Source organism: Salarias fasciatus, chromosome 5 (genome assembly GCF_902148845.1).
Source record: "Salarias fasciatus chromosome 5, fSalaFa1.1, whole genome shotgun sequence".
Taxonomy (NCBI): Eukaryota; Metazoa; Chordata; class Actinopteri; order Blenniiformes; family Blenniidae; genus Salarias; species Salarias fasciatus.
The window spans coordinates 29,547,422-29,673,075 of record NC_043749.1 but is presented as its reverse complement, the minus strand read 5'-3'; the positions used below and the strand labels follow the sequence as shown (position 1 = coordinate 29,673,075).

General features: G+C 44.8%; 8 protein-coding genes across 13 annotated transcripts in view; 4 read left to right on the top strand and 4 right to left on the bottom strand.

Annotated features, from left to right (window-relative positions):
- Nucleotides 1-4,251: 4,251 nt before the first annotated feature.
- mtss1 (MTSS I-BAR domain containing 1) lies at nt 4,252-54,147 on the bottom strand. The gene is made up of 17 exons (XM_030091667.1): nt 53,396-54,147; nt 35,989-36,050; nt 33,288-33,361; nt 26,164-26,248; nt 24,881-24,972; nt 24,717-24,791; nt 15,019-15,176; nt 14,822-14,929; nt 14,588-14,685; nt 14,302-14,380; nt 13,156-13,332; nt 10,654-10,785; nt 9,441-9,591; nt 7,354-7,380; nt 6,011-6,668; nt 5,912-5,931; nt 4,252-5,825 (listed from the first exon to the last, which is right to left on the bottom strand). Exons 1-17 carry the CDS (start codon nt 53,465-53,467, stop codon nt 5,620-5,622), a joined length of 2,274 nt encoding a protein of 757 aa, XP_029947527.1. The 5' UTR covers nt 53,468-54,147; the 3' UTR covers nt 4,252-5,619.
- Nucleotides 54,148-59,525: 5,378 nt separating this feature from the next.
- On the bottom strand, nt 59,526-70,114 carry osgn1 (oxidative stress induced growth inhibitor 1). Its single transcript, XM_030092662.1, has 7 exons — nt 69,929-70,114; nt 63,991-64,052; nt 63,447-63,583; nt 63,165-63,356; nt 62,981-63,072; nt 61,383-61,899; nt 59,526-61,264 (listed from the first exon to the last, which is right to left on the bottom strand). Exons 2-7 carry the CDS (start codon nt 64,046-64,048, stop codon nt 60,713-60,715), a joined length of 1,548 nt encoding a protein of 515 aa, XP_029948522.1. The 5' UTR covers nt 64,049-64,052; nt 69,929-70,114; the 3' UTR covers nt 59,526-60,712.
- A 19,667-nt stretch (nt 70,115-89,781) lies between these two features.
- On the bottom strand, nt 89,782-95,194 carry ccdc51 (coiled-coil domain containing 51). The gene is made up of 7 exons (XM_030091539.1): nt 95,104-95,194; nt 94,147-94,203; nt 93,856-94,060; nt 93,114-93,251; nt 92,843-93,007; nt 91,640-91,846; nt 89,782-90,892 (listed from the first exon to the last, which is right to left on the bottom strand). The coding sequence occupies exons 2-7, from the start codon at nt 94,149-94,151 to the stop codon at nt 90,305-90,307; spliced, it is 1,308 nt and encodes a 435-aa protein (XP_029947399.1). The 5' UTR covers nt 94,152-94,203; nt 95,104-95,194; the 3' UTR covers nt 89,782-90,304.
- A 3-nt stretch (nt 95,195-95,197) lies between these two features.
- Nucleotides 95,198-98,806, top strand: tma7 (translation machinery associated 7 homolog). Its single transcript, XM_030091545.1, has 4 exons — nt 95,198-95,335; nt 95,924-95,979; nt 96,242-96,329; nt 98,385-98,806. The coding sequence occupies exons 1-4, from the start codon at nt 95,320-95,322 to the stop codon at nt 98,417-98,419; spliced, it is 195 nt and encodes a 64-aa protein (XP_029947405.1). The 5' UTR covers nt 95,198-95,319; the 3' UTR covers nt 98,420-98,806.
- Nucleotides 98,807-98,817: 11 nt separating this feature from the next.
- dnase1l4.1 (deoxyribonuclease 1 like 4, tandem duplicate 1) lies at nt 98,818-110,110 on the bottom strand. 5 transcript variants are annotated; one of them, XM_030091542.1, is made up of 12 exons: nt 109,971-110,110; nt 109,666-109,749; nt 106,074-106,149; nt 105,135-105,220; nt 103,042-103,130; nt 102,873-102,959; nt 102,684-102,796; nt 102,427-102,539; nt 101,686-101,843; nt 101,510-101,606; nt 101,070-101,145; nt 98,818-100,309 (listed from the first exon to the last, which is right to left on the bottom strand). In XM_030091542.1, the coding sequence occupies exons 4-12, from the start codon at nt 105,213-105,215 to the stop codon at nt 100,155-100,157; spliced, it is 969 nt and encodes a 322-aa protein (XP_029947402.1). In that variant the 5' UTR covers nt 105,216-105,220; nt 106,074-106,149; nt 109,666-109,749; nt 109,971-110,110; the 3' UTR covers nt 98,818-100,154. The 5 variants fall into 5 exon arrangements, with proteins under 5 accessions (XP_029947402.1, XP_029947400.1, XP_029947403.1 ...); XM_030091540.1 differs by lacking the exon at nt 106,074-106,149; XM_030091543.1 differs by lacking the exons at nt 109,666-109,749; nt 109,971-110,110 and adding an exon at nt 109,568-109,585.
- Nucleotides 110,111-112,530: 2,420 nt separating this feature from the next.
- On the top strand, nt 112,531-114,880 carry LOC115388407 (nuclear factor 7, brain-like). Its single transcript, XM_030091538.1, has 2 exons — nt 112,531-112,603; nt 112,688-114,880. Exon 2 carries the CDS (start codon nt 112,724-112,726, stop codon nt 114,113-114,115), a length of 1,392 nt encoding a protein of 463 aa, XP_029947398.1. The 5' UTR covers nt 112,531-112,603; nt 112,688-112,723; the 3' UTR covers nt 114,116-114,880.
- A 2,028-nt stretch (nt 114,881-116,908) lies between these two features.
- LOC115389067 (E3 ubiquitin-protein ligase TRIM39-like) lies at nt 116,909-118,979 on the top strand. Its single transcript, XM_030092451.1, has one exon. The coding sequence runs from the start codon at nt 117,077-117,079 to the stop codon at nt 118,469-118,471; it is 1,395 nt and encodes a 464-aa protein (XP_029948311.1). The 5' UTR covers nt 116,909-117,076; the 3' UTR covers nt 118,472-118,979.
- A 3,307-nt stretch (nt 118,980-122,286) lies between these two features.
- c1qa (complement component 1, q subcomponent, A chain) overlaps nt 122,287-125,654 on the top strand; it is a 3,371-nt gene continuing 3 nt past the window's right edge. Inside the window, exons 1-7 of one of the 2 annotated variants that reach the window (XM_030092452.1) lie at nt 122,287-122,400; nt 123,256-123,443; nt 123,537-123,713; nt 124,283-124,359; nt 124,455-124,571; nt 125,214-125,294; nt 125,374-125,654. The exon at nt 125,374-125,654 is cut by the window's right edge and continues 3 nt beyond it. In XM_030092452.1, coding sequence (XP_029948312.1) covers nt 123,293-123,443; nt 123,537-123,713; nt 124,283-124,359; nt 124,455-124,571; nt 125,214-125,294; nt 125,374-125,526 — 756 coding nt within the window. In that variant the 5' untranslated portion in view covers nt 122,287-122,400; nt 123,256-123,292 and the 3' untranslated portion in view covers nt 125,527-125,654. The remainder of the gene's footprint in view (nt 122,401-123,255; nt 123,444-123,536; nt 123,714-124,282; nt 124,360-124,454; nt 124,572-125,213; nt 125,295-125,373) is intronic. The other variant, XM_030092453.1, reaches the window with a different exon arrangement.

The following is a 125,654-nucleotide window of genomic DNA, read 5'->3' as shown; positions in this document are numbered from 1 at the left end:
TTGGTTGGTTAGTTGTTTTTTTTTGGTTGGTTGGCTGGTTGGTTGGTTGGTTGTTTTTTTTTGGTTGGCTGGTTGCTTGCTTGCTTGGTTGCTTGGTTGGTTGGTTGGTTTTTTTTGGTTGGTTGGTTGGTTGGTTGGCTGGTTGGTTGGTTGGTTGGTTTTTTTTGGTTGGTTGGTTGGTTGGTTGGCTGGTTGGTTGGTTGGTTGGTTTTTTTGAGCTCTCAGTGTTTTTAGATGACAGCCTGTGAGAGTGTCATCTATCGGTGGCTTCCTCGGTGGTCGGGGTTGGTTGATCAGTTAGTCATGTTGTGTTTGTCTGGCTGTTTGACTCATGAGTGATTGGCTGGTTTGTTAAGATGTTTTTGTTTTTGTTCATTTGATCCACTCATCCGTCAACAGTTTATCTAAGAAACAAGGTTGTTTATTGGTTCATTCCTGTCTGAAACCAACTGATGAATCACAAATGGCTGCTAATGCTCACAATCACCGAGAGATCTGACAAAACACACACACACACACACACACACACACACACACACACACACACACACACACACACACACACACACACACACACACTCAGGTAGGTAATGTCATTGTGTTATTTTTAGCTGCTTGGCACAAATTGATGAATCATGTTCAGCCACCGAGTGAGACATCTTCTCCCAGTGTGTGTGTATGTGTGTGTGTGTGTGTGTGTGTGTGTGTGTGTGTGTGTGTGTGTGTGTGTGTGTGTGTGTGTGTGTGTGTCACCTGATGACTTCACAGTGATGCGGCACAGAGACAAACACCAGATAATGTTACTTAATCTTTGACAATTTTAACTCTTGTTTTCATGGGAATAAATGAGAGGAAGTGTCTCAACAGAGGTCACGAAGAAAAACAGAATCAGTCTGGATTGTTCAAAAAAAGTCTCTCTGACATGAGAAGGTAACTTTCCTTTTCGTATTGTTGAGTTTTATGGACATGGTTCCAGTTATTCCTTGCTGTGGAGAATTATTTTTTGAATTCTTGCACTAATCACTCAGTTGAAAGCAGCGTTTTATGTGTGATTAAATTAGCAGATGATGTTTCTCTGTTAAATACAGACAGTACTGTAGTTCTTTCTTTTACAGATATACTGTCCTGTTAGTGGGGTCTAAAAGAGTTACACAGTTAGATCATAAACACAGCACCACCTAGTGGTCTGGCATGAGAGTGACAGTGTTTCCAGTCTTCATAGTGTTTCCTTCATTACGTTCTATCTGTATAAAAATGAAACTTTATGATTTCATGACTGTTTTTATGAGTCTCTGATTATTTTAGATGCCTGAAGCTGTCCGATGTTTGATGAGTTCTCCCTCTAAAACTGTTTTATTCAGAGCAGAGCGGCGTTCAGCGGATTAATAAGATCTAATGACTTGGTCATCCTTCTGACCAGTCAGTTAATCAGCAAGACAGGAGGAGCAGATCGTAACGTCGCTCAAGACGCCATGCGGAGGTGTTTCTCTGTGTGTGTGTGTGTGTGTGTGTGTGTGTGTGTGTGTGTGTGAGAGAGAGAGAGCTCCCACCACAGGAATCCACACGCCTTCCTGTTGGAATGAGATAAAAAGCCTCGACATGAAGAGTGTGTGAGCTCCTTCTTTGATCTGTGCCGCTCATCACGGTGAGTCATGAGCTGATTTCACTGTTACCGAGTCATCGGCACACAGCGGGTGTCATCTGACCGCAGTCAACACACAATGAGAGCAGGGACACACACTCACAGCAGTGACACACACACTTGAAGGAGGAGCACACACTTAAAGCACATGCCCGGAGCAGCAGATTCTCAGGAGTCACACTCCCGTCTCATCCTCTCAGAGCCGAGGGATCGGCCATGTGGGTCACCCAGGCTGCGAGCAGAGGAAGGAAGAAGCTTCTCCTCATGTTCCTCTTGAACCATCATCAACAGAACAGGAGCTGCAGTGACAGATGTCGAGGAAACAGCGTGACATGAGAGTGTGTGTTTGACTTTTAGGCTCCATTTACATGCTCTCCAGTAAAAATGTGAAACTGTTTTGTCTTGAGGGTCTGTTTACATGACGACGGTGCTCGGATTCACTGAAAACGAAACTTTTTGAACACGATTCCGAAGGTGGAACTTTTTGAAAATACTTCGACTCCATGGGAGAAAATGCAACTTCCTGAAAACCAAGTTGTAAAACAGATTAAATGAAATCATGTGGTACCACACGGGTTAGAGAAATAAATGTGATGTTCTGAAATGATCATTAATGCTGATGGACAGTGGTGAAGCGTCTGGCCGCTGCGTGGACTGCGGCCCCCCCTGCTGGTGCACAGTGGACCTGCGGCCGGGCTGCCGAGTCACTGTGGAGCTGGAACTGAGTCACCCGGCGGCAGAGGGTCAGAGTGAGTCACAGCTCCAGGCTTTATGTAACCGTGACTCGGCATGAGGCTCATGTGGCCGAGTCACTCTGCTGGCTGACGAAACAGGCTGAAACACACAAACACACACTCTCTCCCGGCTGAGGAAACAGGCTGAAACACACAAACACACACTCTCTCCCGGCTGAGGAAACAGGCTGAAACACCCGAGGACACAAACACTGACCTCCATTCGCTCTTTCAGAGCCGCAGGCCTGGTTCAGGTGTGTGTGTGTGTGTGTGTGTTATTTAAGCCCCCCGTTTGCCACCTGTTGCCCCCCGAGCGTCACTCTGCTGAATAACAGAGACGAGGGAACAAAGCATGAGTCAGTCTCATCAAGTAAAACTGAGTCACCGTTTATTCCCCATCTGCTGCTGTCCGGATTATCCTGACTGAATAAACCCCGGTAACTAGTGGATTACCGAGTAATCAAGAGTACTCCATGTACTCCTGACTGAACGAAACTCCGGTGATTACCAAGTAATCACTGTACTCTGTACTGTTTGGTTTTCTATTTCTATATTTTAATTTCACTGATTTATCCATTGATAACTAGTAGGAATGGTAACAAGAGCAGTACTAGTTACAGTGCCAGTGTAAATGGTAACAGTAGCTGTATTTTATTTATTACTAGTGTAACTAGCAATGGTAGTAATGTTAATACTAGTAAAACAAGTACTGAGAGTAATGGTAGAGATCATTTTAGTGTGAGTGCCAATACTAGTGATACTAGTAGAAATCGTGACATAAATAGTAACACTAGTAGTTGTATTAATAGTTAAAGGAGTGATAGTAGTACTAGTAATGTTAACAGTAGTAATGGAAATAGTAATGGTAGTAACAGAACTAGTAGAAGTTGCTGTGATTAGCTCTGGAAATGGCACTAATACTAGCATTAGATGTATACTAGTAATACTAGTTACAATGGTAAAAACACTGTATACTAATAGTGGAAGTAAAAGTGCGAACAGTGGCTGCAGTGATAAAACTATGACTAGTATTAGAGGTATTGGTCAGAGTACTAGTAGAAGTAATCGAAGTGAATGTGATCAGAGTGGCTGTAATAAAAAAAAAAAACAAGTTGTAGTGTAATGGTTACAGTAGGGTTGGTTAGAAAGGTTCAGAACTAGTTGAGGCTGACCGTTCTCCTGAACTCGTCTCCATGGTGACGGATTTATTTTAAACATCCCAGTCGTTCGGAAACAGAAAAATAAAGACACAAACCTCCATCGTCGTCATTAATAGAATTATTATTGATCCCACAGCGAACGTCAACAGATGAAGAAGAAAACCGGTTCACGTTCGATTCGTCCAATCAGGGCTCAGATCCTCCAACATCAGGAAGGATTAAAGCTTTTATACAAAAATACCAGGAAGTCCAGTCGGATCTGATCGCGTCTTCAGGAAAAAAAAAAAAAACAACAAAAATACAATCAGGCTATGTATACAGACATTTTTATATATATATTTAAATCTCTCCCAGGAATAAAAGCGCTAATATATACAGACTGATCAGCTGAGGAGGAGAGTGCAGCTGCTCCGGTCAGAAACCGACAGAAAACCCAGAAACACTCCGTACTCAGAGAGGAAACCAGGAAACAGCTGATCAGACGCCGGACTGCATTTCCCAGCATGCAGCTGGTGTCTGACCAGCTGACACCCTCCCAAAACATCCTGGAAACACTCCAAACTCTTTTATTTTAATATATAGTTTCAATTCAACATTTTGACAGAAAAAACTGTTTAGAGCTGCAATAATGTGTGATAATAAACCGGAATTATGTTAAATCACACATTTTATCAGCTTAAAGCAAAAGAATGTGTTCAAACCCATCATCAATGGGACCATTTCTTTCTTCCTTTTTTTTTTTTTTTTTTTTTTGTGAGACGACACCTTCATCGTGTGAAGTTTTCCCCTGTTTTAAAACTTTGGTTTAATCCAAAACAAGCTTTTTAAAACTCCTCCTGGACTCTCTGCGGCGGCCATTTTTTTCCCAGCATCCTCTCTGAGCTTGGAGGCGACTTTTAGAGGCAACGTGGCTGAAAAACTGGAGGCAGTAACAGAAAGAAAACGCACCAACGTGATAAATAAAAGATACAAGCTAACCTCACTTCTGCTGTACTAAAGGCAAATCATCTGATCAAAATTCAAACCATTTTAAATAACGATTTTCCCAAGTTTGGTTAAGACGCGACAAACTATGATTAAAAACAAATCAAATGTGATAGAAAAGCAGTGAAATAATTAACTGTTTACTGATGTATTTATTGCTCTTCCACTGAGGTCAGAGTTGTTAACTTTGCTCAGTTATGAAAATTCAAAACAACTTTTAAGTCACAGACCAGTAAAAATTGACAATTTTAGGAGAAATTAGGTCATTTAAGAGTGTTTTTGTAATTTTATGGATCATGAAGGAAATAAAAATGTCCCGAAATGTTTATAAATTCCAACTGAATATCTGGAATAACTGAAATTATCATCAGCAGAGTGTAATTTCTCCCAATCTGTGCTGTAAAACAGATTAGAAATGACTAAATATCTACAAGTGATTTTTTTTTTTTCCAATCTGGTTTTCAGGTCATTCCTCCTGGAAATCCGCAGCGTCGCCTCAAAAACTCGCCTCCTCCTCTGTTCTTCCATCACTTCTGCACACTTCCGCCCAGACTGATCATTTCCATCCGTTTCCACAGACTCCGGTCTGCAGACGTACCGCCGGGCGTCCCGGGAGCACAAAGGCTTTCCTCCCGGGTCGGAGCTGAGAGTCCCAACATATTTACACATTTCCGCTCTTTTGAGATGACGGGACCTGAAGAAGCATGGCCGAGTTTAAAAAAAAAATACACAACAACAACAGCGGCAACCCACACACACCATGGTTCAACCACGTGACAGTGTGGAGCGGCTGGGCTCATTGGCGAGCCCCGCCCGCCCGGGAGGCCGACGAATCAAACGCGCCCCGGGACCGACGAGGATCGGAGACGATCAGCGGCTCGAGTCTCCTCTGCACAAAATTAATCTGAAGTACACACACGCATGTGCACGTGCACGCACACACGCAAAGGCAAAATGACGCTGCAAAGCAAGAAAAAAAAAAAAAACAAAAGCTTTAATCTGAAGTCTAAAAAGGCCTGAAAGGAAGCAGATTATAAAAGGGTGTGTGGAGTCGTCTCAGTCAATTAACAAAAAATAACAGCGAGGCGGAGTCAAAGCCTCATTTGTGATTGGTGGGCGGGGGCAGGAGGGGGGCGGAGCGGTCGTTGGTCAGGGTCCGTTTGAGCTTGACGCCTTTGATGAGGGTCAGCATGTCTCCTCCTCCTCCTCCTCCGGCGTCGTGCGGCTCCGGCTGCTCCTGGCCGGAGCCGCAGGGCGGAGGCAGCTGGGGCTGGTAGCCGGGGGCGTGGCCCTGGAGGGGGGGCTCTGCGCCCGCCGCCGAGGTCTGCACCGGGGCCTGGTGCTGCTGGTGGAACAGCCTCTGCTTCTGCTGCTGGTTCTGGTTCTGGTACTGGTTCTGATACTGCTGCTGCTGCTGGGGGGAGAGCTTCTGGAAGAACTGCAGCTGCTGCACCTGCTGCAGCTGCTGGGGGGGGCCCTGCTGGAGGAACTGCTGCTGCTGCTGGTACTGGTTCTGGTACTGGTTCTGGTTCTGGTTCTGATACTGCTGCTGCTGCTGGTACTGTCTGTGCTGCTGCTGCTGCAGCAGTTTGAAGCTGCCGCCCTCTGCTGGCAGGGCGGGCACGGTGGGGACGGGCACCGGGATGGGCATCTGACCCGGGACCAGCTGGTAGTACGGCGAACAGGAGGTGGAGGGGGGGAGGGCGCTGAGGCTCTGGGTGGAGGTGCAGAGTTTGCTGTGGCCGAGGCCGCCGACTCCTCCGGGCGGCGGCGCTTTGAAGACGTTCTCGTCGCTGCCGCCGCCGCCGGGAGCCTTGAGCGGGACCTGCGGCGTGCTGATGGGGATGGGGACGCCGCCGCTGATGGTGCCCCTGCGGTACGCCGGCTTGGACGAGGGCTTGCGGCGGATGGTGGCGGTGTGGGACGGCGGCTGGCGGGCGGAGCCGCCGCTCAGCTCCGACTCGGGCAGCAGGCTGACGGTGGAGGCGGGGCGCTTGGACTGGGCGAACTCCCGGAACTGGTACCTGAGGTCGGAGTTCCTGGGGATGGTGGACGACTTGTCGAAGTCCGACTGGCCGCCGCCGTGCGACACGTGGTGCAGCGAGATGGAGTCCACGTCGCCGTGGAGGGAGATGGACTCGTAGTCGACTGCGGGGACGGAGAGAAGAACCAATGAGTTCAACACCCGGACCTCAGCTGAACAGTCAGATCAGACAGTCGCAGGCGGCTGTACAGCTGTTTCTGCTGGTGGCTGATCATGTAGGGTTTAATCCTCCCTGACGGACGCAGCGGGAAAACGTAATCACATCAGCGAGCGAGGAGAAGGGAGCATGCAACTCGATTACCGTTCAATCAACAGACACAAACACAGCGTTCACAATCAGACGGCGACTGACGGAGGGACTGCACGGAAATGACGCAAGCAAACACACACACGCACGCACGCTCGCACACACACACACACACACACACACTGGGCCAAGGCTGCACAGCTGGTTCCAGAGGACCCGTTTACACGACGGTGTTTCCAGGATTTCTGTTGTTTCCATGGAAACCGGCATTGTTTTTCATAGTTGTTAATGTTTATATGTATTGATTCTGGTTTGATCATAAAAACAAACAGCAGCGCCCTCTACTGGCCGCACATGCCAACGACGCGTTTCACTGGAGACGTGTAAACGGGGCCGTCGCATTTCAACTTCTCTTGTAGCTGAAATGCGTTTCTGCTTGGAACTTGTGTTTGAAGCGTGTGAAGCAGGATGCAGACGGAACAACATGCAGCCTGTTCCAGACCCCAGCAGACAGACGGACAGATGGACAGACAGAGACCTACCATAGAGGGGAGGATCTCTCTTTACAGCTGGAAGAGAAGGAAGGAACTTTAACCAAGAAAACCGTCTCAAAGAAACTGAGCAGAGAGGCAGAGGAGAGGCGGAGTCACCCAAACAACCAGGAGGAGCGAAACGACAGGAGGAAGGAGACGGTCCGGCGATTCACACACATCGAAGTGGAAACAGTCACACTCGCCTTCACATCATTTTCTCTAGTAAAGCACATTTAAGATTAATTAAAAAAGACAGACAGAAGCCTTGATATCAGTTTTTGTTCCAGAACCTTCAGCTTTCAGCTGCAGATTCTTTGTTTTCTTCGTCGCTGTAACGGCTCCAGGCCCTCACAGATCTAAAGTCTAAAGGCCCGTCCATGCTTCACATGTACGCGTTTCCGCGTCCGCTTTGGAAGGTCCGCGCACCACCGATGCGGACGCGCTTCCTCCCATGCTACATTTTGAGCTCAGCTGTACGCGTCTCGTGCAGGCGCGGTAATCCACGCAGCCTCGACAAGCTTTTCCGGCTCTACAGACTGTTTATCTGCTCCTTTATTACGGATTATTTAGAGAAAATTAAGCACATACATTGTCAGTACATTATCTTTAAGTATTAAAGTTTATTTAGCCTTTTTTTTCTGTTTCTGAATCGCGGGGGCGGCGCCGGAGCGATTAGTTACTTTTTCACTTCTGTCTGCAGACCTTCTCCTCCCTCCAGACAGTCTCTCTCTCTTTCCACGAGTTTTTCCACTCTTTCCGTGTCTTTAAGTGGAGCCATCAGGCTGGAGCTCCGTCTACTTTCACTTTTACCGTCATGTTTTGTTTGCTATGGCGCTCTGGCGCATGCGTACACTTCCGCGACCTGCGCGCAATGCGCAACGCGGTCTCAAATTCTGGCTGCTGCGCGGACGTCCGCGGACCGGTCCGCGCGGACCCTAGCGGACAGGAATTCATGACGATTTTTACGTCACGCGGACCAACGCGCAACGCGCACCCACGCGGACATGTGAAGCATGGACGGGCCTTTACTATTGTCCGAAGCACATGCTTCAGGACAGGTTTTTCTATTGTTCTGTCGGTCAAATCCAGCAGTAATGAAGACATTTCTGTGGCGCTGTAGCAGCTTCCTGTTGTCAAACAGTGACACCTGGTGGCTCCAGAGGGAATGGACTGTCACGTGACCAGATAAACCAGAACTTTAACGTGACTCAGGCCCCGTTTACACTGCGCTCCCAGTGAGGACGAAGCTTTTTTTGCTTGTTTCTTTGATATTGCGGAAAAGTTCCACATTCATATGTCCGTCCGTAAGACCGTTTCCATGGAAACGAAAACATAATGATGCCATTTTCATGTTGGGCCATTAGTGGGTGCTGTTTGTTAAAATGAAACCACACACACACACACACACACACACACACACACACACACACACACACACACACACACTGCAGAGAGCAATACACTCTCAACGTTAACAACATGGACAGAACACCAAGTTGGAACGTTACTATGTTGACTGTCAACTATAAAACTACCAGGACCAGGAGGATCTGGACTGGGACCAGGACCAGGACCAGGAGGATCTGGACCGGGACCAGGACCAGAAGGATTTGTCACCGGAGAATCCGATGGTACTTCTCATAATAAAGATCAGAGATACTTGAACTAAGACTGATCTGAAACGAGCGATGAAACCCTGTGTGTGTGTGTGTGTGTGTGTGTGTGTGTGTGTGTGTGTGTGTGTGTGTGTATGAGTGAGTGTGCGTTCTCGTATTTCTATCCTTGTCGGGGCCAAATGTCCCCACAAGGATAGCAAAACGTGGAACGACGTGCCTTGTGGGGACCTTTTTCCGGTCCTAAGTAGGAGAAACAGTGTTTCTTGACCATGTTGTTGTTACTGAAAAAAGTAAAAGTGCAAAAACATTTCTTTAGGGTTAGGCTTTGTTGTGGTGTGGGTTAGGGTTAGGGTAAGGGTCAGGGTTAGGGGCTAGACATGAATGGGAGTCAATGGACGGTCCCCACAAGGATAGAAATACAAGACTGGGCGTGTGTGTGTGTGTGTGTGTGTGTGTGTGTGTGTGTGTGTGTGCTCTCACCGTGTGTGTGTATGGTGTCCTCGGAGCAGGACGGGGTGGTGGTCTGGGTGCTGTAGCCGCTGGAGCAGTGCAGAGAGTCCCGGCTGCTCCTCTGGGCGTCCGAATTCAACGCGCCCAGCGTCAGCGCCAGCTGATCACGAGCCGAGCACGACTGAGAGGAGACACAGCGTGAGGACGAGGACGGGGACGGAAACACACTCCGCTCACAGAAACACACAGCTTTAGAATTCAGCTCTGAGCCAAACAGACTGAGTAGAGACAGTTTTCACATTTCAAACAGCTTTAACTTCTGCAGGAATCTAAAAGTGTTTAAATCTCAGCAGGATTGAAGAAGAACAGAGTGAGACTCCTGCCGTCCTCCTGTGGTGCGGTGCTGCCCTCTACTGGAGGAGCTACAATAACAACCGTCCTGAACTTCAGTCATTGATGTTTGTTTTTTAATTATTATTCATTATAGATCACTGTTGTACATCAGAGGCTTTTCTTTCATTATTTAAGTTACTTATTCATTCCTCAACTTGATTATTTGTCGAATTTATTTTCATATAACAATAATAAAAATTCAGTTTTTAAATAATGTTTAAATCAGTATTTTTATCATCATTACCATATTTTTGGATTCAAATATTGTGTTTATATTTTAATTGTTTGCGATTATATTTCATGCATCAATTCAGTTCATCATATATTATTTAAATTATTGATGTAATTATTGATCATGTGATTCATGTCTTTATTTTGCATGTTTAATATTTGTTACATTGTCATACATTGATTCAATCATATCTTACAGCATATGTTTCATTATTTCTTTATTTTCCTTTTTCACAATACTTTTAGTATTTGATACAAAATAAGTCCGTTATAATATATTGCATATTATTATTATTCTCACCTGTGTGGTGATTTCTTTATGCTGTATTACTTGTGAATATATTTTTGTCATTGGTTAAAAATTCCCTTCAATTTGAAATGTTATATTTTTCTAATTTCCTGTCATTTATTTGATAATGGTGTCACCCAGCGCTGAAATACTTTCAGGATTAAACTGTTGTTTTAATCTGTAACTTTTCGTTTGTTTCATTGTGTCCATTGCAGAACACTTTGTGTTTTATTTATTAATCTGTGAAAAGTCCTACATCATTAAGACCTTCTTGTATTTTTTCCCCGTGTTGTTAATCAGTGAGTGAATCTGGTGATCTGCTCGTCTCACCTTCCCGGACGCGGACATGGCTCGAGCCCGCTCTCCGTGGTGTGCGTAGGCGATGTGCGGCGGCGCCAGCAGCCCGTTCTCCGCCGTCACGCCGCCTCCCGACGCCAGCTGATTGGTGGATCCCATCACGTCCTGCAACACATCGGCCAATCAGCTTCAGTCGCCTCAGACACCGAGAGGCGGAGCTGTCGCACAGATTCCAGCGCGAGCTCTCTGCGTGACGCAGGATTTGTACGACGGCGGCGTGTGTGACCACTGAAACGTGCACGCACACCCACACACACACACACACCCACACACACACTCACTCAGGATATCATCATCTACAGCTTCACGCCAAAAACATGGAGGCTCTGCAGTTCCAGGGTGTTCACACACAGTTACAATATGAACTGAGAAGATCTTCATCATCACAGGACGCCAGACGCAACAGCAGTGACGGCAACGACGTCAAGCTTCAGTCGCACAGGAGCACGCACGTGAAGCTCCCCGGCACATTTACAAACATATGAACCCAATGAAACATTAAAATGGACTGTCAATCCCCAGCTTTCACACTGAGCTCGTGTTTCATGTCTGATTTCTCCACACACAATTTGGGACTTCATTTGTTCATGTTTTCTGCTGATTTAGTCCTGAATGAATAAGACACGACACAAGTAAACAGGAGTTTGGCGAAACAGCAACTGTTGCAGGCGAGCAGCAGTTTTCAGGCCTCGGGTTCGCGACGCGTTTTCAAGCGAAAACGCAGAACTTCCGTTACGTCTTTTTTACGTAACGTGTGTTCGAGGCCACTTGAAAACGCACCGTTTCGAGAACAGCTCCCGAAGTGCAACTTTATGAAAATGCTCCGACTTCGTCTCCATGGAAACAACGGAAAACACAACTTTCTGGAAACACTCAACAATGGCAGGTACTGTAACAGCAACACAACCTGTTAGAGTGTCTGTGTGTTTATAGCGTCCTGGTCTCTGTGCACGTGCACGCGTGCATGTGTGTGTGGTTCCATTATAACAAACAGCAGCAGCAGCTTGTGGCCTGACGTGCCAACTGTTATTGTACATCTATGACTACGTTTACATGCAGCTAAAATTCGGGTTCAGGTCAATATCTGGGTTTCTGAAACATTAGGAAAACCCCGTTTACATGCTGTAACAGAGAGTTACCCCGATTACAAGTCAGCGCATTCAATCTGTATCTCCCTTTCCAAACCACGACGCACGTCATGCTGTTCTCAAAACAAAACAGCTCTGACCGGAGCGGCTGTGTGTTGCCAGATTGGGCGGAGTTTCCGCCAAAGCAAGCTTCTTTATTGAACATGTTGGACGGGTTGATTAAATGATTATGTGTTTATGACGTGTTTTTTTTTTATCATACAAATAGGATTTTAACGTGCATTTTCAACCGAGATGGGGGTTTGGGCTGCTTTCTACGAGTTTCAGATATTTTTACGGCCTAGATCGACAGATCTGGCAACCTCCTCCACTGGTCTGCAGAGGCAGACGCTGCTGCGGTGACTCCGTTCTGTGGACGGAACGCAGACAGAACGGTTGTTCTGTTGTTCATGATTTTTCTGCAGGCCGTACAAGTCGCCAACTTTCAGAAGGAAGCATGTGCGACGTGCGCGCTCAGAATAACAGTTCGTATCGTGCGTCACGGAAGCCTCACACGGACGAAAGTGTGGTGAGTTTCGCGCCTACTCGTTGCTGGACTCAAAAGACCATGATTCATTGCGGATGGGAGCATGCGCAGAGCCAAAAACAATGTCCCTTAACTCGTTATCCGTTTACACTTTTGAGTTTGAAAAGGAGTAACCCAGCGGTCTTTATCGGGTTTTACAAATCTCGAAATTGAGCTTTTCCGGGTTTTGGCGAGTGTTTACATGGCCACGCGCTACTGGGTTATTGCCAACATTCGAGTTTGAAAAGGGTTTGAAAAGAGTTATTGGCTGCATGTAAACGTACTGAATGTAGAACTGTCCCCTACCGCTGCGGTTTGCCAGTGCAGAAGCAGCGTTGTGGCAGTCTCCATGGAGACCGAGCGGTTTCAGAAAGCTGCATCTCCCCGTTTCCAAGGAGACGGACAAAGCTGAGTTTTTGGTTTTGGTTCTGATCACTGCTGTCCTGTCAAAACGACCCAAGGACCAAACTGAAGGTTCCTGTTTTCACTAGAAAACACTGTTGTGTAATCAGAGCCTTATAGACAGCACGGATTAGGAGCTCAAACACATTAAAACACACTCCCATACACACATACCACCACACACACACTAATGGAATGAGACGGGCTCATTTGGTGGCTGAATGGGATGGGATCGAGCTGATCGGATCAATGAGGGTCGGTCTGAAACATTCAAAGTGGGAACGGAAAAACGGCTGGAAGTGGGAGTTTCTGGATGGAAAAGTCTGGAACTGAGGAAAACGGCTGGAGGTGGCGTGGAAAAAAACAACAGGACGGCGTTCGGTTTGGACAGAAAGGTTTAGGAGTTTCTGTTTTCCTCACGCTGGTCAAGTCCCTGCGGCTAACGCGGCGGCTCTGCGAGGGGCGGTAACCACGGCCCGCTGCGTAACCGTAGCGACCACGGCTGCCCTGGCGACCCAGGCGAGAGGGGGAGTTCCCTTCGCTGAGGGACCGCCCACTTTCGTCACAGCCAATCAGCAGATAGGGGGAGGAGCAGCACTACACACAGGAGAGGGTTAGAGTGTGTGTGAGTGTGTGTTACTGTGTTTGCTGTTGTTAATGCTGCTAAAAGCAAAGTCACAGTGTGACTAGTGTGTGTGAGGTGATGGTGATATATTTGGGTGAAATCTTCTTTTAAAAACATGAATAATTTAATTCTAAATATAATTTAATTCTAATTTGAATGTTTCTGTTGTGCTTGGATGAAGTTAAGCTGTTTGTTCTTGATGTGGCCACAACATCAAAGCTGCAGTTAAAGTAAACAACCAAAAAACCCAAAACACTGAAAAACCAACTGCTGAAAATCATGTTTGATATTCCAACATTACATCCATTAAATGCAGGTGAGATGCAGACTGTAAACTAGTTCAATGTAACATTAAACAGTAAAACTGAAATGGCTGGAATTAAAGCTCAGCGGCTGATCGTGAACTTCTAGTCATTCTGTGTTAAAATCAATTCTTCATTTCTCAATATTGATCAATAAATCTAAGTCAACAGTGTGATAACAAAGGACAGAGTTCAGAGACACCAGCAGATGGTAGTTTGTGAGTCGGTGCTCATCTTTAGGTTTCTGTTGAAATGATGCAGCAGTGAAGACAGAATAAACAGAACGCTCTGAGATGAACGTTTCAGTTCAGCCTAATTTTATTCTCGAGTGAAAAAAAAAAAACCATAACAACCTTTATTTTATCATTGTATTTGTTGTGATGCAGAGTATGTGTGATGAAAATGTCAATATTTTCACAATAACCAAATAATTACCATTGAAAATGAAGGCAAACTCAAAACTAGGCTAATTTTAATGTTAGTTTCTGGTGCAAAATACAGTGAAATGTCTGAAAAAAACAAAATGAAATAAATACAAAAAAAGAACTACGTGTGTGTGTGTGTGTGTGTGTGTGTGTGTGTGTGTGTGTGTGTGTGTGTGTGTGTGTGTGTGTGTGTGTGAGTGTGTGAGAGTGTTACCTGGATGTGAACTCCATCCACTGCACAGCTGATGGAGTCCAGAGACGGGACGTGTCTCACTGATCCAGACTGATAGTTGCTGCGAAGCCACAAACTCCCGTCAACAATACGATCACAAAGAGTCACATTCTAAAACATCCGTTTCTGCGTGCGTGCATGTGTGCGTGTGTGTGTGTGTGTGTGTGTGTGTGTGTGTGTGTGTGTGTGTGTGTGTGTGTGTGTGTGTGTGCGTTCTCATATTTCTATCCTTGTTGGGGCCAACTGAGCGTGCGTGTGTGTGTGTCACCTGCTGATGCTGCTCTTTCTGGACAGGCTGTTGCTGGGTGACGCTGGAGGCGTCTGATAGGCGTAGTTAAAATCGGAACCTTTCAAGTCCAAAATCACCTGACAAGAAAAACACACGGCGCTGACTTCCTGTCTGCTGTGAGCGTCCAGGCGGTGACTTCCTGTCTGCTGTGAGCGTTCAGACAGTCCAGGAATCGGAGGAATCGGGGGAGCGAGGCGTCGCTGGGCGCCCTACCTGCTCGCTGGCCGGAGGCAGCTTGTGCGGTTCGGCCGTCAGGTTGCTCAGATCCTCCAGGATGGTCTGCAGGTGGGTCACTTCGCCCAGCATGTTGATCTCATGGTCCTGCAGACGCAACGGGACGAGGTTACTGCGGCTCAGGACGATCTCACACACACACTCAGACACACACACACACAGAAACACACGCTGACCAGCACAGGCTTCAGCATGGTGACGAAGCTGCAGTAGCGAGCTCGCTCCTCGATCAGCGCTCGGCACACGGCGCGTTTCTCCGTCTCCTCCAGCACGGCGTAACGCACGTTCACGTCCTGCAGCGCGCTGTCCAGCTGACCCCGGGCCTCACCTTTACCTGAACACACACACACACATAATTAATACACACGGTGTAAAGAAACCACTGCAACACTCTGATCCATCACACTGCAGAGTTAAACTTCATTCAGGTCTCGTTTACACGACGCTTGAAGAGTTTTGACGTCCGTTTCCACGTGTGGGGTGACTAGTCTGTGCTGACTGTTTTTGTAATGAATCCACACACACACATGCAGGCTGAGAAGAATCAGATATAAAGATTGAAAACCAAACGAAGTCAAAATATTAACGTTCTATTTAACTCCCAATTGGTTTGACTCTTGGAGAAAAAAACTGATCAAAAATTAAAATATGAACAGAAACAACACAGAAAAATTCTTTGTGATAAAAAATATTACTATTCAATGAAAGATTAAATAAACCCAAGAAAAGTTCTGAAAATAACAGATCTGCAGCAATCATTGAAATGTCATATCCTGAAACCAACAGCAGGGGTCAGCACAACACACACACACACACACACACACACACACACACACACCACACACACACACACACACACACACACACACCACACACACACACACACACACACACACACACACACACACACACACACACACACACAGTCAGCTGTTTGTCACACTTGTGTCTGACCTCAGGTTAATTCCAGAGGTCCAGTTTTCACCAAAACTATGAACCTTTGTTGTGATGTGTGTTGTGTTTGTTTGTTTGTTTGTTTGTTTACATGACTACAGCCCTCCCAGTCACGAAAAACCACAGTTTAAAAAATGCTTCCTCAGTGTATATTTAATGCAACAGTTCCTAGAATAACATCGACTGTCGGCTGGACACGAAGACCTGGTGGTGGTAAAGTCTGGAGTGAGTGAGTGTATGTGTGTGTGTGTGTGTGTGTGTGAGACATCTCTGAGATGAAAGCAGCGAGTACACACTGTCACCGTCACACTCCGACGGGCCGCCGCTCTTCAAAGCTCCGCGACTAACACACATTTCCACGGAGACTCTTCTGCCGACACGTGTTGAACTCAGAGAAGGTGAGCGTGGTGGAGTCAAACTGTACACACACACACTCGCGCACACACACACACTCGCAGGCAGCTGGAAGCACAGTGGGAACAGTACAGTCTGAGCCGGAGGACACTGAACTGATCAGAACTACAGTGATGATCGTCTCGAAGCTTTAGATATTATTAGATATTAAAGCGATACTTCAACATTTTGGAAAATTGGCCCATTTAGCGCAATTCCTCAGTCATTTCGAACAGCATACCTATTTTTTTGTGAGGGCGAGCTGTTGTTTATTCAGAGGCGAGTCGGGGAAGGTTTTCGGGACGGACACAATGGAAGTGGATGGTATTTTTGTTCCCCCTCGTCAAACTCATCAAATACAAAATCCAACAACCCCAAAACACTCCGGTGGACACGTTATAATCCACACATTCACTACGCTGTGGAATATTAATGCAAAATTACTAGATTGGGTTGTTTATGCGAAGATTGCTAAGACGGAACTACTTACTAAACATGGCGTCTGGGCGTAGTGATTTCAAAAGAAAAAGTAGTTCCCAGTATTTGCTTCAGTGTCGTAACGCTACAATATTATTTGTTGGTGTTCCACAGCGTAGTGAATGTGCGGATTATAACGTGTCCACCAAAGTGTTTTGGGGTTGTTGGATTGTGTATTTGATGAGTTTGACGAGGGGGAACAAAGATACCATCCACTTCCATTGTATCCGTCCCGAAAACCTTCCCCAACTCGCCTCTGAATAAACAACAGCTCGCCCTCACAAAAAAAGTAAGTACGCTGTTCAAAATGACTAAGGAATTGCGCTAAATGGGCCAATTTGCCAAAATGTTGAAGTATTGCTTTAAAGAGGAGTTGAGGAAACACACACTGTCTGTACAGTGTGTTTGAATGTGTGTGTGCGCTCTGAAGGTGTGAATGAGAGACTCTGTGCAGGCATTAAGAGCGCTCCGGATGGTCAGAAAGTGTCTGAACGTGAACGCTGTGCTGTTTCTGGAGCTTGTTTCTGCAGGACCACCCAGCTCTGCCTGCGGCTCGCCGTTTTCTCCAGGACGCGCTGTGTAAACGGCTTCACGCTCCTGTTTTCTGACCCACACGTGAACGCTGACCGCCTGATCTCGGAGCTTACCTGTCCTCCGGCTCCCTTCATAACACTGGAAAATGTTTTTCCAGAAAACACGGCGGGGGAAGAAAGGTTCTGACTCTGTGAGAAGAGTTTCCACGAAACCCTGCAGACGAACAGCGCCTCCATTCAGGAGCGTCAGTCTCAAACACCAAGCCGCGGCTGTAGGACATAAAGCTGGCCTCACACTCCTCAAACTCCTTTTGGATCATAATTTCCTGACAGAAATCATTCAGAAAACACACAAACCAGCGAGACGGAGTAATTATTGTGTTTCATGAACACTTCCCAGAGTTCATCTGTCCATCAACCTGCACAAAATAAACTAATTAATCAATCAAACTTCATTCATGGACAAACTATTATGAAGCTCAGTGGAATTTAAATTGTTAAAAAAAAAAGCTGAGGCGGAGAAACAAACACAAGACAAGAACAAGGAAAACACGCACCAAGAAACTAAACTAACAATAGATTCATATTATCTTCAACTAGATGTGTGATAAGCTGGAAAAGCTGAGGCTAGACCATAAACTAGAATTAAAAAGGAAGTAAACAGAATTTCTTCAGAGGGAAAAAAGAAAAAAATCCAAATCATTTGATGAAAATTCATCTGGAAATTAAACAGAACAAAACAGACTGCAGCTTTTTACATAAACCACAGAGCCTGAATCCATCTAAAAAAAGAAGCCGTCAGCGGGTGAAACTCAGCCGGTTCTCTATTGCAGGACAACAATGGCGCTCAGAGGAATTACTCCAATCTGAGATAAACAATAACTGTTCAAGACGGTTTTGGCCTTTCCCTGGAAATGTGCTGAGTAACAACCAGCCTGATCCCTTAAGACACCGTAAATCCTTAATCCCCTCCGCTCTTATGACATATTCTGACTATTGTGCTCCGATCGGGAGCTTCTGTTTCCTTTACTGAACTTTCTCAAATTGTTTTCCAAGAGTTTCGTAAGCTCTGTTTTGAAAGGTGCAAATGAAAAATGGGCCAAAAATCACTGCTACTACTGAGAAGCTGCAGATTTTCAGAAATATAAACTGAATTTTTATTAGTTTCAAAGAAAATAAATGCTGGAAAACTTTTTGAATGAAACACAAAACTTTCACACCGAAGTAGATTACATTACCATTAAAAATAATAATAATAAAAAAAATAACTGTTTGTGAATGGCGATAATAGTAATAATTTCATGGGCACTAAATCTGAAATAAAACAATGAATGGAAAGTAAAAATAATGAATAAATAAAATAAAACATGATTATATGTATTTTATTGTAAAAATAAAGCGTCATGGGCTTATTAAAGTTTAAATAAGACTTTTTTTAAGTAAATAAATTACATAAATGTATAATTACTGTTTATCTGAGGAAATGTCAATAAAAGCCGTTTTAACTGCCCGGAGCAGAACTCGCTCTTTTAACTCAGACACTCCTGAACGGTTCACAATAACATGATGGCTGCAGATTTTATTCATGACGACTGATTTCAGCTGCGGTCAAAGTTTCAGTCTGGACTGCCTGTGACAAGCAGCCGGGCCTCGTGGAGCCAGGCCGGTCCGGAGACGTTCCTGCTCCTGTGGAGGAGACGCGTCCCGACTCGACGCTGCTGCATGCAAACACAACAACGCCCCGGGATTCAAATGAATCCAGAGCTGCGCCTCACCGCAGCTCACCCAGCGCTCCCTCTTCACCTCCCTTCACTGCTCTGAAGCAGCTTTTTAAAGAGCGATCGGGGGAACCGGGGAGCTTCGGGCGGCGGATCATGACCTGCTTCAGTCAGCAGTTCTGTTTATTTCGATTCATCTGCTTCGTACAGGAAACAGAAAGCAAGTGGCTGATGTATTGATCAGAGACCAATCGTCTGCAGAGCCTGAAGCCACCAAGCCCGTCTCATGATCTGCCTCCCGGTCGTAGAGCCGAGGCGGTGAGGTGAGGCCGGCGCTCGCCGCCGGCTCCTCCACAGTCTCCCTGCGTCTCCTGGAGGCGGAAGAGACGGAGGCTGACGAGCAGAAAGATGCCGTCTGATTAACGAAAGCCTCAGGAGGACCTGAGGCGGCGTCCTCGCCCCCCTCTCCATCGCTCGGCTTCCTCTCGTGGTTCAAAGCCGAGGCTGGGTTAAAGGGAAACTCGTTTTCGGTTACAGAAATCGGAAACGAGGCTCCAGATAAACGACTTTTCTAGTGAAAATGCATCGTTTTTGCGTTTTAGTTTCAGAAAAGTTTCACGTTTACATAGCACCGTTTTGAAAACGTCTGGTGGAGCTCATTCAGCTCATTCAGGCCTCAGGCGTCTATATTCCCTTGATTCCTGTTACAGTTTTTCTATATTGGTTTGGCTCATTTCTTGAACCCGAAATTACATTTTCAAAACAACATGGACAAATCTCCAAACTACCCTGTAGCTGCTCACAACAGAACGGTGTTTCTCATTCATATCATCACATTGGAAATGTCTCAGTACATGTCTCGATGTCTCAGAAAAGCTTTGCAAATGATTAAGCACAGTCAGGCTAGATTTAGCACAATTCCCAAGTCAATAGGTCATGTCGATCTAAACTGACTGATTGATTCTCCGTCTAATGGATTTTCTCTCCAAAACATATCAGCCTAATTTCATTGTATCAGTCACCACCTGCAAAATCATCTGTTCAACTGTCAAAATTAGTCCAAAACAGACTTCAATACCATGAAAACCAGACATGGATCTGTTTACAGGAGGGAGAGGAGGGAGACCAGTGAAGAAGTGAGCCTTGAAACTCCAGCTTCATTCACAGTACACTGGGCTACAGACAATTTTCCTTTTTGTTTTTTTGTTTTTGTTTGTTTCTTTGTTTTTATTTTACAGCATATTGAACTCCGATGGATGGAAGTTGCTCTGTGTGTGAATTAAAACGATAACAGTTTCCTTGGAGGTATGAGAGCGATGTGTGAATCACAAATTGAAGGTTCTTCTTACTGTAAAATGCTTTTTATCTTCATTTTCTTATACACGATATTTTCTGTTGGCTAAAAAACCGAAAGAAGAAACTAAAAACTATCACAGTAACCATTATGAACGAAGGACTGGGCTCAGACAGAAAGGTAGAGGAGGAATATTTCAGTGGTCCTCTGCCCTTAATGACAAAACATCTTAACATTCTGACTGTCAGAGCTCACACAATGTCAAAAGGACAAAGCATTTTGAGGACATTGACCATTTGTTTGAGAAAGAAATTTAGTTTTTCCACCTGAGTGAGCTGTTTTGGAAGAGATCTGATCTTTGACAGGTGAACCGTGGCTCTGCTGAACCGTCCAGGTGGTTTTTGACGGAGAACGTCCGGTCTGTTTTGAGAAATGAGCCGAAGCTGTTGAGAAGGATCTTTACATTCTGGAGGCTCTGACTGTTTATATGGGAAAGAAATGAAGCTTTGAAACATGTGTGAACAGTTTTGGGAGAGAGATGAGCTTTTGCAAGTGAACTCTGGTGTTGAGCTGAACTGTAAGAACGTTTTGCCAAACGATCTTCGATATTTGAAAATGTAATTTCAGTTTCAAGAAATGAGCCAAACCAATGGAGAAAAACTGTAACACAGGTCAGATCACACTGTTACACTTTTCTTTTTCCAAACCCATCAATGCTCCTGAGCTGCTTTCCCTCCATACATGAGAAGAAATGAGGAGTAACATCTGCTGTGTGTGTCTCTTTAAGTCTTCCTCCCCCGTGTCTCTCCAGGCTGCCGGGAGTCTCAGTGCTGAAGTGGTTAAAGACATAATGATAGAGTCCTGATGCACACACACACACACACACACACACACACACACACACACACACACACAAACGGGGATGGTTAGTGATGGCACACATGTTTACTGTTAGGAGCTTTTCTTTTCTTTCAGACGTCTTCTGTTCCACCGCGGACAAAGGGAGAAGGAACCGACGTGACCTGAGAGGAACCGACCAGACCAGCAAAAGATCCATCTGCTTTTTCCAGGGATCCAAAATCAAACAAACAAACAGGAGTTTTTTTTGTTTGTCTGAAACTGTGAAGTAGAAATATGACTGTCATGACAATGAGTCTCTGGTGAAAACTGCTCACGGCGGCCGTCGAGCCGCAAAGCAGAAACGTTTCAGAAAGTTCTACTTTGGGAGCTTTTTTTTCAAAAAGTGGCTCTAAACACAGCAAAACTTTTGCATTTTCACTTGAAAAAGTCACATTAACGGTTCTTAACTCCTCATAATCCTCCTCTGTCTGATCCACAGGCCTCAGCTGAAGCACACACTCCTTCCTGCTCCTCATAGCTCTAGAAAAGCTGTGAACACACGTCATTACCTTCTGAATGAAAAACCCACAACAGGGCAGTGCAACACATTAGTTGGTTGCTTGACTTGCCACATAATTATGGAGAGAAGCTAACCATTTTTCTTAACAGGGGGTTGTCACCTTATGTCTGATGTTGAGAAATGACAGTTAAAAATGCCTTCTGCCTTCTGAGTGAAAATCTAAGTGTGATGTTGTAACTTCGTCATATTTTCAGCACTAATGAGCAATAAATGAAAGAAGGACGTAACAAATTGTGACCTAAAAATATCCAATCTGAGTTTAAAAGGTGCACAAAACAAATCGAATCTATACAAAGTAGATTTTCTTCACGAACAACAAACTTGGGTAGGAGAAACCAAACCAGAAAGGTTCTTGTTCAGACTAGTTTTCTTTAAGCAATGAAAGCTAAACTTACAGCAGTTAGTCCTTTTTCGGTCCTTGCTAATTACATGGAGCACACACACACACACACACACACACACACACACACACACACACACACACACACGCACACACACTAATTACAATGTGAAGCAGCCACTGTTGTGTGTACTGAAACAGTGCTGCAAAAGAGACTAAAGTTCAACGTGGTGTGTGTGTGTGTGTGTGTGTGTGTGTGTGTGCGCGCTCTGTCATTACGTGGTACCAGCCTATGAAGCTGCGGTTCGATTCCCGCCCCTGCCTGGCTTGCCCATGGGCTCCTCCACTCGTCACTTCTCTCGCCGGGATAATTCTCTCTGACTGCATCGTCTCCTCCCACTGCAGCTCAGAGAAACAGTCCTGGACTCGCCCAGTAAACACTGGGGGGGTCAGCGTGGCGCGGCCCGGGTCACAGACGGCCTCCTGGGCGCAGCGTTTCGTCTGCACGCTTCCATTGATGCTAATGCTAACTTGCTAGCATGTCCCTGCCGGTGGAGGACACTGTGGCGGGATCGGAGGAGAAGCGGCGGAGCAGACAGAGACGGCAGGAGGCGAGCTGAGAGGCGTTAAAGCCACATCAGACCGGAGTGTGTGTGTGTGTGTGTGTGTGTGTGTGTGTGTGTGTGTGTGTGTGTGTGTGTGTGTGTGTGTGTGTTTACTCCGGGCGGGGCTGCAGTCTGACCTGCGGTGTTTGACAAACTATTTCAGCGTCTTCACTTCACGACAGAGAGCCCGTCTGTACGGAAGCCTCCAGGGTCCCGTTCAGAGTTAATTCAGAGTAAGTTCAGGTAAGTGACGTGTGTGTGTGTGTGTGTGTGTGTGTGTGTGTGTGTTCTTGTATTTCTATCCTTGTCGGGGCCAAATGTCCCCACAAGGATAGCAAAACGTGGAACGACGTGCCTTGTGGGGACCTTTTTCCGGTCCTAAGTAGGAGAAACAGTGTTTTCTTGACCATGTTGTTGTTACTGAAAAAAGTAAAAGTGCAAAAACATTTCTTTAGGGTTAGGCTTTGTTGTGGTGTGGGTTAGGGTTAGGGTAAGGGTCAGGGTTAGGGGCTAGACATGAATGGGAGTCAATGGACGGTCCCCACAAGGATAGAAATACAAGACTGTGCGTGTGTGTGTGTGTGTGTGTGTGTGTGTGTGTGTGAGCATGAAAAGTGGGCATGTCTGTCCGATGCCTGCCATTAAACGCCTCGAGCATGCGCTCTTCCTCTCTTGGGCTCTGTGACGTCTGGGCCGCTGTTACCGTGGCAACAGCAGGGCGGGTCTCTGATAGCAGGCAAAGGTGTGGTCCAGGCTCCTGTTCAAACTGTTCGCATTGCACTGATCATTTCTGGTCACTGACTGAATGTCTTTTTAACGATAATCTTGAGTTATTAAAATGTTATTAAATGTTTATTAAGATGAATTAAAATGTGACGTCATTTTGTCGGTTCTGAGAGCAGAAATGAAAAAAAATCCAAACCAATTAGTGCTACATGATCAATGATAGACACTGGATTGTATCGACGTTGTTGTTATGCAACATTTGACTCACATATTTAATCAGTAGCAAGTTACAACACGATAAGTTTCGCAGTAATATAATACTCTGCTTTCTGTTATATAACTTTCTACGTACTGCATGATTTGCACGTTGGACTGTACTGCTCTGAATAAAAACAAACGGGTCTGAAAAGTAGAGCGGTAAATCCATCGATGATGATATAAAGTATAAAAAAGCAAATTAAAACACATTTGATGAACAACACATCCTGAAGGTTTGGAAATGCTGTAATTTAAAGACAATACTGCCGTTATTTTTGGGTTTTTTTCATGTCTTGCACCCGGAAGCATCACTAAGGCCTCGATTAGACGACATTTTAAGTGAAAATGAAAAGTGGAGTAAAACCGACTCCATGAGTTATTCCAGCATTTTAATTGCTCCAGGAACTTAAGATCAAATCAAGCTTTAGTATGGCGAATCGGTGAATTCATTCATTCATTCAGTCAGTCATTCATGAAGATAAAGCAACAAAGCCAAACAAGGCCAGCTCACAGCTTTTTAAATTCAAAGTCATGAACTTAAAACTGCATCTCAGACGCTTTTTAATCTTGCTGATCTCTGGACTATCGGTGTGAGAAATTAACATTTTGTGGGCATAAAGGAAAAGGTGAGAAAAGTTTCAAACACATAGAAAATGTAACTTCTTGTTTTTTTCAGTAGGAAACCATGAGCTCATGCTTCATCCTGCTGCTTTAAGGAAACTCCTGTCAACACTCCGTCACCCATTTCTATAATATTTATGTTTCTCTAACCACCTCAACCCTCGACGGCTTCGTGACTGGAGCCGGAATGTTAAAGCTTCCATTAAAACATGGAAATAAAGTGCAACATTCTCCAGTTAATGGCTGAAAACAGCAAGGAAATGAGCTTTTTATAGCCGACATGAGCAGATTGAGGTGAGAGCACCTGCTCCAGTGCACACAGCGGGGCAGAGAAGCACGTCGGGGGGATTATTTCTGCCCCCGGGGGGGTCGACGGCAGGCAGAGCGTCACGTAATGAAAACACTCATCTCAGCACAGCGAGGACGGGATCAAACAGACCGTCCCTGTTTCAGGAGCAGGGCTCTCATTTCTTCCTCTGATTTCCAGCTTATTGATCAAACGGTTCATGTGAAGATCAGCTGAGCTCTCTCTTACCTTTCCTGACTTTCTTCTGCAGTTTGATGGTGTCTGATGATTTCTTCTTGATGTCCGCTCGAGCCTTCTTGTACTCTGAAAGCAGAGGAAAAGTGAAGCTCGACGGACAGCTGGCGATGAGAAAGCGCGGGCCCGTTAGCGCCCGTTAGCACCTGTTAGCGTACCTTTGGCGTGATCTTTGTCCAGCTGACTGGCCACTTTCTTCCACTCCTCCATCTTCAGCTCCAGAGGAGTGACGAGGCTTTCTGAGAGAGCCCTGGAGAAAGAAAAATAAAGAAAGTCCTGCCTCTTTAGCCCAGCTCCGCCATGCTTTCACGAACTAACAGTGAAAACTAAACATGACTTCATCGGTTTTCCAGAGACGGCGGATTTGAACCGGTCACTGCCATGGCCTCTCCATTTGCAGCTGAACTATGAATAAAGTAATACATAAGAATAATAGATCTAGGTGAAAGGTTTTAAATATCTCACTCATTTTTCAACATATATAAACTAAAACATATATCAATATGTAATATCAACATATATAAATTGCATGTTTGCTTCGACTCTCAGCCCGTTTACACGACAAGGGTTCATGTGAAAACACAAGGCTCTAAAAGTTGTTGTCTCAGGAAAGTTTTGCATTTACACGGCAACGATAGAGACGTTGAAAATTATGTAGTTCTCATTTTGGGCCACTAGTGGGTGCTGTTTGTTTCTGCAATGAAAGCACGCAACAATGGGAGAACATCGACAAGATAGACGGTTATCACCCTTCACTGAATATTCTAACCTGAGACGTACGATCAGCACCTTAAAGTCCCACACACACACACACACACACACGCACACACATGACTCCGTCAAGACAACTGCACACAGCGGCAACACACTCCAAACTGTGTGTGTGAGTCACCGACTGACAGCTCCTCTAATGACAGAGAAACAAGTGTCACGCAAAGGCAGGTACGACACGGAGAGGTGAAACCGGGACGACACACACACACACACACACACACACACTCTAACCTATAAAGTCTGCAACTGAAAAGTTTCTCATCAAGACTTTATGTCCTCATAAAAACAGGAAGTTCTCATAATGGTCCCAGAAAACAGACACAGAACCTTCAACCTGGAGCTGAAATGGGAACGGTGAAACACATTTGCAGAGAAAGGTTTGTTAATTTACAGGATGGAGAGAGAATGTTTTTTTTTTTTTTTGGTTTGGTTTTTGTCTCCAAAAGGGCGCCATCATTAGAGGAAAACAACAACAACAACACACACACACACACACACACCCGAACACACACACTCTGTCACGTGTGCAGCTAAATGTCAGTGAATCATTATTGGTGTCGTTCCCACATGTTTACCTGACATCCTCACCTCGTAGAGGGTGTGTGTGTGTGTGTGTGTGTGTGTGTGTGTGTGTGTGTGTGTGTGTGTGTGTGTGTGTGTGTCTTACGTGGTGAACAGCTTGAGCTTGGACTCGATGCTGCGGTGCCTCATGCACATCCTGGTCAGCGCTGAGCCGATCTCCTTCGTGGCGCCTGTGACGAACACAACAAAACATTTTGTCCTGAATAACTGCAGAAGCCGATCCGTTCGTTCTTCTTCTGTTGTGTGAATTCAGAATCGTGGGACTGAAACAAAAAGCCCGGATGAGATTTGTGGCTGCTGAACGAGCACATGAAGAATTCATGAGGAAATCTGCGAGTCACAAATTTGTCTCCAAATGAAGGGAAAGTATATCACAGTGGCTTTTAGCTGCTCCACCACACTCAGTGTGGAGCAGATTTACAGTCAGTAAACACACGCACGCACGCACGCACGCACACACGCACACACGCACACACAACCTGCCCTGATGAACCTGTGCAGTGTGAGTGTGTGTGAATGGTTTGGATGCGGCGTTGACATGTGTCTAATGAGCCAGTGTGATTAACATCTTAGGAGAGCGCTGCGCCGAGTTTTGAAACGATGGGTGTGTGTGTGTGTGTGTGTGTGTGTGTGTGTGTGTGTGTGTTTTTGTCTTGCTCTGATTAATTATGTAACAAAGAGACCGGCTCCTTTCACAATCAGCTTGTCTTATTATGATGTTACAATATGAGATTACACACACACACACACACACACACACACACACACACACACACACACACACACACACACACACACACACACACACACACACACACACACACACACACACACACACACACACACACACACACACACACACTCTCCTCTTTAATCCCTTCTGATGGCTGTGTGTGTAAATCCCAGAAGAGCTGCAGTTGGTGAAACACTAAAACTGATGCCGTGCTGCTCTTGAAGCGGTGTGGCAGTGTCGCGTCGCGTCGCGTCGCGCAGCGGCAGCCGTTAGCATTAGCCATTAGCATTAGCCCCGCATTGTAATGACCGGCTGTAGTTTACCAGCGGTAAGACGCAACGCAGCCGCAAAGCGCTGCAGATGACCCGAGGTTGTTACTGCCGTTTCCGTGGAAACAAAACTTTTCTGAAACCAAAATGCATGAACAGTGCGTTTTCAGCGACACGCTGAAGTGTAAACGCGGCCTTAGACGTCTGCGGCATCTAGGAAGGGGGGGTCATATAAATGTTGGAAAGAGCTGCATCACTTACACAGTAAGTCCTCTGTCATCGTCTCAGACACACACACACACACACACACACACACACACACACACACGCACGATAATGGCTTCTTTGTGGGCCTCCGTCTGTTAACACAAAACTTCCTGTCTGACTGTTAAGTTGGAAAACGCTCCGCCACATTTCAGTGTGTGACTGAAACGTTGATGATTTATTAACATTTCATGTCATTTCTGAATGTTGCTCTCTGTCAGCCAGGAGTTTGTCAGTTTTTATAGCATTTACAGAGTCTCTTCTGTCACCGAGACAAAACTCAAATACACATCATACCTGCATTTATAAGGACTAACCTGACTTTGAAAGAACACGTGTAAAAAAAAAACAAAAAAAAACTTGGACATCAGGACGCAGAGTGTCTCAGGAAACTTCAACGCTTCAGACACGTGATAAAATATGTTCATATGTATGGTATCCTGACCCATGAACTGAAACACGTATCGAGACTCCCCTGATGACGCCCAGCCCGAAGGGACCGAGAGTCTCTCTCTCTCTCTCACTGGGTGACATTCTGCTGCATCCTCATCTCCCAGCTCGGGGCGATGGAAGGCAGATTTCCAGAGAAAGACTCGGCGCGGTGTGAGTTCACACTGACTCACTTCACGTCATTACGACACCCAAATGTGAGGAAACGGGACGTTTGCCACACACACACATGCACCGGGACTGAGTCAGGCTGGAACAAAGAACAAGCAGCACAGATCAGGTGTCAAACAGCTGAAACCCGCCAGGCTCCGACACGCAAATCAAGCGCTCCTCACTTCCTCTTAATTCTTATGAAACTTCGACCACCTTCCATCACTTCAGTCGCCTTCCTCCGCCTCCAGTAGGCCGCTCTTATGTAGAAATCTGCCTCACACACTCTCAGGTATGCTGGGAGGTTAATCGTTAAGGTGTGGCGGGGCGTGTTTGCTTTATCCGCCTTCCTCTCTCTTCTGCAGCTCGAGGAACATTTAAGTGGAGAACGCTCCAGGTCATTATCTTATTTCAAAAGCACGACCTGCCATGATTTGAAGGTGTTAATTCTCTGCAGGATCAAAGCCAGGCGGTGTGTGTTTGTGTGTTTTGAACCGATTCAGACAATACAGCAGTGTGGAGAAAGAGCAGGAGGAAGAGGAAGAACAGATTTTTTTCCTGCTGAGTAAAAAGATATGAAAGATAGCGTCGATCCGGCCCGCAGGACACAAACAGAACTGTTGTTTTTCATTCAATCCATTTCTAATTATCTTGCATTAAAACTGTGAGCTGTTTCCAAAAAGTTTCCAGTGTCGCTGAGCACCGTCGTCGTGTAAACAAACATCTGAAACTCAATGAAAGCTTCACGTTTCCACAGAGAAACGGTGTGAAAATAACAGACAAGCAGTGAGAAGATCGCTGAGCTGTCAATCAGTCTGCCCTCAGCCAATCACGGCCCTGAAGTGTCACCAGCAGCGCTCTGCAGTGATCGGTTGATAGTGTGGAAGGGGGCGGGGCCTGAGCTGTTTATATCAAATATTCATTTGAAGTGCATCAGGTGTTTTTTTTTTTTTTTTTAATCATGTTACAACATTCCCGTCCGTACCGTGCGGCGCTGCCCGGCCCCGTGGCATGACCTTTAAATCAGCAAACACACTGTGTGTGTGAGTGTGTCTGGAAATGAACACCGTAGGCGTTCCTCTCGCGTGTGTGTGTTCAGACATGTTTAATGGAGCTCAGCACGGAGCTGAGGATGACTTCAGAGAAAAATGTAACCTGACAAGACGGGACAGACTCGGTGTGGGAGTGAGTTTGTTTTCCACTCTCACATCTCGTTTTGTTCGGGCTTTCATCGGGCCGCTAATCAGTCTGACTCCACTGAGATAATAACAGAGAGACGGAACATCTTAGTGTGTGTTTGTGTGTGTGTGTCCTTCACGCTGCAGACACAGGTGATGGGTGAACATCTGCAGAACCATTAATGTGAGCTCTTATCATGATGGGAGGTGATAATCTGATGTGATTCTGACAAACCGGAGCAGAGGGGAAATAAAAAGCTGCTGTTTCGTCGCTTCATCCGTTTTCCAAAGACACGGCTCCAGACAGACAGAGCGCGAAGTGTTCGACCTCCTTCTAGACCCAGATTTTCCAGCTTCACTCTCCCCCTCTGCGCTCATAATGAGGCTCTTTCAGAAAACACTGTGTGAGCGTGCATTGATTTAATTCCTGTTAGTTGTTTTTCTTCTGCTCGCACTTGGTTCCGCGGAGATGAGCCGTCAAGTGTCAACTTTTCCTCCCGTTCTGCTCTCGGTCAGAGCTCAAACACACAGGCCGAAGACATTTCACACCATGAAAAGGAACATTTCACCAGTTTTGCAGCTGATCTGTGTCAAAACAGATCCTCACTGGAGGATGTTCAGAGTCAGATGTCTGGAGACTATGGATCTGAGGGCGTGTCCGAACGCTACAGCCAATAGAACGATGGACTGGCCCCAATAACGGGAGTATATAACGAACCTGTCAGGGTTTAGATGTGAGTTGAATGATTGAACAATAATGAAATGTGGAACATCTTCCCTTTAGAATCAGCTTCACGGGTTCAACGGTTCCACCCAGTATCAGTCACATCTTCTAACCTGCTCACTCAGCATTTTCCCCTCTCTGTGTATCGACCTCAGTATTGATTAACAGATCGGTCGGACCGATCGGGGAGGGGGGGCCGCCCCCATTGACCTCAGCAGCCCTGCAGCACATGGACAGATCTGACCTCAAGAAACCTCTGGTTAGAGTCAGTCAGGGCTCAGCGGGGCGTCTTGTGATCTGAGCGCACACGCCTGTGTGTGTGTGTGTGTGTGTGTGTGTGTGTGTGTGTGTGTGTGTGTGTGTGTGTGTGTGTGTGTGTGTGTGTAAAACCCCATGACGCCAAAGACGTCAACAGCTCCTGTGTTGCGGTGGAAACGAGTCATGTGGAAGCAGCAGAGGAAAGACAAGAGGAAGCTGCTTTACTGAAAAGAAAAAAAAAAAAGATCTGAGCAGCAGATTCTTGATTCTTCAAGCGGGAGAAGTGGTGAGGTGGAGTCCTCATCAGGGTTCTGCACACCCCACAGATGCTAAGATTTAAGGAATGTCATACCAATCTCCTTGTATTTCCTCAAGATAATTTTGATCATTAACGGCTTCATGATTACTTTGAAATAAATGAACGGCAAATCCTGAATAAAATGTTTTCAATACGCATTTAAAACTGCTGAACAATACATCCAAAAGCACTTCGTAACTAGTCTGCATTTAGTCCAAAACTAGCTAAAGCAGAGGCACTGCAAAACTTATAGGTGATAATCAATGGCGGTCATAATGTTATGGCCGATTAAAGTAGATTCAGCTGGAACGATTACAATGCAGAGAAGATTAGAAAAAAAGCAGTTTGTCCGGTTTTATTTTCACTGATAAAGAGAGGAGGAGGAAAAGGAAAAATCAGTGAGTGAAGCGCAGCAGGAGGAAGTCATGTGTGACTCAGCTCCATCCGCCGAGAACCAATCAGATCCCCAGCAGGACGGGCGGGTCGCCGCCTCACTACTGCCATCCGGGGGCGCTCTGACTGATCGGCCCCGGTTCTGTAACCATATCGCGACCGAACGGATTTTACAGACCCGCCTCTCGCTGCCAGCACGGCGCTCTGTCGGAAGTTCAGCTTATTGGCAAGTTTTGACAAGGTTCAGGCTGGGAGAGAAAAAAGAAGCTCGCATAGTTTTGAGCAGAACTTCAGGGCTCCGGGTCTGATCGCACCACACCCTGAAAAGCTCGAAGCTGCTCAGTTCTCACACGCCACGCTCCGCCGCGATTATTCAAAGCAGGAGAGAAACCGGGACGAGCTGAAGCCAAGTTCACCGAGTCGATCAGCGAGCAGAGGTCAGGAGTTCTGCACTGACCGACAAGTTGGAGGAAAAAGGACGAGTCATAAAGGAGAGCAGAGAGATGAGGCTTGTAGCCTGCCTGAAAACTGCTGTCTTTCTTTTCTCTAGCATTAGCTCAGCCCTGCTACTATTTCAACATCCAGATTTTAGAGCATCTTCCTCCCTCTGGCTGCTGACTGACGCAGCAACACTGCAATAACACAAGCGTGACAGCTGTACTTTTTGAAGAAGTAACTTGTAACTGCTGTCAATTACTCATTTCCAGGAACAAGTGGAACAAAGGTGTGCAGCAGCAGCAGCAGCAGGAGCAGCAGCCGCAGCAGCAGCAGCAGCAGCAGCAGCAGCAGCTCCATCCAGCATGTTTAAAGAGCAGCAGCCGTTTGCACTGACTGGATGCTTTATGGTGAACAGCTGTAGATCGACTGGACTCTCGACTGATGAGGACGGTGAGTTATTATCTGCAGCGGCGCTGTTGGCGAGCTGAGTGCAGACAGACCAGCATCAAACACGGCCGAGTCGGTTCCCACGCCAAGAGTCCCACGTCAGGTGTACCGACGTGCCTTTGAGCAGGGCACAGGGCTGCCGGGTGTACCTCCGTCATGTTTGCTTACTCTGGTAAACAACGCTGAAACACAAAGCGTCTCGGAGAAAGACGAGAACGCGGGCTTCGCCGTGGAAACCGACCGCAGTGCCGAACCCACCCGACCGGTTCTGACGCGCACGGGGTCTCCCACGGGAGCCTCCAGGGGCCGTCGAGGCCAAAAATAATTAAGTGCCTCTGCACGGCGTCGAGGCTTGTCAACGCGCGGCGAGAACAAGCGCGCATCAGACGGAGGAGAGGGGGAGCGCCGGCCGCCGCCTGGAGTCAGCTGCTGAGCTTCTCTTTGGTCGGCTCGTCGCTCCGAGCAGCTGACAGGCTGAAGAAGCTGTAAGAGCGCGAGTGCACGAGGAGGCAGCTGTCAAAACACACTCCACACACACACACACAGAAAAAGCAGAGGAATGCGCTCGGTCGGCACGGTGTGCAGAGGCCGTACTGAGCGCTAACAGATGGAGGCGCTGTTGTGTCTGCTGACGGGCCAACGAAGAAGAAGCAGAGGTGAACCTGTTCGTTAACCACCACCCCCCCCCCCCCGCCCCCCCAATTAGGACTGATCACATGTCAGCTTCAACACGAGCTGAGAGATGCCACGCTGTCCAAAGAATGAGGAGAATGTTCGACGAGAAACCTCGTGTCGGTGAGCTAAGCTAGCAACCGAAGTGCCGTTTACACGACGGCGTCTCCAGTGAAAACGCAACATTTTCACATTTTGTTTCAGAAAATTTTCCCACTGGTTGAGCCACGATCAAAAAGTGATCTGACAGAAGCCAGGATTAATTATGTGACGCTGATCTTCCGTCAGAAACGACCGAACTCCTGAAAATTAAACCCCTGCTGCAGGTGCCGAGTCCTCAAGCTGTGAGTCTACAGCGAGAGGCAGACAGGTTGCATAAAGAAGCACAGTGTGTGTGTGTGTGTGTGTGTGTGTGTGTGTGTGTGTGTGTGTGTGTGTGAGAGAGAGAATCAGTGTAACCTAATACGGGGTAAAACAGGGTTTCGCTGCGTGACTGCAGACAGAAAAGAGCCGGGACGAGCAGGAATTAAAAAAACATGCAGGAGGAAAACGAGCCAAAGTGATTCAGCATGAAGAGACAAAAATAAATAGAAGAAAAAAAATAAAACCATAAGGATGCTGTGGAAAATGTTTTGGGCTCAGTTCAATCTCCAGTAGCACAAAGCTTTGTGGTTTCTATAATAAATAATATCACACACACAGAAACACACACACACACACACACACACACACACACACACACACACACACGCCACAGAGAGCCCTGTTAGGAAATAATGAGGTCCCTCAAGATCTCAGTTTGTAATGAAAAGACAGAAAGAGTTAAGAGTGAGACTGTGTGAAGGAAGGAAATACGACACGCACAGATGAGGGGTGTGTGTGTGTGTGTGTGTGTGTGTGTGTGTGTGTGTGTGTGTGTGTGTGTGTGTGTATACCTCTGGTCCCGGTTGCCATGTCTGCTACCTTCTGAAAGGCGTCCAGGAAGGCTCCAGTCACCATGATGGTGGTCCTGCAACACAAACGTCTTCTCTTTACTGCAGTCAAACTTCACATTTCAAACCGAACTCAGTCCTCTGCACTGAGCTCCAAAACTCGATTCCTCATGAGAAACTATATCAGACGATCCACTACACTCTGAAAAGAAGACAAATCAAATCAAACGGCAGGCACTTTCAGATATTTCATCATTTTTTTGCTGTTATAATAATTTCTCATTTCTAAATGAAGCTATAATTGCAAGAACATTTTCACAAGACCCCGAAGAGACTACTGAAAATGCAAAACAAGGAGAGAGAGAATATTCAGAAGCATAAGGAAAAAAACACTGCAATTAATCAAAGAAGCCTCGGATTGAATCACCACAGGGATAATCAGATTAATTGATGAGGTTCTCTCCGTCTCTCCTCAGTGTATGAATTAATTTAATGTCTGACAGTAACTTGTTTATCATTTTCTGTTCCATCCTTTACTCACAACTGGAGAAGCAGAAACTCAACCAGTGCCTTCGACCTGGAATGTTTCATTCCCTCAGGCTCAATTTACGCCACGTTCCTACTAAAAACACTTCATGTTTGGTATTTTCATTTCTGAAAAGTTTCCCATTTGCACGGCAACATTCTGAAAAGACGTCTGTTCTGTAAAGCAGGATTCTGTCTGTTGTGTGGAAGGAGGCAGGAGGCAGGTCGCGCTTTCTAACAAACATGACTGGACGCGCTCGCCGTGCCGGCGGAGCCCAGAGACGAGTCCTGTGAGCTGGAAGCCCGGCTCCAGTCAGGCCTCCTGGTTTTGTCATCAGCGAGCGCGAGCCGGCTGCAGGTACCGGCTCCGCTCGCCACACATCTGTGGAAACCTCTGCAGCGTCGGCCGCTGGAAACAGAAACAAGCGCGCACCAAATGCACCACCTCAGCCTGATTTTATTTTGAAAAAAAAAAAAAAAAAAAAAGAGCTCTATTTTGGAGGTGAGGCCCGGCGGAGCCACATGAGAGGCTGTTCAGAGCAACCGGAGACCTTCTGAGACACACATCATCCTCTCAATGGGCCTTTTGTCTGTGTGTGTCCATTACCAGTCTGTGCTTCTATAGCTCCGTGTGTGTGTGTGTGTGTGTGTGTGTGTGTGCATGTGTCCACATATACACACACACACACAGTCATTACCCCTGAAAACCTAACTATACAGATCAGATGACACTGCTGTCAATAGTTTGTGTGTCTGTCTGACCTCAGTGGAAATTCTCTTTCATATTAGGACCAAAGACTTGAAACACACACAGACACACACAGACACACACAGACACACACACACACACACACACACACACACACACACACACACACTCCAACTATTGGTCCAACAGGAACACGATATTGTTTTCAGCACATCTTCCGTTTCCACGGAAACAGACAGTTTTCAAAACGCTGCCATGTGAACAGGAAACTTTTCTGAAAAGAAAACACAAGAATGATGCATTTCACTTGAAATGCTGTCGTGTCAACAGGATCTAAAGTTAAACGCGCGGTTGAAAACACAGTTGAGAAAATGATCCTGACTGAGCGACACAGTAAAAAAGTAAGAAACTCAGAGGAGTCGAACACAAGCGCCGGTTTCATCGTCTCTGCTGCTCGAAACACTGATCAGAGCGAGGCTGGCTGCTCTGACTGCAGGCTGCACAAAAACACTGGTAATGACTCCAAACAGACACAGAGCTCCAGTAAAACAAAAAACAAAAATATGGAAAGACAGCAGAGAAGAATTCAGCTGGTTATTCACCAGTCTGCGAAATATTCCACTTTTTACACGTTCTTATTTACAGCAACACGGATTATTTAAGCTTCCTTTGGTTTCCTGAATATGCGATATAAAGCCTGTCAATCTATGCAGGAGATGTTCAGAGAGAAGAATAAGACGTTTCCTTTGTGAAACTTCATTTCCTGGTGGTTCAACCAACACATAACTGTGGGGCTCAACTCCGGATTAAAGCTTTATGAGTGCAAATTATCCACAGCAGATCTTTTAAGTAGCATTAAACATTTGAGCGGTGTTGCACAGCATGGACGTCCTGCTTGTGTGTGTGTGTGTGTGTGTGTGTGTGTGTGTGTGTGTGTGTGTGTGTGTGTGTGTGTGTGGTGCTGACTGGCAGTGCTAATGGACTGTGACTGGCTGCAGCAGGCAGCACGATGCTTATCTCCAAACCAAACTGGCCTACAGGGAAATGCAGCCATTATACCGTGATTAGCCCGAGCCCACCACCAGGTCCCTGTGTGTGTGTGTGTGTGTGTGTGTGTGTGTGTGTGTGTGTGTGTGTGTGTGTGTGACAGAGAGAGAGTCTGGACACGAGCAGCTCTCACGCAGAATATTCTAATGAGGACATTTAACAAACAGAAGTCCGGCTGCTGTCGCCAATAAGATGCACAACTTTCTGCAGCGAGTCTGCCGAGCAGAACTCAAAGAAACGCACCACTTCTTCTCAACAACACCGAATAAATAATAAATACCACGTTCATGAAGCGTCGTCTGCTCGCTGTGCAAGTTACTGAAATTACAGACAAGTTTGTAAAGTAACAATACTTTCACATCTCTCCCAATAAGTTAGGAAAAAAAGTATTATTTGTAATTGAGCATAAAAAAAGTTTCTTACCTGAGCTGTGACTGTAACTTGGCTCCTTTGCTCACGAAGTCCTCCCACGTGGGGTAACTGGCCTGAGGGCAGACACACAAACAAGGAAACAGCACAGTAAACATCCAGTCACATTGTCCAAGTCCCACAGAAACAAAGATCCCTTCAGCTTAAGTGAGAGATTTAGAGCCAAATATCACATCCAATAATCCCCGGGGGATTTACTGTCACTCAGTTTTTCTGGATATTGTATTTTTCTTCACTGGACTGTGCAGAACTGTTCTAACCAGACAAATCTCAAGTCATTACCTCAAACATTTTTTGAATTTTGTTTCAAATATTCATATTAAAAACAGAGTGGAGGGAAGAAGAACCTACAAAAAGAGCATGAAGGTGAGAATTACAAACACGCCACACAAAAAAAGAGCGATAAATGATCAAAGAGCCCTCCAAGACAGTAAAAAGCCTTTTGAGTGTTTCTGCCATCGCCGTGCAAACAGACACGGACCGCTCTTCATTCAGCACAATAAAACCAATAGAATTACGTTTATAACTGAAAGCAAAATCACGAGAAACAAAGTCAAAGTTCAGTGAGAAAGAGCACCGTTGCTCTGAAATAGAAAGAGCATCGTCGACTTAAGAACGGCTGCAAAACGCAATTTAACAATCTTTGAAGTCTGACATGAAGTCCGCGATGTTCTGACTGCACCGTGAAAACAGAGGCTGAATCACTCTCTACCCCTCATGTGAGTCGACACTGCTGCACAAGAATAAAAAGCACATTCCTATTAGTTGGTTGTTTGAGGCAGTCACCATCGTTTCTGACAGTCAGAAGTTTATCGTGACAGCGTGACGTGGAGCCGTGGAGACATCAACTCGAATCTCTCATGATTCGTCTGTGATGTCTTTATTTCAAAATAAAAGCATGAGCCCGTTTCCCTCCGGAGCTGGAGCTGCCCTGATAGCGGCGTTCTGCAGCAGCAGCGGATTGATTATGTCATCTAAGGCTGCTTGGTGCTGCAGCTCTGACCTTGAGTTACATCTGCGCCCGGCAGCTGGAACCGGAGCAGCGTCCGGCTGATTCCACTTTCCCTCCCCGTGTCCTCGCCCTGTCTGTCCTCTGTGTCTGCCCACCACGGGGAGGATAATACCGATTTAACCCCTCACATCACACCTTTAGCCTCTTAGCTCTGTGCCGCTAAAGCGGTGAGCGGGTCGGTCTCCTCGCCGCAGCTTTAACGCTGCAGGATGAAATACTGCAGGCTGGACGCCTCCAGACGAACAGCACATAAACCTGAGAGGCTGCAGAAGAAGAGAGAGCTTTATTCACACCCAGGAGTGGCGCGTTTGGGACCGATGACACCGAGTGTCGGCGAAATGACGGCATTCATAATATACTGTAATCTTCCTGAGACCTCGTTTCATGCGAGAGGTTTTTGCCGCTTTAATCTTTCAGAAAATCCATGTGTGGAAATTTGTCTGGTGTATAAATCTGCCTCGACCTGCACGGAGTCAAATCTCCACCTCTCCGCTCTCCCACGGGCGTCGTGTTGCATTTTCGTCTGCGTTCTCGCCGCCTGCCGTCCGCCACGGGGGGCACGGCGCAGACCGCCACCTGGACCGGTTCTTCATTTGAGTGGAAACGCTGGTGCCAAACATTTAACTACTGAAAAACAGAAGTATGGAGCAGGGAAAATGTGTCGGCGGATCTGCTGGTTTGAAATAAACCTCATTCAAAGCTCTTCATGCTGCTGATTTGCATGAAGCCCTCTCATCACACACACCCCTCCTGCTGCCGGTGGACATTTCATTTTTGCTGATGGGCCTCTATTCAGGTCGCGATCTGGAATCTAAAAACCCAAAATCTGCATTTGTTTTTCATCGTGAGAAACGGTTTCACTTCCTTTGGCATTAGTTTCATTTCTCCCTGCCTGCACGTGTCCTGCCCCACCGTGCCTCAGCTGGGTGGAGTTCTGGCTTCGTGTCACGCTACCCTGAGCACAGAGTCGAACCCGCAACCACGCCAAGGGTCTCACTACGGAAAACAGCTCTGCACCACACCCAGTGTCCAGGTGGGGCGGGAACAGCACTTCACGAGAGTCCCGTTAGGTCAGAGCAGATGCTGGTGGGCTTTCCTTGGGTATCTTCTTTATTTTCTTTATTTTCTTCATCATGGTAACGGTTTCTCTGAAGTCTGCTTCAGGATATGCAAACACATCACACTGATTCCCCTCCTTTCCCACTGCTGCTCAGTGAAAACCGTCTGAAAAAGAGAGTATCCGTGAGCCGAAACGCTGCTGGTATTTCAGAGCGCCGCTCTCCAAGGGCCTTTTTTCTGCTTCCCTCCAACACTTCTCGTCCAAACCCAAAATTCAGCCAGGATTTGTTGTGACTGCCAGGAATGTCACAGAGAGGCGAAGACTAAATATCCCGGCTTCACTTCTGCAGCAAAAACGCACCGGCACGGAGAGCGGCGGGGCCGGAGCGGCGGCTAAATTAGGGTCCGGGGACCCTCAGGGGTCACAGATGGTGTTCAGAGAGTTTCCTGGGACAGCTGCTAACTCAACAGCTGTCTGCTCTCATCTGGCCGGACGCCTATTTTTACATTTATGGAGTGGAAACAAGAGAGTGTGGAAATCCTCAGTGTTTGGCGTAAAAAAGATTTGTCTAGTCACCAAATTCAAGCACAGAACTGACTGTACAGGAACTATTTCATCAGTTGATCCACAAAAAGAGGTTTATTTATCCAACACTTATTCCAAATAAACTAAAGTAAGAAAATATGTGAACCGTTAGCTGGTTGGATTTCAGCGGAAGAGCACAGCGAGGGCTGCGTTTAAAGCTGAATCGTCCAGACGCCGTCCAGAGCCGTCGCTCTATCTGCTCATTCAGCAGGAGCAGCTATTCAGTTACTCCTGTCTGTGGAGTCTAATCCTGCCTCCATAATCCCGACTCGCTCTACTGACCCACACGGAGAAACACCTCGGAGGTGAAAACGCCGCGGAGTCGGCCACACCGAGTCCCAAACTGGCTCTTTCCTCATTTAATGGCATTATTGGTTATTTGGAAATTTGGGCATCTCTTCCTGCTCCGTTCTAATTAAATGTAGTAAACTGAAGATCTTTTAAAACATTTCAAGTGAAAACGTTTTGTGAGTTTGCATAGTTTTCCTGTACTTGGTGCTGTTTTTGTAATGAACCCAGAAGAGCTTGCATCGGCGCTGGAGCAGCTTTCCTGCTATGCAGCCATGCAGGTAAAGCCAAGCGGCCCGCTCCGCTGCAGTTTTTCTGTATTATCTCCCAGATAAACCGATAACGGTTTGAGCAGATGCAGCTGTTAAAAACAGAGGAGCTTCTTTTTTTTTTCTTCTTTTTCTAAAGAGGAAATGTAGATTCCAGTGAACAGGTTTGAGACACGACGCTGGGGAAGAATTAAACCTGAAGACGGGAGGACGTTTGTCTGTCTGAGGAAGTGAAGGAAGCACTGCAGACTAAAAGAGACACGAGGGTTAAAAATGCCCTCAGCAGGTGTGTCGTACCCAGAGAGCGGCTCCTATCGTGAGGGCTTGACTTCTGTCCCGCCACAGAGTGGAAACGTCAAAAGAATGTGACGCTGCAAATTCCTCAGAAACCAGTTTGAAAGAGAAACTGAGTGACTGCAGGCCGCAGAGCACGTCCGATCAAACCTGTGCTTCTTTTTTCCACCGTGTTGTTAAGACAGGGACGCGGCGCCAAACGGGCCTGCAGGCCGAACACGCCGGTTCTCCCGTCCACGCTCAGCTAACCTGCGCGACTCTTCTCTGAATCAAACAGCACTGCAAGGACACTCCAAAGATTCTCAAACATGACATCTGGCCTCGGGTCCTCTGCCCCGGCCAGCCCGTCGCCCTCATAACGCTAAAGTAACCGCGGCGGGCGGCGAGGGGGACGAGGCTGTTTGAACAGCGGGCTGGAGGTTTGTTTAGCGTGGTGTTTGAGCAGCACTGCTTCGTGCAGACAGAGAGAGAGGCAGGGCGCGTCAGCAGCAGGTTAATGGTTTGTTCAGCCGAGCTCGGCCCGATCCTTCATCTGAAAGACGTTTTGTTACCTTACAAAGAGGTGTGCAGACTTTCCATTTCTTTAAATCACACATTCCAGCATCTTACATAACTCCAGATGCTTCCTTTCATTAGCAGCTCACTCCCATCAGCTGCAGGGCTGCACGAAGCCGCTTCAGCTCCTCAGGTGAAGAGTTCAAGTGTTCAACGATCCAGCAGCTGATTTACATTTCCAGTCAGATCTTAAGGAAACAGTTCAGGCCGTCACTTCAGTCACGGTTCTGTGTTTTTCAGAACATATATTTCTATTAAAGAAACACAAACATTAATATTCTGCTTTATTTTATGTGTGCTTTCATTCTTTATCTCTCTTAAATTGCTAATGTTTTTCTTTTTCCTGGTGTGGAGAAGAGGAACCAAACAGCAGCTGACTCTCATGTGACTTTTGTTTATTTCTGTATCTTTGCATACTATTTGTGTATCTCTTGTCTCTGCAGCCATTTTCCTCCTGATTAGACGTCGCTGGATAAAACTCTTAACAAAATGAGACACTTATGACAGTCTGCAGAGTCCTGAAATAAGAGAAAGAATAAATTCTCACTGGTTACTTGTTATTCTTAACCATCAACCTCAAACGAAGATGAGATTTACCTAAAAAAAAAAAAAATGCATATTATATGAAGTTAAGGCAATTATACAGTCATCAGGTGATATTAAGACAGAAGTAAAAGTTTTCCTGAATGGAATAAAGGAAATACTGATAGCTTTTAATTCAGATTAAAAAGCTTTCATGAAGAACATTTCTGTGAAAGAAAAAAATGGGAAAAGTATTTGTTTCGTATTCATATTTGTAATAATTACACTTCAGAGTTTTCTATGTTGTTTCCTCTTATTTCAAGCATCAAGCAAACGTTCACATTAGTACTTCAAATGCTGATATATGGGGATTTTGCTGTTTTGATATGGAACATTAATGGAAAAATATTTTCAAGGACATTTTTTATATTTTAGACCTTGGAATATCATTTGAAAAAATATCCAGGTAGAATCTGTTCTTTTCAAGGGAGTAAAATAAGCTGCCTGCTGGACGTAAACCCTGACTTTGAGGGCTGTGAAGGTGCTGTTTCCGAAGGCTCAGATCATTTAGCAGATTCTGCTTCCCACAACTTGTTTCCTGTAACTTTCCTGCAGATGGTCAAACGCTGAAAAAGACATAAAAATGCTACAGATGTGAAACGAAATGAAGAAGCGGGACCGGCGTGTGTGTGTGTGTGTGCGTGTGTGCGTGTGTGTCAGAGAGAGAGATAAACCCACGCCCTGTATTGAAGGGCACTCATCCGTACTGCCTCATCACTTCCATCTCTCTACCTGTTGACTCCTGTTCAGCGATCAGCCTCCCTCCCACACAGTGTGTCCGTTTCCACATTCATGACTCCACACAGGGCCGGCTCTAGGCATAGGCGAACTAGGCGGCCGCCTAGGGCGCCACGTCCCGAGGGGGGCGCCGCGGTCGTACAAGGGGCGCCATGACGCTCTGTGTTCCGTGTGCCCCGCTGTGCAGCGGTCCGACGCACCGCGCTACTCGTCCTCGGCGCTGCCCGGCACTGATCGGTATTGTTCGGTATCGGTCCTCAGCCCCCCCCCCCCCCAACAAATGTTGGACCGCTCGAAAAACACGCTCCCAAGGGGCGCTCATCTCGGGCTCGCCTAGGGCGCCTCTGAAGCCCGGGCCGGCCCTGACTCCACAAACACTCCACACACTCCACCTCCGAGTGGCCACTTTAAATGAAAAAGCCTTCATGAGCATCCCGTGATCTACAGAGAGTTCGAAGTCCTGACCTCGGCCCGCCATTGATTTCCTTTTGAGCTACATGTGAAGATGACCTCTTCAAGCGAGCGGTTTAAAAATACGTGCACTGTCGTCAGTCCGGTGTGTTTTGTTGGAGTTACTTGGTTGGAGGTTTCAATGTGAAATTACACGGTGTTTGTTCTTCCTGGTTTCTTTACGGCCCCTCGTTCCTCCCATCGGGGCTCTCCTCCCTCCACTCCGCTGGCGTCGACAGCCAGAAGAGACGACAAACATTTACATGAGTGTGTGTGTCCATTCAGACGGTGTGTGTGTGTGACTCACCTGAGGCTACTTATTTTCCTGTCAGCAGTGACACTTCTCTGAAATCAAACCCTCCCACACGCAGACACACCCTGCGATCAGGAACCATAAAGTATCGTATCAGGACTGACGAAGCACCGACAGCGGCGGCGGCGTCATTCTGACACAACCTCTGGAGAAGTAGGGTGTGTTTTTTTATACCTAGGAACGCGAGGTCTGCATGAGGCGGTGAACCTCAGAAGCGAGCCGACTATCAGATCCCAGACTCCATAAAGCCATTAAACAAGGAAGCACCACTGCACTGCGTTGAGTCATTTCACTTTCTGCAGCGTGCTGCTTGGGGAGTCGTGTCGGAGCCCACTCGTCAACATAACGCCGGACCCTGCTCATTACCGTCAGCCTCAGCCATCACACTCCAGCGCACGAGCTTAATTACAACTTTAACCCCCGAAATCATATTCCTGCTTAAATATATGTAAATACATGTGAGGTGGGTGGCCCTGATGGACGACTGACCTCTCAGGGATTCAACCCCAGAAAGCAGGGAAACAGGCTGCAGCACATGTACAGTGGATTTACTATCGTCCAGGAACACCGCAGACAGATATCTTAATGTCAAACTCAAAACACACACAAACACACACACACACGTGCGCAGGTTGCTGCGTGTCAACAGGACTCACTACAGGATAGGGCTGCACGATTTTGACAAAAAACCTAATTGCGATTTTTCTGACCAATAATGCGATTGCGATTCGATTTGCGATTTTCACGTTTTATTCTTTCAAATGCAGAAAACAGTCAAAATTATGGTCGAAAAAAATTCTTGTTACTTTTACATGGTCTTGCTCAAGTTGACACATAAAATAACCTAATGTAACCTAAACTGACAAAGCTTCAGGCAGCAGCAGCCAAGACACCATCGTGCCTGTCTGCATCATGTTTGAGAAAAAAAAAAAGAGTGCGTCATTTTAATGAAATAACAAAAGAATAAAAACCCAATGCTGTCCAAATTGGAATTCAATACTGGTCTTGCTTGCATGGTTCACAGAAAATTACTTAGACAACAGTTTTCAACGTGAAATAAATGGAAATTAAAAAAAAAGAACCGCAAATAGGCACCACTGTGAAACCAACTTCAACTCGGGAAAAAAAAAAAAAAAAAAAAAAAAAAAGAACTCGCCAGCCTCTACAGATAAAGGGTAAAAAAATGAATCCTTATTGCTGTAATATTCTTAGATCACAATCAGTTTAGTAATCCTACTCGGGGTCATCTTCCCTCACATTCTTGGGCTGCAGCTCCATGTTTTCATGGAGAAAGATGAGCTGGATGAAGGCTGAGCTGTGGGGCGATCGGGTGAGAGAGAGAATAACCTACGACTTGTCGACATTTCTGTAATGTGTAGCGGTGAGTCTTCAGCTGTTGGTACAAATTAGATGCGTTTCCTCTTGATCTGGCTGCTGCACAGCGACACAATCTACATTTGGCTCCACGTCGTTTTTTTTTTCAAACCCAAAGTAAGACCAAACAACTGAACTAAGATTCTTTTTTAATACCAGCTGCTCCGCTCCCTCCTCTGCTGTCATCTCAGCCATTTTCACACCGTGAACGAGTCGCACTGAAAACTTTTTGCTCCTCACGACACCGCAGAGCACACACGCAGGGTTTGTTGTTAGCATGCTGCTAGTTAGCTGCAGCAGTGCAGTGCATACATACTTGCTTCCTGTTGTCATTTCTGATTGGCCGGTGGCCCGGAACGAGAGACTCGAACGTTTTGATTGGCGGTTGGGTCTGTTTCAATTTCGATGAGGTGTCGGTTAATCGTGCGGCCCTACTCCAGGATACAGTAAAGCAGTGTGAACCTGCATCCATGTCGCACGGCTGTCGCTCAGCTGATACAAGCCATTTGGTATTCCAAACACACTCGGGCTGTTACCATCTCATTGTCGGTTCACCTTCGCAGCACACTGCATTACAGATGACACACACACACACACACACACACACACACAAACACACACCATCATCAGCCATGGACTGACTGCTTTCCTGACTCAGATTTTTCCTCGACAGTCACACCGAGGTGCAGAATGAACTGATTGAGACGGTAAAATGATGGCTGAGAGGCTGGGAGAGGACGGGCGGAGGGAGGAGGAAGGCAGCAGGACAGAGAGAGCGGAGGTAGGAGGTGGGCTCCGAGTGTCAGGACGGAGGGGCGGGACAGGAGCGTGGAAGGTCGATGGCTCATAATGTCACTCCTTATATAGCAGAGACAGAAATCAATAAGCTGTCTGTGTCTCTCCACTGAGCTCAAAGGTCCCATGAAGCTGCTGCAGGACAAATATTCTGCTGAGCTGCTGGGAGTTTCGACTGAGGACACTCTGGCAGAAACATCCGGGTTTCAACAGAACTGAACTTGTTGCTCCTGGCGATTGAAATGCTGCGAAATGAGAAGAATGAGATGCGCTTCCTCTGCTTATGAGCCGTCAGCACATAAAAACACCCCCAGGCATTGTATTCAAGTGTCATGACAGTAGAGAACTCCTTAATTTAAAATCATGTGAAGACGCATGAGTCAACTCGACAAATTTCTATTCAGAATACGATTTCAGACATTTTAGAGGTTATTGATTGATGCAACTAATATCTCAAGGAACACAATAAATGAGGAAAACAGCCTCAACCAATCATCTATAGCCCTTAAAGCGATACTTCAACATTTTGGCAAATTGGCCCATCCAGGGCAATTCGGTAGTCATTTAGAACAGCATACTTACTTTTTTTGTGAGGGCGAGCTGTTGTTTATTCAGCGGTGAGTCTGAGGAGAGCTTCACGGCGGACATAATGGAAGTGGATGGTACAGTAGCTTCCCTCGTCAAACTCATCAATCCAACACAATCCAACAACCCCAAAACACACTTTGGTGGACACGTTATAATCCCCACATTCACTACGCTGTGAAATATTAATGCAAAATTACGAGATTGAGCGTTTTTTTGCGAAGATTGCTAAGACGGAACTACTTACTAAACATGGCGTCTGGGCGTAGTGATCTCAAAAGAAAAAGTAGTTCCCAATATTTGCTTAAATGTCGTAATGCTACAATATTATTTGTTGGTGTTTCACAGCGTAGTGAATGTGCGGATTATAACGTGTCCACCAAAGTGTGTTTTGTGGTTGTTGGATTGTGTATTTGATGAGTTTGACGAGGGAAGCAACTGTACCGTCCACTTCCATTATGTCCACCGTGAAGCTCTCCTCAGACGCACCGCTGAATAAACAACAGCTCGCCCTCACAAAAAAAGTAAGTATGCTGTTCTAAATGACTACCGAATTGCCCTAGATGGGCCAATTTGCCAAAATGTTGAAGTATCGCTTTAAATCTGAAGGGTTCCAGTTTATTCTCAGTTTGTTCTCTTTCCTGTGAGTTTTAATCCCTCGTGTTCCTGTTTTTTCACTGGCTGTGTTCACTGGCTTTCCCGCATCAGAGGAGTCTATCTTTTATGTGTTATTTTATTGTATATACTCTTATACATTTTATTAAGTTTTTATTACTTTGCCAACTCTGTTTTTTGTCTTTTAGTGTGTTTTTGTTGTTGTGAAGCACTTCGGGCTTTTAGTTGTAAATGTGCTCTATAAATAAATTTGACATTGACATTTTTTTGCAGGGTGTGCACAACCTTCACCTGGTAAGAACAGACACTTCTCTGAGCCACGAGGAGAAAACACCCAATCTGTCACAGATTTATTCTACACTGTTCTTCTGGTAAAACAAAGTTTGCCATTTGCGAAATGCCACATCTGATTTCCATTGGGTAATATCCTGTTCTGGGTAAGTACTGCTGTTGAAAGTTCTGTATTTCAACAGCTTCATTCACAATTTTATCCAAACAAAGAAACTGAACAAACTGAACAAACTCCACCCTAATGAAGCTTGACATTCTGGATTTTCCTTCCTTAAGGACGTAAAATTTACTAAAAACGTTTCAATGAAATGAACTACAACAGAAGCAACACTGATACACTGAGGGGACTCGTGATGAAGATCCTCCCCTTCGCTCTAACAGCCAGCCTGCCGAGTTCAGAGAATGACCTACAAAGTGCGGCGGGTGTCGGGGTTTGCTGCAAGGCCCAGCTCCTCGCAGGCCTGGGATGGTGCCCTGAGGAGAGGTTCTTCTGCACACCAAGCCTCTGCTCAATTAGACATGACTGTGTGTGTGTGTGTGTGCGTGCGTGTGTGCGTGTGTGCGTGTGTGTGTGTGTGCGTGCGTGCGTGCGTGCGTGCATGCCAGATGGCAGGAGTGCCCCTTTTGGTGGCGTGCCATGTTGGTAAAATACCAGGATATGATGCCACAAAGCTCTGAATCACACACTCACACCATCGAGCCGCCGCCGCCGCTCTTCCCTGTTATCTGACTGCGGCGGTGACTCACGTGTACTGCTCGCCCTTCTCGCCTGCGAGTTCCATCATGTTACATGCAAAATGTTTTAAACACTGAGGGAAGTGAGAACAGCCTCATTTCCCCCCTCTCTCAGCCTCACGGCGTCAGGACACGGTGACCTTCCCATGCGAGGCGGCGCTGCAGTCAGACCCCGTCTTCTGCGGCGCTCAAGAACAACACATCTAACGTGATCAGAAATAGCCGGACGCAGCGGGACAACTCCGACTTCTGTGAGTCATAAGAAGATGCACTCTTACACAATGTTCCTGGAGTTCGGAGGACTGACTCATCGGCTCGGGTTTGATCAGTGGCGTTAGTGAGAAATCCGCCGGGTCCCATGCAAAGAAGCACCTTGACAAAGTCGTGTTCTTTGAATAAAGGTCACATGATGCTCAGACCTGTCAGAAGAGCGAGTACCAACAGTATTCCTCTCTCTACTCTATGATTACTGGGCTGTTCTCGTCTTTTTAAAACAACACTGACATCCCTCTGCCCAGCTGTCTTCGCTCCCACCTCATCATCCACATGACAGTCGCAGGAAACCCCAAAGATTAACGTCACTGCAACTTCCTCTGGCGTTTTCTGAGGGGGGGCAACGAAAAGTTCCCAGGCCAACCGGGAGATTTAATCTCTTCAGAGGGTCAGGGATGAAAATTAAAGCCTCCAGACGACACTGGGCCTCATGCAAAGAACCACTTGAACAAGTAGTTTTGTTCTTGGTAATCTTGGAACAAAGGTCACGTGTTTTTTTTTTAAACCTAAGTCTAACATCCACCTCATTTAGGGTTGCAGTGGCAGTCTGGGACATAGGAAGCCCATGCACTCCTGTCCTTGCGACATTCCCTGCTTCCCCTGAGGCCAGGAACTGTTCCCAGGCCAAACGAGAGGTACGATCTCTCAGCCAGGTCACGGGCCAACACTGAGGTCTCAGGATGGCACTGGGCCTCATGCAAAGAACAACTCTGCTCAATCGGCTCTCACAAGATGTTCAAACATGCCACATTCAATCGGTGTTTCTTTTACCATTTTATCTGGACCACAATCAGAAAGTACAACCACTTAAGTAGTCTTGGTTGACCATATTGTGACTGCCATGGCTGTTTTAGCTTTCATAAGCAGTGCAGCATCGATGAATCTATACGTTCATCTTCACTCCCTCTCAGTCCGAACGGGGTTTCAGCGGAAACACAGGCAGCAGAGAAGCCAATGCATCCCAATTCCCAGCCATTTCCAGCTCCAGCTTGTCCTGTGGCCAACACAACGTTCCCAAGCAAACCGACTAATGCGATCTCCCCGGCGGGTCATGGCCGACACCGAGCCCTCACCGAGGCCTCGCCGAGGCGCCGGGCCAGCGTCAACGCTTCACCACAGCTGATGTGGCCTGAAACAGCTCCGATGATACGCAACAAGAAGACTTCAGATGAGATGTTACAGTCCCTGAGACTGAACTCTTTCAACGTGGACTTTGGAGCAGCTCCTCACACTGTCATAAACGGTTAGGCCTGCCGCCCTGTAAAGAAAACTCATTTTGTTGTGTGTAACCAAAATGTTTGGGCCGTGACGCAGGGTTAATGATTGTAGGTGAGGACGGTGATGTAGACCAACCGATAATCCCAGAGCTTTACGGTTTGGGTCAGATGTCATTTCACCGCAGTCGGACAGAGAGACTGTGTTGCTGTAGCTACTTTTCAGATTTATACTCTCATCACCCATGAACACGACCATGAAATGCTTGAAATACTGAGTTGTCTTAAAAAAAAGCAAAATAATCTGCATCTCTGAGCAATAAATGATTAGAATGGTTAAAAAAAAAAAACCAACCTTGAAATATTTATGAGGTATTTCAGGTTTCCATGGAATTCCAGACTGTTCTGGGAGCTGAGCAGAGGATGTTCTTAAAGTGTTGGGATTTGGGTTTGATCTTTGAGAGGTCAGAGTTCAGGTTTCAACACGGCGTGGCACTGAGCAACACGTCACTATCAAGACTATTTCAATGTTGTCTTTGACAGAACTTTTTCTTTACTGAGCAGTACAAACAGCTCCAACACACGTGGGTATGAAAAGCATCACGTTTCTGTACTGTTTGTTTTTCACTGATCAACCGGAACAACCCAGTTTTTAACCACAGGAGTCATTTTATCATGAAGTCACTTCAAGTCAGGAATTGTAAATTCCTTCAAAACTTCAGCAGCATTAAACTCCTCCACCTTGCACAGGCTCCCGTACCCGACTGAATTACAGTATTTATTCATCTTTTGCCATGAAAAAAACTCTTGGGAGATCCTGATCTGTAAACTAACTTTAATACTTGAATGAAAACTGTACAGCAAGATACTTTTAAGGCCTAAACATTTAATCTGGAAAATCTAAATCAAAACAAGTGATCAATAATGAGTCATTTGATGTGTCAAAGACAAGAAACCCAAAGAGATGAACTCTGTAACTTTGAGCCTGAGAAGGATAAAAATGGTTAAATTTGACCAACTCCATTAAGGTATTCAAAAAGCAGACAACCTTCACCGTAGAGAGGCATGAAAAAGCTTGATATTTCTTCCTTGAAAACACGGGAAAACAAATCAATGAAACAGATGTCAAGCTGATGTCATTAGTTTCAGCTCGATAGATACCGAGCAGCTCTGCTAAAACGTGTAACAGCAGGAAAATGTCCGCTGACAAAAAACACTGACAGCTAGTTAAATGCCAAACAGCAGAGTCATCTGAAAATCCAACCAGATGCTGGTCAACCTGTGACTGATCGGGCTTCGTGTATCGTCCGCTACGTACAGAAATATGTTGCTGCTCGCCGAACACATGCCTACGCCGGAGGAGAAACACCTCGTATCGTTGGGAAACCGCTGAGTGAAAACACTGGAAGCGAACGCTCTGGCAGCACCGGAGCTCCGGCAGGCTATTCTGGAACAAAAAAGATGCGACTGGAAATAAGAGGCCGCTAACGACGAACATCTGAGAGCAGTGAAACTCAGACTGACGGGCAGCAAAGGGCAAGCCCGCTCCGCAAACATCAAAGAGCGCACAGCTGGTAAAATCCACCCCCATCCAGCTCCGTTCCCCTCTCACATGGCCCACTTCCAGTTTTAACCTCTGCTCATTCATTACCCAATCAACATCAGCGGCGCTCGCATCCAGGGAGCCGACTCACCGCCAGGACCAGGCCGCAGATCGGAGCTCAGAAGTATCCCCGGCTTACTCACCCGTTCCTCAGACCCTGTGTTCTCCATCTTTTTAAGCGCTTCATGAATGGAGCACGAGGTCAAGACACAATGAACACAGGAGCACCGATTTGAAGGAAGTGCAGAGGAAAAGTGTTGAAAAGCTCCACTGCAACTGAATCAGCTCAACTCTGCTGTGGCGTCAATCAAGAAGTAATCGAGCGATTTAATCGGACTCTCGTCTTCTATTGTCCTAGTATACATGATAACAGTATGGAAAACATTTAAATGAACTTGTTCTAACTACGGCTGACTCTCACCACGGCGGTCACGTGAAGCAGATCTACTTCTAACCCACACATGTCCGTTAACATATCGCCGTCTTGGTGTAATTCACCACATAAAGCACAAGAGGAAAGTAATAACAAAGATATTATTCAAGTTTAGTTTGAGGCTCAGAAACACACTGCAGACAAATCAGCTTTCTCAATACTGAATCCAATCAGCCTCCTATAAATAGATCCATTATGAAAGCCAGCGTGTTGCCAATAACAACAGTAATGATCGGAGGACGAGGACGAGGCAGAGAAAGGAGTGACAAATAAACGCTAAAGGCATTAAAAACATAAGAGGGAAACGTCATATTAGGACGAATAAAGTTGATTTAAAGTCAGTTATTACCTGCAAACCACGATATTCTGCTTTACATCAGTATTTTATGGAGAGAATCATACTGGCAGTAAGTGGAGCAACTTAACAATTCAGATAAAATGTTTTACCATAATGAGAAAGGTCTAATATTCCATGAATAAGGCTGCTGGACAAGGAGACTATGAACTTTTTACAAGAAAATTAGACAGTATTAAAGACCTATAATAAAGTAGGAAGTGTATTAAACCTGTGAACTTGACTGAAAATGTCCACAAATGAAATATTCAACATAAAAGCTCCTTTACTGTCAATTTAACATTAATTTTAAAAATAGATGTTAATTCTGGGTAACATATAAACATGAGAAATGCCGAATAACAAAGTGGACGATGACATTTCTGGTTAAAATATAATACAGAATGATGTCTAAGAGGGAGGAGCAACATTACTTTAACCAGGATTACATTCATTAGGATTCATTTGAGCTGTAATGATCTTTAGTATTTTAACTTTGCACTTTTAACAAAAGGAAAATAAAGAGCTTATAATAAAGAACTCCTTTCTAACATTCAGTACCGATTAATTTCATCCAGGATAATCACACCTTCATGTCAGAGAGTAACTATAAGAGGAAGATGCACAGAAAGCAGGATTTTCACAGAAAATGTTCGTAACAAAAGAAACTCTGAAGAGAAACATTTGCTGCTAGTATGTGGAGAGAAATGTGCTGGATCGAGTTAAAAGGAATATAAAAGTGGTAAGAACTCTAATTATGGCCATCGCATCTTTTCATAACAGGTGAATTAATGCTAAATTGATGTTTACTGAATGAAATGATAGAATAGAGCAGGACATAATGACAGCAAGTGTGTGTTCATAACACACTGCTCAATAAAAAATACAAGAAGCAAGTGGAAAAAACTTTGAGGCTGTGATGAGTTAGAATTACTTTAAAGAATGGATGAGTGAGACGACTTGACCATAAGAAGAAAATGAACATGAAATATAAAACGTGTTTAAAATGTCATCTTGATCTCGAAGAAGCTTCAAATAATGAGAAAAAATGGGGTCATGAGCACATTAAATCAGAAATAAGTGTCAAAAAAGACTAAAAACAATGGTTTGAAGTGAATTCAAGAGAAATATGTGCAAAGGAAGATAAAGATCTTCACACATAGTTACAAAAATGGAAACTAAGAAGCAAAAAGGTAAAAAAAAATTGTATGTGAAGAAACATTTGCTAAACTTGTTGAGAAGTTTCAGGTTTATTCAGCAAAAAAAACGTTTAAATGCTGATCTTTATGGAATCAATGGGTTTAACTAAAAGAAGCTGGAAAACTAGAGCTGCATAATAGAAGTAGATGCCAAAAATGCACTAAATCAGGAGAAAATAACAAGAAATTGTTCAAAAAATACAATAAATGGGCTAAATATGTTGCTTAAAACAGGAGGAAGGTAGCAGGATGATTTCAGTTCATTCAAAAAATGCTTGAAACAACACTGAAATGCTACCAAGTGTTGAAATAAAGGTTTTTAAACAGGACAAAGCTCTAAATTACCAACTATAATATGATGGTTTGACAGAAACACTAAATCAAATCAAACCTGTACTGAAAATGGAAAATAAAACAGTGCTGTTTAGACCGAACTGCAGTTAATTCAACACACAAATCAGGGAAAAATGACACCAAATTACAAGAAAAAGGATGAAAACATTGGTTCAAATCGAGTTAGAGAAAGATTTATAGCCAGTGTGCTGGAGGATTAAGAAGAGAGATGATTCCAGTTTATTTCACATAATAAACTACTTTCATACATTCTAATTATACCTCAAAACCTGCTTAAATGCTACCTTATGTTCTGGCAGGAGCATTTTACTGGAAGATGCCATAAAAAAGATGTACTGTGATAGAAGGCATAACAAATACACTAAAAACAAAAGTTAAACTGACAATAAAGAGGCTGAAAATGTTGGTTGAAAGAACATTCTGATTCATTTAACATAATAAACTATCTCCAAACATGCTAAATACACCTCAAAGCTGCTTAAATGCTACTTTGTGTGCTGAAGATGGGATTTTACTGGAAGATTCTATTAAGAAACTGTAACATAAATGTCAAAATAACACGAACAAAATCTGAAAATGTTGGTTCAAATTAATATTATCTTGCACACAGTGAAACCATAAGAAGATTCGGGTCATTTAACTAATAAAGTACTTTCAAAGATACTAATCATACCTAAAAGCCTGAGTAAATGCTGCTTTATGTGGTAACAATGGGATTGACTGGAGGAGGCTATAAATAAAACATGATGATAGTTTAAATATGAAGATAAAATGAGAAGAAAATGTTAATTCAAACTGAGATTGACTTGTTCATCCATCATATTGTTTTAAAGGTATTACTGTTTAACTGCAGTGTGCTGACAGATGGATTTTACTGGAGGATGCTCTTTAGAAAATGAGATGTTTATTGTGATGGCAGGAGTCACAATGCAGTAAAAATGTTAGAATATGAAGAAACAGGCTGAAGATGTTGAGCACAGTCAAACAGTAAGAAGATTCAGGCTCATTTAACAGACTTAAACACACTGATGACACCTCAGCCCATGATTAAATATTGTTTTATGTGCTAAAAATGTGATTTTACTGGAGGGTGAGATAAAAAAAACATGTAATAACATCATAATATGAGTCAGAAATGCATTTAAAAAATGTTAAAATAAGGAGAAAATGTTGGTTCAACCTCGCACAGAGTGAAAGAACAAGAACATTCAAGTTCATTGGACACAAATCACACTTAAATATCCTGATTAGACTTGAAACTCTCTTTTTCTATGAGCACAGTGACATTTTAGCAGAAAACCCTGAATGATCATGACAGAAAGAGTCAGAAAACAGAGAATCTGCAGGAAAAATAAGCAGAAACTGTGCTTTAAACTTGAGCAGATGTAGATAAAGAGAGGATGGATGGTTTTTGGGGAAGGGAAATGTGAATTTGGAGCGTTTTTCTTACCTTCATGTCGTTCATGATGAGCTGGAAAAGCCCTCCCAAGGCGCTGCATTCCTTCTCTATTCCCGCATCCATTTTTCCACACGCTCGGAACAAAAAAAGGGGAAAAAAATACTGCCAAACTTTTTCTAAAGCTGCTCTTCCTTCTCCAGATGTCTATATGCAAAAGGAAAGGCCTTCCAGGTGAGTTCTGAAAGCCTGATGAAGTTTTCTTTCCACGGAGGGGGGAGTCTGCGTGGAACACCCCCGGGGGTAAAGTCCGATCCGCGGCCGCCGAACACGCAGCGCAGCCCGGCTGGAGGAGCTCCGGTCACCCGGTGCTACCCGCCGGCCAGCTGGAGAAACGTCCCAAAAACAGCCGCATCCTGGCCGCCTCACGCAGGAGAGATTGTGCAGATTTTTGTTCTTATTTTTTCCCAAGTTTTTCTTTTTTCTCCCCGGCGGAGGGGGGAGTGGAGGGGGAGGCAGCTCGGCTAACCGCGGCTAGCTGCTTAGCTCCAACTCCGCTAGCAACCTGTGAGTGTATCCGCACGGAAAACAGAGGGAAACACACACTCTCTCACACACACACTCTGAGGGGGAGTCCAAAATCATTAAAAAAAAAAAAAAATAACTATGAACCAGGGTGGTGGTGGTGAAGAAGCCCACGCAGCCGCGGGGGTCCCGCTCCGGCGCCGCTTCAGGTGGTTTTTCCAGGACTGACTTCACGTTGTTTTGAAGCGGAGAGCCGCTCCACTGACGTTCCTCCAGCGGGACTCCCGAGTCCCGACCTCACGGCGGGAGGCAGTCCGAAAACAGCGCGTCAAGAGCGGGGAGGCACCGGGGAGGCACCGGGACGGCTTCCGCTGCGGACTTCCATAATAAGAGCCCCAACGCCAGAGCGGCTGGAAACACGTTGAGCCTTATTATTCTGCTGCGGTTACATATTTATATCTAAAATAAATATAGCTTCAGCAGATTTACACATTTGACTTCTACGTGTATGGGAAATTAATAAATGAAATGTCTGTAATTATTGTCATTGTTGTGTGTTATTGATATAATTATGTTCAATTTATTTTGTCACAACATATATTTTACAACTTTATTGTATAAAGAAATGTGCTGCAATTGTATAACTTGTTTCTTTACATATTACAATACACAGATTTTCAGATTTTTACTCAGAATACAGCAGTGTATCTAAGTGTAAAAGTTCACAGCAGATGTCACAAACACTCCAAACTCGGGCAAATGACAAAATACATTAAATAGGCTAAAATGTTGCTTTACGTGAAACAGAGTTATGAATAGATTAACTTAACCACATTAAAATAATCAAAGGAGAAGTGAAGTAGGATGATCATAGTTCATCTAAAAAGCCTCAAACACATAATTTAAATTCCCAAAACTGGAAACAAGATTAATATGATGCTTTGACACTAAACTACAAGCTGTATATGATGTTAGTAGGCAGAAACACAATCGGACAAAAAAAACTGTACTGAAGATGGAAATAATATGTGCCTTAAACACATTAAATCAAGGAAAACTGACAACAGAGTTTTAAAGAGACCAAATTGTGCACAGGAGAATCACAGGAGAATCAACAAAAGGAGAAATGCAGCAGGATGAACCCAGTTCTTTTAAAACAGCTTCAAACAATCTAATTAAACTCGCTACAATGTTTGGATGCTACTTTGTATGCAAATAAAGGACTATTTTAAAAGGTAAAGCTCTAAATTACAAGCTATAACACGAGGATAGGCAGTAGGAATGCATTTAATCACATAAAAATTTAGCTAAAAATAGAAAAGAGCAAATAATAGAGAGGAAATTTGTGGCTTAGAACTCGTACACAAACAGGGAAGATATTTTCTTCTTCATTCTGATGATGAGATAGAGGATATTTAAAACAGTTTTCGCACGTTTTGTGCCTGAGTGATATTTTAAAAAGCTGTTATTGTTGAATCCGTGCAGCTTCCGGTGCGGTCCTCTCGGCCTCGAGCTTGACGCCGCCGCGTGTCAGTGAGCGGCGGAGGTTTGTTGTATGTTGAAAACGAGGCGGTCCGGAGGGGCGGAGCTTCAGTTCCAGCTCAGCAGAGGAAGAAGTCCGGAGGCTTTAATCAAACTTTACCGCGAGAGAAGCAAATTCATGTTGATATTACAATAAACAAGACAGTTTTCTTTTGTTTTGGGATTTTTTTTTCAGAAAGTTGAGTTGTTGCTAGTGTACATGTTTCAAAAAGTTCCAGCTTGGAAGCTGTTCTCTAAAATTTGCGTTTTCAGTGACTCTGAGCATGTTGTCGTGTAAACAAACACCCAAACCTCAGCCAAAGTAATGTGCTTCCACTGGAGAACGTGTGAATGAGGCCTGGAGGCCCCGTCCGGTCAGTCTGGGCTCCTGCTTTCTGCCTCACTTCACCTCCACCTTCTTGACGTGGGGCCGTTTTCACGTCTCCACCGATCAAACCACCTCTGATCCAGATGAGGCGCCCCTGGCCGAGGCGTGAGCCGCCAGGATGAACACAGTCCTGGCATTATGAGGCTGACCTCAGTCTGTTTACAGTGGGCTTTGTGCATGTTGCTGGGAGAGTCGGCATGCGGTGGCTGCATGAGCCGTCACGGCAGCCGGCGGCGGACTCCACATACAGTCAATGTACAGTTTCATCGGCGGCTATCAATAAATAAAGGCTCCAGCAGATCAGATCACCCAGTCCCGAGTTCGGAGGAAGGACTGCTGAGTCACGTACAGGAAGCTTTAACGAAAGATTTGAACAGATTTATTTGTTCATCCTGCTTTCTGCTGTCATTTCTGCTTTTTCCATCTCTTTACATCTCTAGAAAAGCTGCGAGCAGCCAGGACGGCGGCTCCCTGTCGCTTCTCTGAAGGAAGACGTGAAAGGAGCAAAGTAACGGAAAGATTTCAGCTCATAGAAACAAGATTCAAACTCAAATTAAACACAAAGACGCGACCCTGTATGCAAATAAAGGATTTCTTTACAGGTCAAAGCTCTACATTACGAGCTATAACATGATGGGTGGTTGCAGAAACACACTAAGTCACATAAAAACTAGATTAAAAATGGAAACCAGCAGCAAATAGTGAGAAGAAATTGCTGTTTATAGTGAATTAAACAGGGATGAACTTGCATACAGTCAAAGCAGATAATGAATCGGTAAAAGCAGATTTAAAGCTCGTTTCATTTGTTGATGTGTTATTTATTCAAAGAAAAAAAGAGGTAAATGAATTGAATAGGTGCTTCTTTTCTTTTACCTCACATGTCCAAATCAGAATCTAAAAAAAATCCAGAAGGAGCTTCGGTAACTCGACGTGCCGATGATAATGGACAGAACACGTTCAGGCAAATAGCAACAGCAAAAAACTCTGTGTGTGTGTGTGTGTGTGTGTGTGTGTGTGTGTGTGTGTGTGTGTGTGTGTGTGTGTGTGTGTGTGTGTGTGTGTGTTTTTTTTACTGATTCACCCGGCAACAAGCTGAGTCACTCCAACAGCAGCTTTGGTCCCAGCCCGGGGTTACCATGGAAACCGGCGTGCCAACACTGTGTCCATGCATCAGTGTGTGTGTGTGTGTGTGTGTGTGTGTGTGTGTGTGTGTGTGTGTGTGTGTGTGTGTGTGTGTGTGTGTGTGTGTGTGTTTTGCTGAGTCACTGTGTACATCACCGCCGGTGTGTCTTCAGTGGAGTAACTCATCCCTGCTGAAGCTATAAATCTTCATTAATGATCTATTCTTTTGCAGCCAGGATGAGGCCCATCTTGTAATCTGATTACTCATCTGAGGCTGCAGTCATGAAGTCAGCCGCTCTTCCTGTTTGGAATTAGTTGAGAGAAATTTCACAGTAGAAATAGACCCAAAGCTCCAGTGCAATATGGTAAAACTTAAAAATACAGAGAAAGAAAAAGTGAAGGACGCTTTGAGTCAAACAAAATGATACAAACTTGAATATGTCATAAAGAGCGCTTTCTGTTTTCTATGTGTGTATGGTTTTAAACAGCTCAGTCAGAAATAAAAAAAACACATGAGGTTTCATGTAATGCTATATATTTATCAAGTAAAGCTTTTTTCTTAAAAAAAAACATTATTCAAATCTTGATATATCCCAGATATATTCAGTGTGATTTAAATAACTCAAATGTATCATTTATTCCTTTTACAGTAGAATTAAATTATTCCAAGAGGAAAATTCTTAAAAATGTTATTCTGAATAAATTGAAATTATTTTTATTTTATTATTAATTATTATGATAGTTCATAATAATTCTGTTTAATTGTATGCATAATTAGTAGTAGTGGTAGTGGTACTAGTATTATTCAAATAGTCTTTTTTTCAATCAATTTAAATTTGGGGAGGATTTTTTTCATTAATCAATTCTTTAATTTTTATTGTGCAAGTTATTCCAGATAAAATAGTAACAAGAGTAATGGTTAATTTTCAATATGATAACATGCACACATTACACGTTAAAAATAAGGAGAATCAAAAAATGGATTCATTTTGTTGTTTCTTTATTCTTCATGTTTTTTATCAAAATAAACCAGAAACATGACCGAGGAGGAAAGCAGCAGCACAGCGCCACCTGCTGATCAGACACTTGAACTTACTCAACACTCATTAAAATTCCTAATAATTAACAGTATTTTTCCTAAATAATCATAAATAAGCTCCTCGGGTACTTCTGCTCCTTCAGTGAAACAGTTTGAAGAGATGGACGTTTTTCAGTAACGCATTTAACTTTCAAATAAACTTCAGATGGTTTTGATTGGGGCTGACTGCTGGAGAGAAAGAAATGATTCTACCGGCTGACTGATGGAATGAGCCGTGACGCCCAGAACCTCCAGAACCAGCTGAGAGTCCCTCAGAAAACAGGATGAAGAGCTGAAGTCAGACCTCCGGGATTCCCAGATGTTCACCCCCATCAGGAGACTGGCGAGCTGCTCCTCCAGCAGGGGGCGCTGCTGCACCGTTTCCACGTGTCCTCAGCTCTGAGGCCAATCAGCGGCTCCCTGTCAGTCACCTGTTCCTGCGGCTGAACACACCTGGTGCTCCTCTGTACCTCCACCCACCGCAAAGAAACAAAAACAAAGTGACAGAACCAACAAATGGCCCCGACATTTACTTTTATTTGTGTTTCAAACTAAATGGAGCCAGGAAAAAACAGCGAAGAGAGGCTAATATTGCTCTGATATGATCTTTCCTGCTGGTTCTTGTCAGAACTCTTGCGGCAGCATTTTGAACCAGTTGAAGACTTTTTATCCAGTTGTTTGGGCCCCTGATAGCAGGGAATTATAACTCAGCATTGCTTTGAGTCAACATGAAGACTTTTTATCCAGTTGTTTGGGCCCCTGATAGCAGGGAATTATAACTGTCTACTCTGGAGGGAACAGATGCATGGATTCATTTCTCAGCATTGCTTTGAGTCAACATGTTCCTAATTTTAGAAATATTAGGCAGGTGAAAGGCGGAGGCCCTGCAGACCTGTTAAATGTGGGAGTTAAGGACAAGTCCTGGTCAAAGGTCAATCCCAGGTTCCTGGGAGTGACCTTTGACCAGTGTTACTGGGAGTTAAAGCAACGTCATTTGTTTAGATAATTTCTTCCCTCAGGTGTTTTGGACCAAATAAAATAACTTCTGTTTTATCTGAATTTAGGAGGAGAAAATTACAACTCATCCAGGTTTTTATGTTTTTAAGGCAAGCTTCTAGTTTGACAAGTTGATCTGTTTCATCTGGTTTCATGGATAAGTAGATCTGTGTATCATCTGCATAACAGTGGAAGATAATGGAGTGTTTCCTGATGATGCTCCCTACAGGAAGCATGTATAATCTGAAGAGTATAGGTCCTAAAGCAGAACCCTGTGGAACTCCTTGTTTAGCTTTGATCTGAGCTGTTCAAGTCATGATGAAACCAGTTTAATGCTGAACCTTTAATCCCAATAATATATTCTAGTCTCTGCAGGATGTCATGATCAACAATATCAAATACCGTAGTAACAAAGCTGACTTGCAAGAACTTGCTCGAAGATCTTAGAAATAAAGGAAAAGTTGAATATTGGTGTGGGACTTAGTATAGAGCAAGGTGGGAAGGACTTTCATGAATGAAATGCGAGAATCAGCACTCAGACACACAAGTGGATTTAAAAACCAGTGTTATTGTTGACAGTGAAGCCCAACTCAAGTTACACTTTCCCACGTTGACATTGGGAAGACTGATTAATATTTAAATACACATTCAAATATTTCTCCTTAGCAAAGTATAAAAATTTTATTTATCTGTATCAAACATGTACAAAGCTGCATGGTAGAAGGTTAAAAATCATAGAAAAATAGAAAAACCTGGATTTACTAAAACACAAAGGACAGTTTATAAAAGACGGAACAGGAATTAACGGCGTAGTGTGAACAACAGTGGAGGAATCAGTACAGAAACGGGATGATTCGGCTCAAAGGAGGCCGAGGTGAAGGCGAGTCGATCAGATGTGGTTTGGAGAATTTAAGGCTCTGATGGCGACGAGGAAGTAAAACTCCCACAGAAGATCTCTCTCCTCCAGTTAGTCTGCATCTGCTTTCCTGCTGTGAAACATCCAGAACCTGTCTAATGTTTAAGGTAAATAATTCCTGTAAAATGTTGGAATTTTACTGCATATCTGTGTGCATTCATTCATTCTCTCTGCTTTTTGAGAAAACTGCATTTTTAGATGAACTGCATTGGATAACACCACTAATATGGAAACACGCTGCTTTTACCCACTAAATGGTTCAGTTTACGGCCACTTTTCAAAAAACAGAAGTCAGAGGCCGTTTTAAAGTTTAAATAAGCGGATTAATCCAAATCCTGTTCAGAAATGTAAAATATTGCATCAACATTCATTTTTTTCCAATATGTGAGGTTTTTGAAGTGTTGAACATCGTCAGAACATCAAAGAATTTCAGATGATTAATTTCTTTAAATTAATCTAATCTCAAGGCTTCAGTTCTGGTCTTAATCTGTGTGATTCTGAAGTTAGTGTTGGAAGAATGAGTTTGATTTCTTGGAGCTCAACGCTGAAAGCAATCGTATATAAAATAAGTCTATTGATGAAAAGTTCAACCGTGTCTTTGAGAGGTTCAATCAATCAGAGAAAAAGACCCGGAGCGGTTTGTTCCGTCAGAGGAAGTTCTTCTGAAACCCTTCAGGGGTCTGAAGGTCCGGCGTCTCCTCGGCTGCGGCGTCTCTGAGTCCGGAGCGGCGAGCGTCTCGTTTCGTCAGCGGCGTGTCGGCGTCTTCCTCTGATCCACTGACCTGGAGGTTCTACTGGGTCCGTCTCCGCCCGTCGGAAAACCTGCTACGAGTCCAGAAGGCAGATCTCGCGCGTCTGCACGGCGGCGTGCCGGTCCGCCCAGCCGTCCCGGCCCTCCCTCTGTCTCCGGGCCAGGTCGCTGGCGATGGCGAGCGCCCCGCCCTTCAGGAACCTCACGAAGTTCTCCCCCACCAGCGGCCCCATGGCGTACAGGCCGGGCCCCTCGGCCGCCGCCACCTCGTTGGTGAAGGGGTCCACCTCCACGGGGTTGCGGCGGCACGTGATGGGCTCGTCGGGGTAGACGCCGAGCCGGCGCCCGTTCCCGGGCAGGAAGGACAGGTTGGGGTGGGCGCCGATCAGGACCAGCGCCTTGGAGACCTGCACTGCCGTCCGCTCGCCCGAGCCCGACTCCAGGATGCACTTGCGGTCGGGCCGGAACTCCACGACCCGGTGGCGCGGGAAGCTGAGGTAGCCCGGGTAGGAGGAGCGGGGGTGGGGCTGGGGGCCGGGGGAGGCGGGGCGGGGGTGGAGCGTCTGGGCGTCGGGCTGGGGGGGTCCGCCGGGCCGGTGCTGCTGCTGAGTCATCATCTGGTGAACCTGGACCACAGAGCACAGAACGGTGAGAACCCAGATCACCGGATCAGGGAGAGATCCGAACCGGCGCCGCGGCGCAGCTGCAGCTCGGCGTTGAACCGGCGCCGCTCGGGCTCCTCACCTTGTGGTACTCCGGGTAGAGCAGCTTGGGCAGCTGGTTGAAGATGAGCCCCGGGTCGGTGACGGAGCGCCGGAAGGCGTGGTAGACGGGCGTGTTGAGGTGGTGCGTGGCCAGCACGGCGTCGGCCGCCGTCAGCCCCGCCCCCACCACCAGCACGGGGTCCGAGGCCTGGTCCAGCTCGCCGCGGGCGATGGCCGCCTCCAGCTCCCAGAAGGAGTGGCAGACGAAGGGCAGCGCCTCGCCCTCCACGCCCAGCCGGGCCGGGATGTCATGCGTCCCGGTGGCGAGCACCACGCTGTGGGCCAGCAGGGAGAACGGCGCCTCCTCGCCCTCGCCCTCGCCGCGCTGCAGACCCGACACCCTCCAGCAGGGCGGCGCCCCGTCCCGCCCCGGCTCTCGAGTCACAGAGGTGACGGTGGTCCCGCAGGCGAAGTTCTGCTCCAGGGACATCTGGGACACGTAGTGCTGGTAGTAGGACGCGATCTCAGCCGGCGTGGCGCGGTCGTTTCGCAAGTTCCTAAAAGAAGAAAGACCGAAATCCAATTAAAAAAAAAACATCGAACATCATGCAGTTTGTCATCCGAGGCCCGAAGGAAGACAGATTTATGAACTAATGATGAGAACAGCCGAGATAAACCACCTGCAGACAGAAGGTCAGAGCGGCTCAGCTGCTGGAGCCAAATGTTCATTTTATGTAAATCCAGAGGATTCGGCTGGACTGAAGTCATTTGTTAAACAAATTCAGCACAGAGAACAAACTCCGTCCTTCTTCCACGTCTCCTCATGTCAGATCGTATTCTCACTGCACAGAGACCCGCTTACAATGCAAGCAACATATTTAACCATCTAAATACTTTAATCTTGTATCAGTACGTTACTGACTTCTCGCTGCTAGATGGCAGCAAAGTGTTTAAAAACAATTCAGTCGACGGACGAACGCACACCTTCAGCTGCATTAGGAGAAGCAGCAGCTTTGCTAAAGTCTGGTGTGTTGAGATGGTTTTCAGATTATCTGTAATTCAGTAACTTTGCATTAAGCTTCCTGAACTTCCTCTTCCAACACGTTCGGCTCTGGATGATCACGTTTCATCCTGCTGACACTCGGCTCTGCTCCAGTCTTTCCATGACGGATGCAAAGCAGCAAAACCACCATTCGAGTCCTGCTGTTCGCACGTTTAGTCAAATCTAGTCATTCCTGCAACACACACACACACAAAATGCAGTGTGTGTGTGTCATCTTTATCTGAAGGATTTCAGTGTGACAGAACCTGTTGAGATATCAGGATTTCACTCGTACGTTCCAGATTTATTCAGTCAACATCCAGAGAGTCTTTAATCCGGAGCCTCCAGCAAACCGTCCTGTGATCTTTTTCTCAATGAGTCTGAGGGAAACCGACACCACGGCCTCCCGGCAGCTTTTAATATTTCATGACTCCTGCTTTGTGCCGAGTCACATGCGAGGCGGCGCGGTGGGAAGCGGTTCGCGCTCTGACTAGCACGCTAACAGGTGTTAATCCAGGGCTTGGGACCTTTTTCTTGAGTTAAATTGATTGATGATGAGATAAGTCTCTCATGTGGAGAACGGTTTAATTTCATACCTGCGCTTGTCTCTCATCCAGTCCTTGAGTTTGAGTCCGGGAAGCTCCATCCAGTTGGCGAGGCTGAGAGTGAGCATGGATCCCTCCATCGCCTGAAAACGAAGAAACCAACAACAGAGTGAGACTGAGCTGGTAGATAAGGCCTCGCATAAGATGATCGGTAATCAGTAAGTGCGGTGCGTACATGCCAGGCTCCGCCTGGGAGGCCCTTCCCCAGCACCAGGTGCGGGACGGCTCGCTCCGGCTCGTATCTCCACTCCAGCGGCGATGAGTGGTCCGAGCCGAAGTCGCTGTCGGGCAGCAGCAGCGAGTCGAACAGCACGGCCACGGGGTTGGACGAGCGGCCCTCCAGGCCTTCACACAGGTACTCCAGGTCCTGCGGAGACAGGAAGACGCTCGCCGTCAGTCACCGGTCTAACAACCCAGGCCGTGGAGATGAAGCTCCGCCCCCCTCCTCCTCCATCACCTGCTCCAGCAGCGACAGGTGGGGCTGCTCGCTCAGCTTGCTCTGCAGCAGCGGGTTGGGGTGCGACGCCCCGGGCGACAGGTAGGGGGTGTAACCCGACAGCAGGTACGACAGACAGATCCCCGATGGGCCGTTACCTGGGAAACGGGAGGATGACGGAGGGGGGTGAGAGGCGAGAGACGATCTGTCTTTAAATATCTACAGATTATCTAATAATCTGCTCCGAAAGGAAGCTTTTCTGCAAACCGCTACAAGCTTTAAAGTCATAAGTGTCAAAAACCACAAAACTACCGCGAAGACAAAGGGATGTAACAAACCGCAGCGTGACTCAGCTGTAATTACAGAGCTATAAAACCTATTGTGACAACTCAAGGAAGTCACACACACACTCGCTTCGCAGTCTGGATGCTGAAGCAGCAAACGTTCACGAGGGCCGGCTGGTGGAAACTAGCTTCAGCATCCTGACTCAGCAAATACTACCCCCCAGATCTCTACAGCGTTTTGTTTACAGTGTATTGTTATGTGTGTGTGTGTGTGTTCTCACCGATGATCACCACAGGTAAAACATCTCCAGGGAGATGATCTTTATCCTGAAGCTCCATGTTTCTGCAAACAGAAAAAAAAAAAAAATCAACATCAGCCCGATTTAAAAATCTGACGGAGGCTCATTTTTCCCCTCTAGCACAGTGACTCAGTTCACTTTAATTCACACACACACTGACACTCACACACTTCCCCTTGAGAGCTGAGGCCAACATAGCAACGTGACCTCTGGTAAACACAGACATGGCGACTGGACGCTCTCGTGCACCAGAGAAACATGACGCAGCTTTAAACTCCAGATTCTTTAAACTTGTCACCTCTAACTGGAGAACTGTGTTGTGAAACATGAACCCGACTCGAAAGTTTGAACCATTCATTCTATTTGAGCGTCATTCACAGTTTCTTTATCTGAACTTGTCTTTATATAGAGACGATAAAGCTGGAATGTGATTTATGGTTTCCAGGATGGACTGAAATGATGGCTTGAACGCTGTGTTGACTTCACCTCCTTCTGCTCTGTTGGATAACTGTCTGCCAATTTGATGAAACCATGACAGCAGCAACAACAACAGACTTCATCGGCGCCATTGTTCAGGTTCTTCTTTAGCTTTGGAACAATGACTGAGAGAATAAAGGAGGAAGGAACAACTTCCTTCTCTTATTTAAAGGGGCTGTATCATGCTTTTTTAGCTAGTCCAAATCCTAGAAATGGCATTAACATGGTATTAGTTTATTTTTGGCGCTAAGGAAAAGTCATTTTGTGTGAAATAAAAGATTTTCTGGGGCTAATTCTGAAACCCGGAAGAGAAAACGCACAGATTTTCACTGAAAATCCCGCCTCTCCCCCTGTGGACTTTGACTGACAGCGTACTTCAGCCAATCAGAGCTTCAAAACAAATACGCTGGCTTGCTTTAGCTCTTTAGCTCTAGCTTCTCTACACACAAAGACACGCGATAACATCTTTTCCTGTTAGAAACTCACCAAGCGCAGACCCTTCAGACTCTTGCTCTTGCTTGACTGTTGCTTTCAGACGATGGTTAAAGTTTATCTCCGTAATCAGAGTTAGAAAAAAAGCAGCAACGCTGATTACTGAGGGTCTGCGGGAGGGGGTCTCAGGGGAGCCATCTTCACTTGGGGTGTTTTAGGTGAGTACATAACTATATAACAAGGTTAAAACATACAAAATGTGAATTTTGCATGATACAGCCCCTTTAACACTTTGTGTTCAGCATTAGATTCACGTTTAACTTTAAAACGATTTAATTTTTTTGTTTTATTGTCAAGAACTGGTTCTGTGAAGTTGTTTTTTTCCTCCTAAAGTTTTTTCATCTAAAGTTTTTTCATCTATATTAAGTCCTGAGTTCTGAAATGAAGCAATTCTAACCATATTCCATGCATTTACATGGGACTTTTTATTCCTCTATGAAGCTGAATAAAGTCTAATTCCATTATTTAAAAAAAAATGCCTGAAAACTTTATACAGAATTGAGTTTAAATCTGAATCGACCGGCGGGTTTATTCTCCTTAGGAAGTGGAATTATATGCTGATTTAGCGCGACTTCATTCTGCTCGTTCTGCGCATGCTCCGACGTGATGACGCAATTTTCAAGATGGCGGCCCGCTGTCTGCGTTTCGGCTCGTGTGGAGACGATTTATTTAACGGCAGTTTCAGAAGAATTGGATATAATGAAACGAGCGGATTGATGAGCGCTTAACAATATTTTCAAAGCTGTAGCGTCAAAAGTTAATTGAGAAAGAAAGAAGAGAAAAACGCTGTTTACTTCCGGTAGACGTCATTACGTCACGGCCGCACCCCTGTCCAATAAGAACGCTTCACAGACCCCTGCGTGACAGAGGATTTAATCCTTCGTTTTTCCCCATGTAAACACAAAGCTCATGAATATAATTCTGAATTATTTAATTCAGAATAAACCAATTCTGAATTAAAGCACCATGTAACCACACTGTGTGTCGGTGAAACTGTTCCTCATGTGATGTTTTTCCATTATTGACACTTCGCTGAAGGTAACAGTTCCTCTGACCAGGTTTATTCTCATGTTTAATGAATAGAGAGAAACATGATCTGCCAACATGAGACGCTTCATTTTAATAATGGCCGTCGTTTCTCAGCATTCTGGAGGACGTTAAAGCCTGAAGGAGACATTTAGAACATGTTTCCCACAAAAACTGTTCAAGTTTCTTCTCTTGAAGTCGCTGAACTTGTGTTTTCAGTGGCTCTGAGCGCCACTGTCATGTAAACAGAAAACCATGAACGCAGGAGCCAGAGGTCATCAGCATGTGAAACCCTGGACACACCCAGAGCTCCGGCGGTCCAGCCTGAACCGACGGAGACGCTCGGATAAGGAGCCAGACGTCCTTCTAGAAATATTGCAGACCAACTGACCCGATTCGCTCCGTCCTGAGATAACTTATCGCTGTCCCGTCTGTCTTTTAGTGATATCCGTTTATATCGACAATAATAAATCCATTACAGGTTTCACTTTACTGAGGAGGGTGGTTTCTACTGTGGATCACTTCTAGAACCCGATGTCCTCCAGTTCAGAGACAGACACTCTTTTGTCCGTGCTCCAGTGCCACGGGCCGTCAGTGGGAGTGGAATGGCAGTTGAGGGGGGTTTAACACGCTAACCTACATCTCCCGCCCGTCTGCAAACACACACAGTGTGATATAGATCCTGCTGTCAGCTGCTGGCGGGGCGAGCCCCGGCCGGCGGGGGAAAACCTGCCGAGTCACGCTTCCACTAACCGACACTCCGGAGTTGAAGGCAGGACAAGAGAGACGCTGAGGGGGGAGGAAGGAAGGGGGGTGGCGGGGGGGGGGTGGCGGAGGAACGCTGGGCAGAAAGGAAGGAGGAAGAGTGGAGAAGCGGGAAGAAAACGCCAGAAGAGGAATGAGATGAAGTTACGTAAGAGCGGCTCAGACTTGGCGCGGCGCCCGGTTCTACTGGAAGAGTTCAGCGGCCGCGTCTACGTGCAGCACGGGCGGCACGTTCAGCCCGGGAACACAAAGACGCGCTTTTCCCCTCTATTCAGGAATCCTGCAGGGAGGACATGACGAATGGCACATTTACAGTAAGAGGCGGCGATCCCCGCCAGGGCTGCTGAAGGCCAGTCTGACCGAGAGAGACGGGCTCAGTCTGCAGGACCAAGGCAAGGCGAGCCGCGATTCTCTCCGTGTTTTCAGGAAACTTTAAGTCCTCTGATGGAGGAGGTGTCGTCAACACTGCAGGCAAAAGATGCAAAATATGCAAAACATGCCAAACAATCAGAGCGGCCTGTGCAGCGGTTAGCTCTCCCCCCTCACAGCCTTTCATGCCCAGGTTTGATTTCTGAGGCCTGTGTGGAGTTTGCATGTTATCTCAGACCGAGATTCAAGAGAAAATGCATCATTTTAGCATCAGAACAGTTTGGTATTTACACGGTAGCAACACTAAAATGGTGTAGTTTTCATATTGGGCCAGTAGTAGGTGCTGTTGGGTGAATTAATATTCAACATTTTCTTGAGTGTTTCCAACAATAAATGAATTGCTGAACTGAAGATGGTTGCTTGCACCTTTTTGATGCTTCTTGATACAATAAATACTGCTTATTGAATTATTATTGAGACTAAACTCAAAAACAGAAAGAAAAGATTAGAATCTGCAGGTAAATTGACCCTTTTTCTTAAATTTCAAGTTTCCAGTCTGTCAAACGTCCAAGGCGTTGAGCAGCTTGTTGATTCTGTCACTGAAGCTCTTCGTCTGCACAAACGCTCAGAAGAAACGTCTGGAAAGATGAGAGGGAAAGTTTCCTCTGCCTCAGGTGCTTCGCTTCACCTCAGGTCTCGGTGAAAAACCATCTAACTTCCTCCAGAGCCGACGGCTGTTACGCAACCTGCAAAGAGACCGAGGCTCTGAAACCAAAACCTCAGCGCCTCCAAAGAGAACAGGGCTAAAAAGAAGAAACGGGCGACCTTTGACCTGAGCAGACGAGGAATTAAGCTCATCCGACCGCAAACTTCACTCTGCTTCTGGATTTATCCTGATGTCATCTCTTTGGTTGAAGAGTTCTGCTTTTCTCTCCAATACCTTCAGCAGTCAGCAGTTGTGGAGTATTTCTGGAGTTTGGAGTCCAGTGATCTGCTGTAATCCTCCACGGAGCAGGACAGGAGATGGACCACTGTGGTGCTACTGGTTTTAACTTGATCTTTTATTAAATATTGATCTTTGAGAGGGTGGAACGTTTGCTTTGTTCTTCCAGAGTCGGTTCAGAGGGGCGGAGCCTGTCAGAGCAGGACCAGTTGCAGCATTTCTGCCATCTACAAGCAAACAGGGCTTCCCCAGGAAGTTGCGTTTTCCCGGCATTACCATGGTGACGGAGCAATTTCACAACATCAGTGGCTCCGAGCACGGTCTCCATGGAAAAGGGCCTCAGTTAACTATTGGACGCATTATTCAGCAAAACAAAAACACCACTTCCACCTTTAAAATAGAACTATTTCCCACCGCATTTAATGCTTGATGTTAAATTTCTTCATTAAACTTTGTGATGATTTCCATGTAAAACAATTATTCACAATTTAAATGTGATAAAAACATACCTTTAAAGTATTAACGTATGACAAAAATCACCTTTTTATCTTGAAATCTCTCTAAAATAAAACATTTCTCAGTGGATTTTTTCTGTGAAGCATCGCCGTCAAACTACGTAACCTTTCATTTTCCTAACATAACTTTACTGGAAGCTTTGGGCATGTCTGAAAACTCATACTGAAGTTGGGGACAGTTTGTCTCTCACTTAATGACTGTATTTTAAAGATATATGCATCAAAGATGTGTGAAAGCACCGCTGTCTTTAGTCATGTAATGTGTATAATCAGTTTGAAAGATACAAGAAGAAACATGAAAGACGATTTTTTTTCTTCTTTAACCATTTCATTTGAAAGAGTTGTTCATGTTTGTGTGTGTGTGTGTGTGCATAAATGTGCACAGAGCTCCCCTGCCTGGCTCAGCCTCTGGGAAACACCTCGGAGTTCCTCCATCTGGAAGCTGCTGCTGACCTGAACCCGAGCCGGCGCTCCATCTGCCACCTGCGCCTGCCAGACGGCTAATCAGATTTCACCTAGCCCCGATCTGCAACGAGTGGCCAGACGGAGTCTGACAGCTACCGCCCACCGCTTCCTGTGAATGGAGGTCGAAACTGATTGAAAAGGTTTAGGATTCTTTCACCCTCCAGATCTGGTGCTTTGGCTTTTTTTTTTTTTTTTAAAAAAAAGATGCTCCCTGCATCACAGTGAACCTGCAGCCATCACTCACATGCAGGTCAGAGTGCACAGCCCTGCTGCTGCAGGGTGAAAGAGAGAGAAAGAAGAAATGAATCATGAAGGATTCAGGAGGAAGATGCTCTATAATCTGGATGCTGTTTCGGTTCGTTCATATTGCTGTTCAGGGTTAACGAGATAATCATAAAGTTGTACACACACTCACAAATTCTTAGTATCATTAATGCGAAAAGTCATTTCTAGACTCACAACAGCAAAAAACCCCCGAACATTCCATAGGTTTTTTTTTTTTTTTTTTTTAAGAGAAAAGTCTGTTGTTTTTCTTTGCTCATGTAGAAAAAGATGAAAACTACACTCTTACTGTAGATGTTTGACAGTCTGATTAACTTTCCTCCTGAAGTGCGTTTATATTTAAGGAATTGAGGCTAAATTTAGCCGATATGTAACCACGCTGCCGGGCGGGGACCACCCACCCACCCGGGACACCGACCCGCCCACCCAGGACACCCTGCCCCCCTCAGCTCGCTGCACCCGCCGGTCACCGGGGGTCAAACCTACAGATCACCTCCGACCCCAAACCCACCCTCTGACTGCACGAGCCCCTGCAGAAAGACAGTTTAATAACGAGTGTGTGTGAGAGAGTGTGTGTGAGACTCACCGGTACGCCCCTCCGGTGCTGCAGCAGCGGCTCTCTCGCGTCGCCTCTGCGGCTCTTGGCGCTCCAAACTCGGCTCGGTTCGGTCCTCTTCCTCCAGCAGCGGCCGTTCACGCGCTCACGTCCCGGACTCGGTCTCTGGTTTCCCGTCCTCTTCCGAACACGTGCGTCTCTGACTTTCAGCTGTGACCACAGCGCCTGCTTCAACACTTTTTATACGGTTACGGCGGTCGGAGCCGCCAGCCAATCAGAGGCCGCCCCGCTGACACGTCCCGCCCACCCAGCGCCTACCTCCCATAAGCTCCGCCCCTCCTCAACGTCAGGCGCGCCAATGAGACGTACGAAGATCGTCTATAGAAGCAGACAGAAAATAATACCTTTGGATTAAAGCCAAAAAGAAGCAGAAATTCTTCCCTAATATTCTAAAAACGTTCATCTTTTTTAACAATTTGACACTTCTTGCAACATTACATTTTTTCATATCATTTTCTAACCGTTTCCCCAAAATAAATGTAATGGAAGTATTTCATCATGACTTTTTGTTTGTCACTTTTTTTTTTTAGACTTTTTAAGATCAATCTTAAGATTCAAACTCAACATTTTTAATGTATTCCACACATTTACATTATGAATATTACATAAGATTCTGCTGAAACTTCAACATTTTCAGTTTAATTTGAAAATTGTGTTTTTGAGAATTTTACTGTTTTATTCTGAATATTTCTCTACTTTATAAGATTGTTGCTTGAACATGTCATATCGATATGAGTGAATCTATTAAATTTTCACAATATTATATACAATTATATTTATATACAAATATTAATATTTATTATTTATTCATAGTTTATTTTGGTCTTGCTGTTTCATTCTTGACATTTTCACTTTCATTTTAAGACATTTGATCAAACTCTTGATGGTATCAGAGGTTGTTTAATAATATTTCAAAATTGTATTTTTATCTTTATGGCTAGTTTACAGCTCATACTGTAGTTATTTTATCCTCAACATGTCAACTTTTTAAAACCGATTTTGTTGACAAATTCACTTTCTGATACACCTCAAAACAGTTTTTGTAGTTTTTTTTTTTTTGTTTTGTTTTTTTTTTTGAGGGGGTCAACGATCTCCATTTTCTTCATATATTCTTGCTGGCAAAACTTTGCAAGCAAAACTTTTCTTGTGTTTTGCGTGTCCACTGAAATACTTGACTTTTGAAAGCGCTCTGAATCTGATCTATTTATTGGTCAAGTTTCTCTGTTCTTTATTCTTTTACATAATTTATTGTTTTGATCTTTAACATTTCATTTACTTTGTAAACTTTTTTTTTAAATACAATAAAGGCTTTTACTTATATTTATAGTTTCTTATGGTGGCCGCTGGGGTCTGAAAGTGTGGACAGAGTGAAAGCTCTGCTGTTTCTCCCCTCTGTGTTAACTCTGACGCAGAGCCGCATGGAACCAGAGTTACCATAATTTTTCATCACGCCACAACCTTTCCATGAAAGCACATTGATTTGACCTTAAGGGATATTCAAGATTTAAATAAACAATATCTTGAATGGTTTTTAGTTGCTCATTTCAACTTCCAAAACCACACAGATGTGAGAAAATAAAGGCTGTCTTATATCTTCGCTCTATTGAGCGGAAATAAACATTTTAGTTATTAAATTACTGCATTATTGCATCACTGTGTTTCTGTTGAGCCATGTGAGATGGCCATTCAGATCACAGGTTTGTGCCACTTTTCATTTGAGTGGAAATGTCCTCAAAACTTAAACAGAAAAAAAATGTCATTTGTGCAGAATATAATAAACTGGATGCTTAAAGCCACATTTTAAATGACACCAATTTTACAATACACGTGCAAAAAAAGTCACACCTCCTGCTGTTTTGCCAGTATTAAGACTTTGAAGCAGTTAAAACTGTAATCTGCTCTTCGAAAGTGTTTTTTTGTGGTTATAAAAGTTTTTTTTCCCTGTGAGCTGCTCCAGCTCTGTCTCCATACGGCTCTGCTTTCTGGCTCTTTCCACCATGACGTAACGGAACGGCCGCCATGGCGGCAGCTGCTGCTGTTGCTATTGTCATCAAACTCGTCTCCGATTGGATGATGCTCACAACGCATCGACGTCAGCCAATGAGCGAGAGGGATGAGAGCTCCAGCCGGACTGAGTCACGTTAATATCTGCTGTAAGCTTGTGTAACGTTTCATAATAATAATTATTTAACCTGTTAAATTATATTATATTATATTATATTATATTATATTATATTATATTATATTATATTATATTATATTATATTATATTATATTATATTATATTATATTATATTATATTATATTATATTATATTATATTATACACTAGTTACACTCTGTTTTTTCTGTTTTTAAGACCTATCTCAGACTCTTTTTTTTTTTTTTTGAACTGTTTTCAAGAACTTTTGTTCCATATTTTAGGACAATTTTGATATATTTATACCAGTTTAAAACCAATGCTTTTTCACTTGAAAAGTTGTGGTGTAAATAGGGCTTTAGATTGATTTTGTACAGTTACGATTTAAAATGTACTCACAAAATTTTAGACAAGTCTCAGGTTTCTCTTTCTTTCTCTGGGTGTATTTATGGCAGAGGTGGGCTGGAGATTGGAGAGGCAAATGTGTGACAGGTCACCACTGTGGGTCCCTGAGCATGACCCTTGCTCCCATACTTTGGTAGCTCACCCCTGCTGGAAATAGCCTGGTTGAAATATGGAGAAATTATTTTGCTCAAGAGGAAGACCCCAAACTGTTATCTAGTTCTTATCTGTAGTTTCGCCTTGTTTTCGCCTTGTTTCTGCTATTTTCAGTCACTGTGTTTAGAACATTTCCAACAGGTTTGTCTTCTTTTAGGCTAGTTTAAAATAAATATTTATTCCAAATTTTGGATATATTTTAGACTAGTTTTGGACTGGCTGTTTACTTATGGTAGACTAGATTTGCGTTTGTTACAGACCAGTATTTTTTGTAGTTTTGAATGAGTGATGGACTAGATTGGGACATATTTCAAAGTACTTTTAGGGACATGGAGTATACTTTTTGTGTAACTTTTGGACCTTTGGATGGCATTATCTGTATTTTGGTCTTCGATCAACTCATTTCACACCAGTTTTCTTGGACATATTGTTGACAGTTTTGGATTTCTTATGGACTGGCTTTGTCCATATTTTAAACTAGTTTTGGACACATTTAAAAGAATCCTTTGTGTTTTCTAGACACATTATTGTTGTATTTCAGACTTAGATACACAGGAACACAGGGAGTTTGGCTTCCAAATTTCATAGATCTCAATGGGATCAACGATCTGGACGAACCAGTTCAATCTTCAGCACTGAAAATATGGAGTGCAGACATTTGGGTTTCAGATGCCACAGCACAGCTTCTGAGGTTCAGTGGAGTTCACACACTGTCAGTCAGAAACTAACACAATATTGCAAAAAATGAGCACACTGACAAAAATTCACGAGAGCATCTAGAAATATGAAAATTTTGTTCCCCTTTCTTCACAGATTACAATGTAATTTCACTCTGAAGAAACTTTAATCTCTTCTTCAGGAATGTTCTGCTCCCTGAATCCTGTTCCTTTTAATTTCCATGTAAAATTATAAGAGGTCTAAATTCAAAACATTTGGATTCTTAATGAGAGATAATCAAGAGGCAAGTAAGAAGAATTTTTGGCAAACACTTTAATTTACCGTTTCTCTATTTGAAATTGAAAAGACAGATACCAGAACTGAAAATAACCAGGAGGAAGACTTTATAAGAAAGAGAAATCTGAAACTAGAAATGAGTTTTTTTTGTTTTTTATTTAAAGGTTATTGACATATATTTCCAGGATATAAACATTCACATCTCAGCCATCCTACCTGTCCTCTGGTGTTCCTCAGGGCTGCGTACTGGGTCCCATCCTCTTTGTCATTCATCTCTTCTTATCTATAAATACGACAGTAACAACAGTTTCAGTGCCGTGTCTGACACTGCAAGTCAAGTGTAAATGTCGGGTGTTCTGGAGGAGCCGCTTCACAGAGGAGTCGGTGAAGGTTGTTAAATGAGGGGGGAACAGGAGAGCTCAACAAAACCACAAAACAGCTGAAAATCCCCCCTCATGTCCCGACATGTCGCTGCAGAAGAGGAAAAAAAGACTTGCAGAGGAAAACTGCCCCTCTGACCTGGAAACCTGTTGACATACCCTGCTTTGGACGGCAGTGTTGAACATTGACGCAGGACGAGAAAGTTCAGAGATTTATGTTTAAATGGTGCCGGGACGGAATCTTGTTTTAGAACAATTTGATCAGCGTGAGCTCCTCTGAGGACAGATGAGAAACTTCCAGAACAGGTTTCAGTGGGTGTTTCTGTGAACAGTTGTGGGAAATCTGGAGAAACGATACTTGCTGTTATGTAACACAGGAATCTGCATGAAGGGTCTCAGAAGAAATCTGTGTCAGTGAGTCGGCCTGCTGCAATGGGGGAAAAAAAAACATGAGACTGAACATCCTTCTATATGAATGACATCCATATGTGTGTCGGTACATGCAGAACGAGCCGCACCCCAAAAGAAAACACGGAGGATCGCTCTGAACGGTACAGAACATCTCAGGATGAAGCCCTGAAGGTTTTATTAACTCTGACAATCAGTACAGGGAGAAAAACAGGCATTAACCCTTCAATTCAGGCCACAGGTGAAGAAGCAGTGGTGGTCCAGTGGGTTAAAAATGAAAGGCCTTCGGTAAACGGTGCCTCACGGTCAAACCTGCCGTGGTGGAGGTAGCTGAATGCTATTTTCTGATCATTCGTTCTTGATATCTGACAAGTTGTCCCTGCCATTGTGCATGTTTGGGGTTTCATTCAAACACCCGTGCGAAAGCCGGCCGCCGGGTGTGCGATGGCGGCCGTCCCCTCGCCACGTCTCTGTCTCACACGCCTGTTCCTGGAACCCGGGCCGAGGAGGAATGCTTTGTGTGCTTTTAACCCTTCGCAGGCCCTTTTGTCCGCCTCTGATCTGTTCATCCTCTGCCTGTGAAAGCAGAGCCGGGTGACGTGCGCACGGACGGACAATGGCGAGCTTTCCGCGAGGGATTACACCGTGACTCAGAGCGGAGCTCCGTTTCCCAAAGGAATCTTTAGAGCCGCTCGGCTCCTGTCGCCTCTTCGCACAGATACGGGGATCAGATCATCCTCAGATTATCGGCCTAAATCAAAGCGGTCATTTCCGACTGGTTACTGAGGAAAGAATGTGGGTGTGCCTGTGAAGAGTTCGATATGCTCAGGAGAGTCAAGGTCAGGCCTGGAGAATCCAGGAGGCGAATCAAAGCCAAGTTTAGTCAAGCTGGAATTTATCAAGTTTCATTTAACAAATAATTCACTTTTTGGTTCAAAACTGGGAACCAGGTCAAATCCTGGCGATGAAGCTGCTGTCTCCAGCAGACATGTTCAGACGGGTGAAGCCAGATGACCTCTGCACGTCCTCCACACCCTGCCAAAATACAGCTCAAGCAGCAACAGATTGAGCCCGTTCACACGCTGTCAAACCATTTAGACGAGCAGACTGCGCTCAGTTCAGTTTTCAGGAGTCCCTGAACCTCAAATGGTCTACAGCTGGTTCAAAGATCCTGATTCTGAATCAAGAGTCGAAGGCTTCAGTCACACTGCAGGGAAATGGGACCCAGCTCCGGTTTTCTCTTCACAAGTGATCAAAATCCCATCTGTTCTGTGACAGTGTGAACATTTCAAATTTGATTTTTGTACACCGGCCAAGGCCTCCATCATGTGTGGTACCAGTTTAAAAATTAAAAAAAAAAAAAAAAAAAAAACATTTTTATTTGTATGCGAGTACATTTCAAAACCTGTGCAGTATTTCTGATGGAATTCATCTCTCTCAGCTCTCTCTCTCTCTCTCTCTCTCTCTCTCTCTCTCTCTCTCTCTCTCTCTCTCTCTCTCTCTCTCTCTCTCTCTCTCTCTAAGGAGGCTCTTGGCCCTTGGATTAAATCATTGCATAAAAAAGATTATATAATTCTGTGCGAGTCGCTGACTGACGTAACTGGTGGAGGCTGCAGTATGGATTATAGAGCTCTCAGTCAGCCGGTGCCTTGCTCAGCGGACCTTCGACCAGAGTTTCCCATGTTTCTGGACCCTCGACAACATTCAGTCCATCGGCGCCACGTCAGCATCAGAGCAAGGCTCGCATTTTAGAAGCTTGATTTGAAAAAGTTTGGCTATTATAGAGAAAAGAAAAGAGATGATTTAATGACGATCCATTCAAGCTTTGTTTCATTATGAAAGAAAAAATGAAAAAAATGATTCACTTGAAGCCTGTTGTGTAAACGGAGCCTAAGAATGAAAAGTGAGGACAAGCTAGAGCCAATTCAAAAATGCAAAAAGCCAAAAAGCCAGTCCTGGACAGGTTGTATCATACACAGGAGACGAGACATGAGCTACAAAAACATCAAGAAATGACTCAATTTCTGCAAATTTAGCCGATCAAAATGATGCATGCACTCAATGATCCCCATCTTAACATGACATTTGATTGACTAGATTAAAAGATCCAGTTTAAATGTGAGGATTCCATTGAATTCATGAATGTTCTTAAGCTCCTGCAAGAAATGAGAGACAGCATCTGCTTGCGTGCACTCCTCCGGTTCTTCATGTTTGCTGCAGACAAAGAGAAGCACATGCAAACCTTTCAGCTATTTAAGCCGCTGTTCAACATAGCGAGCGAGTCTTTGCCTGACGGGAGAAAAGCTGAGTGCATGCACGCACGCACAGGAACATCATGTCCCCCCTTCTGTAAAGACCGGCCTCAAACCAGGGTCTTCCCACTGTGAGGCGACGGTGCAAAACACTGCACCACTGTGCACAGGGAGACAGAGTGTTTTTGTGTCCATTCAGGTCCTTCTCTTCAACATTTGCAAGTCATTGTGACTTGCATCTGCCGTGTGTGTGTGTGTGTGTGTGTGTGTGTGTGTGTGTGTCTTAATCTCTCCTGCTGCAGATGGGATTCAAACCCAGGTACCTCCTTGCAAGGTCAAGATGTACCCACTGCAGGCGGGAGCGCCAATAATGGGCAATAAATTGCATTTAATCACTATCAGGAAGGAGTTATGCAACAATTATCCCGCTCTTTGTATTAAAGCTGAATCATTCCCTGTAAAGCGCTTGTTGTTTTGTTATTCAGTCATTTAACACTAAACACTGTGCTCAAGAGGCACCAGACAGTTTGGATTATGCAACCTTTATTTGTCAGATCATATAGATGCACTTATGTAACTGATAAATATGCGTGTTAAAAAAAAAAAGAAGCAGGGAGTGGCGCCCGCAGTAAATAGTCAAGCTTGTCTGCAGCTAATTAGAAACAAAAAGAGAGAGAGAATCTCTGGATGAAGCAGGTGCTGCGGTTTCTGTCACGACAGGTTCCGGAATGTGTCGTGAGAGGCCGGACTCAGCTGGTGGAACAGGCCGATCGCTTCCTCCAGAGTCAAGACGGCGGAGGCCTCGCCTCATCCATTCACTCAGACAGGCGCAAGCGTACTGATCCTTCAGTACTGGAGCCTCCTGTCGATCAGTCATGTTTTCAAACAAAAATATGAAACCAAACAGTCACAAACAGTGTGGTTACATGGTGTTTTCAATTCGGAATCGGTTTATTCTAAATTAGAATAATATTCATGAGCGTCGTGTTTACATGGGAAAAACGAAGGGCAGTCCACAACTTTTCGATTAACTTTGATGCTGCAGCTTTGAAAATGTCGGCGGTGTTAAGCACCCGTCGATCCGCTCGTTTCATTATATCCAATTCTTCTAAAACTGTCGTTAAATAAATCATCTCCATACGAATCAAAGCGTGGACTGATGGCCGCCATCTTGGAAAATTGCGTCATCATGATGGAGCAGAACGACCAGGATGAAGTGACGCCTAATCAGCATATAATTCCAATTCCAAAGAAGAATAAACCCGCCTGTCTCTTCGGATTCAAACTCAATTCTGAATAAAGTTTTCAGCCGTTTACATGGTCATTTTAGAGCAGAATTAAGCTTTATTTGGATTTATAGAAGAATAAAGAGTGCCATGTAAACACTCCAACTGTTTCATCAGTGTTTTTACCAGTGGTTTTTGATGACAGGTTAATCCAAAGCTGTAACCATTTACACCACATTTCAAATGAAAACGCTTCATTTCTGTGTTTGCCTTTCAGAAAGCTTTCACATTCACATAGTGAAGTTTTAAAAATAACGTCTGATTACAACGACAGAGCTGAGCTGCAGCTCTGTGTGCATGCTGCCAGCCTTAGAAAGCTCAAACAGGAAAAAAAAAAGTGCCTATCTGGATGTGCAGAAGCCTGATTACAGCCTGTTTCTCTCAATGAAGCGGTAAGGCATGTGAAACATTCAGGCCGGCGAGGGCGAGCCGTCTGCAGAGTCCTGATTCCTCTCAAGTATTCAGGCGGACTGTAACTGTAACAGCTAAAGACTTCTGCTGACGGCAGTGAGTCAGAGGACTGGGACGTGAAATCTGTGTGCCGTGTTTGTCAGCCCACCTTCAAACGCTCCGAGTCGCTGTAGGAACGAGCAGATAAACAAGAGGACGTAGAGGAATGTTAAACAAAGTTATGTAACCGGCCCGTCGCTCCTCTTCCTCTCTCCTTTATTCAGTTAATGCAGCAGAAGCTAATTACGCTGTATCTCTGTGTCATTATGAACTTTAATAAATGAGGAGCAAAGCATGATGGACTCAGGAAGCTGCAGGAGCTGCTGGGAAACTCACTAAAAGTCACTTCTGAGCCACTTTAGAAAATAAAAAGTCGCGAGTTACACGACAATGTCAACAAGTTATCAGTTAAATGAATTAAGTTTATTATTTTCAAGCATTTCATTGGCTCAATTTACACGGAATTAAATTGCTTAATTACAAAAGCACAGCAGCTACCAGTGGATCAACATGAAAACCACACATATTTCAGCATTTCTGCTGTTTCCATGGAAACAGACGTCGTTTTACAAAACATTGCCACTGAAATACAGAACTTTTCTGAGACCAAATCTCCAAAACGATGCGTTTGTCATTTGAGACGTCCCGCGAGCGGCGCCTGATTCAGAATTCACGCTGCTCATGCAGTAAAATGGAGTTTAGTGAAACAGTAACTGTCTGTGAATAGTGAACATCTCCACCATTAAAGTAATCAGTTACTGACATGTTGTTGTGGAACAACAGTCAGACTTCACCGCACGTGTCTCCACACCCCCGCTGGGCTGCGTGTCACGTGAAACCCTACGAACTCTTCACGCCTCTGCATGCCGTGCATCGCATTTTAAACCTACCTGGAGGCCACGTGCACATGTTTACTAACAAGAACCTGTTGCACTTTGGGAGTGAATCTGACAAAGCTGAACTTGCTGCGTTGACCGGGGAGATTTTAGATGATTTTAGTGAGCACCTGAACGCACCATGGCAGCTAAACCATCATTTAAGGAACGATCACTTGAGACCAAACTTCGTATCTAATCATTTTATTCAGGTGAAACATGTTTGGGGGGCCTTTAACCCAGACGTAAACCGGGGATCTTCTCACTTCAATTGCAAACCACTACGCCTCGCTAAACTTTAGTCACCTCGTTTACAACATGATAAGAAGCCGTCTTTATGCCACACACACTGGATTCGGAAGCTTTTAATGTGCCGTCATCCTTCACCTTCATCCCGGTTTTATCTGACAAGCCCTCGAACAAACACACCTGGCTGTTTCAGAGGCGCACGGCGACCTCCATTCACCTTCTCTGCCTTTCCCACCCATGATGAAATCAGCAAAAAAATCAGTGTTTGTTCAAGGCGCTCATTCAAAGAGTCCCAACACACCCCGATTCCCACCGTGTCTGCAGCGTCCGACAGGAGCCGGCACGACTGCTGCCGAAACATCAGGTTAAAACCATTCGCATCAAACTGGTTTTTACCCGTTTTAATTAAAGACAAGTCAACAAGTCATTTTTCTGTTATGTCAATGCTGACGGGATTTAGCATGTGTGTGTACAGCAGGAGTAAAACCTCAACCGTTAACTGTACCTAGAAGAGTCAAAAATTAGAAGAAAGCAGAGAAACAAAGCTCAGGACCAGGACCAGGACCAGGACCAGGACCAGGACCAGGAGGACAGGGACTGGGAGTCATTGCATTCTGGAGAAAAACTTGGGCTAAAACCCAAAAAACAAGAATTACAAGGACATGACCCATGAAGGAATATAAAACATGAACACAAGGCAAAAAAGAAAACCAAAAAGTACCATAAACAAAGCAGACTTTATTTGAAAAAAAAAATACAAAAAAGTCTGTATTTGAATAGAAATCATCTTTCTAAACTTGCAAAAGTTGAATGTTTTTAGAGAAAAATCAATGCAGTTCAACCAACGTGTCATTTTTAAAGACATAATCGGGTGTAGAGTACAGTGAAATGTGCTGAAAGCCTTTTCAGGCGGTAAAGCTTCATGTCCCTGACTTGAGTTGTGCAGAGAGAAAAACGTTTTCCCAACTCGTTAAAAATTTCTCACGGTTAGAGAACGCTCTTTGAAGTAGAGACAACTCCGCTTCCTGGTTATTATTTAACTTTTATCTGTTCTCGCCGTGACTGCAGCTCACCTGACGTTCACACTTTACCAATGCTCATCTTTCTGTCATTCTCCTTTTTTTAACCTCCAACACACACGCACGCACGCACACACACACACACACACACACACACACACACACACACACACACACACACACACACACACACACACACACACACACACACACACACACATGCACTCTCTGACACGTTCACATCTCACAGTCTAAAGTACACGCAGCATGAAGCACATATTTTGAAACGTTTGCCCCTGTCCGTTCCTCTAAAGTTAGTCATTAAGAGGTCAATTCAGTGGATTTCCTTTTCTAGGAACATTCGCTCGAATACCTAAAAAAAGAAAAAAAGAAAAAAACCTGTTGGGTTTTTTTCTATTTGCACTGACGGTTCAACGTTAATTCATTCAAACTTCAACATATTTATGATTCAGATTGTTAAATCTCTTTTTAGTTGAACTGTTTTGTTTGGATTTCAACATATTTATTGAGTACAGATTTGTGACCAATCAGTCCTTTTGAGACAAAAAAAGTAGTTTCTTTGTTGCTTGGTTAGTTGGGTTGTTTGTTTGGTTGGTTAGTTGGTTGCCTTGTTGCCTGGTTGGTTGGTTGGTTGGTTGGTTGGTTGGTTGGTTGGCTGGTTGGTTGGTTGGTTGGTTGGTTGGTTGGTTGGTTGGTTGGTTGGTTGGTTGGCTGGTTGGTTGCCTTGTTGACTGGTTGGCTGGTTGGTTGGTTGGTTGGTTGGTTGGTTGGTTGGTTGGCTGGTTAGTTGGTTGGTTGGTTGGTTGGTTGGTTGGCTGGTTGGTTGGTTGGTTAGTTGCTTCCTCTCACTCTTCTCTCCTCTCTCAGGGTTGGAGCTCACAGGCCAGTCCTGGCAGAGGGAGAGGTTCATGTCCCTACAGGCATCCTCTGGCTCTGATTCCCTCGCTCTATTTATCTGACCTCCATACCCTCTGCTGCCCCGCCCCCCCCTCCCCCAACCCCCCTCCAGGATTCCTGATGTTCGTCATCTGAGGCCTCCTGCGTTGATCCACCTGCATCGATTGGAGCAATACTGAGCTGATTCAGAGAACCGTTCTGTCCGCTGTCTCTCCTCTTGCTCGTGTGGATCTGTTGGTTTTTCTCTGTAACAGCAGCCTTGAAATGACTATGTTGTAACTGACACTATCTAAATAAAGCTGAACTGAATTAAATTGACAGCTGAATAGCTGGTTGCTTGGTTGCTTGGTTGGACAGTCCCTCCAGTAAGTCGCAATGCTGCAATTTCAACAATTGATTTAAACTCAACCAATCTCTGTGAATTCTGTGCATCCTTGTAATTTTGTCAAGCTGCGGTGATTGGAGAAAATTGCAAGGTTGTGCAGAATTCATGTAGATCAACTGAATTAATTGTTGAATTCATGGAGATGAGCTGAATTAATTGTTGAAATTGCAGCATCCTCCTTCTAGTGGGTTGCTAGCTTGATGGCTTTGTTGGTTGCTTGGTTGTTTTGTGCTTTGTTAGTGTTAGCGTCATGCTTTTTCCTGACAGTCATGAAGCTCCAACATGTTCGTCCTTTCAAATATGTTTCTCTTCATGCAAATAAACTCAGAAAAAAACAAATCTTTGCTCCACCAGGATTCAGTTTACCGAGCAACGTTTGTTTTCTTTATGGACTGTCCTATAAACTGAGTCAGTTGGTCAGTCAGTTAGCAGGTTTATGGAGTAAGAGAGTATCTGTGACCGTGAAACAGAATCAGAGTAACTAATCTGTTACAGTACTGAAAAAACATGTGAAGCTGGATTAACAGTATTCTTTAAAAAGACAAGGATTACTTTGCAGGCATTTTAAAATCAAACTCGATGGAGACCAAAGAATCCAGGAAGGCTCGCCAGCGCTCAGCCTGTGCAGAAACAACAGCAGGTCAGTCTGCAGGGCTGCAGTCTCCCATGACAGCTGGAATAATCTGGCTCAGGATAATCAACACAAAAATAGCAGCCGACCACCAGCAGAGCGCAACAACACCAGATAGAGAGGAGGCGGGAATGAAAACACCCGCAGAACCCCAGTTTGAAACACATTTCAGGACCAGAAACAGGAATCCTGGGAGCAGAACTGACATATAAGTTCATGTTATTCCGATCCTTTGAACCTGGTTCTGCTTTCTCTACAGATGAAAAGCTGCTGTGTGTGACGAGCCGAGCTCTCTCACAGCTCGCTGCACCTGGATAATGAGAGGAGGGGTGTCAATACGCTGCAGTGACGTTACTGTTGAGATCTGAAGCGACACTTTAATACAGATTAAGAAGACAAATGTTTTGAAAGTCTTCTGAGTCGATCTGTAGGTCTACATATCGTCACGCTCCGCATGCGAACCTGTTGGTCTGCTTCTTATGTTCCCCTCTCGTCTCCTTTGTTTCCTCCAGATCCAGAACAAAAGTCAACAGGTGTTGTAGCTGGGGAGCGTTGCTAAGGGGCGGATTTCTCAACTCTCACGTTACGGCTGATGGAAAAGCTCCAGGTCGCCCACAGCAGGACGAACACGAGGAGCCGCCACAGGAACCGACTTTACCGAGATCAAGTTTCAAACATCATTCTCAGCATTTGGCCATGTTTAACTAAACAGTCAGGAAATGCTGCTAAACAGCAACTGCAACGCACCGCTTCACGATGCCCGTATTAGCCGTGAATTAGTCTTATCGTTCACGACTTTTGTCCTTGTGGCAGATTAAGATGTCTGAAGCATTTATGGCGCCGATATATTTTACAGCACTTGGGACTCTGGAGACGGCCTGTCTGACATTAATTCACAGAGTGTAGGAAGCAAATGACTTTATTAACACCCTCATTTCTGCTCCTCGTATCTGCAGATAAGCTGATCTATGAGCCGGTTTCCTCCTGACGGTTTCAGCCAATCGCAGCTGAGCTGAAGCAGAAGGTGACTTTCCTTCTGGGAGCTGAGCTGTAGATGATCCGAGGCCGAACCCAGTCACTCGGTCAGTATTCCATCCATAAATCAGCTTTCACTGCGCTGAAAGAGTAGGTGGTCTTCTGATCACAGGGTTGATGGTTCAATCCCCGCTTCCTCCTGTCCGTGCACTGACGCCCATGCAGTTTGGGTACCGTGCGGCACAGTCAACACCGTAAACAGAGACAAGACTTTGGAACTGATGAAGTGGTGAAAATGTGCTGAATAAGTGAAATCTGTTCACCGTTTCTGGATTGAGAGTCACGGGGAGACGAGCACGCCGCCGCGCAACGTGAAGCGAGTCCAGCACAAAGCTATCAATCATAAACGTGTGTTTGCAGTGTTTGACTTTCCAGGGCGAATCGCTGCAGGAGAAGTTCTGACCCGGCTCTTCGCTCCAGGACCAGTCCGGGTTTTGACCCGAGAGGAACCGACGTCGCTCCGGACGGCGAGCAAAGCCCCAAACGGCCCCCGGAGGACGGAGTGTGACCCCTGTGCCTCCACAGGTCAAACACACAGGCGCTGCCTTTAATCCTCCGTCTGCTGAACCCGGCGACCCCGCGGCCTGATGGGACGACGCCCGCCGCTCTGTTTTCATTACATGTAAATCCAGTCTGCTGGCTCTGGCTCCAAACCTCTGGTACCAGCAGGTGAAGCTACTGAAAGGTCCTGAGACCAGGGGCTGGAGAGGTAATGTCTCAGACCTCGTTTACATGATGCTTTCAACTGAAAATGCTTCATTTCTGCATTTTTGTTTCAGAACGGTTCTGTGTTTATACTTCAGCGATTGCAAACGGAATGCTGGCGGCAACGCAGGAAGCATGTTAACTGACTCTGAGCACAACTGTGGTGTCAAAGGACGCCCAAAACACACAGGTTTAGAGGAAGGCGCTCTATAATCTGGATGTTAGCGCGACTCTAAAGATTCAAGGACCAATAACAATGAGAAGAAGAAGACAACAAAACATCTGAGATAAACCAGCAGTGCTGCAGGCAGACGGCTCCGAGAAATGTTTACATCGTTCACAGTTCTGCTGGATTGCGCTCAGCTAATTACACAACACTGAAGCATGTTCTGGAGGCTTTCTGTTGCTCAGTTGTTGTTTTTTCTTTCTCAGGATATAAGCCTCTTTGAGGCCTGTGCAGATTTACATGTCTGAACGACCAAAGTTTCTGCAGAATTAGGTCTTGTGTTGGATTCCAGGGCTGCAGGGAGAATTACAGAAGCAGCACAGGAAGAGAAAAACATCCCGATATTGACCTAAATCACACAACTTTACTCAAAGAACACAATGAGCACAGCAGCTAACACACGCCGTCTCCCTGTTGTGTAAAACGATGCAAGGTTTAGTTCAGGAATGTTTCTTCCAAGAGGTGTTGACTTCCAGAATACAGAGCGTCTTCCTCACTGACTGATGTCGTGAAGACAAAAACAACAAAAAAAGACAGTCTCATCTGCAAGCTGGAAAGCAGATGATCTGTGTGCACAAAAAAACCGGAGGTCAAGACTCCAGCAGCGTGACAGCGAGGAGCAGTTAACTAGTCACTTACTAACCCCGGTCTGACCTATCTGCAGTGTGCAGGCTGCTGGGAAAGCACGAGAATGGATGTTTATCTCGGAGCTCCGCACGTGAACCGCAGATGTTTCTGAGAGAAGAGGCAGCCAAGGACGAGTGACGTCAGGCAGCAGCTCAACAACAATCCTATTGACTGCAGAAGGTCACTTCAGATAATAACCAGATTATAGAGCATCTTCCTCCCACTAACATCCAGGTTATAGAGCATCTTCCTCCTCTAACATCCAGATTACAGAGCACCCCTCAGCCCCCCAACCTCCAACCCTAACCCCACAAATAGTTTCCAACCGAACAGAGTTGCGCTGTTTTTATTTTTCCTTCTGAGATGACTTTCTGCCTCACGTGGCTTCTGACTGTCATGAGAGCAGAACGCAGACGTCCCTCTGGACTCCCACTGAATTGATCTGAGTTTAATTCGCTGCCAACATATTTAGCTTCAGTGATCCAGCCATCCGTCTTGCTCATGGCCCTATTTTTATCTGATAAGGGGAGGCATAACCGGGTTTATTACATCCTGCGATAAACTCAGTCAACAGTGTCAGTGGGTCTCATAAAACTCACACGCAGGCTGGAAAAACACTGGAAAAAGCTCTTTAAGATCATAAACCCAGCACAGACAGAGCCGAATATTTTATTGAAACGAGAGGTGAACGTGACTGACACATGCAGTTTGCATTAACAGAGCAACGCAAAACTTTTCCACTGTTTACTGTGTTATCAGTGACTTTCTCTGGCTGAGAAACAGACACCAGGGTCAAAGTTTCAGAACTTTTACACAGAGCTGTAAAACATTTCCCCCGCCGTGTTGTTGGTGTCACTAAATAAAAATAGTTTCAGAAATAACTCAACCGCAGCGCGTCGGCCTACATCTCAGCAGCTGCTGTGTGTTTGAGGCTCTTTCGTTCTTCTGCAGATTCAGATCAGACTACCCACAATGCAACGCTGTGACAGTGGAATTAATCTTCAGTTTACTGTATCTAGAAACATTCCCTGCTCTGGAGAGACTCCATGCACCATGAAGGCATGGAATCATGGCTCCTCTGCTGCTCTGGATCAAAGAGGAGTATAAAAAGCAGTATTTCTATTTTTTTTGAGAATTTTTTTTAAAATAGTTTTCGGTAACACTTTATTTGAAGCTCCCCTGTATAACACATTATAAGTACATTTCTAAAGCATTATAATGCCATTATAACACGTGTAGCTATAGTTATAAACATTCATAGATGATCACAATGCCAGGACCTAACCCTAACCCTAACTCTAATCCTATGCTGTATAGTGAGTTATAAAACATTGTGATCATTTATGAGTGTTTATAACTACTTATATACACTTATGTGTTATACCGGGTGCTTCAAGTAAAGTGTTACCTCGTTTTCTTCTGATCAGAAATGTAAAATGCTTTCACACTCAACAGAGAGGAAATTGTAACCGTTCAGTAGGAGCGTAGGATTGATATTGTGATATTGCACTGCTTTACTATCCTGGAACAAATCCTCCTTCACACACTGCGCTGCTAAACCGCTGGTTCAAATGACCGTCCTCTGAGATCTTATTCCGCATGCTGCTCTCTCTGGATCCGATCGATGCATCAGTAAAACTCGCATCTCATTGTTTGTGCATGTCGTCGAGGACAGACAGTCGCAGCTTTTCCAGAGGTGTGAGGAGGAGAACGGAGAACGGAGCGTCACTGGGACGATTCAGCTCCTTTGCTGTCTGCATGTGAGACAGTGACGGATTTCAGCGTCAGATAGCAAAGCCTGGGATCAGTGTCTGATTCCGAGGTGTTGCAGGATTTATTTACAAACACCTCAGTCTGCAGCTGAACACGGGTCAGATTCTGATAGTGAATCAAGTGAAATGACGACGCTCCCACAATGCCTTTCAGCACACAGACCTGTCGAGGCCTCTCAAGCTGAACTGGAGTGAACTGCTTCTCGTCTTTGTGGCTGTAGGCAGTGAGCAGCTCCCCTCGTGTGTGTGTGTGTGTGTGTGTGTGTGTGTGCGTGTGTGTGTGTGTGTGTGTGTGTGTGTGTGTGTGTGTGTGTAAGCAGATTCACACCCCCCCAGTGTGTGACCTGGATACCGCTGTCATGTGAGGAGACACGTTTCACCTCCTCTATTCAGCGTCCCCCCCCCACTCAGACTCTTGTCATTACTAAGAATTGGATGCAAACTCTGGAGCGCAGACGCTCGCCTCACACCAATCAAATGAGCCGACAGGAAGTATCATTCAGGTCGCGGCCTTTGATATGCGACGTGCTCGACGCGCTCACTCTGCACACACACCCACCACAAAGTGTGTGTGTGTGTGTGTGTGTGTGTGCGCGCGCGTGTGTGTGCGCGTGTGTGTGTGCACGCGTTTTTCTATCCTTGTGGGGACCAAATGTCCCCACAAGGATAGGAAAACCTGGCACGATGTGCCTTGTGGGACCTTTTTTTTGGTCCTAATGAGGGAAACAGTGTTTTCTTGACCATGTTGTTGTTACTGAAAACAGTAAAAGTGCAAAAACATTTCTTTAGGGTTCGGCTGTGTTGTGGTTTGGGTTAGGGTTAGGGTAAGGGTCAGGGTCAGGGGTTAGACATGAATGGGAGTCAATGGAAGGTCCCCACAAGGATAGAAATACGAACCTGTATGTGTGTGTGTGTGTGTGTGTGTGGGGGGGGGGGGTTCAGTTAGGTCAGAATGAGCTAAGGGTGATTTAGGTAAGGTAAGAGCGCTTCAAAAAACAAAATAGAAAGCTTTGAAAAGTTGGGAGCAACTGATCTAATCTGTCATTAATTCATCCAAACAGAACAGATCAATGAACACATGATGATGCATGAACTCTTTTGAAATTGTGTTGGTGCGCCCAGTCTGAAGATAAAAACATCAATATCATAGAAGCCAATAAATAAATACAGTAAAATCAGATAAATATAATAAAGGAGACAATAATAGGCTGCGAACACAAGGTCAGTGTTATCAGCGTAGAATGGACGCATATGGAGATAAACATGTTTCTCTGCAGCCTTGCACTTGAGAATACAGGCGTGTGCACGTGCGTGTGCGTGTGTCTAACCATGACATTTGCACTGTGGGTCTGTGCTGCAAAGCCACAGGTGGATAAATTGAGCAGTAACTTTCAGTCTTGGGGGTTTCGGTGTCTGCAGCTCTTCTAGAGATATGAGGAGCAGAACAAGGCGGCCTGAGATGACCACCAAGCCTTCACAGCTGTTTTCGAGGTGCGAGGAGCACGGACGTGTGTCAAGGCCTTAAAGACGATCCGTGGAGCGACGGTTTTTAAAGTTCTGGCTCAGTCTTCCAGGTTTCACATCGCATCGCGCTAAGAAAAGACCCACAGCTGCTGCCCAGGATCAGCCAGCACACAAATACAATACAATAAATAATAAAAGAGACGCCGGATGGAGACGGGGGGCACGCACCATGACCCGGGATGACCCAAACCGCTCCCCGGGGTTCACCACAGACTTTTCCTAAATCTCAATGATCCCGACCATAAGGTCTGGCTGTCAGTGTTTCTGCTGTAACACTCAGGCCTGCCTCCCCGGATCAATAAAGACCGATTTTATCCTTCTTACATAATGATGAGTGCACCGTTAACCCTGTCCAGACTGGAAGAGGCTCATGAACATCTCAGCACTGCTTTAAAGAAGCATTTTGATAAAAACGGACGTCACTGACTCTTTATTTCACTGTAAAAAAAAAAACAAAAAACAGTCAGATTTAGTTTTTAGATCTTAATTTCATCTGCTGATAAATATGAAACGTAAATCAGAGTGTTAACAGCTTTTAATGATCCCTCGCTGTCAAGGAATCAAACCTGCGATTTTGTGATTGAAAAGCAGTCCACTTCTCCAGCGGAGCCTCGATCACCCTCATGTGAAGAAGTTTAATCTTTGAAACTGTTTTTCTCAAGACTCAGCAGACTGTGCAGTGTTGGAACAGTTTCTGACTAGATTTAAGAAAAAGTGGACCCATAGCGAGTAGTGGAATATGAAAAGTGAATAAATTGTCAAATTAACCCACAATAACTTCCTTAAAAATCCATACTAACAATTCATTTCAAACACAGAAGACATGAAAAGACAGTGAAATAGCAGCAGCATGCATTAAAATCAGAGCAGATTGTTGATCTGTGTGAATGTTACAGCAGGACGATTCTGCTTTAACCTCCAGATGTGTTTAACCTCTTCACCTCAGGAAGTCACACGATGGATGACTTTATTGGTCAGTCTGACAGACTGATTAAAACTGTGACGTCTTTAGTCTGAGTGGCCATAAAACATGCCGGGAGAAGATTTCAAAACCTCTTATATAAATCCACTGAGGAGTTTATAAAATGTAAAGCATTAAATATCTGCAATCATGGGTCAGATTTACATTTTTCCCGGCAGATTTGTTTTATTATTATTACTTTTATGGCTTTAACAAGAATTGGGGAAAACTCTAAATGTGAAACTTTTCCACTGTTGGTGTGTCTCAATCAGAGTCCAAGAGCTCCTTTCTTTAAAAAGATCTCTTACATTTTGTATTTCTGAAAACATAAAGCAGTTTGAGAGAAGATGAAAACAGCTGATCGACACAGGGAGAAAGAAAAGTGAGTAAAACGTGCTCACACGTCGCCCCCTACTGGCAGAAAGTGGAATTACAAAGAGGATTAAAAACAGACTTCATAAAAGTTCAAGTTGTTTTTTTAATCAGTGGTTGTTTACTTCCTTATTACCCCAACAGTGCAGATCAATACCAGAATATTGATATTTGTGGAATCAGGTTTGCTCTGATGTCAGTTCTCATAACGCATTCACATTGTTAACAATATTCACATGACTATTGTAAGAGGTTTTTCATCAAAGCTGTATCAGCAGCTGCATTTTATTACTTCTAATTAATAAACTCAATCATCAAAGGGTTCGTTGATCTTAAAAGATGTCAAAAAAACCTCTTTAAAACACATCAGTTCATCTTTAGGAGGAAAAACTTCAGTTTTTTTTGTTTGCTGTTTGTTTTTCCTCCATCAGTGAACTCAGACATCCATGGAGAGATCAGAGGATTTACAGGATTCAGACTCGGTGACCGGAGGATGTGAGGTTCAGTGGCGGAGCAGCAAATCGACGCCTGCAGCCGCTTAATTAGAAAAACACTAAATCATTTAGGCGATTATTAGATAAGACTATTGATCCCTGTTGTTCCCAGTGCAGCAGACTCCTCTACCCGGCGGCGCCTCTCAGCAGCAGGTACACGGCGCCGACGGTGACGGCGGTGGCGCTGTAGGCGAACGCGGCGTTGTAAAGCGTGTTTGTCCTGATCCGCTCTCCCAGAGTCCTCTGGGTGTCCTCCAGGCGTCTCAGCAGCCCCTCCGAATCCCAGCGATCCGCTCGCTCTGCCGGTTCTGACGGCAGCAGGGCGGCGGTGGCGTCCGAGGCGGTGGCGGCAGCGGCCTCCGGCGGCCGGCTCTCCAGCAGCTTCCTCACTGCGGACAGCTCCCCCTCCACTCGGCCGATGCCCTGCTCCAGATGCCCCAGCTGTGGGGGCAGGGCCTCCAGCAGCGACTCCGTCCTGCGGAGGTCGTTTAAGGCGGAGAGCGGCACGGCGGGCGGCTCGGCCGCGGCGCCGCCGTCCTGGTCCTGCGGGGCGGCGCTCTTCTGGAGGAAGGCCTCGCTCAGGGCCAGCCTCAGGCCGTCGATGAGCGCCTGCAGCTCGGCCTGCTGGGTGCGGTGGTTCCCCGCCTGGACCCTGAGGGCCTCCTGCAGACTCTCCGGACCCTTCTGAGCCTCCAGCAGCAGCGAGCGCAGCTCCTGCGGGACAGACGGGAAACCAGACGCAGCGCCGAGTCACCCACTGATCGCCCCGGTCAACGTCAAAGGGCGCTCTGCCGCTCACACGACACACACAGCGGAATCCACATTTCATCCCGCTTGACCTCCTGAAGGGTCGATATCTATCACTGAGACTGTCGACAAAATATTTTGCCCAAAATAGAGAACAAAAGCAAGAAAAACACTGCAGCAGGCTCCAAAACACAACTTAAAAAACTGAAATGTTCGATACATAAATGCTCAGTTAAGAACATTCACGTGTTAAAGCTACAAAGTGAGGGAGCATAATGACAGCTGAAAAGACTCAAATTAAAAATATATATGTTTGGTATTTAAATAATACAAAATGATCAGAGTGTGAACTCTTCACTGGATTTATATAAGAGGTTTTGAAACCTTCTTGCGACATGTTTTATGGCCACTCAGACTAAATATGGTCACAGTTTTAATCACTCAGTCAGACTGACCAATAAAATCATCGATCATGTGACTTTCTGAGGCGAAGACGTTGAACACAGAACTGTTCTGCTTTAATAACATTCACAGGAATTCAAACAATCGGTTCTGATTTTAATGCACGATGCTGCTATTTATGTCTTCTGTGAGTGAAAATATTCATTGTAATTAGTTTGGAATAGAAAGGAAGTTAATGTGTGTTAACGTCACAATTTATAGACTATTTCTTATGTACTGAAACTCTATTTTACCTTGAGCTTTTTTGCTCACCTGCAGGCGGACGCGGTTGATGTACGTCGACCCCATGACCCCGATCAGGGCTCCCAGCACCGAGCCGATGATGGACCAGTTCTTGGTGCGCTCCGCTCTCGTGCGCTCCTTCTCGTGGCTCTCCCGTACGGCGGCGGAGAACAGGGCGAACTTCTCCCGCTCCGAGCCCTCCGCGCTCTCGTAAGCTGTCCGGAGGCGACGCTCCTCCTGAGGGGGGGGGGGGGGGCCGATGGTTTCTACAGCGCTTCAACATGTGCAGATCAAACTCAACATCCTCACGTGGCTTAGAATGCAGCATTTTCCCACCCAACCGAGTGTCGGGGACTGAAGAAAAATGACAGTTTGTCCAACTTTCCAGAAACACGATGGAAAAGAACATGAGGTCTGCAGAGACTCGGAGCCGTCTGGGCAGACGACACTGTAGGACTCATAACTGCACGCCGGACCGTTTAGCAGAAGCAACGTAGAAGAAGTAACACAATCTATCAGGAGAGGTTCACCTGAAACGCTTGATAAACAGTCTGTCAGCTCAACACATCTGGTCACCCCAAACACGTTAATGCAGGTGAGAATGGATGGATGGATGGAAGGATGGATGGGTGTATTGATGGATGGATGGATGGATGGAAGGAAGGATGGATGGAAGGATGGATGGGTGTATTGATGGATGGATGGATGGAAGGATGGAAGGATGGATGGATGGATGGATGACTGATGGGTGGGTGGATGGATGGATGGACTGACGGATGAATGGATGGATGGACGGATGGATGGGTGGATGGATGGAAGAATGGATGGACAGATGAATGGGTGAACCTCTACAAGGAAGGATTGGTGGATGGATGCATGGTGGATGGACTTATAGACAGAGGGATGGATGGATGGATGGATGACTGATGGATGGATGGATGGACGGATGGATGAATGGATTACTGATGGGTGGGTGGATGGATGAATGGACCTCTACAAGGATGGATGGGTGGATGAATGAATGGATGCATGGATGGATAGATGGATGAATGCACAGATGACTGATGGACGGACGGATGACTGATGGACGGCAGATGGATGGATGGATGGATGGATGGATGGTGGATGACTGATGGATGGATGGATGGATGACTGATGGATGATGAATGGACTTATAGATGTATGGATGGATGGATGGATGGATGGAGGGATCTCAGGGTGTGTGTCTCGGACCTGCAGCAGTTTGTGCTCCAGCGTTGCCAGCTCCAGGTAGTGCGCCTCCTCCCTGGAGACTCTGTCCAGCCGGTCTCTGACCTCCTTCAGCCTGACCTGCAGCGCCTCCAGGCTGCCATGCGCCTCGCGCACCATCCCCCTGGACACCATGAACGCCGACTCGGCCTGGAAATGACACACGACTCTTTCAGAAGACGAAGGATTCAGCTTCACCGTCAGGACACCAGTCGACACATGTCTGAGGCTGGGAGTCGTCTTACTGCCTGCTGACCTCAGTGACCTTTGCCTGAGCATTGCGGACCTCGATCAGTCCCACAAATTCCTCGTACCTCCCCCACCAGTAGTTGACTGTGGCAGTGGCTGTCTCAGCCGACCTTTGACCCCACTGGCGACCTAACTCACCCGCATGCTGAAAAGAGGAGAGAGCAGCAGTTAGTTCATTTAGACAGGCGACGATTCACTGAATTCAAGATTTTAATGCAATTCATGATACTGCAAATGATTTTGTTTTTCCAAATTGTGACAAAATCGTTTTCATTATTTTTGTTAAATCAAACAATGCATCTTCTTTTCAACACTGCATCAAATTAAACTTCTTTTTCAGGTACGATAACTGACCGTAAGGCCCAGACTAAGGTAATTCTTTTAGAAAGGTAAATAAAAAAACTTAAAACATCCTGTCTAAACAAAAATACAATTTCTTTGCTGAATTTTAAAGCAAGTGTCACATAAAATGAAGAAAATCTCTTCAATGAAATATCCAAGGTTAATTGAAATATTTGCAGATTGTTTTGGTTTTGTTCTTTGTGTTTCCACCATTTTCATTTTACGACTTCAGGAAGCCAAACTTCTGCCACACCTCACATTTGAAATCGCCTGAGGCCGCTGTCTGCTCCGATCGCAGTGCCTTTTTTTTTTTTTAATTCATCTCATCTGTCGATTTTTAATCGTCTCATGATGCACTGTGACAACCCCGGTGGTTTGTGTGCGCGGTGCGCCGCCCCTCTCTGTACCTGTAAGGCAACCACAGCACGCTCCTTCACCAGCTCAGCTCCTCCCTTCCCAGCTGGAGGAGGTGGGGGGGTGGTGGTGGGTGGCGGCGGGCCCGGCTGAGGGTGGGCGCTGTAGGTTCGAACCCAAGTGGCCCTGCCAGGCAGCGAGAGGCGGGACAGACAGCCAGAGCCATGAGCCCAGAGACAGATCTGAGCTCCTCTGTACCTGAGAAAAGAAAAAGAGGCATGAATCAGCTGGAGATATCACTACAACATCACTTCTACAAATGGGACTGTTTTTTTGAGAGGTACCTCATTGAACAGGCTCCAGTGTCTGTTCTGATATGAAGCCAAAACCGGAAACAGCCACTGTGGCAACAATGGAGAAGATATTTCATTGGATGAAGCATTGAGAGTCAAAGACATACATTTGATTTAGAAAAATAGTTAAAGACAGTGAAAAAAAGACTAGTGAAGGAAAAGCCCACACAGACTGTATTTTTTGCTTTGTGACATTACAAGTGGAGTACAGTATAATTAACTGAACAAGGTCATCAAATCACATCAAAATATCAAACAATTTATAGAACACTTTTTCATTTTAAAAACCCAAAATGCTGAACAGTGTTAAAAAACTCTTATATCTCACATCACAGTAAATTTTGATAAAATGAATAAGCAATCCAACTTTCTACCTGAACCACAATCTGTCTGTCTTATCGTTTTCTCTCTTTCTATCCCCAAACTCCAACTGGAACAGCAGAAAAACTCCTCCCGAGTCTGATTCTGCAAGTTTCTTCCTGTGTAAAGGGTTTTTTTTTCTTTCCACCGTTGTTCATGGTTCATGTTTCCCCATGTGGAATTGTTGGGTTTTCTCTGTTTAAGTCTCTTAAAACGACTGTTTTGCATTGGCGCGATACAAATAAAAACTGCGGTCAAAAATAAAACATAACTGAATCTAAACTATGAAGCCCTTATTACTGTGCTAAACACACAAAAAACTAAGTCCTGTACACTTCTAATTATGACTGACCGAACAAACAAGAAGCCAGAGTCACCCCAGAAAGACCCATTTTGACCGTATTCCTAAATATGAATTATCTCGGGTTTTATCCTCCAAGGTGAGTCATTTCTTTCCCACCTGGTTAGCATTTAGCTCCGCGTTGCTAACGTCTGCCGACCGGCTGACCAGCTTTTCTTTTGTGTCTAACTTTGTGAGGAATTGTGTAACAAGTCAAAAAAAATGAGGAAGTAGCAAATTAAACATACCTGCTTTCTGTAGTGCTGCCAGTGCTCGCAGAATGAGTTTATTTGAACTATCTTATTATCATCTTCATGTGTGGGGGTTTTCGTTCAGGCATATATGACGGTCATTCCGTTTCCGGTTCACTGGGGTCCTTGTAGCGCGGATTACAGAGGCTGTGCACACGGAAAATACAAAACGTGTTTTTCTTCGTTTGTTGTCACAAAAACATAGTCTTCAGCATGTCTGGCCGGGAAGGTAAGGTCTCATTTAGTGTGGAAAATCCGGTTGTGAGTATAGATGAGCGTGTTACTGTAGGAACAAAAATAATCTTGTATATTAGCCATCGGCTAACCACAGCTGCTAACAGGGCAGTGAGAGCGCGAGCCACCAAACGACATCTAAAATCTGTCTATGATATTCAGTGATATATTCGCGAAATAAGCAATATTTGGTCCAGATTGAAGTATTAGATCAATTAGACCTATCTACTTACAATATATTCTAAACCAGAGTTAGAATAGAGTAGGTGATTGTTTTCTGGTGACATGCAGTACATTGATTATAACCTAAAACTGCCTGTTCGGGTTTCTGTCTTCGTCAAAGGTAACAAAAGGCTTCCGGTGCTTTAAAGGCGTGCTGAGAGCAGGTTGCTGACGTGCGCAGATATATTTAGATAATTGTTTGAGTATCGTGTCACTTTTCTCCCACAGGCTAGTTGTAATGTGTGAGTGTGTGTGGTGTTACACACAATTGGACAGTTTCCCTATGACACTGAGTTAGATTACATCAGAGAATTAAAAGAAATATTGCAAAAATGTTGTCTTTTGCTTTTTTTTTTCTCAGGAGGTAAAAAGAAGCCACTGAAGGCGCCCAAGAAACAGAACAAGGATTTGGACGACGTGAGTGTGTCGTCCTCTGAAACTGTATTCATGATCTTTAAGTGATGTAACCTTCAGGATTGATGTAAAATCAATTCAGATGATCAAAGTTTGTTTTTGAAGAGACATAATCCTTTTCGTGGTAAAGGAGTTTTAATATTAAGTTATTTGCAGCCTTGATTCAAAACAATAAGTATTTTTAAATGAACCAATAGTTTAGTTAGTTAAATGTTAACTGTGTGTATGTGTGTGTGTGTATGTGTGTGTCCGTGTGTGCGCGCAGGATGAAGTGGCCTTCAAGCAGAAGCAGAAGGAGGAACAGAAGGCCTTGGATGCGATGAAGGCCAGAGCTTCAGGAAAAGGACCTCTAGGTAAAGGATGTGCAGAACATGTTGGGCCACTAGTGGGTGTGGTTGTTCATGTAATGATGTGCGCAGAGATCAATACACTGTTGACATGAACAATAGGAGAACATGGACATTTGTATGGATCGACAACAGAGTTGGATTGCTGTTACAGTAACTGTCAACTATAAAACTACCAGTTCCAGAAGAATCTGGACTGGGAGACATAATACTGAAGGAAAACATTGTTGATGTATTTAGTACGACTGTAATGCACATGCACAGTAACAGCATCCCTGCTGTTTACAGACCCTGAGTGTTTTCAAAAAGTTGTGCTTTCAGTGGCTCCGAGCACAGTTGTTGTGTAAACCGCCAGGGTTTCTGTTGGCATTGATGGAGGTGGAGCCAGAGGCTGCTGATAGAGCAGATTCTCTGTCCCGTCTGGCCAAAGTTCGAAACACAGTAACTTAAATCAGCTGTGAATGTTAACAGGTCTGAATCAATATGGCTCCAAACTCAGTTAATTAATTTGTTAGAACAGTGTCTCATGTTGAAGTCAAAATATTACATATTAGCAGGCCTGCTGGTTTTCACAAACCCCTGAAAAATCTGAGCTCTACATTTTGAAATCCAACAACCTGAGCTGCAGTTTCTTTTCCAACACTGTTAAATTACAGTCATGCTTCTGTTGTACATTAGGGGGCAGTATGGAGTCTCTTTAGCCTCTCCTGTCAGTTTTTTCTGATCAGCAATTAACAGTTTGTGGCTATTTATTGGATATTTCATGTTTGTTTTCACTTTAGCTGCTTTTTGATATTCATTTTAATTTGTCCTATTTCTAAAATATAAATTATTTCGTAGTTCAAATGATATTTGATGTTGGGTTTCGAAAGCCTGACTACAATACTAGACTGTTTCTTGGAGTTGTTCCGATTCCAATACCAGTATCGGGAATTGCGCCGATACTGCCGAAAATACTGGCATCAGTATCGGCGAGTACTGGAGTCCAGGCACCGACCCGATACCACGTCATTAATTAAATTAGTAATCTATTTACTGGTCAGCTCCTTTAGCTCCGACACGACTTCTTCTGTAATGTTTTACGGCAGCCTGCATCCCGTTGGTTCCATTACCGCCATCTGCTGGTCGGTAGCTCTGACTCGGTTCTTTGCCGCTGTGCTGCATCTTGCCGTTTTTGAGAAGAAGAGTGGATCACGTGACTGGCGTACAGCGCCCGTTAAAGGAGCCTATATTTTTGTTTAGACTGCAGCTTCTGCTCTTTGGATTTTTATTTTTTGAATGTAACTTCATAGGTTGGTTTTGGACTGTAACATTTTGGAAAGTAATCTTTTAAGTTGCTGTTGAACTACTTTTTGTTACTGTTCTATTTAAACTCCCTGTTCATTTTACTGTTATGTTTGCACCCTAATTAAAAAAAAAAATTCTAGATTTGTTTATTAAGTTACTGTTGCACTGCTGTTATTTATGCTGTTTTATCTAAATGACTTCATTTTACAATATTGTCTTCACTTTATTTAAAAATGCAACAACATATATTCCTAGATTTAAGTTGTCGTTGCACTGCTGTTTAATATTGTTCTATTTAAATTCCCTTTTAATATAAAAATATTGTGGCTGCACTTTATTGAAAATAATTATTCCTAGATTGATTTAGCTCAAGTGCATTTGCACTGCTGTTTTTATACTGTTCTATTTAAAAATAAATGGCTTGAATTTGCTGTATTGATTCATGTTTTAGAGTGTTTAAGCTGAGCCAGGCCTCACCACAGCGATAATCATGTGACAGTCATGCAGGCGAGGCATGGGATTCTTTTATAATATGCTGGTATCAGATCGGTGCTTTGTATCAGCTGATACCAACAGTAAAAGTATCGTAATCGGTATCGGGAGGCAAAAAAATGGTATCGGAACATCTCTACTGTTTCTGGAGGCCATTAACCCAGATTTACCGGTCATCCTGTTTTTACCGTCAGTGTTCAGATGACACACCACAGGTTTGTGTTTAAATGTGAGCCTCTGTTTTCTAAACTTTAATTCTTCTCCTGCCTGTGTTTCTTTCAGCTTGCAATGGCATCAAGAAATCTGGAAAGAAGTGAATCCAGACGGGGTCTGTCTGCTCCCCGAACTCATTTCCCTGCGTCTACCTAGTGAAAAATTAAGTTTTGCTCTGTTTAACACGAACCTGCCGAAGTCCAAACCTACATGTGCTGCTTGGCTGTTCGGCTCCGCCGCTACACTTTAAATGAATTTAAACATTTTCAAGAGGACACACAGACCCCTGACAGCTTTTAATTGGAGGATTTACACTGCTGTGCTTGATACTGAGATCACTTTTAGTCCTAAACATTGACCAAAGCCAGTATTGACAGGCATGAAGCCACTATATCAAACACACAAATCACCCCCAGGCCTCTGTTCTTCTTTCCTCACTTCTGTTGTATTGTAAAGAGGGAGATATCAATAAAGTTTCTTTTGCAATTACTGCTTGTTGTGGTTTTTTTTTTTTTTTTTTTTTTAATGTTTCCCCCAGGTGGCACTTTGGGTTCGGTCTTCACCTCCAGCGGAGGGATATCTTAGAACTCGGTTACTTTTTGCTTTGTCTATTTTTGAATATTTATAATCAGAATAAGCTTTTTAAATACAATGGAAACTGCCAGAGCATGTGAAGCTGAACAAAGTCATCTCAATTTTTTTTTTAAAAATCTGAAACAAATTTGAGTTTCTTTTTCAGTCCTCATTTTAAATTTCACGAACTCTTAGTTTAGGTTTCACAATGTCAAGAGAAACGACAAGAAGTGTGGTTAGTTTAACATGGGAACACAGTTTTTACAAGGTAATCTAGATTATGTTTTGAAAATCACTTGAGATTAAGTGGTTCAAATGTGTTGAATATAATCCTGCTCAACAAAACCATCGGTTGTGTAACTTCCACCTTTATTGCAAGAGTGTTAATCTGCCGGTTGGCTGAATTTACAAACATCTGTCAAGTGTGTCCGTCTGTAAAAAACAGGTCCAGCGTGAAGGCTGGTGGTTACTCAGATTGAACTTTAAAGACCAAAACTTTGAAAAATGAACCATTTGTGATAACTTATTTCAGAATGTGAAAACTAGAGCAGTCACTATGCAGTCATTCAGTGAACAGTCTTTTTGAATATCTGAACATATAAGCAGCAGTTTAAGACCTCATGAACAAGACAACTTTTCAAGTGGAAAGAATGAACCATGTGTAGTTAGCATGTTGGGCCACTAGTGGGTGCTGCTGGTTGGATTTGCAATAAAGCCAAACTCATGCAAGCAGAGAGGAACAGCGAGAAACATTCAGGAGTAAGAGGATTTTCTCAAGAACAGAACACCAAGTTAGATTGTTGTTAAGGTGACGGTCAACTCTGAAACTACCAGGAGAACCTGGACTGGAACCAGGATCAGGAGGACCTGGACTGGAACCAGGATCAGGAGCACCTGGACTGGAACCAGGATCAGGAGGACCTGGACTGGGAGTTATGACATTCTGTAGGAAAATATACTTCTTGTCCGTCTACTGAGCATGTGCTCAACTGCTGCCTTTTTCCCCCTTGGTTACACCTCGGGGGCCATTTTTCAAAAAGTTGTGTCTCCAGTGGCTCCTAGCACCATCGTCGTATAAAAACAATCCAAAATGCAACGGAATTTTTGCGTTTCCACGTGAAGAAGTCATGGTGTAAACGGGGTTGAGGGTTTCAGGATGAGGTATAATCGAACCAGAACCAGAACTGCTCCGGTTGGGTCGGGTCAGGGAGGTTCTGGGTGTAAACGGAGCTCAGTGTCCTGCCAGAGGTTTCATGAAACCTCGTCTCAGGGCTTCATCTTCGCCATCTTGAGGCGCAGGATCTGGATCTCCAGGCTGAGCTTCTCCCTCTCCAGGAGCAGGTTCTCCTTCTTCATCTCCAGCAGATCCTCGCCGACGACCACCAGCCTCTGGGACCGCGGCGGCTCCCAGTCTGCAGGTCCTGCAGGGGAAAAACCAGAAACCAGACCCGCTCAGCTCAGCAGCCACAGCGGCCTGAAGGGAAATGGGTGTGAAGCAGGGGTGCCGCCATTTTCAGACCGAGTGCTGCTTTAAATAAGATCCAGACAGAAACATCCACCGACAGTAAACTGAAAGCCGGATTTCTTTCACTCTGCATCCAAACTGCCAACCTTCTAGAATCTCCGTATTGGTCTGAATACAGGACGACCCTGAAAATGAGGAAAAGAGGTTTAACAGGCCAAGTCTCGATTATGTGATGATAAAGATTTTATTTTCTGGAATTGAGTAAATAAAAACACACGAAACACACACAAACGTTTAACAGTGCAGCTTTACTGGACTTCCTATATGTACTGTACATTCTTAGGCCTTTGGTCTTTATTTACAGTCTCCACTGTCCTCAGTCCATCATCACACCCTGAATAAAACCTCACGCCACGTCTTCAGAATCCCGTCTTATATTCTGACCAATGCAGCAAATCAGTTCCTTCTGATTTCACTCATGTTTACACCTGCATACATTCAGAAATAAAAAAATCCCATCATCTGCAAAGAGCATCACACCTCCAGCATAAAAACATTACTAGTGGGGCGACAGAAGCTTCAGCAGTGCGTTAACAGAAGTGTCTGAGCGCAGTAACAGAAGAGAGAAGTTCTCCAACCGGCGGCTCCTCCGTCAGCCGGACGCTACAGCAGCACACAGTACTGTCCACAGAGTCTGAAACGTGTGACTGCGCTACCGTCTCCATCGTCCGGGGCCTCCGTCAGGGACTTCAGCTCCACCTCCACGGGATAGTGGTCGCTCACTCTGAGAGCCTGAAACACAGCAGGCGGGTTGGAATTCACTGCGAGAGTCACACCGGAGGGGCGGCTGGTAAAACGGTCCAAACCGGATCAGATTTAATCTAAACTGGACTGGATTACTGGTTCATGTTGGTTTGGATTTGAACAACTTCCTGTGTCCTTCACTACATCATATTTAAAGCTCGTCCTGAAGCAGCATTTCTTCTATGTATCGATGATGGTTTCCAGAAGAATTTTAATGAGAAACATCTCACCACAGCTTGAGCTTTAATTTACACCCTCAGACTGAATTTTCCTCTCTGAATCCTGTTTTATTGGCCTGATGTTTTAAAAGGAAGGGAGCGGAGAAGGAAGGAGGCAAAACGCCGCCGCCGACCTGCTCTTCACTCAGCCTGTACGCCGTCTGGAAGTTGAAGGGTTTGGCGGACTGAGGCACCACCGCCTGGAGCATGTCGTCTCCGTAGATCACGATCCTGCACACACACCGACACCCGCCCTGCTCTTTACAGTCCTGTCTGAGAAACGCCGTATGGACGAGCTGTGTGACTGTACCTGTCGTAGGAGTGGTTGTTCCCGGTGCTCGCCGTCGTGTCCACGTCGTCCCCGATCAGCCAGTGGAAGTTGTGGTCGCTGCGGATCCGGATGGTCTTCATGTCTTTCTTGGACACGTAGGAGCCGTCGGCGTTGAAGTCGCCCAGGATCATGATGTTCTGCAGCACAGAGGCCATCGACGGCGCTTTAACACTCAGGAGAACCGAGCTCGCTCAGGAGGAGGGATGTAAACAAGCTGCTCCTCACTGCATCCTGGGATTTCAGCCTTCCACAGGTTTAAGAAACCTGCCGGTTCCTTTAAATTTAACACAACGAGAGATAAACTAATGGATTAGATGCAGATGCATGATGCAGCTGACTGAGGACATTTTGTTTAACGTTTTCTAGTGAAAAATAAACTTTTGTAGGGTTCTGGGAGTCCATTTATCCAAGAATGTGAAACTTTTCTGAAACATCATGTAAACATGAAACTTTCCTGAAATGTTGTAAATGGGGCCTGAAACACTTCCAGTAACAACACTTCCTGATTTGTTACCGCTTCACTCCTGCAGAAACAGCAGGATGTTGTTCCTTCGTGTCTTTTTGTTGACAGTTCTGGTTCTGATCAGCTTCAGCCCTCACTGTTAACATCTCACACCCGATTGAAGCTGTTTTCACACACACTCCTCATTTGCCCATCACTGGTGTGTGAGCGCCACGCGTTGGGGTCGCGCCGGGAGTGTGTGGCCGCGGCGGCCTTACGTCAGTCCTCCACTTCCTCTTCACGTGCTGGAAGAGGTCGTAGAGCTCGTCCAGCTCCTTGTCTGAGTCCTCCGGCTTGGTGTGAACCGGGATCAGGACCAGGTCTTTCAGCACTGCGGGGACACAAAACGTCACGGTTCTGCTCACACTCAAACAAAACAGCTTAAATCAAAACGATCACTTCTGCTTTTCCTTCACTTTAAATGAAGATGCTCTGTTCTGTACACTGACGGAGGAGAGCCTGGTTTCCCGCCCACCTGTGTTGAGGCACCGGAACCTCAGGATGTAGGGGTCTCTGGCAAAAACGTCTCCTTCTCCAGTCTTCTCATCGTCAAACTGATAGCTGCCCACCAAGTCCACCAGGTCGTCCCTACACACACACACACACACATGCTTATAAACATCCGGTCGCCGCTCGCCCCCAGTGAGCCGCTCTCCTCTCTCACCTGTACAGGAACATGAACTGCTCCTTGTAGCGCGTGCGTCCCAGCCGAGTGCTGATCTTCAGGGTGTAGTGATGCCTCCTGTTGGCGCTGGACGGACACACACTGACCGATTAGGCGTTTCGTTTCTTCGCCGTGCTCGTCGCTCACAGAAGCAGACGCTTTGACTCACTGGTTGAGAGCTTCCATGAAGGTTTTGACCGACTCTCCGCTGGCGTCCACCACCTCCAGGATCACGATGATATCATACCGAGACACGATCTGAGAGACGCGGGGGGGAAACGGACTTTCAGACAGCTCCTCCTCTGGTGGAATGAGTTCAGGGGTTCACATTGGTCTGATTCCATGTCAGGATTTTAAATGTTCAACCCCATTTCATCTGCATGGTTTATTATTTATTTGTGATTCTACACATTTAATACTGTGATTCAGTTTTCTAGTTTCTTTGAAGTGACACTTTAAAATGACAGATTTAAGCTCTCCTCTTAATTCAGATGTTATTTCACAACCTCCGCAAATCTACAGGTAACCTGTGATCACTTTGAATCAATAACTTTGCTGCATTTGGCCTTCAAATTACAGCTGAAAGCAGCTCGATATGGTTTCTCCACTATTAACTGGAACATTAAACAACGGAAAAATGATTTGATGCCGGAGTTAGGGCTGTCAAAAGGTTCATTTTTTAAATCACGAGTAAGTAGTTTAAATCACACTTCGAATTGCATTTTTTGAATAGTGTTGTTTTCCATTTGAAGGCAAACCAAACCAAACTAAACTAAACTAAACTAAACTAAACTAAACTAAACCAAACCAAACCAAATTACACTAAACAAAATTAAACTAAACCAAACTAAATTAAACTAAACTAAACTATACTAACTAAATACTAGTTTAAACAGTTAAGTATTCACAAAGCTGCCCTAGGAGCTAGAATGCTGTGGGAAGTACGGTGCACTGAGCCCTGTCCTCTAATGTCTGAATGTTATTCCCTTTAGTCCGTTCATTGCTTTTCACCTGTTGTCCCCCCCTTCGAGGGGGAGTCTTCTCCAGTTTCAGTTGCTGACTCCGTTATCACGAGGGCCTACGAACAAGCTCCGTCCGGACCGGGAGGACACTCCTGTCAGTCCTGCCCGTGGACTGGCTTCGGTTCTACTGCTGGGATCCGTGGTTCTTGTGCTGGACCGTCCAACGGACTGTCCTCAACATTGTCCTAGGCTTTACTTCTTATTGTCTCATGCTAACTGTTGCCAAAGCTGTCCGTCCCTGGGAGAGGGATCCCTCCATACTGTGGTTCTCCCCAAGATTTCTTCTTTTCCCACTGGGTTTTTGGAGTTTTTTCTTGCCGGATGTGAGGGTCGAAGGCGGTGGTTGCTTCGTTCTGTCTCGTTACTGTAAATATTGACATATTACTATTATGCTTATTCACTGCTTTTACTTTTACCGACCAATGTAACATCTTGAAGCCCTCTGAGGCAACTGTTGTTGTGATACTGAGCTATACAAAAATAAATTGATTGACTGATTGAATTGAGTTTTCAGCCCAGACTGTAAAGCAACCATCAGTCCAAACAATCAGGTCTAAAGTTGAATTTAAAGTCATTGTTGAAGCTTCAGCATGGAGACTTCCTGCAGCCACTGAATTCTGACCAGAGCATCTTGATCAGGAATCAGAGAAAGAATTTCCCTTTTCACCTTGTTGGATTTTCTTTCAAATAAAGCGCCATGCAGACCAACTCAATGCAATGTCTCTGTTAAAAATAGTTTTAAAACGGGAAATAAGCCCTAAGCCTAATTATGCGATTAATCATGATTAAAAAAATTAACAGTCACCCCTACTATCACGACTAATGCGATTAACTCTGACAGCCCTAACCAGAATATAATGATGCATTAAATTTATCTCGTTTTCAGTCTGTTTCTGTGAAAACAAACATCGGTTTCATGATTTCGAATCACAGAAACAAGAAACTTTTCTGAAATGAAAACGCAAACCGACGTGTTTCATTGATAGATTGAAATGTTGTGGTGTAAACAGGGCCCGGAATTTTCAGGTTTAATTAGTCGATGTTTTGTTTTAAGCCATAATGAGGATTATTTGTAATCATAAGAAAGACATTTCTAGCATCGATAGATTCTACATTCATTGAAAAAGAAAATCCTTCATTTCCATTTATTTTCCATTTTGACTGACATCTCTTCCTGTGAACCCAGCAGGTTCCAGAGCTGTAAAGGCTGTTTGAGATTCTGCGTGGAGCTTTTTCTCACCTTGATCAGGATCTTGAGGACTTCTGGATCCGACACTTTGCTCCTTCCAAACTTCTGGATGTTGAACGACGCCACCTTCATGATTCCTGCACGCAAACACAACAAAGCGGGTATTTTTGGCGCTCTAATGACTCCATTGTGCCAGCGGAGCGTGCAGAGGCAGGTTCAGCGTTTCCGTTTACAGACCAAGAGCAGCTCTGAGAGAAAAGACAGAAACTGCTGAGAGCAGAACGGCCTCGTAAACGCTGGCAGAGTTTCAGATGATTGTGTGTCGCCGACACGCCGTAAACCTTCAAGGCCTTGTTGTGGTTTAAAAACACGCTATAAAGATGAAACCCGCGCGTCGGTTCGTACGACAGACGTGTGTTTAAAGGGGAATTTACCTTTCTGATACAGTCTGAACATGTTTTAAGGACTAAATTATAATAATTTTAACAGAGCCTGTGTGGAGATGAAGGTGGAAAACCTCATGATTATGAAAAATAAAATAAAAAGAATAGAATTAAATGGATGATAGAAAAGGAAACATGTTTTTTTTAGGAAACAAATCAACTTAAATCCAAGAATGTCTAATAAACTATAATTATTATTGGTTGGTGAAGTGACAACTCCAAAACAGTTGGGATGAAATATTTGAAAACAGAAATGTATTAAAGCACTAAACTCTGGCCTGAAAAACACGAGCCAGAATGACAAATTCTGCTCAAACCAATAGAAATTCCAACAAAACCAGTTAAAAAAAAGTTTGGACACTATTAGATATAAATAAAGCGAAATGCGAAGCTTAGTAAGTCTCTCGAATCCACATTGTATTCTCTGCAGAACAAAAACAACAGATCAGATGAAGAAAAGGAGACATTTTGACATTTCGGCCTATTCTGAAGTGGACTGAAAAGCAGAAACGGTCCGACTGGAGCAGCTGCAGCTCAGACCTCTGACCTGAACGCTGGAGGGCCGATCAGTGAAATTCTCTTCACTGTGCAGAAACTCTTCCTTTATTCTTTCTGTAAAAGTGCTGAAAGTGAAAACACGAAATGTTCGTTGCGTTATGGATGTCTGTTGAAATGATAACGCTGCTCAGAGTCACGGAAAACACCACTTTCTGAAACATTCTGACTCTGTCGTCATGTAAAGGGGTGAAAACAAAACTTTCACTCAGGTACATTTCTTCTGCACGTGCTCAGCAGATGGATGATAGCACACCTGAATTTAATGAATGGATGATGAGGAGTCAATCAATCATTCGATCAGGCGTGTTGGGGGGGGGGGGGGGGGGGGGGGGGCACACTGAAACCCAGCAGGTCTCACATCTGGAGCTGTTCCAGATGTGAGAGAAGCCCACGTGGAAGGTTTTGGTGGAACTGTGTGCTGATTCAAGCTACTCTCAGAGTTTTCGTCCCTGTCCCAACTTGTCCTGCATCGCTGCAGTGGATCTGAACCCCACTTCATCCAAACCCAAACTATTTCACTTTCAAAATCTGAGATGTTGTTTATGTTCTGTTGGGAATTAATACATGTGTTTAAGAGATTTAGAAATCAATGCATTCTGTTTTAATTTTGTGACAAATCTCGTCAGAACTTTGTGAAGACAAACAGCAGGAAGCCTGTTTTGGGATTTCTGCTAAAAATGCTGTGAGGCCCCAAATTCCAGCTTTCATCCTCCTTCAGCCATCTGCTTCATATAAGCTGCAACAAGACCCATTACAGTTTCACCGTCCCGAACGTTCAGCTTTGAAGCCTCTGAACCAGCTCGATGTTCGCTCCATACCTCACACTTTTAAAGACAAACAGCTTCCATAACGCTTCAACTATTTCGATCACTGAGTCAGTCTGGAGTATTTACGATCCACTCAGATGCTTTAATCTACACGCAGCACTTCCACGCCAATATGTTGTTTTAATACTTCTATTTATTGCGTATTTCGGCTCTTCAACACACCCATATCAAAAGACCGCAATCTTACAAAGTCCAGTAATGAGCCTAACGTGCTGTTTACACCAACATGTAGGACACATTGTTTTTTGTGTTTTCTTTCAGAAAAAAATCCAAAAAAGTGTTTTGTCCACGGTTTGCACGATGACAGAGTTGAAGCATTTTCAGTGTTTCCGAGCCTCATTTGTTCATGTAAACAGGCAAAACATGACACAAGATTGGCATTTTCACACAAAAACATTGTGAAAAAAAGTCCTAAAACATGCAGAAAGGCCGGGGATCCAGGATTGGGGGCTGGAAACTCCGACTTTACATCAAACATCTTGAATGAAAACAGCCGCAGCGCGGCTGGATTCACCTGACAGTGACTCAGTCTAACTTGTTTTTATTTCCATTTCTGTGGAAGTCGCCCGACGAGTTCCTGTCTGACGTTTAACCGGGGGATCTGAAGATACACACACACTCACACACTGTGTGTGTCATTGTGGTGTAAGCATGAGATCAGATGTCAGTATTGTTGATCTGACGAGTTTCCACCTCTTGTGTAACACTATGAGTCTTTCTTTGGCCGACAACTGACGCCTGGTCAGGAGACGATGTGGAACTCAGTCTGATGTTTTCACCGTTCAGAACACTTAAAATCTTCCTTTTTATTCTATGTGAAGTTTCTGATTAACCAATAACAGACTTAACTTTATAATATTTTGAACAAAATGCAGTCTGTTGATGCGTTAGTGCATTATTCACTGCAGGTTATATTCTAAGTATTTTTATTTCCACAGAAATCACCAACCAGCGATACAATAACTTAGAAAATCATCAGCAAAATGTTGCCATTGAAATACCTTATTGGCTTTATTACAGTTAAAAAGGTATGAACATTTTCACATGAAGGACTTGGGCGCCGTTTACATGACAACGGTGCTGAAACGGCGAATCTGAAAACACGACTTTCTGAGAACGGCTCCCGAGGCGGAAGTTTTTAAAAATGCCCCGGCGGTGCTTAACGTGCTGCTGGTATATCTGACAAAGTCAGAGTGCTTTTCACTGATGACCAACCCAACCCGACGCTAGGAAGAGCTTGTTTGAGTTATCTCTAGTCACCATCATATTTGATCGCAGGCATTTCCTGAGTTGATAAGAAACTAGTTTCCAAGTTCCAGGTTTCTGTCGAGCTGCATGCACCAGCTTGTAAACAGCATTCTTTCAGTCTGTAGAAAACAAACTGTGTCACTGCAAACATGAAGACTCAGGGCTGAAACTTCCTGTCATGGCGCCGATGTTCAGACATGAGAATGTGACGGACTGAGGAATGGAAAAGACAGAATGACGACCCGTCCATCCGCCCCCACCTCCTCCTCTCCCCATGTAAAGGTGCTGAACCCCGTTTGTGTCAAGAAGGACACCAGAAAACTAACCAAGTCCACAGCGACTCTTGGAATAAAGGAGGTTAAACCCAGGTTAAGACATTTTTGTACTGGAAGGCCTTTAAACCTTTAACTTGTTACATTTCACAATGTTTTAGTGTTTTATCGTGTCCACTGTGAAGCACTTTGTGGTTCTGTACTTGTGAGAGGTGTTGACTTTCTTACTTTCTTCTAATCTAGTTGTGATTATAGAGAACCTGCCTGCAGATACAAGCTTTAAGGTTTCAGGAAATATTTCACTTGAGATTTATAGCTAATCCTGGAATCCACAGGCCGACACGTCCTGAGGGAGGCTCTCGGTTCAGGCTCAGGTGACAAGCTGACATTTCCTCTGGTGTCAGTGCAAAAGTCACGATTTCAATAAACGTTTAAATGTCTTTCTAGTTGGTACCAGAAATGTTTGTCAGATAGTTTTATTCATAATAAGGCTTTGACCAGCTGCTAGCAGGGCCGGCGACTCTCGGACCACTTTGACCATGTTTTTAATCCAGAGACACGGCGATCCGGACCAGCCGGAGAAGAAAGACCTCATGACACGGACCTCCAGACCAAGAACCTCGTGTTCCAGAGACACTGATTTAAGGACTCAAGGACCAGGATGGTCATCCAGCCAGTATGTCCACATTCGGTCATGTTTAGGACATTTTTTAAAACACTGACAACACGTCACTAGAAGACAGAAACAGAAAGTCATATAAAATGTGTGACTTCGCTCAGTTCCTCCTTTTCTAAGTAATAAGACTGGATGGTAATACAAGCTCTTCAAAAGTTCTTTTAACATCATTTTCTATCTTTTAATGACGCCTCAGAGAAGAACTTGGTTTCAATGAGTCAATTAATATCCCATGAAGCCTAAGAGAAAGACTGTGTGCTGTCATAAACGGACGGGGGAGCTGCCAACGCTCTGCACCAAAGGCAGTTTGTCTCAGGGTTACAACCGTCCTGCACACATGGTTTAGAAAATCGTGATGATGAAACACATTTTCTTCCTCCGGCAAACATTTGAGGAAAACAAAGCAGAAACCGAACATCTCGCCAAACACGGCCTGAGTGACTCCACTGAGCAAACTCACCTGTCTGTGTGCACACAAAGGAAAAGCAGGGCTGCAAGCAGACATGTTAATCCTCCCAGGTATTCAGAGCCCTCAAGAAAAACAAAGTTGTTTCTCACCTGCAGGAGGAGGAGGAGGAGGAGGAGGAGGACCTGCTGCTGAGACGACCTCAGACCAGAAGAGCTCCCTCACAGTCAGGATTCCTTTAAGAGAACAGACGGAGGGAAAGGCTCACACACTTGACTCTGCCTTCAAGGCCTGAGGCTCAACATTCAGCAGAGGGTCACCAGCAGCACCGCGATTGGTCGACAGCCAACCAATAGAGAAGGCAGGATCAAGCCCGAGAGAGGGAAAACAAAGTGACACAAATGTCCCGCCCCGTGTGTGTGTGTGTGTGTGTGTGTGTGTGTGTGTGTAGGCCCACCTTTCTGTTGGGAACAGGAGCCAGGAGTCAGTTGAAGCTGCTTTCATCCGTCCCTCAGGTCCCGAGAGTGAAAGAATATTCTGGTAAAGCAGCGTTTACGTGTGAGACAGACAGGAAGTGCGTCTGCTGCCGAGCAACAATCAGATGAGGAAGTGGTTTCCCTCCCAGACGACCTGAGGCTGGCGACGCTGTGCACGTGACTGAAGGCTGCGCAGCATCTGAGCCGTTCGCTCTGGCTGGTGCACCTGTAACATCTGTTCACACTCAGTGAAAACTCCTTTCTCTTTTTAAAGATCCACACGGAGTGTGTCGACGGGCTTTGAACTTCAAAACTCAAAGAATGTATATTTTATCATTTCTAACAGACTTTTTTTAGATTTAATTATTTTAACTGTTAATTTGCCACATGTATGAAATAAAATGTTAATACTCACTAAACTGATCAAAATCACAAAAACATTTACAATTTCCAGCTCAAAAAGAAATGTTAATTGGACACTTAAATAGGATTTATCTGTAAAAAGGTGTGTAAACATCGATTAACACCCCTGCTCTAAATGTGGCCTACTCCGCCTCAGGCCTCGTCCACATGACGTTTGGAGTGAAAATGAATCAATTTTGTTTCAGAAAAGATGTGTGTGTTTACACGATAAACATTGTTATTGTTGATTTATTCGTGTCAGCATCTCCGCATCATACGCAGAGACAGAGCCTGATCATTTTTAAATAGTTTAGTTTTCCCCGTTTCCAAGAACCGCAGAGTCAAAAGTGTCGTCAAAAAGCTTTACCTCATGAGCAGCTTTAAAAAAAAATTGACTTTTCAGTGGTTTCCACCGAAGACGGACGCCCAAAACTTAACAAAAGTTTTGTTTTTTTCACTTGAAAACATTGTGTAAACATTAAAGAGCAATGCAGAGGGTGGAGGGAAGAGGTGACAGAAGCGGTTTCCTCATACAAATGAAAGTCTGCTACTCATCCCACAAACACAGGTTCCTGACTGACGTCACACGATTCAATTAGTACAGAACATTTTTTCCATTTATCGCACCGAAGAAACGACCCACCAAACAAAAATTTCCTCAGTTTTTCTTCATGGTCTCCAGCGTCTCCACGGAGCTTTTTCCCTGAAGTCGACCAACAGTCCCAGAGACGCGCCCGGTGCCTTCACTGTCATGGCCGTCATTCAGGTTGTGAAACCACGACAGAGCAGGGAGTGATTGTGTAAACAAACAGGATTTTTATTTTTCGTTTACAAGGAAAACCTGCAAGAAAGAACTCGTCGTGTTTTCTTTACTAGTCGGAGGAGCGCTGACGCCAAGGCGGAGGGCTTATGGGATCACACACTGGGAGGAGACAGAATGTTTGAGAAACCATGATTCAGTGAGGGAACAATGTGAAACGTCCTCTCATTTTCTGTTCATCACTGATGAGAAAAATAACACATTTGGTCATTTTCACTTTGTTGGCTGCAGCACAACCTTTAAAGACAGTAGGGACGGGGTCTGGACGGGGTCTGGACGGGTCTGGACGGGGTCTGGACGGGCCTGGACGGGGTCTGGACGGGGTCTGGACGGGCCTGGACGGGGTCTGGACGGGTCTGGACGGGGCCTCAAAACCTGTCGAGTAGCAGCGTCCTGTGTTGTGACAACAGTTTGAGAAGTGAGGAGACCGAATGACGAAGAGATTAATCTTGTCTGACGGAGGAGTTTAGCTGCTGGTCTGTTGGTGGAGGGTGTAGGCTGCAGGCGGATGAGTTTAGGCGTCTGGACGGACGTTAACAGGTTTTGCTCTCAGATCTTCCAGCAGAGATCTTCGCCGCTCCAGTCCAGATGTGCTGGCGGTCCAGTGCCGTGGCCTCTAATGTAGCCTCACACCAACAGAGATGCAGACCTTTGAACTCTCTGCAGAACATAATACGTTTCCCTTTAATGACCATGTTCATCGGTTTGTCGACCAGAAGAACAAAGTGATCCAGAGTCACCGACAGGTTCAGAGGCTGGACAAACCAGTTCTGAGGTTCAGTTGTTCCCAAACCTTTGTCCCCAGAGGGACTTCGACACCAGTTTGCCTCTACAAATGGTTCCCAACTCCCACCATGCTCTTCAATTCCTCAGGCTTCGTTCACACAACAGCGTTTCAAGTGAAAACACACCCGTCTACACGGAGACGGCTGTTGATTTCCATAACAGCAGTTCCAGGGAGTCGCTCAGCACTCAGAACAATGTTTTTGTCCAGGTCCAGCTGCGGACACGCCCTCCTACCTTCATGCCAATGATACTGAAAATGAAAGCATCAGGAAGTTTTCTGGGTCGGCACAGCATGACCGCTGCAGAACAGCAGCAGTGTTGACCTGAAGCAGGGCGGCTGATGGAGGCACGGTGGGAGAAGCAGTCTGCATAAAATACCCAGAGTTCACTTTTACACAGTATCTTTCCATTATCATCCCTTTTTTTATCAGTTGGTAATCATAACTGAAAGTCCACAGGGCGCCGCTTGAGCTGCAGAGCTCCTCCTTCCAGGCGAGGTAATCTCATGTAAAAGAGAAAGTGAAAGTGTTTCCCTCGGCAATCACTGCAGAGGAGGACGGAGATTTTACGCGGCTGTTAATCCTTCAATCAACTGCGCAGGAAGAGGTAAAAAACCCCAACTGCAATTTACTGAACTGAGCGGATCAGTTTCTGTGGGAAACTTCCTGTTTTTTTTCCCCTTTCATTCAGTCTGTTGTGATTCAACGTCATCCGAAGAAAAAGGAAATGGCTTCTCACACTGAGGAAGATCTCTCCTGTCCGATTTGCAAAGACATCTTTAAGGATCCTGTCGCCTTATCGTGCAGCGGCAGCCACAGCTTCTGTAGAGCCTGTGTGCAGACCTGGTGGGAGGAGAAGCTCATAAATGAGTGTCCATCCTGTCAGGAAAGGCCTTTGCCGAGCCATCTGCCTCCAAATCAGGCCTTAAAGGAGCAGTGCGAGGCTTTTCTCCTGAGGAACCGTCAGTCAGCGTCTGCAGGGTCGACGGTTCGCTGCAGGCTCCACTCAGAGAAACTCAAACTCTTCTGCCTGGACCACCAGCAGCCGGTGTGTGTGATCTGTCGAGACTCCAAAACACACAGCAACCACAGGTTCAGGCCCGTCGACGAGGCTGCGGAGGACCAGAGGGAGGAGCTCCGGACGTCCCTCAGACCTCTGAAGGACAAACTGCAGCTTGTCCGAGACGCTCAAGCAGAAAACGCTCTGATGGGAAAACACGTTAAAGTCCAGGCTCGACACGCAGAGAGACAGATTCATGAGCAGTTTGAGAGGTTTCATCAGTTTCTACGTGAGGAAGAGGAGGCCAGGACGGCCGCTGTGAGGGAGGAAGAGGCGCAGAAGAGTCAGATAATCAGAGAAAGGAGAGAAGCTCTGCACAGAGAGAGATCAGCTCTGTCAGAAACCATCAGATCCTGCGAGGAGAAGCTGAGAGCTGCAGACATCCTGTTCCTGCAAAACTGCAAGGCTGCAGTGGAAGAGGTGCAGCAGCGCCCCCTGCTGGAGGATCCACAGCCGTCCTCCGCAGCTCTTCTAGACGTGGCCAAACATCTGGGCAACCTGAGCTTCAACATCTGGGAGAAGCTGAAGGAGAAAGTCTCCTACAGTCCCGTGGTCCTGGACCCGAACACGGCTCACCCGGCGCTCCACCTGGCTGACGACCTGACCGCCGCGAGCCAAGGGGAGACGCAGATCCTCCCCAAAAACCCCGAGAGGCTGGAGCGCTACTGCACCGTCCTGAGCTCCGGGGGCCTCGACTCGGGGGCCCACAGCTGGGTCGTGGAGGTCCGGGACTCCGAGGACTGGGCCCTGGGTGTGGCGGCTCCCGGGACCCCGGGGGCCCACTGGCACGCCGCGTCCAGACTGTGGCTGATCCGACGTCTCAGCGGCAAGTTGGAGGCCATGTCTCCGTTAGTTCTCCACAAGCTTCTCCAGGTGAAGAGGGAGAAGCTGCAGAGGGTCAGAGTTCATCTGGACTGGGACGCAGGGAAGCTGTCGTTCTCCGACGCCGACGCCGACACGCACATTTACACCTTCACACACACTTTCACCGAGAAGCTGTTTCCCTACTTCAGCAACAACGACAAGCAGCAGCTGAAAATATTACCGGAGAAGATCTGAGCAGCTCGAACGCAGCTTCATGAGAGACGAGGACGGGAAGTTTAACCAATCCCAGCAACCCTAAACCCCAGAGGGCATTTATCAAAACACAGCTGCTTTCTTTCTTTTACTTTAACATTAAAACACATTTAAATGCACAAATATTCATGTTTGAAAGGCTTTAACTCTTTAGTTCTCAATAAAAGGTACTATTTCACAGTTAACCTCCAAGGAGCACAGGATTACAATATTTTTTTAAAATGGGATCATTTAGTTACTTTTTTCCTGTATTTATGCAACAGCAGTTTGCAGCCATGTCTTTAAAGCTAATCCATTTGGGATATTTTTGTTATATTTGGTGTGTGATGCTGCTTTATGTGAGAGAGACTTTAAAATACATTGTTTTAAATCTGATAACTCTTACTTTTCCATTTTGTTTACAGTTGCTTCAGCTCCATTCATTCTCCTCAATGTGTTTTTTTAATAGTCAAAATGTGTCTCAATATTCTGGTTTTTTGGTTTTTTATTTGAATGTTTCTTTGGTTTCTGTAAAACATTTATCTGAATTACTTGGTGCCGCTGTGAATAAATCATCCGTTACCGGTTTACCTCCATATTGTCTCAATCTGTAATCATCACAACATCTTCCAACATGAAATGTGAGGAAACGTGAAACGAGAGGGGTTGGATATGATCATTGTGAAAAGTATAATCGAATTTGTCATTGAGGCATTCACTCACATTTTTAGTCTATCATTAACCACGGGAGTTTTCCCTGATAAAATGAAACTGGCCAAAGTCATACCCTTGTATAAAAGCAGTGATAAACACAACTTCTCAAACTATTGTCCAATCTCATTACTTCCACAGTTTTCAAAAATATTGGAGAAGGTATTTTCAACAAGACTTGACAATTTCTTACAGAAACAAAATATTTTGGATAATAGTCAATATGGTTTTCAGGCTAATCATTCAACAGCACTGGCAATAATGGAATTCACGGAAAAAATTGCAACAGAGATCAATAACAATAATTATTGTTTAAGTATTTTCATCGATTTACAAAAAGCTTTTGACGTCATCAATCATTCAAAATTACTAGAAAAAATGAGTAAGTATGGCATCCGAGGAGTAGCTCACCATTGGCTTTCAAGTTACTTGGAAAACAGAAACCAATATGTACAAGTAAATTACACTAAATCTGAACTACGGCAAATTAAATGTGGTGTGCCCCAAGGTTCGATACTTGGGCCAAAGTTATTCATTTTGTACATGAATGATTTTGCTAAAGTGTCCAACCTTGGGAAAATTCTATTCGCAGATGATACCACATTATTTCATTCAGGTAAAAGCATACAAGAAGTCACAAAAGTAGTGAATGAAGAATTGAAAGTAATAAAACACTGGTTTGATTTAAACGGATTGATCCTAAATGCCAAAAAAAAAAAAAAATATGTTGTTTAATAATAAAAAGGAAAAAGTGAAAGTAAAACTCGAAATAGATGGAGTTGAAATTCATCGTGTGACAGAAACAAAATTCTTAGGAGTGATGATTGATGACGATCTAAAGTGGAAATCTCACATTAATTACACCAAAGGGAAAATTGGGAAAGCCATTTCTGTGTTACACAGAGTTAAGTTTTTTCTGAACAGTTTTGCTTTGTTAACACTGTATAACACTATGGTTTTACCTTATCTCTTGTATTGTGTTGAAGTGTGGGGTACGACATGTAAAAGTTATTTACAGACAATTGTCATTCTACAAAAAAGGGCTATAAGGATAATTACAAATAGACATTATCGAGAACCGTCTAATCCATTATTTATTAAACTGAAAGTTTTGAAATTTCATGATATTGTTGATTTAAGTATCCTAAAAATAATGTATAAGGCAAAGTGGAATTTATTGCCTGTAAATCTTCAGATTATATTTGAAATAAGAACTAGTATATACAATCTTAAAGGAATAGACGTGTTCGAAAAACCCAGATTCAGAACCAAAATCAAAGAAAGAAGCATTGCGGTGAAAGGAGTGAACTTATGGAATGCTCTGAAACAGGAAATCAAAGAGTGTAAAACAATCATTTAAGAAACATATAAAAAAAATTCCACATTGGATAAATATGAAAATGAAAACTAAGTTGTTGCAGGTGAAAAATTTGATTTAGTGAATATGAGTTTTTGAGTATTGTTAATTTGTATTAGTTCAAATAATTTGTATGTAAAGGGGCAGATATAATAAGATTGTTCTTCTTTCTGCTCCTTTTCTTTCGTTTGTTGTCTAGACTGATGACATTGATGTATTTTCATCTTTTTTGTTTTTTGTTTTTGTGTTGTTTTAAACGAAAGAAACAAATAAACTAAACAAAACATGTGTCCTGCGTCATTTTTATTATATAAACATTCCGACAATTTTAACATGCTTTATATTTTTACTTGGACTAATTAAACACCAACTTTTAACTTTGTGTCTGTATGACTAAAAATTCTTCAGGATTCTCTGGTTTTGATTACCTTTTGTCTTCTGAATGTGCTTTTTTGTTTCTGTGGTTGTGTGTGTTTCTTTGTCTCGTGTGTGAATGGTGCTATACAAATAAACCCGCGCTGCCTTGATTGTCTGAGTCAGCAGTAAAGCCGTGTTGTTGAATAAACTGGACTTTTGGATTCTCCTGCTGACCTTGGAAGATAAAACAGCAGAACTCACACCTGATCAGGAAAACTCAGCGCCTGACACCGTTTGCTTGCGTGGCTCCACCCATAGCTCATCTGAGAGAAAAAAAACCAGGAAGTCCCTGTTGTTGCTTCACCAGGAAGTAACACACACACACACACACACACACACACACTCACACACAGAGGCACAAAAGCAATCTGTAGCGGCTCCACAGCTTCCCCCGAGGGAGGAGGTTCCCAGCAGGGAGTTCTGCAGCTTTGACCTGCGAGGAAGAGGCGGCTCTGCTCGGAGCATTTCTCTGGCAGATCATGTCTTTCCAGTCTGAGGAGGACCTGTCCTGTCCCATCTGCCAGGACATTTTCACCGACCCCGTCGTCCTGTCGTGCAGCCACAGCTTCTGTAAAGACTGCCTGCAGACCTGGTGGAGGGACAAGCCCGTGCGGGAGTGTCCGGTCTGTAAGAGGAGGTCGTCGAGGAGCGAGCCGCCACGCAACCTGGCGCTCAGGAACCTGTGCCAGACCTTCTTACTGGAGAGGAACCAGAGAGCCGCGGCGGGGCTGGAGGGTCTGTGCAGCCTGCACTGCGAGAAACTCAAACTCTTCTGCCTGGACCACCAGCAGCCGGCCTGCCTCATCTGCAGGGACTCCAAGACCCACGTCAACCACAGGTTCAGGCCCGTCCACGAGTTCGCCCAGGAGCACAAGGCGGAGCTGGAGAAGTCCCTCAGGCCTCTGCAGGACAAGCTGAAGATCTTCCAGTACGTCAGAGCGAACTGTGAAAAAACGGCCGAGCACATCAAGGTCCAGGCCCAAAACACGGAGCGGCAGATCAAGGAGCAGTTCCACCAGCTTCATCGGTTCCTGGAGGAGGAAGAGGAGGCCAGACTGGCTGCTCTGAGGGAGGAAGAGGAGCAGAAGAGTCAGGTGATGAAGGAGAAGATCCAGGCTCTGGGCAGAGAGATCTCGGCTCTGTCAGACATCATCACGGCCACGGAGGAGAAGCTGAAGGCTGAGGACGTCTCATTCCTGCAGAACTACAAGGCTGCGGCAAAGAGAGTGCAGCAGCGCCCCCTGCTGGAGGACCCCCAGCTGACCGTGGGGGCTCTCATCGACGTGGCCAAACATCTGGGCAACCTGAGCTTCCACATCTGGAACCAGATGAAGGAGAAGGTCTCCTACAGCCCTCTGGTTCTGGACCCGAACACGGCGAACCCGGAGTTCGTCCTGTCTGAAGATCTGACCAGCGTGAGCCACGGCGAGCGGCGGCAGCTCCCCGAGAACCTGGAGCGGACCGACTACCACCGCTCGGTCCGCAGCTGGGAGGGCTTCCACTCCGGGACTCACAGCTGGGACGTGGAGGTCGGAGACAACGCCGCCTGGTTCGTGGGCGTCGCGGCGGAATCCATCCAGAAGAAGGGACGCGTCAAGTCGGGCTTCTGGCAGATCGAGTACTTCAACGGGAAATACAGCGCGCGCATCCTGGGAGCGCCGTCCTGCGGTCTGCGCCTGAAGAAGAAGCTGCAGAGGATCCGGGTCCACCTGGACTGGAACCGAGGGAAACTGATGTTCTTCGACCCCGACACAGGCACACACATCCAGACCTTCACACACACCTTCACCGACCGGCTGTTCCCGTGCCTCGGCACGCTGCACCACACTCCGCTGAAGATCCTACAGAGCAAGATCTCCGTGAGCAGGGAGTAACTCAGACCAGAGACCGCCACATTTCAGACCAACCGGGGAAGACACAACGCCACTCCTATTTAAAGATTATATTGATGCTCAGTAGCGTTCTGTCATCGATTCACACTAACTCTTCCCAACAAGTTCAAGGAAATGTGGACTCATAAAATACCATGCATTTATTTAATTTTCTGAACCTGAAAGCTGCTCTTTAGCTCAGTAATTCCCAACCTTAGATTCTTAAAGATTCACGAGGGGTCGCGAAGTCCTCTTAATTTTAAGAGCTATAACATCTTGTAATGTTTTTAATGTATGTGATTCTGCATTTAATTCATCTATGCCTCAAAATTGCTAAGTTTAAGCATTAGAAATTAACTGTTTATTCAAAATTTCATTAAGAAAAATGGTAACACTTTACTTGAAGCACCTGGTATAACACATTATAAGTACATTTATAAAGCATTATAATGCCATTATAGCACGTGTAGCTATAGTTATAAACACTCAAATGATCACAATGCCAGGACCTAACCCAAACCCTATGCTGTATAGTGAGTTATAAAGCATTGTGATCATTTATGAGTGTTTTTAACTACTTATAATGTGTTATATATACATATATACTGTATGTGTGCTTCAAGTAAAGTGTCACCAAAAAAATTTCAGAGCATCTGCAGTAAACAGAAAGTCAGCAGAAAGAGAAAGCTGAATCCGTCCAAAGTATAAAAAGGGAGTTGTGGAAAAACTGAATAAAAGCTTGAAACTTGAAGCTGAAGCGGCACCAAGAGAGGAAATGTAAACCGAAAGAGTTTATCCTCAGAGAAAATAAACTCGTTGTTTCAGAGTGTAAGAAAGAAAACTGGATTTCAGGTTGGGAATCACTGCTTCACACCAAAATGTTACTTCAAAGCAAACGGTGAAGACAAAACCGAGAAGCTACAATGTGACACTGAGCTGCAAAAAGAAACACTTCAGAGATTTAAGCAAACAGTTCAGTTTTCTGTCTATTTTCTTCTGTTCAGGGTTAGAGTTACACTCTAAAAACAAATGTCTAGACTCAACAAAAAAAAAAATCAACACAACAGTTTGCATTAGTCTTTTTAAGTTATGGCAACCTCATTAGAAATTACATTGAGCCAACAAACGATATTACTTTGGGTGAATTCATTTTTTGTCATCAGGCAAAGATCATTTTAAGTACTGCTTACTTAATCAATGCGAGATTTTTATGTTGATTACTCAAATAAATTGGCTGCCCACTTTTACGTAGTTTAAATGGTCAGTTTCTGTTGAGCCTTAATATCGTGATTATTTGTCACAGCCAATGTGGACTGATTCTGTACAGGCTGACACAGACCTTTAATAACCCCAGAGGCAACTGGGAACTGTTCTGTTGAACTCTATAAGTTTCAAAGTAGTAGCAGGGACAGATTAAATACTCAATACTTCCAGGTTTGACACGAAAACTAAACTATTTAGATTAACTGAACAACAAGAACACAACCAAACACAACTACCAATAACACTATTAACGTCAGAACATTGAAATAAATCATGAAATCAATGTTTAAATCTTGAATATCTCATCCCAAACTCCCATGATTCATTGAGACACTACCATCATCACTGTTAAATTCTTCAAAGAGCCCGCTCCCTTTATGCTGTGACCAACACTAACCACGCCGATGTGGTGTCCTTACCCCACTAGAACTATAAGAGATAAATTTTACTCGCCATGAAATGTTGCTTGTATCGAGGTTTTTCATCCTGCTAACCCACTGTCCAACTTGCAGGCATGTTGTGTGGCGAGAGGGAACTTAAAATTGTGAAGTCAACATTGACAAAATTAAATTATCCAGCCAAGTTTGTTAAGTTATAACAACTTGAATTTTGTTTTAAACCCATCAACAATGAATTTTGAGTTCAAATTGCAAGCAAAATTAAGTTGATGTAATTAGGAACATTTTTATTTATTCATTACTTGAAAAGAATAAGTTTGAAACTTAGAAAGTTTATCAAAATCAACTAATTACAATTTTTTTACTTGGATCCATGTATTAAATCAAGTGGTGCTAGAAGCTTCTCTGAGTTACTTTTTAGAGTGTAGAATCCCTTTCTTCAAACATACCTCTTTTTTTTTTTTTACATGTTTCCACGGCGTTCTCTTGTTTTCGTGAGAAAAGGTCATCTGTCGACGGTGGACGTCTTCTCGCCTCTACAGAAGAAAAGAGAATATTTACTCTCCAGACTGGACTCTTGTCTTAAATAATCCACACAGCTCAGCAGCAGAAAGACTCCACTGACATGTCTGCTCATATGAACCAGATATGGAAATTTATCCACAACAGTCAGAGTTTACACTGACCTCTTGCTCCACCACAGGAACCAGGACGCTCCGTTATTTCACTATTGATCTAGAACCATGTGGAACTCACATGTCTCAGCCTTCAGATTGAATCACAGCTCAGATTGTCTCAATTTCATGTGTTTTAAACCAAGTGGATAACAGGGCTACTTCTACTGTGACTTCAAGAGAATCGATTTCATCTTTCTACTATTCTTTAAGTGTTTTAAAGCTGTTCAAATTTTCAAATTACAGGCCAATCTTCTGAGTTTTATCGGGGAACATTTGCTTTCAGATTTGACTGATTTGAAGAAGAGCAATTGACGGAAATGAATCAAGGTTCGATGGGATTGAAATTTGTCAAACAGTTAACAGAACGGGTTTTTTGTCGTTGTCTCATTTTAATGAGGAGCTGAACTTTGATTTGACTTTTATGAATGTTCGAACCTTGCCGCTGCTGTGTATCCTAACCTGTTATTGTGGCTGCTACGGTGGAGCAGTGGTTTGGATTTATGGACATTCTTTGCAGTGTTTGCGTGTTTTCTCCGAGTTGTTACAAATGTGTAATTAGGAAATACAACACTGAATAAATTTGAATTCAACATCAACTTTTACTGACTGAAGTGAGAGTCGGGAAATGTAACCCGTTGGGAAGTTTTCACTTTGAAAAATAAGAAGATGTTTATCAGGCCACGTTTATATGGAAACATTTTCAAGTGAAAACACAAAACTTTTCTGACACACAACGCTGACAGCTCACAGATAAACCGACGCGCTGATGACACGATGCTCTTTGAGCCTGAATAAGCACACAGAGGAATTCCTGCTACGTAGGCTAGGCTAATGAATACTGGCTATTTTAAACAAATCCACAATGAGGATTATTTTCTTCCCTACATCATTTAACCATCAGCTCCCTAAGAAACTGCACAAATGAATGAGTTTCTTTCAGCTTCCTGAAGCTTTTCTGTTTCCCTGTGAGAACTTTAATACGTATATTTCAGAATTCAGATATTAACACCAGGTCAGGATGTTTTTTTTTTTTTTGTTTTTTTTTTGCCTGCTGTCACTACATGAAGTGACCACATGGGGGCGCCACAAAGGTTTGGATTCAGAGCAGAAAGTTCAGATGGGACGGGTATGGGGAAGGGGTATTGAAATTTATTTACATTATTTTTTAAAGTAAATTGTCTTTGGAAAAATGAAGTGTAGAAGTTATAAAGACACTGTTATGAAGTGTAGATGATCCATCGCCAGATAGTCCTTCACTTCTTCATCTCCTGCTGCACCCGCTACACTCCAGGTTTTAGACAAATAAACCTGAATATTTGTGGGGTTTTTTCCTCCTTTTATTTTCCCCTCACTAAGAAGTTGCTGCTGCTGTTTTTCTCCAAGACAGTTAAAAAAAAATAAACCATCATTCATACTCATCTCTTCAACAGAGTGAACAGATTTAAATGTGATTAAAGGCCAGAATCTGACAGAAGTTTCATTTCCCTGCTGGGGTGTGTGAACGAGTCTCTGAGTTTTAGAAGAAGTTCATCCACCCAAAGGAGGAAATCCCATTTTTTTGCATCACAGACTGAAACCTCAGCGCACTCGGCTGGTGAGTAACTTTATCTCTCTGTAGATTGAGTGGAGATTAGTTTAATTTTCTTCATTGTATAACTGAAAACATCAATAGGAGGGTTTTTTTTCTGGATATTTCACTGAGTCTTGCACCAGAAGGATTCATTAAACTTGGGTTTATATTGAGATTATAGTCATTTTTTTGGTTTAGTGAAAATAATCTGGAACACAAAGAAGCACTTTTAAACGTTTAAATTTAATTATAGTGTGTTTTACCAGTCTGGCACACTCAAGATGAGACTGAGCTGAATGTGAGCAGGACGAAGTGAAAAGAGCTTAACAGTCCTGCTGGTACTTTATTTATAATCTGATGCATTTTAGTATTCTGTCTTTTAACATAATCCCATCATCTTCAAACATTTCACTTCTATTTTAACTTTTCCTTTTTCCAAAATCTGTTTCACTCTTTGAGCATTTTTCTCTTTCACAATTTTCTCACCCAAACCAATATTTGTAAACAGTTTGTCAAATGTGTTTCCTAAAACTATGGAGTCTCTCCTGTTTATCAGTTCTTCAAGTGAAACCACAAAACTTCAGTTGTGTTTTTATTGATCGAATACGGTGAAGATGCAACTTTTTGAAAATGTTTTCGGTATTTCTTGTAAACAGACATCATTTTCTAAATATTGCAGTGTGATTGCAAAACTATTCTGAAAGGAAAACGCAGAAAAAAACGCATTTTCAGATGAAATGTTATTTTCTGTATATTCAGTGACATTTCTCACCGTTTCTAACCGTTCAGGCGTTAGATTTTATCGTGACGCTCTTCGGGGTTTTAATGATTAAAATAACAGCCAATGTTCCTGACTTCCTCTGGGTTTCTGGTGCTCAGACCTCCATCATCTTCATCATCCTCTTCATCAGTGACCATGGCGGCCTGCGTCCTGCTGCTCGTCTCCTCGCTGCTGTGGGTCGGCCGAGCTGACGTGAACTGCAGAGGAACCGACGGTCGAGCCGGAGCGGCGGGAGCTCCGGGCCGAGGGGGGTGGCCCGGGGTGAAGGGGGAGAAAGGAGAGCCGGGTATTACAGACATCATCCTGATCGGTCTCTTGTTGGTTCAGTTGGCGTGTCGCTCCTCGCTCCCGGATTGAGGTGTTTTGTCCTTGTTTGCAGCTGTGAAGGTCGAGGGTCCGGCGGACGCGTTCGCCATGCTGAGGCTGAAGGGGGAGGCGGGCAGCCAGGGATCTCAAGGGGACATCGGTCCGAAAGGATACCGTGGAAATCTGGGAGCGCTGGGCCGCCCCGGTCCGCCCGGACCCCCCGGCCTGGGCAGCAGGAGCGACGGCCGCAGTAAACACCCCGCCTCCGAAAGGGTTTCCACATTAGAACCGACACTTTCCACCAAGACAGGAGAAAAACCGCCCAGCAGATTCTAAAACAATCCCTCAGAATTCAGATTTAAGCTCCACAACTGCACCAGAAGGAGCAGAGAGATTCCCATCAAGCGTCCAACACTGAGGGTTCCCATGACGATCAACCACCACAACACGAAACGCTGAAAATGATGTAGTTTTCATGTTAAGCCACTAGCGGGTGCTGTTGTGCATCTTTGTGATGAAATCACACACAGGTTCATTAAAGATGGCGCCGCAGCAGAGTTTCTGCCGTCTACACAGACGCCCGAGCGTTTAAGACGGATTGTGTTTTCCATCTCGTTTCCATGGAGACGGACTCGGAGTGTTTTAAAAAGAGTTCCGCCTTGGCAGCTGTTTTCAAAAAGTTGCGTTTTCAGTGACTCTGACAACCGTTGTGTAAACGGATGTCCGAGATGCAACGAAAGCTTAGTGTTTTCACTCGTGTGTGTGTGTGTGTGTGTGTGTGTGTGTGTGTGTGTGTGTGTGTGTGTGTGTGTGTCGCAGGTCAGTCCCCTCAGCAGCAGCGTCGTTCGGCCTTCTCGGCCATCCGTTCAGAGAGCAGTTATCCTCCCTTCAACCAGGTCCTCCGCCTGCCGTCAAGCTTCACGCCGACTCGGCAGATTTCTCCGATTCCCAAAAAATATTTGTTGAAATAAAAAACTTTTGTTGTTTTCAGATCGTCACCTTCCAGGAGACCGCGGTCAACAAACCTGACGACTTCAACGCGGCCACGGGGTACTTCACCTGCAGGGTCCCAGGGACCTACTACTTTAACTTCCACTCTACAGCCAAGGTGACGACGCCGTTTGCCGCCGACGCTTCGTCATGGTCGATTAATCATGGAGATCTTTCCTCAGGTTGAAGCTGGAAACTGGAGGAACGGCCACATAACTACTTCACTCGCATAAAACACCGATTAGATGCAGACCAACTTTCTGCAAACACTGGGACAGACGGTGGAAACACTGCGACTCTGTATACGCAGTAAATGGCTGTTCTGCACATGCTCAGTAGATGAACAGTAACCATGGCGACCTCCAGAGGGTCATGACTCCCAGTCCCGCTTCTCTCAGGGCTAAATGATAGAATTTAGCTCCAGACGGACACAATGAACTATATCATATATTTAATCCGTTTACTTTTTATGTTCCTCTTGAGGAACCAAACACTTGTAATTAATGTGCCGTCACTTCATTACTTTCTTTTCTTCAAGTTGAATTTATGTACCCTGTAATTTAAAATGCTATATTTTCTTTAAAAAGCATCATAAATACTATGCCATGCAATTCATACATATGAAACTTAAATTTATTTATAGAGTTTGCATTGCTATCCATGATGGTAATTTCTTTTTCCATTGCTTATGTGCAAATATTATTAGAATATTAAACACCAATCCGATGAAATGATGATAAAACTCTATTTGTCCCTCAAGGTCAGCATCTGCCTGCGGCTCGCCAGCGATGCTCTGGACAACAAGCTGGGCTTCTGCGATTTCAACAAGAACCAGGACCAGGTGGGTTCGGACCGGTGGACGGTGGAGCGGACCGGCCCGGCACGCCGGGAGCTGACGGTGACGGGCTGTGCCGTTTCAGGTGCTGTCGGGCGGCGCCGTGCTGCAGCTGGCGGCCGGCCAGAGAGTGTGGCTGGAGTCGTTCAGGGACGGACAGACCGACAACGACGCACGAGACGTCCGGGACAAGCAGATCATCTTCAACGGCTTCCTGCTCTTCCCAAATGCAGCCTGACTGTTTCAAACCCGCCCGGCTGAATCAGTTTCTTAAAACAATTAAACAGTATCCACTAAAGAAAGTAATCCATCACAGTGTCGTTCCCTCTATTCTCGCCTGTCTTAACTTCATATTAAACAACAACA

Coding starts and splice junctions, on each gene's coding strand:
- ccdc51 (XM_030091539.1), bottom strand. Junction 91,847..92,842: donor TGGAGCACAAACTGCTGCAG/GTCCGAGACACA, acceptor CCCCCCCCTCAG/GAGGAGCGTCGCCTCCGGAC. Junction 90,893..91,639: donor TCAACCGCGTCCGCCTGCAG/GTGAGCAAAAAA, acceptor TCTGTCCCGCAG/GAGCTGCGCTCGCTGCTGCT.
- LOC115388407 (XM_030091538.1), top strand. CDS start 112,724: ATGGCTTCTCACACTGAGGAAGATCTCTCCTGTCCGATTTGCAAAGAC.
- LOC115389067 (XM_030092451.1), top strand. CDS start 117,077: ATGTCTTTCCAGTCTGAGGAGGACCTGTCCTGTCCCATCTGCCAGGAC.
- dnase1l4.1 (XM_030091542.1), bottom strand. CDS start 105,215: ATGAAGGTGGCGTCGTTCAACATCCAGAAGTTTGGAAGGAGCAAAGTG. Junction 102,540..102,683: donor GTTCCGGTGCCTCAACACAG/GTGGGCGGGAAA, acceptor GTGTCCCCGCAG/TGCTGAAAGACCTGGTCCTG. Junction 101,844..102,426: donor AGAGGAAGTGGAGGACTGAC/GTAAGGCCGCCG, acceptor TCTGTGCTGCAG/AACATCATGATCCTGGGCGA.
- osgn1 (XM_030092662.1), bottom strand. CDS start 64,048: ATGGAGCTTCAGGATAAAGATCATCTCCCTGGAGATGTTTTACCTGTG. Junction 63,357..63,446: donor ACCTGTCGCTGCTGGAGCAG/GTGATGGAGGAG, acceptor CTGTCTCCGCAG/GACCTGGAGTACCTGTGTGA. Junction 61,900..62,980: donor TGGATGAGAGACAAGCGCAG/GTATGAAATTAA, acceptor TTCTTCTTTTAG/GAACTTGCGAAACGACCGCG.
- mtss1 (XM_030091667.1), bottom strand. CDS start 53,467: ATGGATGCGGGAATAGAGAAGGAATGCAGCGCCTTGGGAGGGCTTTTC. Junction 33,362..35,988: donor AAGTTACAGTCACAGCTCAG/GTAAGAAACTTT, acceptor TTTGTGTTGCAG/GACCACCATCATGGTGACTG. Junction 14,686..14,821: donor TGCCTCCGGCCAGCGAGCAG/GTAGGGCGCCCA, acceptor TTTTCTTGTCAG/GTGATTTTGGACTTGAAAGG.
- tma7 (XM_030091545.1), top strand. Junction 95,980..96,241: donor AGAACAAGGATTTGGACGAC/GTGAGTGTGTCG, acceptor GTGTGCGCGCAG/GATGAAGTGGCCTTCAAGCA. Junction 96,330..98,384: donor TTCAGGAAAAGGACCTCTAG/GTAAAGGATGTG, acceptor TGTTTCTTTCAG/CTTGCAATGGCATCAAGAAA.